Source organism: Hermetia illucens, chromosome 4 (genome assembly GCF_905115235.1).
Source record: "Hermetia illucens chromosome 4, iHerIll2.2.curated.20191125, whole genome shotgun sequence".
Lineage (NCBI taxonomy): Eukaryota > Metazoa > Arthropoda > Insecta > Diptera > Stratiomyidae > Hermetia > Hermetia illucens.
In genome coordinates this window covers 139578039-139699934 of record NC_051852.1, presented here as the reverse complement: position 1 = coordinate 139699934, position 121896 = coordinate 139578039, and the positions used below count along the sequence as shown (strand labels likewise).

General features: G+C 42.6%; 1 protein-coding gene across 2 annotated transcripts; it reads right to left on the bottom strand.

Moving 5' to 3' along the window:
* Positions 1 to 269: 269 nt before the first annotated feature.
* On the bottom strand, positions 270 to 119505 carry LOC119656249 (G protein-coupled receptor kinase 1). 2 transcript variants are annotated; one of them, XM_038062663.1, is made up of 15 exons: positions 118647 to 119505; positions 35339 to 35415; positions 35144 to 35217; positions 34825 to 34926; positions 34664 to 34738; positions 16704 to 16765; positions 16588 to 16639; positions 16318 to 16509; positions 16050 to 16205; positions 11178 to 11504; positions 10993 to 11114; positions 10704 to 10922; positions 10431 to 10637; positions 10205 to 10367; positions 270 to 1811 (listed from the first exon to the last, which is right to left on the bottom strand). In XM_038062663.1, exons 1-15 carry the CDS (start codon positions 118757 to 118759, stop codon positions 1629 to 1631), a joined length of 2124 nt encoding a protein of 707 aa, XP_037918591.1. In that variant the 5' UTR covers positions 118760 to 119505; the 3' UTR covers positions 270 to 1628. The 2 variants fall into 2 exon arrangements, with proteins under 2 accessions (XP_037918591.1, XP_037918592.1); XM_038062664.1 differs by having other exon boundaries at positions 10993 to 11093; positions 118647 to 118759.
* Between the last annotated feature and the right edge of the window lie 2391 nt (positions 119506 to 121896).

Sequence of the window (121896 nt, the reverse complement as noted above, 5' to 3'; positions counted from 1 at the left end):
ACCCTAAGAGATAAAATGTCAGTATTACATTGAACACGGGCACACTCAGGCATACACATTACGAGCTATGTGCAAATGGAACAATCGAACTCCCAAATATTCTTACACAAAATCCACAAAACATTTCACGCCTGGAGCGCCGATCGCATTTGGATTTATCCTTTTTTTTTAAATAATAGAGGTGTTTGGCTAGACGCGCATGATCAACTGACTCTTGATTATTAAGGTTTTATCAAACAAGCTTTGCTGAAATCGGTTTACTGTGTGTCTGCTTGTCTGTTCCCTCCCTGTTTGGCGGTCGATCACACGTAATTTATCCGGAAACAGTAGTACGTATTGAACGAAATTTCCGAGAAAATATTCAACAATGAAGAGTTGTACATGCACTTGAAGCCATCATTTACATTAAGGCGTTATTAAAAATTTCGCTTGAGAAAAGGTAATAATCTTATAATCGGTGGTCAACTAATTTAGAGAATGAAATGGGGGTGAAGTTTGCGATTTGAAAGAAAGAAAATATGTAACGATATGTCATTTGTAGGAAACATAGAATCGAATTAGTCAAATAATACAGAGCATTAGCTTAATTACAGCCCATAAGCTCCAACGGAGAATAAAGCTTCACCGTCAGACCAGAATTCTGGATCCGGCCAATTGGAAGTTTTAAAAATCACAAATTCCAACATATTGAGTGAATACTCCTCAAATTGCTTCTATTAAACTGTTTTAGGACTAGGATGGTCTCATAAATGCATTTTAAATCCCAGTAAAATTGTATATCGTGAAAAAATTCGTTTGGTGTATTAACTATTGGAAAACAAGTGGAGCGAAGATTTAGAACTATTGCCATGTCAAAACGAAACAATATCCAACGGAAATATAAAAATAATATTATCTTTCGATTTGTACTGCTGAATTTTATGTTATGCGAGGTTAATTGAATTTTTCTTTTGAAATTACGTAAAAATCAGACAAAAATAATGAAAGAAAATGCCATGCAATAAAATCCATGAATAAATTAACTGAAATGCAATGAAAAGCGTCAAAAGAAGCCACTTAAAACCGAAACATCGAAGATTTGCTGGTACATTACACTACGTTATGTATCTTACTAAATTTTTTTTTCTGCTTAATTCAAAAGTTTCCTTCATTGCTACGCACATAGTAAAACCTTCGATTGTTTTCTATATAGATATCGAGCATATTTTTCATCTAAAAATTCATTACTTTTGTGTTTGCTTTAAATTCTTACTTTTCACACTTGTGTTGACTTGATTTCGATTTGTTGTGTTTGCTTACTACAATATATATTAAATATTTATATTCTCTAATTATTTACCTTTTTTATCAAGATTGTTTTTAGACTTGCTGGTTGTTGCTGCTACTCTTGTTTCCGTTCTACTTTCACGAATCCACATTTGACTTAGTCTAACCATAATTTTTGTTTCTACATTTGATGTTGAATGTTCATGTTCGCTACTCTTTTGCTATCATCGTTATAATTATGATTGATTATCTCTTATTTGTTTAGATAAAACACTCTACGTATCTTTGCATTTGAATTTGTCAATAGATTCCTTTAAACGATTCGGCTCGATGAAACAAGACCGAGATCGTAAAAGTAACCGCTAGTTGGATCCATTCGTTGTTTTTGTCGGAATATTTGCTCCCGTAATTAGAGGTGTTTTGGACGCATCGCGTTCCGTACCATAAATTTTCCCGGCTTTCTTAGCCATTGAGCCTAACAGTTCCTGAGAGACTTTATGAGCTGAACGAAGTGAAAGTGACCATTCTTTCAGTCCAATTTCATCCTGTGGGAAGGAAAAAAAGAAGATTATTAGATAAGGTTAATGATAAAATTAGGTTTTTTGCATCAGGGATAGATATACCACAACGAAAATATTAAAAGTAAAGTTCATCCTATTCAAGGCATATTTTTTTCAAAGCCACTGCTACCATAAAGATACCATATGGAATTCCAGATGGCAACGTCGAAACAGTTTTTACGAATAAGACTAGGATGTTAGCAAACAATACGACGTGGAAAAACTAAAAACCCATTTGAATAATTAATACTCTATGAAAACGACGCAGAAGGGACAAATGACGTGTACAAATGATTGGAACGAGTTAGCATAAAGTCCATATTTATAACTTATTTGAATGGGCAAAGAAAGCAAAAAGTAGAAGAAATACGGCAGGTATTTCCTGGTTTGCCCACAGACAAAGAAAATAATCTACGGGACCGTTTCCTATGAAATGAACCGCAGATTTAAGGGTCTAGTCCTAAATTTCTAGGTACTGAGGGGCCACTCCTCAGCTTGTGTCCGAAGTACGTATTTGCAAATAAATAACTAATCTCACTGGAGGAAAAAATCAACTGTATTTTTATTTAGACTCCAACAAGTCGGGAAACCGAAAGCTCGGCGCTTCAGGTATGAAAGGTTTTGTTTCCTTCTTCGGTGAGTATATTTGAGTGTGGAACTATCCAAATTTGTACGTAGTCCGTTAGGAATATACATTTAGTACCCCCCCCCCCCTTAAAACGCAACATATAAGGACATCACTCAATGCATGTTCACGGGGCGTTCTCATGTGCCACCACCGGGGCCGCGAAGTTTCAGAGTTTGAAGGCAAATTCCGAGTATAAATTCAAGGAGTTTCCTATTTTCGGCTCAAAATCTTACTCTGCGAGACCTCAAATAAGAGACCCAGGCCATTCATCCCGGCCGATTTTCGCAGAGAAGAAGTATCCCACGCGATTCATTATCTTGCGCACCCTGGCATCAAGACGACGAACCGGTTAGTCACTGAGAAATATTTCTGGCCGTCCATGAACAAGGACGTAAACTCTTGGACCAGACAGTGCAAGATCAACACGGCTTTAAACGGCATAGGAATTACTGAATACCATCCAAGGTCCAATGGTATGCTGGAACGTTGGCACCGGACGCTGAAGGTCGCTCTAATGGCTCGCGACGATCCGTCATGGTCGCGGTCCTTGCCTTTCGTCCTCCGTACAGCCTTGCGAGAAGAGTTCGCGGACAGCCCAGCAGAGATGGTTTATGGAGAGAGTCTAAGCCTCTCCGCCGATCCTGTTCTGGACATAAGAGCAGGGACTGTGGAATCCTGCGTTTGCTTAAGGACGCAATTACGAAGATGGGGCCGACTCTACCGTCCCGACATGCGACCAGATTCTCATCAGGGTGGATGTCTCTCGGAAGCCGCTGCAACCACCATACGAGGACCTCTTTAGAGTGCTTGATCAAAGCGAGCACTCATTCAAGCTCGACGTGCGAGGTGGGCCCAAGTAGGTCTCGTTGTCGAAGCTGAATGTCAGTGACTTCCTTTGGCGGGATCGCGCGGATGGCTTGCTTTGCTGAAACCGCGCGGTTTCAGCTGGGGCCGGAGTGATAGCGACTAGAAGACAAATGCCAGGTATGACATTTGTCCAGAAAAGAAATTTTCAAAATAAGAAATTAAAAAATCTCTCGATTTTCGTCCGCCGACTAAAGTAAAGGCAAATCGTTCTCCAAGAATATTAAAAAATTGTTATATTAAAAAACGAGTAGAAAATATTAGGTGTACAAATAAGTTTCCGCGGTTTTTTATAAAAAATTAGGAATTTATTGTGAAGGAACAGTACATTACGTTTTATTTAAAGTATTTTCCATCATTTGCCACTACTTTTCCCCATCTTTCTGGCAACATTCGGATACCCCGTCGAAAAAACTCTTCATCTTTTGACGCTATCCACAAATCTACCCAATTTTTGGTGTCTTCATATGATGTGAAGCGCTGCTCAGACAGACCATGTGCCATCGACCGGAACAGGTGATAATCGGAAGGGGCTAAGTCTGGTGAATACGGCGGGTGGGGTAAAACTTCCCAGTTGAGTGTTTCCAAGTATGTTTTTACCGGCGCCGCAACATGTGGACGAGCATTATCGTGTAAAAGAATAATTTTGTCGTGTCTGGAGTAGTAATGGGCGCGTTTTTCCTTAAGTGCCCGACTCAATCTCATCAATTGTGTTCGGTAGAGAGCTCCAGTAATGGTTTCGCTTGGTTTCAGCAATTCATAATACACGACACCAAGCTGATCCCACCAAATACACAGCATAAGTTTTTTTCCATGAATATTAGGCTTAGCTGTCGATGTTGATGGTTCGCCGGGCTTAACCCATGACTTTCTCTTCTTTGGATTATCGTAGTGAATCCATTTTTCGTCACCAGTGACTATACGATGCAAAAAACTCTTTTTTTTATTCCTGGCAAGCAGCATTTCACTCATGCATAATCGGCGTTCAACGTCTCTCGGCTTTAGTTCATATGGAACCCAATTTCCTTGTTTTTGAATCATTCCTAACGATTTTAAACGATGTGAAATTGCTTGTTGAGTCACTTGTAATGTAAGTGCAAGTTCTTTTTGCGTTTGGGACGAATCTTCCTCCAATAGTACTTCTAATTCCATGTCTTCGTACACTTTCGGCCTTCCACTGCGTTCTTTGTCCTTCACGTAAAACTCACCGTTCTTAAACTTTTGAAACCATTCCTGACAACTTCTCTCACTTAAAGCAGCTTCACCATATGCTTCTAGAAGCAATCGATGCGCCTCAGCTGCAGATTTTTTCAAATTAAAGAAGTAAATCAAAAGTTCCCGCAAATGATGCTTATTCGGCACAAAACTTGACATTTTTGCACGAAAAAAATTACGTGATGCTGATACGGAATCACTAGTACTTTAAGGTTATGGTGTTGCCGGATGACGAAACTTGGGATATTACGTTTTACATCTGACAATTTCTCCATAACCTTCTGGTGGGGCAATCTTTTGACAAACCGCGAAAACTTATTTGTACACCTAATAATAAATAAAATACTAAGATAGTCCTACTTTGATTATTGGAGAATAGAGCTCCCATTCCGCTTGCTGGCAGGATTAGAGAGCACAGCCTAGCCCGGAGCGGAACATCTAATAATTTGTGTGATAAGGCAGCGTCTGATGAGTTGCCTCTCACCTGGACGAAACGCCAGTCAACTTGGATGCTAATAATCTTAATTCATAGTAGCTGAAATATGCTCAAGTTTTCTATAAATGAAATGAAAACATAATTATGTATATAACATTTTCCTCACACAAAGTGGGCACGAGGGTGAGGTTCACGACGGATCTCAGATAGAATGCTCTTTAGCTCGTGGCTATTCAACCTATAAATTTACGTCATGGCTATTATCATTCACAATCCCATATACCTTTCATGTTGAAAATGGATGTCATGATAAGGGAGGAAAGTGGGACTAGTCATTCAAGATGGAAAATGCCAGAGGGAGAAATATTGATATTCTGAAGATGCATCGGAAAACGGAAATAACCCCAGCAAATATTGTTGAAATTTCAAAGGATAACTCAAAACTACACAATGCAAATTTGAAGAGAAATGAAAACAAAGCCTTAGTCACTCTCCGAGATGCAAACTTACTGTTTACCAGGAAAATGTAGAGCAAACAATGAAATGCAATTACTTCGATCCAAGGATGAAGTCATCGATAAACTTAAAAAAGAAAATTCTGATAGAATCGTTGCATTCAAGAGATACCATATGGCAAAAGTATTACATATGACAATGAAATGCATAATTCTCATACATATAACATTCGTGGGGCCAGCAAGAGTATATGCATCACGAACGCGACATGTCTATGGAACCACGTAATGCACCATCGACAGTACTTGACTGTCAACACTATGAAGCTTATTGGATATAAGACAAATGGGGAAAGTCGATGTTATATAAAAATGAAAGCGAAATTGGGGATGAGAGAACAATCATGGTACAAAAAAAATATTAGTATCTCACTTAGAAAAAAAAGCACATGAAGATGGAAACAAAGGATTGTAACTCTCCAAGTGGTAAGAAGTCACAGAGTTTGAATTCACCCGCGACTCTGAGAAATCAGGTCGCGGCCGAGGCACGGATTTCGGAGGCTTCACCTAACTCATGTTCCCCCACGGAGAAATCTGTGGAAGACAGGCTCTCCACTTCAGTGGAAAACCTACACCCGGTGTCCACGGCGCGGTCAGCCAAAAAAGGATAGCACAGCAACTCCCTTAATGAGAGGAACTGGAAATCTGACTACGGCCGGCCGGTCGGTGACATAACTCTTCTAAAATACAGGGGAGGAAGCCTCGGCGGAAGGAAACTTCAGCCGCAAAGGTGAAAGAACTACAGGCTTGCCTGTCAGAACCTTCTCTTCCGCCTGTACCCGGAAAAACGGAAGAAAGGGAAGCTGGTAATGTGGACGCAACTAGTCTAACGCCGGTATGTGAAAATAGGTCCATGCAGCCCGGACTCTGTGAACCTGGGAGGGCTTCTAGCCGACGACAATGAACTTCTTGGCAGTAAGGACTTCTTTGGCGCTGGAAGATGAAGTGAAAACTCTGAAGTGCACACTTTTAGAGCGCTAAGAAGAGGCTTGTCCTATTTCCCGAGGCCAAAGCGGTAAAACGGTTCCTTCATAGAACCGGGAACCACAAAAACTCAGGAAACCAACCGTGCTTGCAAAAGTAATAAGAACGAAGACTGGTTAAATTTCAGGAGCTCACAGCGTGAATATAAGAGGCTCGTAAGGTGTTCGAAACGAGACTCCTTTAGAGCGTACTGTGAGAAACTGGAAGGCGAAATAGAGACTACAAGGCTGTGCAGAGTCCTCAAAAGAGATGAGTCGGCCAAGTTGGACTCTCTTAGAAAACCCGACGATACTTTCACGAGCTCCAGACTGGATTCAGTACAGACCCTCCTGGAAGTACACCACCCGGGAGAGGGGAGAGAAGTGGCAGGGGGAGAGGGGAGAGAAGTGGCAGGGGGAGAGGGGAGAGAAGTGGCAGGGGGAGAGGGGAGAGAAGTGGCAGGGGGTGAGGGGAGACAAGTGGCAGGGGGAGAGTTGACGGTTCTTGCAACCCCTTCAACACGCAAGTGCTGCAAGGGGAACTAGAAAACTGCGAAAGTGATTGTTACCCATGAAAAGGTAAAAGTCAAAGCACCTGGCATGGATGGCATCTATCCGGCAATGCTAAAGGAGGGTATGGAGCACTTAAAGCGACCTCTACGTGCCTTTCTCTTGACAAAAGGTTAAGATAGTTTTCATACCGAAAACTGGGAAAGATGACTATTCTAATCCAAAGAACTTCAGGCAGATCAGCTTCACTTCATTCTTACTGAACGGTTTGGAGAGATTGGTGGAGCGTCACATTCCTGGAAACGCACTTAGGTCGCACCCACTTAATGAAAACCAACATACTTACCAGCATGGAAAGTCCTGTGAGTATGCGCTTCATTCTTTGGTCACAAAGATAGAGGATGCAAGTTTGAATGGTGAGAACGCGAACGCGATTCAAAAATTATGTGATGTCGCCAGGGAGCATGGTGTTGATGATGCTTTAATTAAGTGGATCCATGCTATGCTAACGCAGAGACTGCTGTGCGCTGAGGTGGATGTCGATCGCTATCGGACCGCAGAAGCAACGGAAGGTTGCCCCCAAGGAGGTGTGCTTTCGCCACTTCTGTGGAGCATGCTGATCGACTCACTACCATGCGAACTGCAAAATTTGCCAATACACGCTCAAACTTATGGTATGGTATTATTTACAAAAAGGAGAAAACTGGATGGACTTTGCCTCCCTGAGATAAGGGATACTACCCTTCAAATGTCCGAAGAAGTGAAATATCTGGGAGTTACTCTAGATAAAAAGCTTCTTTGACGGACCTTCGCCTCGACATGGGGACTCAGGCCTCATGTGGTAATGTGGATATACGGTGCCATCATTAGGCCGATGTTCGTATATGCATCCGTAGTGTGGTGGGTTAAGGTTAAACAAAAAGGTTTTCACCGTAAACTAGACGCATTGCAAAGAACTGTGTGTCTGGGTATCACTAGATACATTTATTCAAAGCACTGTAATGAGAGCAGCTCATAGGCTAATTCGATTAGATCTATGGGAAAACAACGGATGTGGGGGGCACAGAGCATTGGAAGAGTTACTGAGAGGACTGAATCCAGTTCTTACAATGCCTTCCGATTCTTTTGTCTCCATACATCTGTTTGGTAGAAGATATGAGGTTACGCTGAAGCGTACAGAGAACTGGGAAGTCCCATAGAAATGCGTGGCGGGATATACGGAAGTCTTCTACACCGATGGCTCAAAAACAGAAGGGGGTTCTGGAGCCCGAGTCTCCCTCTCGAATAAGAACGAGAAGTGGGCTTTTCCTTTGGGAGTATGCAACGGTTTTTCAAGCCGAAGTTTATGCGATTAAGGGCGGAAAACTGGGTGATTGACGAGCGGTTAAAGGCTAGGCGCATCGCAATCTGCAGTGATAGCCAAGCTGCATTGAGGGCTTTGAGTAGTCCTTTGATCACCTCGAAAATCGTCCAGGAATGCAGAAACCATTTGAACTCTACCTCTAGATTCAATACGGTGGAACTACTCTGGGTATCTGGTCGCTGTGGCGTAGAGGGAAATGAAATCTCGGATGCTTTAGTGAAAGAGGGGTCAATCTATGCCGCTATGCCCCTATGCCGGTATCGGAATTAGTAATTGGAGTATCAGTAGCATTGGCTAAGTCTGTTTTCAAAAACTGGGAACAAGCTTCCTACAATGACAGGTGGCAGAGCCGAAATGCTGGTAGACACACCAAACTTTTCCTGCCAGAACCGAACATGTGTACCGCAAAGTTTATCCTGTCGAAAAGCAGGAGGATTTGCAGGTGTATTGTGGGCATTCTGACAGGCCGTAATTCACTAGCTGGGCATATGTTCAGAATAGGAATTACCCAAGAAGAGAAGCATCGCCCTCTTTACATTGCCTTTCTGGATCTAGAGAAAGCGTTTGACCGTGTACCACACGAACTCATCTGGTATGTTTTACGAAAACACTTCGTGCCAGAAGAACTCGTACGCTGGGTTCAATTGCTCTACTACGATCCGAAAAGTGAAGTTCGAGGTATGGCGGGTGTATCAAAACCGCTTCGTGTTTCTGTTGGTGTTCATCAAGAAAGCGCCCTCTCACCACTCCTCTTTGTTCTTGTTATGGACACCGTCACACGGGATATCCAACGTCCAGTGTCCTACACACTGCTTTATGCAGATGATGTTTTCCTAGCATCGGATAGCAAAAATGATCTTGAGCAACTTGTTCAAAAATGGAATGATCGCCTCATGTTACACGGTCTCAGATTGAATTTAAACAAAACTGAATTTTCGACGACCGATCCCCATGAAACAGGTACAATCACTGTCAGTGGCAGTGATCTGCTCAGAACTGAGCGATTTAAATACCTCGGGTCAACGCTATCAGCCAATGGAGAACTGCGTTATGAAATTGCTTCACGCATTAACGCAACCTGGATGAAGTGGCGTTCCACAACTGGTGTTCGTTATGATCGACGTATTAACGAACGTCTCAAATCTAAAATTTACCGCAATGTCGTCCGTCCAGTCGAAAAGTTGCGAGAGAGGCGTCTTCGATGGTATGGTCACGCAATTTGTGTCAACGAGAATTCACTTGCCAAGATTGATCTGAACATCGAAGTCGATGGTAAACGACCAAAAGGCAGACTTAAACAACGGTGGCTTGATACGCTAGATGGGGATTTGAAAGCCTCGAGATTGCACCCAGATCAGGCATTCGATAGAGCCAAATGGCGAAGCCGATCACGACGAGCCGACCCTGCTTGTGAACGGGACAAAGACTGAAGAAAAAGAAGAGGAATTACCCAAGATGATACGTGTCCCTCGTGTAATGAAGCGGAGTCCACGGAGCATTTCCTATGTGAATGCCCTGCCTATGGACGCATCAGGCATCAGAACTTTGGTGCCGGTGTTCTCCAATTGCGACGGGTAGCATCACATCTACTAACGGAAATCCTGCGATACGTTAACGAATCCGGAATATTCCGTTAGACAAGGGTGGCGAGTACAATGGGCCAACACGTCCTGAGTGCTTAGAAGCTCTAGCTTCTCCCCCACCACACACACAAACCTCACTTATACGGTCCCTAGACAAATTTGTAAACGTCGAAGGTTTTGTCCCCAGAATAGTAGTGCATCAACTCAGAACAATTAGAATTCTGAATGGAAATCCAAAGCCGCCCAAATTCGTTAAAATACTTCAATCTATCTAAATAAATAAGGGTTATGTTTCTACTTACTGGATTCGTTAAAACTATTCGTGCATCCCGGATACCATCTTTGTGTCTTATCTGAATGCACTGTTCGTTTTTATATTGCACGTAATCGGGGGATACCTCCTCTATTTGGTCCATAAATATTAATTCTGGTTTTGTATTTCCACTTTCTGTGTGTAATTCCAGTCTAAATATAGGAACAAACCATTAACTTTACTTCCTTTGAGATAAAACATTTCCGGCAACTTACCGATTTGGATAAAGTTTGGCGTAACGTGTTTGCCAAACTGATGCAAAGGCACCACCTAATTTCTTAATATATCCATGTAGAATACAATCTGATTCTTTCTCGTCCGCATCGAAACGTTGCTTTTGCTTTGATTTTTTCTTTTGTTCAATTTTATCTGTTTCTAAGTTAACTGTTTCGAACACAGTCTCGGCGACTTCTTGTTGCCATCTGAAATTTTTTGGAGAAATTCTCTTGTTTTGAAAAGAAATTTGGGGCAAAATGGTATTTGTTCACCTTTCAGATATTGTTAGAGCGAAATATTTATACAGTTCTTGATCTGCTTCAGTTAACTTAATGCCTTTGGTATCTTCTTCGTCGAATGAGCCAATATCGAATGCATCGGCTGCATTGACTTCGCCTCTAGGTGGGATTAACGGTGGTGTGTATTTTTGGATGTAGACTTGATGCCAATCGATTCCAGTGAAAAACCGATGATCCTTCACTTCTTCAGCTCTGTAATCAATAAAATGAATTAAATCAGAGTCACACGTCCACAATTATCAAAGTCAATAATATAAATTACCCTCGTCCTCTGCAACCCAATCGTTTATCAACATCACGTTGTAATAATGACTCTAGTAAATCCTTCAACTCTTCACTGAACGAATCCGGCAGTTCAACATTCTGAATTGAAATTAGAGTGGACTTTGTGTGAGTTTTAGTCAATATCGAGGCTTCAATTTCCAGAAATTCTTTCATGAAACTTACCATTGTCAATGTCATTCTATCGATTTCGTGTTTATCCTTTGTTTTATGTTGTCTAAACGGTGAATGTCCTTTCAAAAGTTTATACAACATACAACCAAAACTAAACCAATCTGCACTGGAATCATATGGCGTGCCTTTTGATAATACTTCGGGTGCCATATAACCATGTGTACCCACGGATGCATGTGGTTTTTTCTTTGAATAATCACAGGCAAGTCCTAAATCTGATATTCTAACATGACCATTTTCATCCAATAATATATTAGCAGGCTTCAAGTCTCTATAAACTATAAAACGCTTATGCATATGTTCCAAACCTAGGATAACCTGAATTGCAGAAAAAAATAACGTTAGGTGGTTAGGTTAGATTAAGAGGGGGTAAGGGTTTGCACTTTAAAAAAAATCGATCTGAGCAAAACTTTAGAAGTTATTGTCTAGTTAATCTCGTGTCCTTTCTGTAGCTCTGGGAGGGGCGGACGCTCGGAAAGGTAGTGCAGCTGTCGAGCAGGTATGTTTAGTTTAGTTAACTGGGGGGAGCCGCAGCTCCGAGCACTGAGGCCATTATTAGGCCCATTGTACTATCCCCGTAAGTTGCCTATTCAATGGCTTCCCGCCTACGGTGTTCGCAGACTTTAATGAATCTTAGAACATTCTCCAGAGGCAGAGAGTGTGCAGATTCTTCATTGAAGAAAAAAGCTGCATAAAAAGTGCAGGGCCGTCTCCTCCTTCTCCTCATATTGGCTGCACACAGCTGAAACCACTACCCCAATCTTTTCCATATGGTAGTTTAAGGGGCAGTGTCCCGTCAAAAGCCCTACTAGGGTTTTCATGTCCCACTTCTTAAGGGACAACAAAAATGCCGCTCTAGTGGCTCTAGGCTCCTTCACAAGGATTTTCGCTTGCCGGCAAGAGTCCAAATTTCTCCACTCGGTTGCGTGAATCCTTGCAATTTCACCCTTCAGAGTAGACTTGACAGTAGATGGTCGGATTCCAAGAGCTGGTTCTGGCCCCACCATTGTGGATCCAGACCCTCGGCGAGCCAGTCTGTCAGCCTCCTCATTACCGGCGATGTTAGAGTGCCCCGGCACCCACATCAGGAATGTTTCGTTCAGTCGGCCAAGTTTCAGCAGCACCTGATGACAACTCCACACCAACTGGCTTGATATGTTGTTGTCATTTAGTGTTGATAATGCCGCCCGACTGTCGGAACAGATTCGAATGGTGCGACCCCTCCATTTCTGTCGCAGACATTCTTCTGCTGCCAATGAAATGGCATATATCTCCGCCTGGAATATGGTCGTCATATTTCCGAGGGGTCGGGCCAGTTCTATAATCGGATTCTCCGAGAACACCCCTGCGCCCGATCCATCCTCCATAACTGACCCGTCGGTGAAGATTATTAGGTCTGTAATCTGAAAAGACTCATGGCCACTTGTCGACCATTCTTCTCTTTCGGTGATTACGACAGTGTATGTCTTTTCAAAGACGAATCTGGAAACCATATGATCGGTCGGCATCAGGGTTACCGGATGTTTTTCAAGGAATTTCCAGATAGACGCATGCCCGTTTGATTGGCCGCCTTTCCACGCCCCAATGGTATCGAGCCTATATGCGTCGTTGGCCGCTTTCCGTTTCACCTCCAAGTGAATGGGGGGTAAATTTAGGATAGGTTCAAGTGCCGCAGTCGGCGTAGTACTCATTGCTCCAGTAATACTTAGGCAACCAAGTCTCTGAATCTGCGTTAGCAGCTTCCTGCCGTTAGCAAAGTTCAGTCTTGGCCACCAGACGATGCATGCATACATCAAAATGGGTTTTATTATGGATGTATACATCCAGTATATCCGTTTAGGTGAAAGTCCCCAGGTCTTACCTATCGAATTCCTACAGCACCAGAGCAATCTGCAGGATTCCTGGTATTGTTTCTGGATATGATTCTTCCACGTTAACTTGGAGTCGAAATGTACTCCTAAGTAATTGACTGTTTGTGCCAGCTGGATTTCCGCCCCTGCTAAGGTGGGTAGCGTATAGCTGCCCCATCTGATGTTCCTAGTGAACATAACTAGTCCAGTCTTTCTAGCGTTCACTGTGAGTCCATTGCGGAGGCACCATCTGTGGATTACATGCAGAGTTGCATTCAAGCGGTCACATACTCTGCCCGCAAACTTGCCGGTAATTATTACGGCTAGGTCGTCCGCAAATGTTTGCGCGAAGACTTTTTGTCCTCCAGGAGCCACAGCAGGGTATCCGGCAGTGCTTATTCACTTCTATTGTTGTAGTCTATTGTGTTTCGAAAAATTTTTCATTTTAACTCAGTTAACTAAAACTATTAAGACCCATTTTATATTTGTGTGTAGACTATACACTTTAGAATAGTTTTAAACGAGAGAGGAGCGTCAGTTTGTCGTTGTACGTTCTATCGTTCGCTTGTGATTTTATAATTCATTCGAGAAATTTTCCGTACAAAATTGCCGAGATGTTGTAAAATTTCGAAAGAAGACCGAAAAAGTGCAAGAGCATATTTGTGTAGATCGAAAGCAAGGTCTAATCCAAATAAAAAAAACTAAAGAGGAGGCTACTACAAAAAGTACATCATCGAAAAAAATAAAACTGAATACCAGTGCCAACCGAGTCATCGATTTTTTGCTTGTTTTCTCAACTATCGCAAGCTTAGTAAAATGTGCTCAGTGTGATGGTCCAGTTGAGTTCAAAAGCAGCAAAAAAGAAGGCCTTGGCTTTCAAATCCAAGTGAAATGTGCCGATTGTGATCCACGTTTTGTACCGTCGAGTGAGAAAACTGGTCATCGCTATGAAATCAACACTAGATTTGCTTTTGTAATGCGTATATTAGGTTTGGGTTTAGCAGGCTGCAATAAATTTTGTGGTCTCATGGACATATCAAGTAATTTTTTATCCCAACCGTCTTATTTAGATCTTATGACATCGACGTCAAAACGACTGTTGAAAAATTTCTTCTTTCCGTCGCAGAAGAAGAAAAACGAAAAACAAGAGAAAATTCGGAATCGGAAACTTTGACCGATTCTGGCGACGGCACGTGGCAAAAGCAAGGCTTCAGCTCTTACTTTGGTGTCACTTCCTTGATTGGATATTGAACTGGAAAAGTTATTGATATTTAGATAAGTAGTTTGCACTGTCAGCTTTGGGAAAAAAATTAAATACTGCTGAATTTAAAGAGTGGCACGAAACACCTTGAAAATAATGAATGTCAAGCCAATCATACTGGACCATCAGGAAACATGGAAGTTAATCCTGTTATCGAAATGTTTCGCCTTTCAGAAGGAAAATACGGAGCAAAGATCATCAACTATATCGGAGACGGTGACAGTAAAACTTACGGTAATTTAGTAAAATCCAAACCTTACGATCAGAATTTTACTTTAAATAAAAAAGAATGTGTAGGTCACGTGCAAGAAAGGATGGGAAAATGACTACGTGATCTGGTAAAAACTACTGTAGAAGAAACAGTTGTAAAAACAGGAAAAAATGCAGGTAAAAAACGGCAAATGAAAAAAACTCGGCGGCAAAGGAAAACTCACCGGAAAAATTATCGATAATTTGAGTCGATACTACGGAGCAGCAATAAGGCATAATTGCGATTCGATAGAGAAAATGAAAAATGCACTCTGGGCAACGATCTACCACCAGCAGCCAACAGACGACAACCCACAACACGATAAGTGCCCGAGCGGTGAGAACTCGTGGTGCCCATATCAGGAAGCTTTGGCTACAGCAGGAGTTGCAAATTCCGTACATAATTACACTCCACTTCCAGAAGATGTCTCGAACGCGATCAAACCGATTTACGAAGATTTGAGTAAAGACGAACTTCTGGAAAGGTGTCTTGGAGGTTTCACACAAAATGCCAACGAAAGTTTGAACCAGCTAATTTGGAGAATCGCACCGAAAAAATTATCTGGCAGCAAACAAATTGTAGATTTTGCATCCTATGTAGCTGCGTGTACTTTCAACGAAGGTGCTGGTGCTTTTCTCACCCTGTTGTCGGATATGAACATCAGCGTCGGCCCAAGCGCTCACGAATACGCAAGATTGGAGGACAGTAACCGCATTCAGAGGGCCGAGATCCAAGCTGAGCAGCAGAGCAGAGAAGCCAGGATAAAGCAAAGACTTGGAAAAAAAGAGGCTGAAGACAACGCAGATGTTGCAGGGACTTTACTTTATGGAGCTAGAATCGATGATTCTGTGTAAGTAGAAAAAACAAATTTTTTTTCTTCACTTTTTCGCCTCATAAACTTTCAAACGCGTTTTTCTCAAAACTACTTTTTCAAAGTCCGTGTTCACTGCCATTTAAAAACTACTTGACCGATTCATTTCAAACGTGGTACACATTTTCTACATATAAAATACCTCCCCCCAACGTTTAGTTTACATTTTTTTTTTAATGAAGGGGGTTTCCCACTCACAAAATGACGGAATTTTTTCGTGAAAAATAGCAGTGTACACTTTAGATGCCACCAAAAATTTTTTAATGCAAAAAGAATAATAATCTGAGAACGTTGGGGGGAGGATTTAATGATACTTTGACTAAATTTTAATGCTTTTTGATTTCAGATAATTTCCGACCGAGATACAGTGAACATTGCAAATTGTTTTTTTTTCAAGGCGTTCTGGGGCAAGCACTGTCACCGGCTTGTTTTTCAATATTTCAGTTTGAAAAAATCAGAAAATATTGTTAAAAATATACTTAATAATTTATAAAAGGTTTAAATAAATTTGCACTATTCATTGTTTAAAAAAAAAATTCAAAAAAAAATGTTTTTTCCTACGTTAAAACCCTTACCCCCCCTTAAGGGGACAAGTTTAATTTTTCTGACTGTGGCAATAAAAACAACTCACTTCGGCGGCGTAAAATTTCATCTCAGACTCTGTAAAAACACCATGTTGTGATAAATGATAGTGTAAGTCTCCTCCGTTCATCAAGTCGAGAATAAAACACAATTTATCTGGAGTATGAAATGCATATGTCATACAAACTATAAAAGGGCAGTCGACCTGCAAATTGACAATAAAATTAGATATTAGAGGTCACCAACAACAAAAGAATTTCCTTGAAAGGAAATCAAGTTTTATGACCATAAACAGAAAGAAAAACTGCAAGACTTACTCCAGTGCTAACTAAGGATAACATAGTCCGCTCGTTTAGGGCCAGCGTTTCGCCTTGTTTCATTTTAATACGCTTTTTGTCTAAACATTTCATGGCATACATTTTCCCAGTGTCTGCTTTACGACAACCGTACACTTCACCAAAACCGCCACGTCCTATTATTCTATGTACACTAAAATCGTTCATTGTCAGCTAGTGAGAGAAATGGGAGACAATGAAACGAAATTTAGTTAATATTTCTTGATGAGGTGAAATTAGGGAGTCTCTTACTTGTATATTCAGTTCTAGATTTTTCCACTGACAAAATCTTGTAAATTTATCACTGAAAAAGTTTAAAGGGAAATTGTTATGAAAAGTTAGGAGTGCTGAGTTTAGAGCGAACGTACCTTTCTAAAAATTTCTGAAATGGTTTGCCTTTTAAGTGGTTGAAAATCTCTTCGATATATGGCTGAAAGAAAAGAGAATTGGAATATAAATGGTGGTTACACAAAATGGATTGGCTAAATTCTAATCATTTCTATGGATAAAAACACACTTCATTTTTACAAATCATATATTCACCCTTGAGAATAATCCCCATTGTTATCTTTGATCCGTTCCCGTTTGAACAGCAGTTCCACCTCCATTTTATAGGACTTTTCTAATTAATAGTTAAACTTTTTAGAGCTCTTACTACAGTATTTGCAGTTACACCGAGAGCGTTCCTACCGACTTTGTGGGGACCAGTTTCAAACGCTTAGTAGCAAGCTGCCTTCAATTTTCAGGGCAATAGATCTAACAGTATATCTCCCGATGATAATATGCTTTGCACGAGAGCAGCAGGTTTCACCGAAACGAGTTATTTGCTTTACGATCCTGTCGCCCACGATGAGGTTGTACGATAACGGCGTCATTGAAATTTCGGTCTAAATTTCGCTTGTTTGGAAGGCAAACTCCGGTTGATGCTTTGAAGTTCCTCAAGCATTTGAGAGAATGGATCAAATAACAATGGGGGTTTGGTTTTAAGTGGGTAAGTATGAATTCAGTGGGCTTCCTTTTTTCATGTACTCTGAAAAATATGTTCGAAGTGGTCGCGTGTTTTTTGATAGAGGATTTCAAGAGTGGATTTGAGAAACTTGAATATAGTTTTTATATCACTACTACAGTTTTTAACTCTGTAGTGCAGATTGAAATAAATTATGAGACAATTAAAAAACAAGTCGGGAAACCGGAAGCTGGAAGCTTCAGATATGAAAAGTTTTGTGCATTTCCTTTATAAAGGAAGTATAAATTTGTCCCATTAGTACGTAATATGCGCATATATTATGGGAGAATATCCACTTTCGGATGATATTGACATTCAAAATAGAGAATTTCCAAAGAAGTGTCAAATTTGGCCTATGATAACTTTGTTAGTAATAGTGCGATTTCCACCAAACTTGGTAGGATCAAGCTCTACATCATAACCTACATTGCTGCAATTTTGTGATGCTAGGATGAAGGGGGGGGGTTCTGCAGCCAATTATTGAAAATTATAGTAACATACTATTATTAACCTTATTTGAAGGAATATCGATATGGAAGGTATTTCGGAGCCTATAGTGGCAGCCTCTTGATTTTTTTAAGGTATTTCGTTTGGGCAGCTTCTGAGAATGGCCCCGTTAAATAAATGATCACTTTCGACCACTCGAACTCCCCGCGTTTCCAACAAATGTCAAAACTAAGACAAGCTTAGGAAAGTACTAACTGAGACCTTTCATTTGATACCCCATGACTATGTTTGGTGGAAAAACCATTTACACCCCCCTTTTGCATGTATGGGAACCTCCCCTTAAATTCGATGTAAAAGAATGTAACTCACTGTATGCGTGAGCGTTCACAGTTCCCATCTTTCCACCAAATTTGGTGTCAATCGCTGCTATAGTCTCCGAGAAAAATGCATGTGACGGACAGACCGATTTGAATAAGGTTTTGTTTTACACAAAACCTTAATTAGACGGAACCTAAGGCTTCATGATGGTGTGTTGATAAGTTGATGGAATTCTGTTAACATCAACTTTACCAGCTGACGGATTTCTTCAAAAGATATTTTCATGATTTTAATCCGAGACTGTAGAGAGAAAATCCAGGCCCGGAGTGGAAGTTATTCTGAAAAGGGGACGCGAGGTAAAAATTACACGAGTCTCCTTCTTATTGTTAATTTTTACTAAAATTTCTGTTCCGGGACTGGGGGAAATGCACCCTTTTCCCTTCTTCTCTCCGGACTGTTTTTACCTCAACTACTTTCTCTAGTTGCTGCATGCCGATTAATGTTGCATTCTCAAAATTGGGCACGCGCAAAGTCCTACCAAAAACTCCGTCGAATGGAAAGCCTGGGAGAACCAACAGGCCTGTGGACTCGAAAAGTACAGGGAGCAACCGCACCAGGCGCGGAAGTTTTACCAACAAGTCAGCAGGATGATGCTGTATACAATTCGATGCTCATCTTGCCGAGACAAAGAGGGAAATCTGATTTCCAACAGAATGGGCATATTGGAGTGATGGGTTGAATATTTTTATCAATTGCTTAACAAGCAAAATATCGGCGAGTTGAAGGTCCCGTCAACTGAAGGCGACGGACAAATGCTGCCACCACTAATCATAGAAGAAACCGTGTCCGTCCGTGCAATCCACCGGCTTAAGAACCATAAGTCGCCAGGAGCCGATAAAATTACAGCCGAATTGGTTGAATATGGAGGCGACAAATTATACCAAGTGGTTCATCAACTGATGCTCAAAGCGTGGAGACAGCGAATCAATGCCTGACGACTGGCAAAGATACATAAAAAGGGGGATATCACGCAGTGCAGTAACAATTATAGAGGTATCACGTTGCTTAGTACCATATATAAGATATTCTCAGCTATCTTGCTAGGCCGGATAGCCTCATACACTCAGAACATCATTGGCCCATACCAAAGAGGCTTCACTCCAGGCAAATCAGCAACAGATCAAATTTTTTCTCTGCGTCAAGCGATGGAAAAACTGTTGGAATATGGTCATCAGTTGCACCATCTTTTCATCGACTTTAAAGCCACCTATTACAGTATAGCCAGCGTAAAACTGTACAGGACCATGAGAGAATTCGATATCCCAACGAAATTGATAAGACCAATGAGCGAGGCCGATCAAAGCAGCATGATCACTTTCGAGACCATTTAACATCAACAACGGTCTAAGACGAGGGGATGCCCTATCATGCGTCCTCTTTAATCTGGACCTGTAGAAAGTGATCCGTGATGATGAGGTAAATGCGAGAGGCGCAATGTTCTTTAAGTTCATCCAACTACTGGGCTAAACTCGGCATCATGGGAAGAACGACCCGAGACATACAAACTTTCTTCATCCAGATCGAGCAGACGATGCGATATCTCGGGCTGCACGTTAATGAAGGCAAGACGAAGTACATGGTGGCAACGCCAGCATCAAAAACCAAAGAAAGAACAACATCGAATCGCACTGGTCAAACGAAAACAATAAAGATAAGAGACTACAACTTTTAGACCGTTGAAAATTTCTCCTATCTAGGGTCGAAAATCACACCCAATAACAGCTATGACAATAAAATCCGCGCATGGTTGTTGGTAGCGTACAGAGCCTAATTCAGCTTATAAGAACTGTTTCGCTCGAAACGTCTCGCCATAGAGTCAAAGCTCTTACTGTACAAGATTACGGTCTTGCCAGCCCTTATGTATTCCTCGGAGACTTTTTGCTTGTTTGTCAACAAGCATATTTAGATGCCTGGATATCATTGGTTATCAGAAAAAAGGAGGTTAATCCAAATAAACTATCCTTGAGAATCTCCTGCACGTATTTCTTCCAGTTAATAATAAACACTAATGGAAGTCAACATTCAAGTATCGTTTACGAAAAATATGATTGAAAAATTTTACTGCATTATGTGGGAAGGGATCCTAATTTAGAATGTAACCCCTGGTGCCATAATTTATCAAATTATTTATCATCCCTATCAATCCCGTTGATCGCTCGACGATGCCCTATCTTGTTGGAGTGGGGGAACCCTATTGGCAACCAGAGATGACACGAAGCTAAACGGTAATAAAAACCCCAGCCAAGATGTGAACTGAAAGTTCACAGAGGTTAAGATGTGGTCGTGAACGATGAACTCCGGGTACCATGCGGCCCCCAATTTAAATTAGCCATGTCTCGGAAATAAGGACCTCTGCCGATATCGGCTTACTTTCCCCGGTAAAACTGAGGCCCTTGCAGCAAATATGAAAAATTTCATAAAATTAAAGACAAAACAAAAACCATAATTGAATTTTGATCGTGGCGATCCAACTTTGATTGAAGGGATAACCCTGCGCTCATCGACGGCGAACCTGAGCCTAAATTTAAATTTTCCACTTATTCAAGTGGAAACCAATCCAATTGGGATCCAGTCTTTTACCGACGAGTCACTGATATACCTGTCCTTTTTTTATTCAGGGAAGTTTTGTGACCTTGATGAGAGGATTCAAGGATCCTCTATTCTTCTGAGTGGCTAGGAGAATGCGCATAGCGCAATAAATAACCGGTTCAGTGCTTATGCATTATCGGCAGAAATTTTTTGTCAGGGGAGAATGTTTTTTCAGTTTCCTGTTTTTCTCGTTGGGGATATTAATGTATTGTTTAATAAAATTAAGGGTTGAATGTCCGGGACTATGGCGTCGTGGTCACTAGTGCTAAGTACAGTTTGTAAGAAGCCGAGGGAATTTGTGTTTTGGATTACGAAGGTGTTACTTTTAGTAAAAAATAATAGTTAAGGTAAATGTTAATTATTCCTTGTATTGAAGCCATTGAGGGTCAGGCTGAAGTGGGAGGTGCTTCTTGTGTTTGGGGAGATGATTAGCTTGCAACCATTTGCTGTCAATGTCTTATATCGCTTTTTATTATTAGGGATCACGATTTGATAGCAGGGTGAATGACACCAATATTATTAGGATTGAAAAATTATGGATATATGATACAAGAAGCAGGAGTTCGTCTTCTTGTGAGATTCGAGAGAGATTGTGATAAGTGGTAAAAAGATTATCGCGAGCCTTAATAATAGGGAAAACAAATTGATCAATTCTAGGTCGAGCACGTTTGACGGCGCTATGGCTGAGGGGGTAGAGCGTTAGCCTTGCAATCTCGTTATTGTGGGTTCGAATCCCAGTTGTTGTGGATATCTGTGTTTTTCTTGATGTTTGTCTGGCTACTGTGAGTTTATTGCTTGCACAGCGTCAAGTGTGATGATAATGAAACTGAAGCGCAGTCTCATTGAAGAGAAAAATCAATAACAACAATGAGATTGCGTGAATGCTGCTCTAAACTCTACTAAGAAGTTAACAGAAAACACGCTGGAATTCGTTCAAGAGTACTGTATCTTTTCCGGTTCCTTGACGCGTATCAACTTTTTCCAGAGGTTCGAACTATTCCACCATTGTCCTGCGCCATGCAGTTCCAAAAAAGGATAGGAGATATTAACTTTCAGAAGTCTAAAATCGGTAACAACTGTTTTAAACACCAGATCTATTGTATGAAATAATTTTGTGATGAGTTCTTCAGATTTCTACTTCGATGTAGTTACAGTACAGTATGGGCCCAATCGGTCAAATTGTCAAAATCTAATTCTTGAAATTCCTGATATGTCTGAGCTTTTGCCTTTGCCTTAGCTCTATAATGCAGAGGTACATGCATAAAATCAACTAAGTGAACTCTTAAGCAAATTCCATACTTCAACTCAAAAGTAGAAGATATAAATATCTGTCAGTTTTGAAATTAACAATTGTTTTCACACCTCTCATATTTCACTCAAGTATCCCGCCAACAACTTCAAAGTAAATAAACACCAACCCCATTCGCGTAATATTCAACAATGTCAGCGAGGAAAAATGTTCTGTACGTAAATAAGAGTTGAATCACTACGTTAATATGATTTTGGGGATATTATTGGACTCTTCAGCATCTGTTCTTTATTTATTTGAAATATGATTCAGCATCTGAGAAAAAAAGAACGAATCCAGGTTATAATTGCAGATTCCATTGCGAAGTGTGGATCATATGGTGCAAAACTTCAAAGTTCATGTATTTATTTTCAAATATCATCGTCATGACAATTGGATGTATATACAAGGAATATCTGAGTTTTGGATATTTAAAGTGCATTGTTTGTTCCTTATTTTTCTCTGGAGATGATTACGAATCAGCACTAGTCAAACTTTTCAAATGTCCTTGATTTTTTTTATCTTTCAGTCCGACACTCAATGCGAAGTTAGCCTCGATCAAGGAGTTGCATTGCAACAAAATGCTGATCCTAATTAATATCTGCTTATGAGCCCCCAAGCACTTTGACTATAGCGGCCCACCGTCTAAAGAAATATCCCAGACAAGTTTATATATCGTAGGATATCCGTTACAAGAAATGATGCTATCTGCTGCAACTGAAGCAGATCAGCACCAAAGATCTGATGTCTGATGCGTCCATGGGTGAAACATTCACATAGAAAATGCTCCGTGAATTCCGTTTTCTCATTATAGTAGGGGCAATTATCTTCTGACTCTGGGAAACGGACCTGAAGAGGGAATTAGTGAAATCCTTCGTGCCCAGCAAGCGGTTTAGAAGAAAAAAGCCTCGTCACCGAAGAAAACTAACACGAAAGTTTCGAGGGAAGTTGGTAGTTCCTCGATTATGGCCTTAACATTGACAAAAGGGCTTCCCCTTTTGGCAGTTTGTAAACCCCAGCAACGGAGAAAAGTGGGCAGTAGGAAACGTCTTAGGCCGATATTGTTCCGAAAGTCACATGCGATCTGGAATTGACCGACTGTGGTGGTAGTCGTATCAGGTGAACGCAGAAAGGGAACCTGCTCTTAAATTTTAACAAATTCAGTCAGGAATCAGTGGATAGTTTTCACGGCCAGGTGGACAAGGTACTAGATGAGCAAGCAGAAATAAAAGCTCGAAAACAAGCGATAAGAATCGAATGCAAGGATCTAGGCGAGATTACATCGCGAAAGGATATATGTACTGCGTTAAGGGAACAATTTAACCTTAGCGGAATAGAACAAAGTGTGATAAAGATGACGAAGAAAGCATATGGGGTACACGAACCTCTATTATTAGGTTCCCAATGTAATCAGCGGTTATACTGATTACTGTGAGCAAGGTAAGAAAAGATTGAGTTGTGTGCCGAATTAGGGAGTAAGTATCTCTCAAGAGATGTTTGAGATGCTTCGATTGCGGTCACTTTGCAGCAGCATGCTCTAGCCAGCACGATAAGTCAAAAAGGTGGGAGAAAAAACAGAGTCTTCTCATAAAAAATTGCACTGGAGATCGACGATGCATGTTGTGCAAAGAGAAAGAGAGATTGGACGACCGATACGTTGCAGGTGGCGGCAGGTGTCGGGCATATAACCGGAAGCTGAATCATAAGACTAAATACGGTTAATACTAATCAACCTCGACCATTGCGAGGCAGTTCTAATCTGTTTCCGCAAACTAGAGTCAATGTGGACGTTTCAGTAATTTGGAGACCTTATCGAAAGCACAGTCTTTGGGAGAACGACTCATCTGTAAAAGTGACGTTAAGAGCATGCGGAAGGCAAGCCATACAATAAAGAATGGGATTCTTTGGAGCCGTAAGGACGAAAGTTGACATCTGTTACTCCTCCTCTAGTGCGACATTAGCGCAATATGAGGAAATGCTAGACAAACGATTTCAATACGTTGTTCTTGCACTGGGGAAGCCCAATGACGAACACCTGGAGTCAAATCTTACTTGAAACTTTCGCAGAACTGGACATTGTACTAGCCATTATTGGATACGTGTCCACCGCCCGAGGTACAGGGTTAGGCTCGATCATCGATGTGACTTACCTCAATAGACTTTTCTTCGAGAATCGAGGGATTCCACCAACAAGTATGTTGCTTCCCAACTGGTCCGGTCCACCATCAAGTGGATGGCGGACTTAGGAATTCTTCGATACTTAAACAAAAGTCTAATTTAGTCTCGGCCAGCTTAGGCTTGAATTTTATAAGGCGGTTTTTGTCCTCGTTATAATTCTTTCACATGTCATGTTTTTGAATTGATATAATGGAGCAAATGCCACCTTGTAACCACTTCGGTCACGCTGCTCTCAGGGCAGAGGTGAGGTAGCGTCTGATGAGCTGCCTCTCCCTGAACGAAATCGCAAGTCATTTACCTTAGTAGCTCCTTGGCGAGAAGAACTGAGCGGCGGGTGAATGAACGCTACATCCACAGTGAACATCAGACCATCTTTTTCGATATTAGAAACGGAGGAGACGACAGTCGAATGCGAAACAGAAGTGGGAAGACGGATAGCTGGCTGGTCCACTAGAACTTTCGAGAAGAAAATATTCCGAAGGGAACGGCGTTGGACAAAGAGGGTCAACTATGTCAGGCGATAGCTCAGTCATATCACTCTACATGGTGCTTCACCACAGTAGGAACCTAAACTCGTAGTGGAACCAGAAAGTCAAACTGTTGAGATAATCGTGCCTGAAAACGAGAGACTTTGTCAGAGGACAAGAGAGAAGTGAGTAAATCGGCAAATAGAGAAAGAATACTGTCATATTTGAAGTAGCCTTAAGAGGGCCATACGGGGAAATAAGCAGCATTGCTACAAGTAGCTGCGCCTTTGAGGCAATTTCGAACCCTTGGGTGCTGTCTACAAGGTTATAGCGAACAAGATTCTGGGTAAAAATCACCACAAGGAATGTACCTGCGAATTTCGTTCAAAATAATTACAATTTTTTCCCCAGAACAGGAAGAAAATGGACCTCAGCCAACGGTTCAACAAGACATTTCGATCCCCGGGATGACGAGAAGGTACTGCGAGAATGTGGATGAATTGGAGATAATAAGGTTCCGCGATTGGACGGGATTCCGAACAAAGCCCTAAAGTTGGATGCTAAAATCAGACCCCGCGTACATTGAAATCGTAGATGATGGAAGCAGGCCGAAAGAATATAACAACAGATGTTCCGCGGGGCTTCGTTTTGGGGTCCCTGAGGTGGAACGTAATGTTTCTTTTCGGTTTTGCAGGACACTTGGCGGTGGTGGTAGTTTTGAAGCACGCGGAGAATCTGGAACATTATGGAAACCATTCATGCCATCAAAGCTTGGTTACGAATGGTTAACCGACCTGGTGGACGAAGAGGCGGAGACGCACTAATCGCAAAAAAAAACCATTCTGTCAAAATTCGAGTTGGTTTTACGAGGTCGTTTCAAAATCGGTCATTAGATACCTGGGGGTTATGTTTGATGCCAGTTTGAGCTTCAAGGGGCATTTGAACTATGTGTGAGAAAAGACATTAAAGGCTAGTTCATCTCTAGCAAGGATGATACTTACTACTGGAGGATTAAAATATAGTCGCCTGCTGCATATTGCAGGGGTAGTGACATGGTGAACTGGAGGAGGGTAAGTTCGGCGTATCGGTCAATAGTGGGGAGGGTATGCAGCGCATATAGAACAGTATCAGATGAAGCAGTGTGTCATCACGGAAATTATTCCTTTGGAACTTCTAGCGAATGGGGTGCACTGTTTCTACCAGAATTCAGCCGATGATACCCCTTCCACAGCGGTGACGTGAGGCCTCTGGATCCATACACTGATCCTGTTTATGGAGAAATGAGTCTGTTCCTTACAGGACACGGTGGATACAGGAAGTACTTGCATCGCTACGGATTGGACCCGCCGCTACACCCGAAGACCCAGAGGATGTTATGTTACATTGCCCAAGATGTGCGACTGTAAAAAGGAGTTTAAACGACGCCCTCAACGCGGGTCTCATAATCTCGTGGAGGTGATATTGAAGTCGGCCGCAAATTGAAGCGCGGTAAATGCAATAATACTCGTAACTGTGAACGACGAAAAGCTGCAGAAACTGTATCGAGTTTGGAAAGCGCGTGCTGATTTAGGCCGAGGCCTTCCCATCAAGTAATATTTTACGGTGGTCTCTCAAGGATATGGACGGGGAAATGGGGTGGTTTTAGTGGTTGAGAATCCCACACTGCAGCAACGTGGCGCAGTAGCATCTTTTTAAGATTTCCACCAAATTAACCTGCAGCTTGTCAAAGCGTCCTTCTCGCTATGGTAGCGAGGTTGATAAAGCTGCAGGACTACCCTTATATTTTCGTGGTGTAAGAGCCATGGGTTCGATTTAACAAAGTATGCAAGCAAGAAATCAATTAAGGGGGGGGGGCATTTATGATGAAATATCCATAAGATCGAGAGCTTATGTCCTGATGTCGAAATTGCTAGAGGCAACTATGCTGCGCTATGCTCTATTTCCACGACCTAGTTACGGTTATCTTACGATATCTGATTAATGGTGAGAGAAAAAAAAAACGTCATAGTTGCCTTTGCCTACTTGCTCTATGATTCTTTGTGTCCTTCACCGACGCAAGAATTTAGGGATCTGGTAGTGTATGTAGAATCAAATAGTCTCGAACTCTTAACGATCAACATATTTCTTGAGGGAGTAGCAAATGCAATCCTAGCGGAGAGAAGCTATTTGATTTCATCACTTCAGCTGTTCACATGACTACGAACATAGGGTGCACACCTACGTTCGTAAGGCCAAGAAGATGTAAAGTAATTGACATAATAATCTGTACTTCAAAGGTGTAATTCTGATACTTTTCGAACAACAATATAACATTTCTTGTTAAGGTAAGCGAGCTGCTTAATTTCTCTTCGTAGTTCACTGACATTTTATAGAATTCTGTCAACTTTTTCTGAAAATGTTTGATCAGGGCGAGATATTAAGCGGAATTCCCAGAATGAAACCATTCCTTGGAGAATTTAATCCCTATTTTTTTCGGTAGTCTATGTTGCAATTTTTGACTTTCAACGAACGAAAATAACATTAGCATTGCCAGAGATTATTGATTCTAGGGAAAACTACCGTCAAAATAAGAAATAACCTAATATTGATTTTTAACTATTTATTTGTCAGTGTTAAAGATGGCCATTATTAGGTACAACTGTTTGCCAGTTTTTCCTTAGAACTTCAATCAGTTAATTACGAGAGCTCCAGCAAAAAAATTCGCTTCAACACAATATCAATTAGAAAAGGATAATGGAAAGAATATTGAAAATGAATATCGTTGTAACCGGTATGTAGGAGCCAAAGAAAATATAGCAGAAAGGCAACTTTGAATAGAACCTCATCCTGAATAATTTTGCTACTTTCTCTCGCAAAATACATTGAATTTTTCGTACAGACCCAGAATGAGCATACGATGCCAATGCAAAAAATAACCATAAACTGAGGACAACATGGCAATAAAGTATGTTGCGTGTTCGCTGTGTCTCGTTCACTAGCAATGACAAGGACTCTCCCTATATTTGAAAGATTTATTTGTTCCAAAAATCGTAAGGTTACTGCAATAAACACTCGATGGCGTAGGGAGAAAATACGTGAGAAGCGTACTTAGCACGCGTTGGGACAGCAAAGCTTGAGAAGGTGAAAACTAACTATAAGAAGAATGGCTCTCGAGTATAGAGTTGAGAGGTGCAAACAATCGAACTACGGAGTCGAAAAAGTTAATAGTATTAGTGGTTGGATTGGCTGCATTTCGATTACAAATGTGGCCGGTTTTAACTTGCCTTCTTCAGGAAGTCCCCCATTTTTCGTATGGCTTCCGAAATCCTCACCGTTTCAATGATACTGATAATACCAAACTGAATACTTTGTAGTGATTGATGATGATTAGTATCCTTAATCAATCAGGGCCTTTGGACATTGGGAATCTTTGTCCAGGCTAATCTTAAAGTAATCTTATAAAGATACATTCTTTTTATAGGTGAAGAACGCAGTTGTCCATGTGCCTCTTTCAATAAGCAAATTTTACTAAATTATCTGAAATGATTGGTATATGTATCTATTTTTGTTGGGTTATTCAATGGAAGGGCTAATTTTTAATTTAACTCCTTCTCCAAGTATAATACGCATTCAAGGGATGATACCATCTTCACATTACACTTTACAAAATCGCAACGTCATGACATCTCGGTCAATATCCCCCGGAATTTTTTTTGTACATTTTGCTAGAAAAGCATTTACTGAAAATTATTAGCATCCACCAGCATTTGAGGTCAATCCACGCTGCTTTTTGGAACCTACACATCAATTCATTGGGAATAAATTCAATGGACATTCAATTTCAAATAAGATATTGGCAGGACACATGATTCCATTGATCCCCGCGTTACGTGGTCAAATATGATGACAAAGAGGAAATTGAGTTCATCGTATTTGAGTTTGCCATCGGTAATTACCCTGAAATATTCTCAGAATAACTTCGTGTCCGTCGTCCGAGATGTGTCCAAATTCAAAGGCGACTGTCCATATTCTATCGTAGGATGATAGAAGGGAATTCATGTGATTAATAAGTAGATAAGTTGTCCTATTTTTCTTAGGAAAATAGTGGGAATAAATGTTCATCAAGAAGTGACTGTTTGATAAGGATGAGTAATAACGAGCACGCAAGGATAGTTATCTATAAAGAAATAAACACATAAATCCGTAAATTTGTATTAAGAGAGATTATTTGTGGTGAAAGTCATCAGGATCAGGTGGCTACCACACATCTCTGCCTGTCAGGATAGGAATATTAGGCTTATTTTCTATTAAATAGTTGGAATTAACTTATTTTGTCAATTTTATTGCTTTTCATGATTCCTTAATTCGTTAATTCAAGAGGATATTGTAGGAGTTTAGTAATTTAAGATACTTCGATTGGACCCAATTTTTTGGCATTTCAATTTACGAAGAACTCCTTAGGTGAATTAACTGTTCTTCATTCCCTTTCATGGGCCAGATTAAAGGTTTCTTAGCTCGGAAGCTATTATCAATTTGCCTATATAGCTTTGTGGCACCCTCGACGTTTGAACATCGTTTTTTTTTTGCAAATAGAACAGGATGGTTGATGAAAACGAGGACGTGGTGAGCTATTCCATCGACACACGTTTGCTTGTCGGCGTTTTTTCCGAGCGAGCTGAAACTGTGCAGTAAAGCTTTGCCAACCAACGTGTTACCGACGAAGCTCTGCGTCTTTTTACGATGATGTTGGCTTTGACGCAAAATCCACATCCAAGGTTAAGGATATCGACCTCGATCTTCCTGAGGTACGGGATTCTACGATCAATGAACCGCCAATCAATTAGACGTTTGAATAAGTCTTAAGAGCAACGGTTTGAATGCGAGGAAATTTTGGACCAAGCTGGAACCGCAATGAGTGACGAAGTCGTCCAGTCGCACATTGTGAGTGCTAACCAGTATGTATGCAGGATATCCTTACCACACAAAAGGGTGTCGCACTCAGCCAAGTAGCTCTAGTTTTGACTGCACACGCACGAACCGTGGTAGATGCACTCGACCTCGCGAGATCACGCTCTCGTCCCCACGAAAACGGCGGTTGTTGGTGCCTTAACACTTTGAGTATCGAGGTTAAAGGATACGACAAACCTTGTTCGTTTCAGGAAATGTGATTGGCTCTTGCTATTAGCACAGCTTCAAATTTACGCCGGCTATTCGTTGTGGACCTAACATCACACTACACGTATCTGATCGATTCTGGCGACGAGCTATGTTTGTATTCTCCGTCAAAAATGCAGAACAATCCCTAACGGTCGATCTGCAGGAAACGATCCTACCAACAACACTTGCAGCTCATGAGTGCTCTCATACTAAGGTTTGCGGCATGATTTCACGAGGAATTTCATCATAGCTGGTGTGGGGTGGGCTATCATTGGTGCCAATTTTTTAGTTTATTACGATCTCACGGTCGATTTACATGATACACAGCTGATCGGTGAGCCAACGCTGCTCTCTTCGAGGGGTCAGATAGTGAAATGAGCCACGTCATATGTTAAGGTAGTCCCACAGTGGTTCGCAATACAACCAACTGCTAGAGCAGTATCCAGAACTCACGCATCCCGATGTGCGACCACCCCAACTATGTCACAATACAAAGCATCTCATCTTATCGGGACCACTGGTACCCTACAAGGTACGATAGCTAAAAAAACAGTTCGAGGCAATGGTCAAGCTTGGAACGGCACGTCTTTCGTCCAGCAGTTGGACGGCGCCGATGCACCTGGTTCCAAAAAAGGACGAAGACGGTTCACCATGCGGCTATTACAAGAGGCTCAACGCACACACGCACTCTTGTCGTTATCCAGTGTGTCACATTCACGACTTTGCGCAACAGCCTTGTGGGACGAGGATTTACACGAAAATCAATCTCTTAAGAGCCTACAATCAACGATCCTACCCTACCCTATAAGTTTAAGCTCAGAGACGTGGAAAGGCGACTATTCTTGTGTGTCGAGCCAGCCGAGGCGTCAGCAAAGCCAAATACAGTAGAATTTCGATAATTCGTATCTGTAAAAAGTAGCTGAACTATGGATGTTCAAAGCGGAAGTTATCTTTGTGACATCCAATATCTCTAGCGAAAATGAAAATTTCGACACTGTAACCTATATCAGCAGCCTTCAAAAGTGTCAGCAGTAATGCTCAGCACAACGCGGCACCGCCGCCTTCGAAAAAGTGGTAGATGCGTTTGCAAATCGGTGACAGTAACACTGCTTTCAATGAAGGGATGAGCACAGGACAAGATGTTTCTTTCATTGCCGTTTTAAAGCCAGTCAACGCTCACAAAAATGTGTACAATACGCTCGAGCACCCAGCTTATATACCTCATTGACACAGGTACGGAAGTAACAGTTATTGCCAAATTAATGTGTCCCACTCTACTAAAAAACGCAGCTGTTCACCGCCAATTCTTTACCAAGTACGACTTACGGCACCCGCAAATACCAAGTTGATCTGGGACTGGGGCCTACGGTACGGTGGATGGTTCACTTTAGCAAAATGCCTATGACTATCATCGGAGTCGATTCTTTGAACCATTTTAGCTTCATGGCGGTAAAGTATACATTGATGTGGAAAATACTCTCATTACATTGTTAAGGAAATCCTGAAAGTGTTCTTGACCATTGTCACACCAGGTACGGAAGGTAATTTTATCGAAAATCACATCGTCGCAAGGGGCAAGTCATTTGTTGAACCAGTTCCCCCGAAAAGCTCCGCATAGCTCAACAGGAGCTAAAACGTATGACAGAACTGGATATTTGTCGTCTATTAAATAGTTGTTAAGCTAGCTTGCCATTTAAGAGGTAATACAGTATCATGTAAGTCTCTTATTCCACAAATCCCTGATACATTATCGGCGGATGGAACTATATTTATCCGGAGGATGATCCAGCCTGAAAAGTCTATAAGGGAAAAATCTATGATAGAAAAAGAAGACGAGGCAGACCCTGCCCAAGATGGACCGCTGTCGTAGGTCAGAACGCCAGACAGCTAATATCGAATTGGTGGACCTCGGCGCAAAACCGGTCTGGAGTTCTTTATTAAGGCAGGTCTAGACCGGGTATCGGTTGTTGCGCCGTTGATGATAATGATGACCTGATGCGTACTTATAATTAAATCCTAATAGTCAAAAATGAAATTTGTAAGACCGCAACTATAGCACCCTTTGGGTCGCCATAATGGCTTTTAGAATGGGCAATGCCGGCCTGACATTCCAGAGATGTGTAAATCAAGTTCTACATGGACCGGATTTTATTTTGCGAAATGCTACATTGACGACGTATTAATTCTTTTCAAATATCGTGAAGACTGGAGCGATTATGAAACCAAGGGTCTTTGATAAATTTCGTCAAATGCTAGTTCAGGAAGCTTAAGGTTGAATTTACCGAGGCAGATACGGAAATTGAGTTTATTTCACAGTTTACCATCTAAATTCGCCACATTGCAGTCAACAACAACGTCGTAGTTGATATGCTAGCCCGCATAGATCCAATAGGGATCCCGGTTGCCATCTATCCACGCAGAAATTCTGTCGAGCTATTAGGCATCGATTTCTGGATGAGTTGGCCACAACCATCTGCACCGAAGCAATTACGGAAAAAGTGAAGCAACCAGAAGATCCTTCATCTGCACTAGAATGACAAAAGATACAAAAGGTATGTTCCGGCTTGACGAGACGGCCCCCTACATTTTCTGCTTAATTTTCACCCGAGGCCGTTTTTTCCACGCATCTGGTTGTTTCCTGTTTCACAGGCTACTCGTTGTTATAGTTATTTTTTCCGAACATTTTTTTATTTTTCAATGAGACTCTGTTTCAGTTCCAGTATCACTTAAGACGGTGCAAGTGACAAGCTCATAGCACCATATCCATGACAACCGGAGATCGAACCCGGAGTAACGAGACCCAGAAGCTAACACTCTAAACACTCAACTATCATGCGTTCTTTGGATATGCCAGAACTAATCCATCAATATCTCAATATCAATCCGGGAGTTTTCAATAGTTTCACTTGTATCTACGGATCCACTACCCCTTGAACGGCCACAAATATCTACTCTCTGGTCTACCGATTCACCCGATGGCCAAATATTCCTTCGGCATTTTTTTTAAGATTTGGGTATGTGTTTCAGAGCGCCTGAAACGATAACATGGACCAAGGCACGCAGTTTAAAGCATACATTTTTAGAGCATTGATATTGTTATTTGACTCTAGTTGTAATCTTTTTGTGGCCTGCCACTCGCAATGACACGGTCCAGGTCCAAACCTGAAAAGCACCAGAAATGGTCAGAAATCATTGACGCATTCTGTTCGGACTCTGAACATCCTTAAAAGAGGATCTAGCATGCAGAATCACAAAATTAAGTGTATAGGACTCCCCTTCCCCGTCCCGATTCGACTCCAAACAGTTCATTAAACAATTACACCAGCAGATGAGGTCACTATAGCCATTCTCGCTTTCTCATATCAAACGCAGTCCATTTTATTTCATGAACTAGTTCAAGTCATTGCACAATTTCCCTTTCTCGGGGAACCAATCATTTATTTGAAATAATAAAGCTTGTTTTTCCTATTCGCTAGTGATGACTTTTATTTTGCAAATACCGTCCTTGTTAGCACTGATGAAGGGAACAAGTGGTTCCCGAAATATCGGAATTTGCGTAATAAAAGTCATCAATAAGAAAAACAAGTTTTATTATTTCAAATAATTAATCGTTAGAAACACCGCGTAATTACACTCAGACCAATCATGTAGTCCGAGAAAACAAGGGAGCCCCAGGGGCTCACATCGTGGCAATCAGTCACTTGGAATGGAGTGCTGGTATCAGTACTGAGTCGATAAGTGTGGTCCTGATATAACGACGAGCCGACTCCGCTTGTCAACGGAACAAAGGCTGAAGAAAAAGAAAAAGAAAGGACCAGTCGCAATGGAATATCTGACCACGACGGCGTGTAGCTTGAAGTATTTTATTTCTTTGTCTATTATTCATTAAGTCCTCAAAATAACGTTTGTTGATTGTAAACGTACATCTGACTTTTTCTAGCCTTCTACTCTACAGTCATAGCGGTCGACGGTGTTACCAACTTACTACGAAAAATTAAATTAATGATAAACATTACACGGGCAGATTACCAATTTCAAGTGCCTTTTACAGAAGGTATGCCTACCATTGAAGATTTTAAAAAGAATATTTTTGAGTATGAAAATTGTGGGTCCGGTATCCGGTCTAGGTCTGCCTTAGTAAGGAATTCCCGACATCCCGGCTTTGCGCCGGGGTCCACCAATTCAATATCCCTAAAAACTGTCTGGCGTCCTGACCTACGCCATTACTCGATCTCAGGCAGGGTCTGCCTCGTCTTTTCTTCCTACCATAGATATTGCTTTTATAGATTTTTCGGGCTGGATAATCTTCATCCATACAGATAAATTAACCTGCCCACTGCAAGCTGTTGACCCGGATTTTATCCACAACTTGACGGTCGTGGTATCGCTCATAGATTTCATCGTTATGTAGGCTACGGAATCGTCCATCCTCATGTAGGGGGCCAAAAATTCTTCGGAGGATTCTTCTCCCGAACGCGGCAAAGAGTTCGCAGTTTTTTTTTGCTAAGAACCCAAGTCTCCGAGGAATAAATAAGGACTGGAAAGATCATAGTCTTGTACAGTAAGAGCTTTGCCCTATGGTGAGACTTTTCGAACGAAACAGTTTTTGTAAGCTGAAATAAACTCTGTTGGAAGAAAACAACCGTGCGCGGATTTCATCGTCATAGGTGTTATGGGTTGTGATTTTCCGACCCTAGATAAGAGAAATTATCAATGATCTCAAAGTTGTAGTTGTTTATTGTTTTCGTTTGACCAGTGCGATTCGATGCTGTTTGTTCTTTGCTTTTTGCAGGCAGGATATATAATAGTATGGTATTATATAATACAAATTTCACTTACCTCAAATAAATTAATGGGCACCTGATTTTTCATTAAGTATTTTTGTACATTGGCAACGGCTTCTTTGGAATATTCCTTTAAAAGAAAATAAAATTTCCATTACATCACGATCCTTCCGGAAAACTTTCCACTACAAATAAAGAAATTATTGCATAACTTACATGAGTGTGAGAAAGCATTTCTTTCATAATAAAATTGTCATATATTTCACGTGCTAATTTCATTCGTTCTTCGGAACATTCCGTCTTTTCAAAGTTTTTGATCTAAACAGAAATAAAAAAGAAATAATCATGAAAGCATGATAAGAGAATTGCATCAATTGGGAGTATTTTATATAAATTTCTTAAGTAAGCATTGAGATGTTTATATGGTTGTAAATGTTGGAACAAATGGAAAATTGCATTGCATTCCACTAGTTCTGTGTGTCGGTGTGTACTTTTAATTAAAATGTTTACCAGGAGATGTTAAATAAAAACTTACCTCTTCGTAAAACTTTAATTGTGGAACAGGTTCTTCCGAGACATTCTCACAGAAATCCTTAAATAGTAGATAACCTGCGTAGTTGGGAAGTTTTGAATTAGTTTAGCTTTTTTAATTTAATTTACTGAAGTTTACGTGAAAAAGTTGTAGAAACTGAATTAGATTGTGTGGATGTTCGATAGTAACCATGCTTACCTAATACTTGATTGAATATTTTATGAAAACTGATGTCATTTTCTTTTTCCAGATACTTGTACATAACACTACGAACACTGTAAAGAGAAGGAAGAAGACCAGGATTAGTTAATTGTAAGATAAGATATTTTTTTTCAAATAAGTTTGATCTGCAAAATTTATAGTAAAATAACAAGGCGGCCAAAGGATAGTAGAGACGATGGAGCAAACAACCTGAGAAACATCTGTTGAACCAACACCAACAGCTCTCTTACCAGATCCTTTCATACTTTATACCTTCTCGTGGTATGATTGGGAGCTCGTTCTGAACAAAAAACTACAGACGGCGAAGGATGAAAGCGAGTCATCGTGCCTACAAACGGAACAAACTGTGTCAACTGATTTTCTAGGTTAGAGGTTGACGTAGGGCTGGCAACCCTACCTGGAAAACTAGCCACGGAAGGACCCTCGGTTTGCGCAGGACAAGGGTTGATTTTTTGGAGAAGAACAACTATATCATACAGTAGCGGTCATCCAGCCTATTAGTCAACATAAAATGGAATCGTAATCATTCCTCTTCAACGGTGATATTGACATCTTCCTTGTATCAGATACTCATCTGATCGATAAATATCATTTTATAACACTCGGTTACAAATTCTACAATACAAAGCATCCTGATGACAAAGTTCTGGAGGTTTGGGATTCTCACCAAAAATCGTATGAAGCATTTTGTCATGAAGATTCTGGCGGTTTAGCGTGAATACCTCCCGTATAGGGGTAATCCCACGGTCCTCTTCGGACATGGGTTGATTTAGTGACCACAATCAGAGCCACGTCATGACTTGCATAGCTGCACTGGTTTATATTGAGTGGAGGCTTAGCATCCATATCAGTGGCAGCGAGGCCTATCTAATATCTCTACCGCAACTAAGGGGCACAGCTTCCGAGTTGAACAGCGTAACTCCATGCTCGAACCCACAAGGAGTGCCTACGATATGGGCACAACTACAACCAGCATAAAACTCCTATAAGGGGGCCAACCGGTCCGAGAGTATACCCCAGTAATTCTTCTGGAACATATCCTTTTGAGGACCATCCCGGTTCCCATGGTACCAGATAACCTTCGGTGAGGCTTCGTGACAAAAACCACTTCAGATGAGTACTTTGCAGACTGGGATCTGATTGCTATTCTCGAGTACGTGAAACATTTTTCTAAGAACCTTACATTATAAACCACGTCAACATGTATACTAACTAAAATGGGGCGATTTACCATCTCTGCGGATCGGTTTGTTTTTTTCAACACGCTTGGTAGAAGATCAGCAATATCAACGAACTGTGAATTCAACGTGATATCGGGCTTTATCTACTTTGGCATAACAGGGAATATAAAAACAAATTAACTATCTGCAAAACTCTATTTGATCTAAGGTCGGATCAGTCGCCAGCCCCCGTAGCATTTTCAAATTTTCAATTAATCTCTACAGACCCCACCAAGCTGACGACAAAGCAGACAGACGTAAGTATCGGAAGTGCATCTCTTCGCATTTACAAGTAAATGTGTCCTTGAAATTTAAGTCTAGACTGTACATCAAAAATAATTGACAAGCTTATAAAAAAAAGATGACAGTTGAAGCGTGAATGAAAACAGCTTAGATCAACAAATTCGAAAAACAATCTGGCAGCAACTAGAAAAGAGCTACAAGAAACACTGAAAAAAATGTGTAAGGCTCTAAAATGCTGCTTCGAAAAACTAACGACTTTTCCAACCACGGATCATTCCCTTTAGAGAGCGATAAAGAAGCTCAGTAGGCTAATCCTGCGCGATCCGATTGTCGAACGAAAGCTAGATGAGGGGTGGTGCCAAGAAGGTTCAACCAAACCTATAGCTAATGGAGAAGAATTACCAGTTTTGATTCCTTAAAATCAATTAGTTTCAAAATCATCGAAGTGTTAAGATTCTCGCAAGACAAAATCGAACCCAAAAAGGCTCCCGCTTTCGGCTTTATTACAAACTACATTTATTTAATGGAGATTTACGCCTTGCCTAGTTTTCCAAATGCTCGAAATTGTCACAAATTACGAGGAAGGTAAAGAAACAAGGCTTGTTTCATCATATAGGTAACCTGCTTCCCACGTTATCAAACCTATTTGAGAAATTGCTACGAACAAAGCTATAACATTTTGTTGAAAACGAAATTATTTTCTTTCATCAGTTCGGATTCAGGAGAAAAAAAAAACAACTGTCGAACAAATTCATCAGTTAACCTCCGAGATAAGCTGTGCTTTGGAGCGTAGAAAATATTGCCCGGATGTATTCATTGACGTTGTACATGCATTTTACAATGTCTGGCATGAAGGCCTCATTTACAAAATCAAAGAAAAGCTGCCTACGAATATTGAAAAAATGTCGAGTCGAATCCGCCCGCAGGAGATTCGTTATTAAACAAAAAAGCTTCACACACAAAAGCGGGAATACCACAAAGTAGTATCCTCGGTCCTTTGCTTTACTAGATACTCGTATAAGCTGCCACAAATTAATGCCCTATGTTCCCCGACGATGCGGCAATCCTTTGTAAACATTCAAGTGTTGCATTTCGAAACCTTGGGAATCATTTGAAACAAAATGAGGGAGATTTGGGCCAATGAAGAATTAAACGAATCAAGGACACAAAATAAAATTAAGAAAACGCTAGTGATTCTGTTTCCGACGTATACTACTGAACAAGGGAACAAGTTGTTGCCAAAATATCGGTATATACGCACCAGAATAAAAATCACTAGTAAATAGGAAAAAGTCGCTTCATTGTCTCCATTTCATTTAGTTGCTAGAAAAACCACGGACATGTATTTAGTTGGAACCAAACAAAGTGTGGTCATCCCACCTTCATATTGGAGAAAGAAGTATGCCTCCAGTTACTCAGAATTGCATCTAGACAGAACGTTTACTTAAAAGACACATATTGAAACTGAAAAAAAAACTCAGATCAATCTGAGGTTCAAAAACATGCACTGGTTACTTAACAACGGAGACAGGCCTACTTTCAACAGAATTGACCACCTGTTAATCGGGCGACGTTATCTCTTAGTCTTGATGGATGTCAGAATATATAAGCTCAATATAAACTGGTATCACTACCTCGTTGGCATGGTACTCCGGGCTCGAATAACAATTCCACATAGAATGCCTTCTGACAATTAGGTGAGGGTGAATATTGAAGCCATTCCCAACAAAGTTCTTCATAACACGTAAATGGGAAATTAACGCCACAATAACCGCGGCTACTTTATTTCCTGGAGATGGGCCATCAGTAAATGACCTTGATAACCACCCGAAGAATGCTACCATTGGTACTAGTTGACCAGTTCGATAATATTACTACTGAAGACAATGGACAAATGAAGAAACCGTCCGAGCAATTCATCGATGGAATTATATAATAAATATGGACACCACCAATGGGGCTTAATGTCAGGCAGATCGGCAAGAGTCAGATCTTTTTTCTGTGACCATCGATGGAAAGACTGTTGGGACATGGCTTTCAATTGCACAATCTTCTCTCTTAACAGGTTAAACAGAGATGAGTTGACTAACCCTCCTGGGGCTATGAGCTTCGAATCTGGAACGTATGATCTCTGTTCAGAAATAGGGCCCCTAGAGCACCCAGTACGGCAGAGGATAGACGATTTGCCGGTCCAGGAAACGAAATTATTAGGCAGTGAGATGTATTTAACTTGAAGGCAGACTGTTTTCAATAGTGGAAAATAGTCTGGAACACCAGAATGCGGCATTGCTTTTGTTGTCCACAAGAATTTCGCCCGCGACATCACAGATTTCAAACCAATCGATGCGCTTTAAATGAAATCTAAATTATTCAACGGTTCACTTATCAACATATGTTTGTAGCGTTTTATGTTTAGTTTAAAACGATTTGTGTTGTCGTTTGGCAAAATGTTTAGAATCATTCCATCTGTTCTACGAAACCGTGGTGATTGTTCTTTTTGGGTAAGGTTTTTTCATCATTTTTGGACTAAGAAAGGATATCCATGGGCAAGAATCAGCATTTTTCACAGATATTTTTTCTTTTGCCTTTCATCGGTGAGAAAACTTGTTGTTTACGAAAATGGCAGGCCAACAGAACCGATGACACCCCTCGTGCCGGACGACCTTCAGAATTCGAACAAGTTTGTTACAAAGCATTTTCAAGGGTATAATCGCAAACAAGCCGCAATTTGGCCGAAAATGTAAGTTCCGGTTATGTAACAGTACTCAATCATCTTCAGTCGATGGGATGTGCCAAAAATTGGGAACATGTGTGTCTCAGTAGCTCAATGAAAAGAGCAACCAACAACACCGAAGTGAAGACGTAGACCCAGACGTTCCCGTTTTACACAAAACCTTAGAAATGTTATAGACTCATCCGCGAGAACTATAGAGTGGCATCGATGTTGCGTACATGTTATAAAGTGTTGTGAGAAATAATCAAAAGAACGTTCGGACCCTTCTGAAAAGGTATTGTCGGAGAAAGAAAAGGGAGGAGTGTGAAAGGTCAACGGTTAATAAGGTATTAGCAGATACTGGAGAAGTGCTGGGAATAAAACGTTGAAGCACACCGATGATTTAACAAAAAAGATATACGACGATATCGATCTATCGATCGGTACTGTACAAAATAATGAATGAATAATTATAATAAATTTGACATCCCAGCAAAATTAGACTTATCAGAATGACAATGAGTCAATCCAGCGCTCACATAAAGATACGAAAGCAATTAACGAGATGTTCCGGCAAAGATTCCGGATTAAGGCAAGACAGTGAGCTGGCCGCAACATTATTCAGCATCGCCCTGAAGTACATAATCCGAAAGATGACAATACGCTACTGTATAAATCATCCCAGATAATGACATATGCGGATAATAGACAAATATATACTATATTTAGGCATGATCGAAAAATAGCGCGAAGGAGGTCCTAGTGAAACTTGCCGAAATAACGAAGAAAGTTGACCTAAAAATACATCACGAGAAGAGTAAAATCATGACGCAAACCAATTACCCAACGCCCACCCGGGCAGAGGTGAGGCAGCGTCTGATGAGTTGCCTCTGCCCTGGACGAAACCGTTAGTTACTATTTCTGAAAAATGAGTTATATCTGAAATTTTGTGCTAAGCCCTAAACGAAGGGTCCGTGAACCAAAAAAAAAGAGGAAGTAAATTGTTCCATATTTGGTCCGGTCCGACATCAAGTGGATGCGGACTTAGGATTTCTTCAACTCTTAAAGAATATACAGGGTGCGGCAGCATAACTTCCTTTTTTTAAATGCGCGCCACTCAGTTAGTTGATGTCATAGCGGAGCGTTAGTGGTCTCGTTCAATAGGGGATACTGTAAAGTTTTGTCCCGACACGATTCAGTCACCATCTTGGGTTGGAATAGTGAGGAGCGTGCCTTGCCGTTGAGGTTTACTTTTCAAGCGGATGTTTGGTTATTGCAACACAGCGGGCATTTCGGAATCGCTTTAATTTAGCCCTGTTGGCTCCCGTCCCAGACCGCAAATCAATTGTAACATGGGTCATTACATTCAGACAAACTGCAAGTGCGACAAAAGGAAGAACTGGAGTCCCTCGGCCCGTTAGATCACCTGAGTACATTGAAGCAGTGAGAGCGTCAATGTTGCGATCGCCACGGCGTTCTGCGCGCAAACACGCATCTGCCCTTGGACTATCCGATCGTTCTGTGAGAAGAATTCTTCGTGATGATCTTCATTTTCATCCCTATAAGATGGCGATAGTGCAGGATCTTTCAGAACGTGACTTCAATTCTCGGATGAACGCGTGTGAGCTTCTTCTTGATGTCGTTCCCGAGGGTGCTATTGTTTTTTTAGCGATGAAGCCCATTTTCATTTGTGTGGGTCGGTTAACAAACAAAACATGCGCTACTGGGCTGACACCAACCCTCGAGAATTGCATCAAAGGCCTTTGCATTCACCCAAAGTCACAGTGTGGTGTGCAATTTCCTCAGCTGGAATTATTGGTCCCTGGTTTTTTGACGAAAATGAGGTTACAGTGACAGTGAATTCGGACCGGTATGTAAACATGCTGTAGAATTTTCTTTTTCCACGGCTAGAAAATTTGGATTTGGGGGACACTTGGTTCCAACAAGACGGTGCAACAGCACACACTTCAAGAGCATCAATGGCTGTTTTGAGGGAACACTTTCCAGAGCGCTTTATCTCAATTAGAGGCGATTTGGAATGGCCGGCACGCTCTCCCGATCTGTCCCCTTGTGATTTTTTTCTATGGGGTTTTTTGAAATCCCGTGTTTATGTGAACCGTCCAAGAACCCTACAAGATTTGAAGACCAACCTCCAAGAAGAAATTGCCAATATAACACCTGCTATGCTAACAAGAGTCATGACAAACGCCAGAAATCGGTTTACGCAATGTATGGAGAATGGGGGACGTCACCTAACAGATTTGATCTTCAAAACAATATAAATAAAAACTTTAGACATGTACCTACATTATAAAAAATAAATAAATATTTTCCGATGCATACAATAGTTTTTATTGAGTTTTGAAAAAAGGAAGTTATGCTGTCGCACCTTGTATTTTCAGCTCTGGTCGAGCTTTGGCCTCAAGTATGGGCGGATTTACGCTCAATATAAATCACAGTGATGTCGTGTTCTGCGATTATATAAAGGAGCATTTAACATCTGCGAGCCGCTTCGGTCATGCTGGTACCAGCGCATAGGTGAGGGTGCGTCTGACGATTTGCTTCTGCCCTGGTAAGAAACCGTGAAACCGTCTTCGCCAAATATTTTTTGAATTTTGGATGCTAAGCCCTAAACGAGGAGTCCGTAGACCAAAAAGTATGTTGCTCCCCATTTGGACCGGCCCGGTTCCTCAATCCTCAAACAAAATAAATTATACCTATGTATTATATGACAGATCAGAAGTCATCAAGCATATACTTATATCAAGATTCGAAAGCTTCGGTTGGCAGGTCATGTGGAGCGTATGGGGGACAGAAGAACTCCCAGGCGCTAACAAAAAGCAGGGTGGAAGAGAATCAACCACCAGGAAAACCCCGAAACAGATGGGACGACTCAGTGGACAATATTACATTCTACTCGGTTTCCGAAATTGGCGGTCCTGGGCGCGCGACTTAAAAGAATGAAGACGAATGCTTCTGGAGACCAAGGACCGACAACGTATTGTACCGACATAGAAGAAGATGATATACATAAGTCCTTTGTTCGGCAGTTTTGTAGCAAGAATAGGGCATCCAGTTAGTCTCTAATTATGTAGTACCTTTTTAAGGTTTTGTTTGCAAAAGAAACCTTTATTAGAATTGGATCTCTGTCTGTCAGTCTCACGCCCTTTTGCCGCCCTTCTCTATACCGATTGACACGAAATTTGGTGAGAAGGTAGGAACTGTGAACGCCCAGAAATGCAGCGAGTAACATATTTCTACGTTGAGCTTAAGGGTGGGAGTTCTCGTACATGTAAAAGGGGGGTGTAACATTTTTTCCCACCAAATATAGCCACCATATCGAGATGACAATAAATTGCACCGAATGTGAAGCATTTGTGGGTGGCGCGTGTTCCAAAATTAGGATAACTACACCCACAAAAAGTACAAGAAAAAACTTCTCTACCGCTAGCAAAGAAGTCCTTGTCTTGAGAGACAAAATTACCATAATCTCCTGAAGATGCATTTGAGGCTTCCAAAAGATTTAGTTACGCGTGGCGACCGCGAACTATCGATTCGTTCATACCGTTTAGCATCTCCTTCAAGCCTGGTAAACACCGAATAATATATTCAGCTTCTCGTATTTTAAAATGAAATTCTAATTTGAATAATGAGACAACCTCATTATTATACGTTTATAAGGATACACTTTTTCTTCATTATGATACAAAACTACCTCCTCTACCTACACATGACAAAATAGTGCCTCCCTTGCTGCTCTCCTCCCTTCGCGACATATAAAAGAAGCGGAAGAAAAATCAATATTGTGGAATATTATCTCTCGTTTCACAAAAAAGGATAAGACTCGGCGCACGGGTTCTTAAACAAGATGCAGCTTTATAAATTTAATATGAGGCGCTACCCGACCAGGGACCATACACACACAGCTTAAAGTTTAGCTTCAAATGAACAAACACCCAAGCAAGCAAGGACTGCATCCTTGCATGTTGAAGAAATGTTGCTAAGGTTTCTTCTGTTCCTGCACCCATTCATCTTGGCAATCGTGTTACAAAGAAAGTGGGCCAACATCGCATAGAAAACAGCATGTAACGTGTTCATAGAATTTTGATTGCACTTGATAACTAGAAAAGGGTGGCATAGTGGCCGGGCAAGCAGGCGATAATTGCTAGCAATGAAAATGCAAATGGGATTTCCTTGGAAGCGTGCTCAAGGAGATTGCGGAGTGGTCGGACAGGATATATTCAATGTGCTTTTATGTGCGGTAACGGTTTGATTATTGTTTGGATAATGGGGTGGAATTTTCACTGAAGCTGGGACGACGTAGTGAATTCGAATAGTGGAAGAAGTTGAGGAGTTTATAAATTTTGCAAGAATTTGTGCCAAGATTTTGTTCTGTCGATGGAATATGGGGAATTGACGCGTTCATGTGCATCTAATCAAATTCCGCACAAACGAACATGTGGAATGAGCAATATTTTAGAAATTAACTGGCAATTGGGAGCATAGGGTGGCGCAACAGCCTTTTTCTTCTATTATGAAACAGACCTTTTGCTCACTCAATTAATGAAATTTTTCATATCGGGACCAAAGCCATCAGTTTCTTGAAGGTGAACTCATTTTTGCAATTACTTCGGTAAAAGCCTGATTTAATTGTCAAAAAATGCAAATATATCATTTTGAATCTTCTTCGACGATGCTGTCTTTTTCATTATTCTGGTAAAAGGTTACTTCGGAGGAACAGTATCTTTCTTCAACTTTTTTATGAACCGACCCACGCCTTCGTAAAAATGGTTATGCTGTTCAGACAATCAGGTATTGTTTAAAAAATTTGGTTGTTTGAAGGATGAATAATTGGAGAATGGGTCGCGTCTGGCAAGCCACTCCAGTTTTCTTTGAGATCACAAACAGAGACACAACGGGGATGTGGTAATTTACTGGTCAAAAGGTCTTGGTCAAAAGGGTTGAAAATATCATGGATGGTGTCTTGGGTTGGGAGTGTTGTTTGGCCTAAGAACCTGTCATCATTGAAATCCATTATTCAGGAACCTAATACAAACCACCGAATGAACTCAAACGAAACATAAATTTACCTATCGAAAACTGGATGTGTAGCTACTAAAACTTTCTGGATCCAGAGGTATAGGTTGGAAAATATTCAGTTAATGACATTGCACTGTAGGCAACAGAAGTAATTGTTTGTTAATACTAGTTGTTACTCCTCTAGCGATTGAAACTTTAGATTTGCTTGCATTGTTGTGTTTGTTAAACTTTAAATATAAATCCTATAAAACACGTTTCCCTTCTTTAATGTGTACGCTCCACCACAATATTTCACCCCCAGCTGAAACCAAAGGGGAGTTTCAGCAAGGAACCGGAAGCACGGCTCCTTTAACAAGGATGTCGCAAGTTAAAACGGATGAGTTGTGCGCCTCTCGCTCTGGTTGCGTTTTCTTGTTGGACGAAGGGCTTTAGTCAAGCCAAGGGGATCCGTTCGACCGTGCCCCGACGTTGAGGCTATAATGATGTCGCCCTCACTCGAGGACTTCGAAGGGTTCTCATAAGGTGGCTTTAGCGGCTTCCGAGTTCGTCCTAATTAGGACATGCGTACAGGATTCGAAATCCCTCGGCACGTTAGCCACGATTTTCGCGTGGTTGATGGCGGCCTTAGCTTTAGCACTGCGTTCTTGAGCACAAGCAGCAGACCGGTAGCATTGAGAACAGAGTCACTGGAGAGTCTCAGATTCTCCCCGTACACCAACTCCACGGGATTTGCAGCAAACTCTTCTCGATTGGCTGTCCGGGGGCCAAGTAGAATGAGTGGAAGGACCTGCGACCAAGAAGGGTTAACTTGGGCCATTATAGCGGCCTTCAGCGTCCTGTGCTACTTTTCGAGCATCCCATTGGACTGCGGGTGGTACGTGGTTGTCCGGTGGTGTCTAAAGCCGAGGAATTTGCCCAACTCTGAGAAAAGGGAGGACTCAAACTACATTCCATGGATTATAATTGCCGGCATACCAAGGCGTGGAATCCATTATCGACAGAGGGCCTGTGCACAAGATTGTGCAGTAATGTCTTTCAAAGGTATTGCCTCAGGCCACCGTGTGAACCTATCGATGATTGTGAGGCAATACCTGAAACGGTGCGATTCCCGCAAAGGGCCAATAATGTCGAGGTGGGTAATGTGGGAACGCTTGATGAACCGAGGAAACACTCCTACCTCTTTCTTCGTATGCTTTGTAGTTTTGTACTTCTGATATGCGATGCACTGTCCGGGCTAGGAATTAATGTCCTTTTTCCTGGGCGGCCGTTGTCCGAATGTCTGAGTGCACCGAGTGTCTGAATGCGCCCGCTCAAGTGCCGAAGTTGGCGAGGGTATGCTTTGTCGAGCTTTTGTTTCAAAGCAAAAGTGACTGACTTATGGTCCGTGAATAACGTGAACGGGCCTGCCTTCATGCGAATACCGGAAGTATTTAATTGCGAGGTACGCGGGTAATAATTCACGATCATAGATATTGTAGTTCAGTTGAGCGCGATTGAGCTGTTTGGAGAAGAAGTTGAACGGTTGCTAGACTTGATTCACTTTTTGGTGAAGAGCAGTACCTACGGCAATCTCTGAAGCATCGCCGAATACAGCATCTTGTTGAAGGAATGCCAGTAATGTAGCGTCCACCAGCTGTTGCTTGGTGGTCTCAAACCCCTGGACAGCCTCGGGGAACCACATGATCAGACGGGAGTCTTTGGTTTTCAGCTCAGACAAGAAGGCGTTAAGAATCGATTGATGGTGGCCGGTCTTTGGCAAGAAATCACGATGGAAGTTTAATATGCCCAATAACTTTCTCAGATCCTTAATAGGTTTTGGAAGCGGGAAGCCTGAAATCGTTTGCACCTTGACTGGGTATGGTTTTGTGTATTTCCTTTATAAAGACAATTGAGTGGTTATACGTAGCACGTAATATATGCATATATTATATGAGAATATCCAGTTCAGGGTGATATTGACATTCAAAGGTTGTAAGTCGGTTAGGTAGGTTTTGAGAATGGGTTCGTGAAAGAAATGATCAATTTCGTCCCCCACACTCCCCACCTTTCCAGCAAATTTCAAAACTAAGGCCGCATTCGGAAAGTACTAATTTAGACCTTCCATTTGATACCCCACATGACTATAATTGACGAAAAAAATATTACATCTTTTTTTGCATATATGGGGGGATAGAGTGCGCAAAATCGTGGATGGGGTACCGGTCTGGAATCGTCCGAGCATTTAGACGTCTGTAATCGCGAAAGGGTCTCCATTCGCCATTGGATTTAGGGACCATGTCAAATGCCCTGCTTAAAAAGTTCTTCGAACTGTTTCCGTGCACCTGCAAGCTTCTGCGGTGCTATTGGACGCACTTTAGAAAAAAATGGGTAGCCAATAGTGTTGATGGGGTGCTGAACATCATGAGAGACTATGCTCGGTAGTGATGTTGCGATATTTTTGAAGAAGTGCGTGAATTCGTGCGTCGGCAACGCCTTCAAAAACAATGGAAAGAGTGTTGTGTGAGCAGGATGAGATTTTTCCTGATGACATAAGAGAAGTTGGGCCAATGAGAGACTTATTATGAATATCCACTAGCAAACCATAGTGCCACAGGAAATCCGGGGGGTATACTGACTGCGATAATGAAGCGCCGAGAAAATGTTCGTCGAAGTGCTAAACTCAAGTCTACTTGCCTGTAGTCATACGTGCCGATCGACGAAGAATTTGCTTCCGCGAGTTTCAATGATTAAATTGCTATGCCGGGATACAGGATCTCGGTTTTCCTCAGCGCCTGAATCCAGGTAGTTGCGCCGGCTTAAGGGGTCGTAAATTGTGAAGTAACGAGGTGCTGCGTTGCGGATAGTAGTCGCTAGAACCCCTGCAAGTCTGATTTGTTTGGTGAGAAATTGCAGGGGATGGAACATTTTTTAGTCTTTTCAGCAAACCTACGATGGTACCAACGTGCGCCGATACTTGCCGAAAGTCCTGACTACTAACCGATCGTCTATTTCGGGAGGCGGATCTAGACTCTGATCTAGTCCGATTGCCTGAACGCAAAGTATCGGCACCTTGCTAACTCAGAGACGGTGGCTTTTAATGCTGCCACCATCTGCTGCAGCTGAGCAACCTGACTTAAGTTGTCGCGAGACACCTCACCAATCATGGGTCACAGGTGGATCTCATGAACTTTGTCCGCGATGAGGGCTAACGTAGAGACCCAGAATTCGCACATGTCAGAATTTCTTTTGTGCTCTCTGAATGTAGCAGTTCGGTGCCGACTTTGTCACCACCCAACTGCTTAATTTCACGTTGCAGTTGGCTTGGCGCACGGTCACCTAGCATTAACTCTGTCAGTAAGTGGTTCAATTTAGCTGTCTTATTTACTGACAGGCGTTTTACAAGCTACTCTTTCAAATGCCTATGGGAGTAGCCCTTGACAACGTTGGAGACAATTTCAACTGCCCCCTCGTCCAGACCGACCAGCACGTAATTAAAACGAACGGCATTTGCTGTGACGCCGGCCAAAGTGAATTAGGCCTCGAGTTGGAGGAACTATATTACCGAACTCCCACACGAAAACCTACCGGGGCGCGGTAGTTACTGAGGACATCGTTAGCGGAAGCGAACAATCTAAGAGAAAGAACACGCAAGTGGGACAAGCGGAATTCGAGACAGAAGAAAACGAAAGAGCAAACGAGAAGGAACACAGAAAACGCTCCTATAATATTTGTTAAAGAGAAAGAGGTAGCGCCGACACTTGCAGCCCGATAAGTTTTAGCTTTTTTTAAAAAAAACACGATTCTTACAAACTTGGAATAACAATGAAATTAGCAGACACAATCTTCCGTGAAGTCACAATTGCCTACACTCACCAGCAAAGACGAGCTATACCACGAACAATCCTTGGACGCTGAGTTACAGAATCCACAACATCCCTAAAGCACCTTGTGCAGAGAAATTGTCTGCGTTGCGTTGTTTGTATCAACTGATGGTCTGAGGCGATTCCAATGACTGACCCAGACTGGACTTCATTGGATGCTCTAGGAGCAGTTGCCTTACCTTATACCGTATCGTCGAATGTCGGAACCGCACTTTTAAGATGGCAATTATGTATCACACTCAAAACCCTACTTGATTAGACATACTGCCCTTAGCGTGCAACCCGGCTTATTTTGGGGATAAATTTGTACTCACATCCGTATAAGATTATGTTGAGGCAACAATTGAAGCCTGACGACCATAGACAACGCTATGCGTTTCCATTGGATTTTTTTTTAAATAATGAGACTTTTGTTTTGCTTTTTCACTAGTATTATATATTTTATTTGCGGATACCGATATTTCGGGAACCACTTGTTTCCTTCATTAGTGCTACAAATCCTGGAAATATTATTTGGAAATTCGGTTGGATATGTAAAGAAGCAATTTTTAGAACGATCGTAATCTACAACTGTCCGACCAAGCAAGAACTCATACACCAGATTGACAGTTTAGTTGCATAGCGCACGGCATCATCGGCCTTATTTCTTTCGAAGTTATGGAGAAGAAACCGGTATCATCAGTGGTCCACGATATAGACCCATGTTAACCTACTTTCTGTGGCCAGAGTTCGACGAAATCGATATATTGGGCTATCATTATCAATCATCAACGGCGCAACAACCGATATTCGTCTAGGTCTGCTTTAATAAGGAACTCCAGATATCCGGGTTTTGCGCCGAGGTTCACAAATTCGATATCCCTAAAAGCTGCCTGGCGTCCTGGCCTACGTCATCGTTTCATCTCAGGCAGAGTCTGTCTCGTCTAGACTTTTCGGGCTGGATCATGCTCATCCATACGGATTAAATGACTCGCCGGACTATGGTTCCAATAAAATGACGTTACTTGGCGCAGAATGTTCGAAGTTGTGAAGGCCAAGATTCGGCGATTCAATCATTTTGTGATAAGCTTTTATCAAATCGCAGCCGCGATCATGGAACATCCTTTAATTACTTTCTTTAGGGTTATATCAAGCCCTTAGGCTACATTAACCAGCTCGTAACTAGCTCGAGATCAACATTCGAGACGCTATTGCTGAAATAACGCCCTACAGATTGGTCCGAGCCACCAAAAACTAGATCGGAGCCGCTTGACGGTCTTTTGAACGATGCACTATTCAATACAAAATAACAGTCAGAATCAATTTGATATGTCACCATTTTATGTACGGTAGGTGACCATAGTCGCGACATGGCAAATAGAGGACAACTTCAGCCTAAATGGCATCCTGCTGGATCCGCATTTGATGAATTTATTGTGAGGAAAGTTTCCCAACTTGCAGCGTGGCCAGCTCTTAAAAAACCTTATACCTTTATTAAGTTCCAAATGCAAAGCTGACCACATTGCCTGCTAGTGTACCATTATGGCCTTGAATCCAGTATTCTAACACGCTTCAAGGCCTAGATTCAATTAGATTATTGTGTCAACGATTAGTAAATTGGGGAGTCATGTCTATACAGATTGTCATTCTGGTAGGGCGTTCCGTTGTGAATTTCACGTCTAGTACAAATGTGGCCCTGAGGACTAGGACTTCACCGAATGGTAAAATCTTCAACAAAACTGTAGTAAGGATCCTCAAATATCCTAGTTTTGCGTCCAGGTCCACCACCACGATATCCCTAAAAGCTGTCTGGCGTCCTGCCCTAAGTCGTCTGAGGTCGAATCTGCCACACTTTCTTCTTCTTTCTGTATCATAGGTGTTGCAGGGTCGGTCTGACTCATACGGATAACTGACCCGCCTACCGCAACCTATTGAGCCGGATTTTATCCACAGCCAAAAGGTTGTGGCATCGCTCATAAATTTCGTCGTTATATATGTCACGGAATCGTCCACATGTAGGGGATCAAACAGTCTTCGGAGGATTCTTCTCTCAGCAGCTAAAAGCGGCGGTAGAGCGTTAGCCTCCCAATCTCGCTGCTCTGAGTTCGAATCCTAGTCGTCATGGGTGTTTGTGCCTGTCTTGTGTTTGTCTCGCTGTTATGACCTTATCACTTGCACTGCATTAAGTCTAATTATGGTGACACTGAAGCACTGACTGTGGATGCCCTAAACTCCACCAAGAAGTGAACAGGAAATACTAGTATTAATCTTCAGTCCTATTTTCTTTGCTTTCTTTGACAAAGATTTTAGCATAATCGATGTGTTTGGAAAATGTTGCCATGGTCCCTTGAAATTTTTGCTTTTTCGAGACAGCCACATCAATTACGTTACTAATCGCAAGTATAGGCGACACAATCATGACGAACGTCAATTCGATTTCAAATTCCTTAGAGGAAGGAAGCAAATGGTTCTCGAAATGCTGCTTAAGTAATATGAAATAAACACGTTTTCCATTGGCTTGCACGAGGTTTTGCTTGGAAAATTTACTTTGATTCAGAACGCAGAATTTTGCGTTGACACGACAGTGACAGTGACAAATAATAATAGGACCATTTGGAACACCCATTCTGTGCAAAGCATTTCGTAAGCATTTTTTATTAATATTAGCGAATCTTGAGGTCAATAAAAAGTGTGTTAAGTGGGAACCTGAAGTCTATATATTGGTCTACCAGAATCCCCAGTGGTCAGTGCCCAGAAAACCAGAAGTATTGAAGAAAACATGCCGCCCCTAGAAAAATGTGGAAAGATACAGCTAACGTCAATAGTAAAACCTCATTGGAACTGAACAGTTGGAGGTGGATGGACTCAGACGATTGCAGGTGTATAAGGGAAGTTATCAGTGCACGAAACGGGTGACAGTGTCACAAGGAAGGTAGCCTTATAAAAGGGTTATTGAGTGATTCTAAGAGTTATTAGTGCATTTAACTCACTTCTTCATTGAATAAACAATAAAATGAAAACTCTCTTGAAACTTTTGTGGCTATTCCATCCTGATCTTTTTATAATGTGGAAATCAGGCCTCAGTGTAATCGTCGTCTTTCTTGGAATTCTTGGAATTTTCGGCCGATTTGGTCGATATTTCTTCTTTTTGACAGTTTTATCCTGGAAGCAATATGGTTTGCGTATTTCTTGGGTTAAGATCAACCAATTCGGTCAAAGTTATGGGTTGAGACACCTGAACCTTAGTTAATGACGTTGAAGGGTAGGAATCATAGCAAACCTGCCCATATTACTGAGCTGAAAGCACAACGATGTCCAAATATGTGTCGGCAATCATTTTCTTGGGCTTACATTTAGGTCCTGGGTGATCTGCACTGAACTTAAGACATTCCTCAATTTATGTTCCTTTGGCTATACTATCCAGAACAACACGTGTAAACTGCTCTCTATTAATCATGAGTATCATATAAACTCATTATTTTGTTATAAAGACAAATTATCTCTTTCAAATGTGTCCACCACCCTATCACACAGTCCCCACCACTAACGACTATAACCATCCCTAAATCATTGAAAACACATTTCTCTGAGCGTCAAACACTTCAAACAGTTCCTTCCCAGCTGAAGAAGTCTCTCGTTGCTCGTCACACTCTGATAAAACCAAACCAATCAAATTAATAGCTTCCATGATTGAGTTTTCAAAATATTAGACGAGCATGTACCAACGTATGTATGCGCATATAAATGCATTTAATTGACTGAGTTCAAAAGTAAATCAATTTTGAAATGTCTATTTCCAAAAATAGATTTTCTTGTTAGAAGTCGGAATGACTCAATTTTGGATACGAAGCAATTTTGTTTGATTTGATAAGCACCCAAATAAAATTTATTGACCAATCAAATTTTTCCTTGTGGTCGAGTTGTACTTTTATGATTCGGTGTTTCGTTTTTTGATTAAGTGGTTAATTATTAATTTCTCAAATAAAACTTTAATAGAGCATTTGTTTACAAGTCGGGAGAAGTTGATGTGGAATTCGTTTGGTTTGGTCTTTAATTTTTTCATGACTGGATTTCGGTTTTATCGGGTTTATTGACAGTCTGGGCTAAATTTGAACTAGGTCAATTTCCAGGATATTTAGGTGTGTGTGCGTTGAAAGAATAATTCATTTGATTGCATGGTGTATATTTTTTTTATGATGGCATATGTTCGTGAGGAGCCAAGTGGTATTGATTTCATGGAGAGTTGCCGTTTGAATCCTACCTTAGAATTTCTTCTAAGCAGAGAAACAATTCGTCAAGTTTCTACACCCATAGTTGTTGGCATAAATTTGCATGACTCTAACTCTAAGGACTTTGGTATGTTAATATGTATGGAGATGTTTCGTATGAAATATTTCCTTTTATGAGGAACAGATGATCATTGGGTGTCAAAGAGAGGCAAGAAATTCTCCCTGGAAAAAGCAACCTAAAGAAAATTCCTTACAATGGTCTCAGGTTCAAATAATTCATGAAAGTAAGTTGATTTTTCTAAGGATGACTCCAGGTCCATAACCATGCGTCATTTGAAATTATTGACATAATCTGTATTGATGAATCAGCCATAGGAAGATGATCGGGTTCAGGGCTATTTTCGGAAAATCTGATTAGTGCCTTCTGAAAAATGACGACCATATTCCAGGTTCTACTCCAATAACAGTAGAAGGATATCTGCGCAAATGCTGGTGGGCTGCATCTTTTGAATCTGTTCTGACAGTTAATCGACTTTATCAGCCCTAAATTGCAATGCAATATCAAGTCAGTTATTATGGACTGCCTTAAGCTTTTGCTTAAATTCGGTGGAATTAACGAGAAGTTGCTGATATAGGTTCCAGCGTACTCGGGCATCATTGAGAGTGAAGAAACTCAAGGCATCTAATGTGTGGAAGAGAAATGGCGGGTGAATTTTCTCTTCTTTCGAAGACATACGTTTGCTTCTCATTCCTTGAAATGAAGACCACGCTCCTTTCGACATACTTGAACGTGTGCATAATGTAAATATTAAGATTTTTGCAGATACGATTATTTTCATGTTTTTTCGCACGTTGATAATTCGCAAATCTCATCTTGTATTACATTTTAGGGGGCCATTTACAAATGGCGGAGCGAGTTACTACTCAAATTAGTGCGGCCAGCCATTAGTAGATGGAGGGCTCAGAACCATTGTGTAGGATGTGTGGTGGAGGTTGACTTGATCGATTCATATAAAACTAAAAGAAGGAAACCATACTGAACATATAAAAACTGTATTCATTTTTAAAGAATAACAAGGAAATTCAACTGAAGTATTCAATTTGTACAACACGTCCGCTCGCGCCAAGCGTTGATGATCAAGTGAGTGGTGTGGCGCATCAATGGAAGGAAGTTGGCCACGCATCTCCATATTGCCAGGCAGTGGATCCCTACATTACTCCCCCTGAGTGACGTTGTCACGTGGTAGTTTTGGTAGGTATGTTCGTCGTATTCGTGCTGGTGGTGGATTGAGTGGCTTCCAAATGATTCTGATGCTGGGCTTCCCTGACGATGATGGAGACGTCGGTATTTGATGAACTGACTCGGCGGGTGACGCTGGCTGTGTTGTCTGCTAAGCGGCTCAGTTATATTGTTTGATGTGGTGGAAACATCGCCAAGACCACAGTAGATCTACTATCTACCCACACTAAAATGACCCCCTTTGCGAATGTGCTTGCTGAAGTTTATCAGTACACATCAGAGACGCTAAACAAGGAAAAGGCATAATCTTTGTCAAATCGTATTGGTAAGAGAGAGATCGGTGAGCTTTTGCTATTCTGGTACTACGGCTTGCTCACCCATATAGCAAAAAGTTGTTTCACGTATTCACTTATACATAAGCAAAAACTTGCCAATCTCACCAATACATTGGCAAGTCCGGGCGGTATGTCAAACACAGCTGATCGGATTTTCGGTACATCTCGCTCATGCTCAAGGGCAAAACAATTTGAAATCGTGTGTACTCGCACTGATTTCCCCCCTTGAGGGGCAAGGGGGAGTGAGGTAGCTGTCTAGTATCTAACTGTGGACAAGACACGTCGGTGCTATCTCGTTCTCGCTAGTGGTGTCCCGCTCATCAGGGACTTCAGACTGAAACGAAGGAACATCGTTGCAACTAAACGCTCACTTGAGCCTCTCTGTGGAGACGTTACAACTCCTTCTGTTGACGTCAGTTGTGTAGAGCACACTAGATATGTGACGAATTAGACGATGGGATCCAGTGTATGGTTGCGAAAGTGACTTCTTTACTAGAGGCACTCGTATGAAAACATGAGAGCACGCTTTGAGACCTTTGTGGACGAAAATGATACGAGCGTTCAGATGAATCACGGGCGTTGGTCGAATTTCTCGCATTTCTTGACGAAATTGGTCGATAAACCTCTTTGGATCGTTGTCGGTGTTATCGTTGACGAACAATTCTCCGGGAAGTCGCAGAGTGGTTCCAAGAAAAAGTTCAGAGCAGCTGGCGCCTAAGTCTTTTTTGAACGAATTTCGCATCCCAAAAGGACAGTGGGCAAAATTGCAACTCAATTGGTGTTGTCCTCGCGGCACATAATAGCTGCCTTTAGGGACCTATGGAAATGTTCCACTATTCTGTTGGATGCCAGATGATACGGAGAGGTACGCGTACGTTTGCATCTCAGGAGTTTCACGTCTTTCTGCATGCTTGGCCAAACAAATTTTTTACTAATGGCTCGAAGCGTAGCGCGGGCGCTGGGATTTAAGCATCGATGATGCATGTCGAAGATTCGCTTACGTAGTGTCGTTGGTGCGAAAGGCCTGATGTGACTCGTAGAAGTGTCGCAGTATAGCTTACTGCTGTTACCGATACGATACGAACGGAACCGAAGGGAACTAGAATTGTCGTCCAATAGCGTACGAAGCTCTATGTCGGCTTGCTGCTCACTGGCTAACTCGTCGGTGCTAATTAGCGCAGACTTATAACTTCAACTCGGGAAAGTGAATCAGCAACAATGTTGGCTTCGCCCTTAATATAACGAATATATGTGGAAAATTGGGAAATATAGTCTAGGAGCCTAAGCTGACGTGGCGATCCCTTGTCCGCCTTCTGCGAAAAGGCGAAGGTAATTGGCTTGTGATCCGTTCTGATTGCAAACTAGGAACCTTCTAGCAGATGTCTAAAATGACGAACGCTGCTGTAGATTGTAAACAATTCGCGGCCGAACACGCTGTATTTCTGCTCGGTGGAGGTGAGTTTCCTCTGGTAAAAAGCGATAGGTAGCCATCGATGATCACTCTGCAATTGCTCAAGCAATGCGCCTGCTGCAACATCAAATGCGTCGGTGATTAGAGCCATTGGTTGGCATGCTGCTCGTATTAGTGTCGCCTGCCAGGAAGGTACAAAATGAGGTGCAAGAATTGTGGCGATGCTACAATGTACGCTCTGTGTCGCGATGGATTCGAAACAACGCTATGGCGGCCACGCGATGCGATGAGCTTGGCGCTTATGATGAGTAATGGCGGCAGTGGTAGCCCGGGCCCCAGCTCCATCAGATGCCCTGCATAGAGAGACTTACCCTCCAGGACTTTCATGCAACGTAAAAAGGGAGACACATTCATGTCGTCCAGGGCTTTTTTTATTATGAAGTTCAATCGCGACATTAAATCACATTTCACCAGGTACTGTAGTATTAGACAAATCAGATAAATATGAGAATATCGCAACCTATCCTAATTTTTCACCTCCTGTCACGCTGTCCAAGATTTTCTCCCATGGTGTAAATAATGAGCCCTAGAATTCATTGACATAGCGGCGATACCGATTTCTTACTCGGGGACTGTCTTCTATGCTGATAGATTGCTGCAGTTCCAGAAGAGGCTACTATTATTGGTTTAACGGATGACTTAGCCGTGCTGGCCACCACAAAACGCTTAAAGGATGCGGATGGTTTTCGAAGTCAAAGACAGTGAAATTATTGACGATTTGGTTGGAAAGGGAGAAGCTGAATGTCGGTGGGCGATGGCTCATAGGTAGACTGGTAAGTTTTATGTATTAATGATGTAGGCAGAGATGTTGACAAATAAAACGATGTCGAAAGAACATAAATATATCTGATCGTTCCAAGGGTTTGCAGAACTCTTAGAATAAGGTTGGGCCGGGCGACAGTAGTAGTTGTAGAAACTTGGGGAAGTGGGTAGACACGCCGGGAACGTCCTCAGAACATAACACTGGATTGAAGATGGAGTCATTCAATCAGTGACGACCAAGAGCTGTCGAAAGTTTAGTGGATCACAAATTTATCTATGGTATTAAGTAATGCTTTGAATGAAGAAACAGACAAATTAAATTCCATGTTAAATAATTTAGCTTGATTTGGGTAGTATTTGTAATGGTTGATACTGGATGATGAGATCCCGAATTTATTTAAATGTACAACAAACAAAATGTCGAGTAAAACATTATACGATTTCATATGAAGAATCTACGAGATAAATCTGATTTTCGACAGCCGTTACATAGTTCAGAGAAATCTGTGGTATTGTGAAGATGACACTTGACAAAAAGACAATGAAAGTATTATAACATGAAAACGAAAGTACCTTTTAACAAGTCGGGAAACCGGAAGCTGGACGCTTCAGGTACGAAAGGTTTTGTGTAATTCTTAGTACGTAGCACGTAATATGCATATGTCCACTTTCGGGTGATATTGACATTGATAGTCTTCAATTTTCAAAGAAGCAACAACTTCGACGTATTATAAATTTGTTAGTAATAGTGCGATTTCCATCAAACTTGGTATGAGCATGCTCTACATTATAGCCTACATCACCGCAGAATTTCGTGCCGCTATGATTAATTTAAGGGGGGCTTCCAGCCAATTACAAAAAATTATAGTAATATACTATTATTAACTTTCTTTGAACAGATACCGGTATGAAAGGTATTTCGGAGCCAAGGCACCATATAGTGGCAACTTCCTGATTTTTTTCAGATTGTTCGGTTTGGTAGTTTCTGAGAATGGCCCCCTTAAAGAAATGATCACTTTCAACCCCCCGCACTCTCCACGTTTCCAAGAAATGTCAAAACTAAGACCAGCTTCGAAAAGTACTAATCGAGACCTTTAATTTGATACCCCACATGACTATATTTGATGAAAAAAAATTTTACACCCCCCTTTTGCATGTATGGGGACCCCCCCTAAAATTCAACGTAAAAGGATGTAACTCACTGTATGTGTGAGCGTTCACAGTTCCCACCTTTCTACCAAATTTGGTGTCAATTCCTATAACCGTCTCCGAGAAAAATGCGTGTGACGGACAGACAGACAGACAGACAGACAGACGGTAAACCGATTTTAATAAGGTTTTGTGTTTACACAAAACCTTAAAAGACAGAGAGCGAGAAAACTTGAAGAGAGTCTATTGTATGACAATCGCAATAATGATACCCCTGAAGCATATTCAAGAATATTACGGCGCGAAGAATCACAGAAAATAGTTTCCAATCATCTTTGTAGAAAAGGGGCCAACTGAATAAAAAAAGAAGATCTTTATTGAAGAATAAGAGTAGAAATGGACCAAGGGTAGAACCCTGGGGGATTAGATTATGGGAAAAAGGGGTTGAGCTAAAACTGTGGCAGTAGACCCTGCCTACTCCGCCACTCAGGCAAGAATTCAACCAATAGAGAACAGATTGTGGAAAGCCATAGAAGCAGGTTTTGGTCAAAAAGATTTGGAGAAAGTGTGTGCACGTTTTCCGTTCATTCAGGGATTGGTGAACTTCAATTATTCATATTGTCCATTAGCAATGAAATGTCTCAAACAAGCGAAACGTTTTTTGTTGCAGGATTGAGGGAGTCGTAAGTCTGCATCCAGTGGATGTCGGACCGGACCATTGGGAAAAAACTTTATTCCATATTTGTGGTCCACAGTTGTAGTCCCATTTTTTGAGCTAAATACACAAGAATTCAAAAAAGTGACTGACGGTTTTATTCATGGCAGAGGCAACTCATCAGACGCTGATTTTCTCAATCCTCAGACAAAAATAATTTTGCTTCGGCTTGGTTTGGGTCTGAGTATATAAGGCGTTTTATTTGGATATAATTCGCACATATGTTGAATTTGTGATTAATACATAATGGAGCGAATGCGACCTGCAGTCACTTTCAATCACGCATGATCACATGATTTGCCTCTGCCCTGGAGGAAATCTTCAGTCAGACTTTTTGAGAATTTTAGATATACAGCAAAGGTGTGATATGAGCCGGTAGTTTCCAGAGAATGAGCTTCGCCTTTCTTTTGCAAGGGAGTGGTATGCGCCTAATTCCATCTATCTAGAAAGGTAACTTCAGATAAACTATGGTTAAAAATTAACGAATGGAGAAGCACTGTTTACATTTTTTTTAAAAAAGATTAGGACGACAATCAGGATCACAATGGTCATGATTATCAATATTGCCGATGAAATATTCGACAATCAGAAGAGGGCTGGAAGAGGCATAAGAGCGATGGGAAGGGAAAAACCAGATGAGAGAAATGCAATTATGAAATTTTATGCTGCTAACGAACAGAGGAATCGAGGAGCGGGAAGTTAGAACATGAGATTAAAAGGATTTAAATTCTCGTTACACGAGAGCGTTCACTATTTGATATATATTTGAATGAGTGTCCCTGATTATGTTTTTTGGGGACGAATGTACAGCTTTAAAGCTGGCTTGGGCAACTGCATTTCCTGTACGGTGGAATTTGAGTCGAGACGTCAAAATGAGGGAAACTTGAATTACGAAATAGATCTAGAATAGTAGTTTTAGTGAAGGAGAGTGTCATATGTGCGGACTCCATCCCGGACATGGATAATTAGACTGAAATGGAAGTGTCTTTATACAATTTTTGTAACAAATAACCTATTTGGACTACTCTCTTCTCCTTTTGAGATTTTTAAACCTTCATCGTTGTTCGGAACTAATTTTCGCTGAGATCAACGACACTGGAGATTGTTAAGCTAGAACCGAATCCGATTGAAGAGCGCTCCAGGAAATTGATTGGAAGAGATTCGTTTTTTAGGGTTTTAGATATTCTTAGTCATTAACAAATAACTGTTGACCTAATAAAGATTTCTGAGGTCTCCCGATGGTTTCGAAAAATTATCGATGAGGTATTTGTAAAATCAGGGCCTGAGTTCTTGCTGTCTTTCTCGCAACTGCGAGATTAATTGGGGTGTGATATATGAAAATGTCGATATCCTAATTCATGCTATCAGGGGTTAAGATTAATAAGGTTCTTCATTCACTATCCCGTTTTGCTGATTTAATAATAATATACCAGGTGTACTCCTAATTAATTCCCGTTTTTTTTTCGATAGATGGCGTTCTATGTTTTGTGTCGCTGTTGATCACACATACCTGTCATTTTGTTTAGTTGTTGAAACTTTTTATTGCGCGTCAAATATGTAAGCGTACGTACCGAATTTGTGGAAGTTCGTGCGAAAATCGATTGATGACGCCAAATTGCAAGCACTATTGGATGAAGACAACACGCAAACGCAACGAGAAGCAGCTTGCACATATGTTGGGAGTTCAACAGCAAGCAATTTCGAAATGTCTGCGAGCCATGGAAAAAATTCAAAAGTGTGGAAAGTGGGTGCCGCATGAACTGACTGAGACACAAATGGAGAACCGAAAAGTGACGTCGTATTGTTACGGGCGACAAAAAGCGGATTTCCTTGGAGGATCCTAAACGCAACCAATCGTGGGTGAGTCCAGTTGAAGCATCGAGATCGACGACACGACCAAATCGTTACGGTCGGAAGGTCATGATGTGTGTGCGGTGGGACCAGACCGGTGTGATCTACTTTGAATTGCTGAAACCTGGTGAAATTGTGAACGCCGTTCGCTACAAATAACACATGAAAGATTTGAGCCAAGCGATTGCGGAGAACCTACCAGAATATTAAGAAAAACAGGTGATTTTGCTCCACGACAATGCGCCATCGCATAAGTCGAAAGTCGTTCGCGACACGCTGGAAAGAGTCAAGTGGGAGGTGCTTAACCATGCGGCTTACTCACCCGACCTGGTCCTATCGGATTACCAACTCTTTGCCTCGTTGGGCCACGCACTTTCTGAGAAGCGCTTCGACTCGTACGAAAATTTGCGGAAAGGGCTCACTGAGTGGTTCACCTCCAAAGACAGTCAATTCTACTGGCGTGGTATTGACAAATTACCAGAAAGGTGGACAAAATGTGTAGAAACCGTTGGAAAATATTTCGAATAAAATAACTAGTACCCCTGGTAAATTGCAAGATTGTGAAAGGTGAATAACCCTAACTACCAATTTCCAATGAATGAAAGAAAGCGGGACGTTCATTAAATCATAATAAAAAATAGGAAAATTGATCATCCATATCAGCGTGAAAACGGGGTGTCATATAGTTTATCTCCAAACGACCATACTCCCACAAAACACACTCCATCATAAGCCATTACTGTCGACCTTGTCCATTTAGCTCAAATAGATCATTTAAATTTAGTATTATCATCTAATGTACATCCTTATCTGCATTCCTCCACATATGGAAAGTAACGATATAAGTTTCACTTTATTATCATCAGAAAACTTCCCTCCCCCGCTCACAGCTGATTATCTTCTATCGATTCCCATCAATTTTATGAGTGTTGTTTTTCCGTGATTCCGTCCCCGTTCTGGCGGGCAGGTTCCCATCTGCCAGTGCTCAGCACTATTAGCATAATATGTGATTATACAATACACTAATTGAGAGCCATTACGGCTATTTCCTTGGGCAAAGCAAAGAAACGGAGCACGAAAAAAGCGTATAGCCAGCCCAATCGAGAACGGGCAATTAATCAATTTTAATTGTGGCGATTACGTCCCATAATAAAATCCCCCCGAACTGGAACCAAACCACCGTGAGCGCAGTTTGCAGAATGGCAAATCATGGAAAATATACATTTTGCGTAATACACGGAATTTCGATTCATATTTATTTACGAAATTTAAGTAGCAAGCGAGCATCTGGTGAATGTCTGGTTGGTGTTATTTTGTTTTCGAAAATATAATGGAGAGAAAAATCATTGGATCCGCTTTGGTGGAAGGAAAACCGAACGCTCGTGAATGGATAAATATTTGTGCAGTTAACAGAATTATTGTGGTTTTACGTAGGGAAAATAGGAAATGTGTACTCATTTCAGATTGGGGGATGACCTCTAAACAGAATGTAAAGGAATTGGATTGGATATCACTTTGGGGAACTGCGAAACGTGTGCTAAGTTTTCGCGGTTCTGTGGGTTTCTCCTCAATTTGATTTCCAAATATTTCGAAGCCACAAGTACTGTAGTTCGGGAGCTAGCTTATTCGAAGAGAGCAGATTAAGGAGACAGTTAGCTCTCGAAATACAGTAATCGTGACTAGAATATTTTAGAAAATTGTAGTGAACAAAACGTTGCCAACGTTCTAGGACCCCATTGAATTGTGGGTGGTTGTTAGTGGTCCGATGGCGTTCGAATCCCAGGAGTTTGTCTAGCTCCGAGAAAAGGGTGGACTCAAACTGCATTCCCTCATCAGTGATTATCACTGCCGGGACTCCAAAACGCGGGATCCACTCTCGACAGAGGGCCTTGGCCTTGTAATGTCATCCAGAGGTATTGCTTCAGGCTACCGCGTGAACCTGTCGATGATTGTGAGGTAATACTTGAAGCCGTGCGAATCTCACAAAGGGCCTATGAGGTCGAGATGGATCGTGTGGAAGCGCTTGGTCGTTTGAGGAAATGAGCCCACTTCTATTCTTACATGCCTGGTGACTTTATACTTGGTACGCGATGCACTTTCTGGCCCAGGAGCTGATGTCCTTGTTCATAGCAAGCCAGAAGTATTTTCCGGTAACTAACCGATTCGTTGCCCTGATGCCCGGGTGCGTCAAATAGTAAATTGCATGGAACACTTCCTTGCGAAAGGTGGCGGGAGTCCCTTCTCCGAGTCTTCGCAGAAAATAGTCAGGTTTGAGCCGAAGATAGTCAACTCCCGAAATTTGTATTTCGGGTTGGAGTTGAGGCTCTGAAGTACCGCGTCATCTTCTTGTGTCTTGGCGATAGCCGGAAAGGCGACCGAGACGGAGATGTTCACTTCGGAAACACGTCAGCAACTATGTTATCCTAGCCAGACACGTGCTGTATGTCAAAAGTGTACTGGCTTATGAAGTTCAAGTGTCGAAGCTGACGAGAAGATGCTTTGTCGGGCTTTTGTTTTAAAGCATACGTTAGAGCCTTGTGGTCCATGAACACTGTGAACCGCCTGTCTTGTAGGGAGAAACGGAAGTATTTGATGCTCAAGTACGTGGTGAGCAGTTCTCAATCTTAAGTGCTGTAATTTCGTTGAGCGGAGTTCAACTGCTTAGAGAAGAAACTCAACGGTTGCCAGACTTAATTCACTTGTTGGTGAAAAACAGCACCTACTTCCACGTCAGAGGTATCCATCAGCTACTGTCGGGATTTTTCAAACGCCTGGTCAGCCTCACTTGTGTGTCCTTGGTTTTCAGGCCAGACAAGTACGCGTTCAAAACAGACTGGTGGTGGATGGCCTTGGGCAGGAAACAACAATAAAAGTTTAATATGCTCAAGAACCTCTGCAGCTCTTTCACTGTCTTACGACGAGGGAAGTTTGAAATTGCTTGCGCCTTGTCTGGGTCGGGTTGGATTCCGTCAGGGGTAATGATTCTGAAGAAACTTGCATTTGTCCACGTTTAGGACTAGTTCGGCCTCAAGGAGACGTTGGAAAATGCACTCGAGATGGGCAAAGGGCTCAGAGTCTGAGGAAGAAACGACCAGAACATCATCCAGGTATACGAAACATAAATCAAGGTTTCGCAGGACCATTGAAAGGTTTATCCACTCAGTCCGAGAAGATAGAGGAATCAATGGTGTTGATGTGGTGCAGAACATCGTGCTTTACTGGTTTCGAGAAACTACATTCCGTAGTAATCTGGCTGAACTTTTGAAGGAGTGCCCGAACACGAGCGTCGTTAATGTTCTCCAAGAGCACGGAAAGGCTGTTACTTGGGTGGGTCGAGATTATCCCGGACGAAATGAAGCTGGTTGTTTGATCTACAAGTGATCTGTTCTGCAGGTCCACTAGCAACCCATAGTGACACAAGAAATCTCCCCCTAAAATGGGGATGCCGACATCCACTAGGATGAACCACCACGAAAACGTTTTACGCAGGCCAAGACACATGCCCACTTGCTTGTACTCGTAGGTATTCATTTGTGATGAACTCGCCGCTGCGAGTTTCAAATTTTGTGGTATTAATCGATGGTGCCACGGCACGGGAAGAACCGAAATCTCCGTGCCGGTATCCACAAGGTAGCTGCGTCTGCCGAGAGGGTCTTGGATCGTGAGGCGACGTGGCGTTGCATCCTGGGTGACCGTCGCCAGGACCCCCCGCAGAGAGACAAATATCCACTCAAATATTTTTATAATAGAAATACACAAAAGCTTTCATTCCTGGAGCGTCCAACTTCCGATTTCCCGAATTGTTTTGTTATTAAGTCGCCATGATCGTCCGAAGCCTGACTGCTTGGCAGTTAGCGGTGCTACTAGTAAATAAAGCCCAGCATAAGCTGTTTAATTTATGGTGGAAAGCTTCGAATTGAATCCATGTCCATTTGTAAATCGTACTGGTACAATGGTTTGACTAACGTTGTGTACACATTATAGCTAGCTGACAGAACAGTAAATCGCGAAACGTCGTAGTGAGAGAAATAAGAAACGAAAAACAATGTTTCTTTTTTTTTTTAAATTGGGGGGTCCTAAGTCCGCATCCACTTGATGTCGGACCGGACCGGAACAAATGGGGAGCAACTTACGCCCTTTTTTTAGTCCACGGACCCCTCGTTTAGGGCTCAGCACCCAAACTTCAAAAATATTAGGCGAAGACGGCTTTACGGTTTCTTACCAGGGCAGATTCAAATTGTTAGACGCTGCCTCTGGCCTGGAAGTAGCGTGACCGCAGCCGCCCGGAGATGTTAGATGCGCCTTTATATAACTCGCAGAAGACGACATGACTGCGAATTATATTGAGAGTAAATTCAAAGTAAAGCCAAAGCTGAACATATTTTTTTAAGACTTGCGGGGTCTTAAGTCCGCATTACATACTTGATGTCGGACCGGACCGGAAAAACAATTACAACACTGAACGTGAAGAGAAACGCGTGGCTACTGTCACCTTATACGAGTGTGTAAAGACGCCCAAAGAGAATCAAAAAACGCTAAAACCGCCATCCATAAGTGAACGATTCGTGTACCGAACGTTACAACCGTAGAGAGAAATGAGCATTAAATAATCCTTGTTAAGGATGAAATAATCTTTTCTATCGAAGAAAAATTTAATCACCGAAATAATCGGGTGTATGGAAGGTGATATCATGAGGCTAAGGATCAAGCACCACTCGTTTGTTTAAAGGGGACACTACCCTCCTTCAGCGATGGTGTGGTGGGGAGTTTCCTACCACAGCGTGACGGATATTCATTTTTGTGAACCCGGTGTCAAGACAACTCAGCGGTGTATGAACAAATGTTAGAGACCGTAATTGCGCCTCTGAATGAAAGCTTTTTCGAGGGCAATGATTGGTGCTTTCAGGAAGATTCTGCGCTAGTTCATAAGGCTAAGAAAATTTGCAATTGGTTATCGGTGAACGTGTCAGATTTCACAGTGACTGGCCCTCAGGAAACCCAGACTTAAATCCATTGGGTTATACTCTGTGGAATAAGCTTGAAGATGGCTCAAGGATTTTTGTATAAAAGATGAAAAATAAACTTCTTATAACAAAGAATCCAGATATTTTTGGACTGTCCTTTGTACATTGCATTGGTTCATATTAAGCAACGATTAAAAGGTGACATAACGATTTTAAAAAAATCTGTAAAAGTTTTGTATTTTGTGAACCCAGTTGTGTGTTACAGTAGAAAAAAAAGGAGAACATTTGATATATAATAGTACCGTACCATTACGACCAAAATGAAAAGGCAAAGCAGAGCAGAACAAAAGAAAACATTTTTTTGCGGTTTATGGGCTCAATACAGTATCGAATACGATAACAAAGCTCTGATTGCAACGACTCCATTCTGGTGATATTGACGTCGAAAATGAGGCATGCTCTAGATGTCCAGTTGTTGAAAATGTCCACAAAATCATGGAGATCGGCATGTTCAAATTTCTGAGCTGGTCCAAACGATTGTCAAGCACGGATTTGCCGGCCAACAGAGTTTTGCTATTTTTGGTCGGATTGCAAGGGAATTACTAGAGTTGTCTTTATCTGGCTAATCATTCAATTGTGACCTCTAGCTCTACTATGTTCTGTAGAACAGGAAGGATTGCACTCTTCCTTCCTGCTGCTGCTCGAAAAAATGTGTGGTACAAGGACTATTGTCGATGGCAATAGTGTGAAGGCGTTGCTGACACCTACAATGGGATTTTCAGCAGAATAACATTGCATCTCAAACTTAGAGTGATCTCAAAGAGGTAAACCACCGTGACGGGGAGTAAAGAAGTTAAAGAGATGATAGAGTTGAGCGTTAGTTGATGAAGATACACGTCGAGTGCTAAAGGATTAGAGTGGAACGAAGCGCTGGAACTACATTTTGGGGATAAAGCTGGTGAGGTGCAATGACGTTTGCTCGGTGACAAAAGAGGATTTGTGATAAAGACTGGAACACACGAAAATAGAAGCTGCTGCAGATAGAAATTATATATTTCGAGAATTATTCAATGAATGAGTTTCGAATATCCTTAATATTCGCGGAACACCACTGCACTTTCCCTTAAGAATATCAATATCAGAAATAAAAATCATATGACTTATGATGTTTGACATAGGAAATGGTTGATCACTTAAAAGTATAGATGCGTATACTGTCGAATGACAGACTTTAGGGTCTTGAAGTGTGTTAGAACGCTTCATTCAAGACCCTAATGGTACACTACAGGTTACCCTGCGGTCGCCCGAGATTATTACCCTGATTTGACTCAGGCACAGCTGAGTCGGCTGGTATCCAATATCTAGTCACAATAGAAAATCCCTCTGCCACCAGTTAGATTTGATCCGCGACCTTCCGCTATGACAACCCAACGATCTAACCACTTGAGCCATCCATTTCAAAGGCTTTGTGCAAAACTAAACCTTATTAAAATCAGTTTACTGTCTGTCTGTCATACACATTTTTTCTCGGAAACGGTTATAGCGATTGACACCAAATTTGGTGGAAAGGTGGGAGCTGTGAACGCTCACGCATAATTACATCATTTTACGGTGCGGTTCAAGGGTAGTATGTGCCTCAGCGTTGTAGACCGATCGTTGGCATCACCTTCACCAGCTTTTCGCTTCTGCCTTAGATGAGGTTCGCGAACAATTCACCCACAGTTATCTTCAAGCGGTAGAGTTTGAAATCAAAGAGCACGGAATGGCGCAAAATCTCAAACTGACAGGTCCAAAATGATAGGATAGCCTCTTCAATAAAGATGCATTTGACTTGATGATGAACTCCGCCAGTATGAACCAAGGATCAACAGAAAAGTTTATCAAGTCAACCGGTGCGATGCTGCAATGCCGGGAAGAGTTCCTAGTAGAAGAAGCTCACCATGCTACTAATGGAGTGAGGAAATAAAGTGTCTGCAAGCACGAAGAAACGTCCAACATTCGGGGAGAAGATTGGACTTCCAGAACCCGCACCCCACATCCAAAAAATTGAGTAATGATTTGCAGAAAGCAGAAAGAAACAGAGCAAAAAGGCAAGCTTTAACAACCTCTGCAACGAAGCTGACGTAAACCCCCGGGGCACAGCCTATAGAGTGGTGATGCCTGATGGTATTTCCAATAAAATAGTGAAAGCTGCCGGCCATGCGAGACCAAACATGTTTATACAAACAATGCAAAAAATGCCAGCAGCGTCTGGTTTTGTCGCCAAAAGGAAACAAACAACCTGGCGATCCAAGGAGGAGGCGGTAAACTGCTTAGGTGTGATGCTGGACAATGGATTCAAATTCGAAGTGCATGTATAGTACGTCGAAAAAAAGGCAGCACTCTCGCGATTACTGCCAAATATTGACGGAGTCAAATGTGTCAGTAGAGTGTTGTTATCTCGAGTCATTGGCTTAGTTTTGCTCTATATCGCTTCTGTATGGGCTGCGACATTGACGACTAAAGAAATCAGGAGGACACTATTACGCTCGTATAGGTTATGTGCTCCGAGAGTGATTTGGGGTTTCGAACGATATCAGTCGACGCAGCGTTAGTTATAGCCGCTTTTGCCGGTAGACATCTTGGCTGAAGAGATGTCACGAATCTACTTCAGAGGAACGACAACCCAAGACGCTGTGCCATTGATCAAGAGCGAGGAAAGGGTATCACCAATGGTCAGATGGCAAGCTGGTTAGGCTGATGAACGCATAAACTGATTCCGATCATCCGCATGTGAGTCAATCGTCGCCACGGAGCCTGTAGTTACCAGTTAGCGCAGTTTCTATCTGGTCACAGTCGGTACTGTAAATATCTACACAGGTTTGCGCATGACAACTCGCCAGCATGCTCAACCTGTCCAGACGAGGAAGAAGACGCAGAGCATATAGTATTATATTGCGGCGATCCGCGGCGTGGAGGACCAACATTCCGCGCGTGCATCTTCTGCATTTCAATGTAATAGCTGGATATATAATACCTAATACCCACCTAACATCAAAAATTTTTTTAGCATTGGAACAAGCACTTTTCCCTCTAAATTTGAGACATTGACTGGCACAAGCTTCTTTAGACCTTAACTACAATCCGCATATCTGTTGAAACGTCAAGGATGAAAAAAGAAAAAACCGAACACTGGCGGAAATTTCATTTGAAATGTAGAAGGTATGTCGATCCCTGGCCTTGAAGACTTGGTCTATCGGGCCATAGAAAAACAAAGGGCTTAGATAAGATAATCCTTGATTAAATCAACGATCGAAAATTTAGAACAGTCATGAAATGCGATGTGGACTTTATTTTATGATATTTATTAAGTTTTTGTGCCAAGCAAAACTTTATTAAAATCGGTTCGATGGGAGTTGCTCTCTCTTTCTGAAATAGTCGTGTATTCAAAGCTCCTCATATAAGAAAGCTACGAAACCTACATGAGTGATTCTCGATTTGTTTCTTTGTTCGAATGCACAACAAAAAGGGAAAATTTCCGCTGATGACTGGAATTTTTTTTAAGTATCTTCAGAATAATTCGCATTTCTAGGAAAATGAAAAAATAGCCAAATTCGGTTATTATTTTCGTGAGTCATCGAAATCTGACTAGTTCTCCCCTTCAATTATATTACGAGTTCCGATGAATGTACTGGAAAACTGAGTTGTTTGCTTTTGTCTATTTTAAGAGATGAGCATAATCAAGGGCGGGAAAGGCATCTCAAAAGCCATCTTTGCTTCGAAATCCACACTGTGGTCCAACTCCACGAAAGCAAAAAATAACTCTCAATTAACAATATTTCATTGAAACAAACGGGCCTAAACGGCTTATGATGAGAACAATCAAGTATCTGAGGATGTGGATTCGAAATTTGCGTGCAAGACGTTCTGTATGCAAATATGGTAAAAAGACTTAATAATGAATAATTGAAACGGTCCGAAAACTGTATTTTGCTTTCTTATGGATATAACAATTATGAGGTGTTTATATCAGGAAATTGGGGAGAATATTCAACATGTAAATGTGAAAAGCCAGTTGTTGGGAATGGAAATGAGATCGTACAGAATGAAAACAGTTGTCGTGTTCTATTAACTATTAAGCAAGTATTGAACTCAAAATGTCATCGTCCTTGTTGCGGATTTAAGGAGAAGAATATTATGTTTACGAATCCTGATGAGTAGTTGCACATGCCATAATATTGTTTGAAATATTCTACATCGACAAATTCCGGCTATTTCGAATTAGTTTTCTTTTGTAGATTTAGCAAAAGATGACCGACCAAAATCACTCATGACGCTGCAATACTGCGCCCGATAACAGATACTTTACGAAAGTCTTGTCACTTCTCTCATTTGCTTTAAGAATCAGAAATTATTTCTTTGAAGTGGGAATAACAATGTTTATGGTGCATTGGAATTTCTCCTTGAAAAAATCTGTTGGCTATCTTCATTTGGAATTGCGTCCAATAATGAGTTATAGATTTGAAAATGCCAATTTAATGGGGAGACGAATTTGAGAAGCTATTCTGAATGCGGGCATGGCATGCAATATGCTGTGGAAAGTTATCACGTAGTGGTGCGAGATTTGCTTACTAATCCTGACAAGCTTTTGATAGGAGGGAAAGTGATTCAAAACTAGTTTAATGGCAGACGATAAAAATTAAATAGTTTTTTTGATGACGGCTAGGGAAAAGGACAGTTTAATTCATCATCATCAACGAGCATAAAGGCGCTTCTTGGCGGATAGAGTAAGAGTCAATTCGACCGATTTACCCTTACATCTGTCAGCCTTATCAGCAATCTTACAGTACCTCAAGAGAGAGAGAGAGGAGTACCACACCATCGGGAGTACACCATCTTATCTCGCTTAACCTCAGACTGAAGCTTCCGCCGAAGTCCCACCACCTTATCTCGCTTAACCTCACAATGGAGTTTCCGCTGAAGTTAGAACAAGCGAGCATTAAGGAGAGTCTCGGCACCGTCGTCGAGGAGCCTTTCCACATTGCAGATTCCAACTATAAACTGTTCAAAGCAAATTGTCATTGTTGAAAAATCAGTCGGAGAGCCTACACTGGTCCTTACTTCTGACGCCATTTTGCCACTAGCGCAATTACCATGCTTGAGCGACTGAAAAATTTTTTCCTGTTTCACTATTGGCAAAGGTAGTTTGGCGTCCGAACCCTTGCACACTCTGATCCTTTTCCTTTCTGGTTCGACGGGGGTATATTTCATTTTTTCCTGGTTTCTCATGCGTTTTTTTTGTTCTATTCCTCTACAAACTCCTGGTATTTAGCAAAGTCCTATTCATCCCGCTCGTTGCCACTACCCGCCTCCTTACTCTTCGCATTATTGTTCAGAATATGTTTGTCCTTCTGGTACTGGCTCTTGATCAGAACTCTAGCGGACTTTCGCTTATTCACTGGGTTCCGGTGACCGACCTTTTTATCGGCCTTTGTCCCTTGGGGGAACATCGCGTCGACAGTTTTAGCGAAGCAGTACTGTAACTTGCTATTTGCTACGTTCAGTTCGACGACAACAGTTTTCAAGCTGGTAACCGTTGATCCGTTTGTCGCAACGCTCTGGAGGTCTGGCATTGATACCTCTTCTTCTATCGGAAAATTTCTTGTTAAGGTAAGCTCAAAACCTTATTAAAATCGATTTAGTCTGTCTATCTGTCCGTCACACGCATTTTTCTCGGAGACGGTTATAATGATTGACACAAAATTTGGTAGAAAGGTGGCAACTGTGAACACTCACACATATAGTGATTTCTATCCTGTTACATCGAATTTAAGGGGGGGGTCCCCATACATGCAAAAGGGGGGTGTAAGATTGTTTTTCATCAAATATAGTCATGCGGGGTATCAAATTAAAGGTCTCGATTAGTACTTTTCAAAGCCGGTCTTAGTTTTGACATTTGTTGGAAAAGTGGGGAGTGCGGGGGGTTGAAACTGATAATTTCTTTAAGGGGACCATTCTCAGAAACTACCAAACCGAAAAATCAGGAGACTGCCACTATATGGTGTCGATATCTGTTCAAATAAAGTTAATAGTAGAAATCGTACTATTACTAACAAAGTTATAATACGTCAAAGTTGTTGCTTCTTTGAAAATTCAAAACTATTAATGTCAATATCACCCGAAAGTGGATACTCTCACATAATATTGGGTTGGGGAAAAAGAAATGTCGTATTTTGTTAATAGATGGCGATACTTAAACATATCTTGTACTTATCGCATCGGGTCATACTATACGGCGATTTGAAGACGACAATCTGTGCTACAAGTGTTTCTTGGACAGTGTTGTGATCGTACGTTTCAGTCTCAAGTTATAGCGCGTCGAAGATGGAGTCCACCAAGCAAGCAATTCGTCATATTTTGTGTTTTTACTACCTGAGAGGTAAAAATGCAACGAAGGCGGCCGAAAAAATTTGTGAAGTTTATGGGTCCGATACTGTAACGATTCGCACAACACACCGTTGATTCGATCGATTTCGTTCTGGTGTAGTGGATGTCGAAGATACACCCCATACTAGTAGGCCAATCGTCGTAGAAACCGATAAGATCGTCGAAATCATCCAAGTAGACGGGCATGTGAGCATTTGCTGGATTGGCCAGGAAATGGGTATAGACCATAAAACCGTTTGGAACTATTTGCAGAAAATTGAATTTCAAAAAAAGCTGCATGTTTGGGTGCCACACGAGTTGACGCAAAAAATCTCTTGGACCGAATCAACGCCTGCGATGTACTGCTGAAACGGAGCGAATTCGACTCATTCTTGAAGCGGATGGTGACTTGTGATGAAAAGTGGATGGAAGTACGACAACCTCAAGTGAAAAAGATCGAAAGGGTCGAAGCGCAGCGAGCCGGCCCAAACCATCGCCAAGCCCAGATTGGCGGCCAGGAAGGTTTTGCTGTGTGTTTGGTGGGATTGAAAGGGAATCGTCCACTATGAGCAGCTCAACTATGGCCAGACCCTCAATTCGGTCCTCTACTGTGAGCAACTCGACCGTTAGAAGCAGGGGATTGACCAGAAGCGAGCAGAATTGATCGATAGGAATGGTGTTGTGTTCTACCCCTCGGCCTCACACATTTTTGATGACCGACCAGAAGCTACGGGAGCTCGGATGGGATGTCCTATCGCACCCACCGTATAGTCCGAACCTGGCACCAAGTGATTACCATCTCTTCCGGTCCATGCAAAACGCTCTTGGTGCTACCAAGTTCGCCTCAAAAGAGGCTTGTCAAAACTGGCTGAGTTTTTTTGAAAATAAATAGGGGGGTTTTATAAGGAGGGAAAATAAAGTTGCCTTCTAAATGGCAACAAGTTTGCGAACAAAACGGCGCTTATTTGACTTAAATCGGATAATTCTAAGTATGTTAAATAAAGCGTCAAATTTCCATCACAAATACGACATTTCTTTTTCCCCAACCCAATATAAGGCGTTGGAATTGCCGATGAAGATGACGTTGCTGGAAATGTTTGGGATGACCGCATCATGAGAGGTGTCCAAGATATTGATTTCGACGTGCATTTTGCATTGCGAAGTAGCTGAGCACAGCCGGTGGATACATACTACCTTGATCAAAAAGTTCCCGGAATGGTCGCCGTGTGGTGCTCTTAGCACTCGGCTGTCCTTCTTTTTGTGTGTGTGTGTTGCCCAACTGTCAATGATATTGCCGCCAAAGTTTGGCGTTATTTCATCATTAGTTGTGAAAATTACGTCGAGTTCACTACATGTGTCTTTGAGCGTGTTCACGATTTTCGAGAATTTTGAAAATGGATTTGAATGAGCAACAAAGAGTTTGCATTAAATTTTGTGTTAAAAACGATTTTAGCGGTACGCAAACCTTGTAAATGCTAGGAAAGTGTTTCGTCAATGATGCTTCAAAGAAAACAGCCGTTTTCGAGTGGCACGAACGGTTCAGAAAAGGTCGTGAGTACATCGCCGATGATGAGCGTAACGACAGGCCATCGACATCGGAATCCGAAGAAAACGTTGACAAAGTGAAGGAAATGTTGGCCAAAAACCGCAAATTAACCATCAGAGAGATCGCAGAAGAATTTAGCATTTCTTTTGGATCCGTTCAAAGCAATGTGGTGAACGATTTGGGTCTGCGTCATATTGCAGCCAAGATGGTGCTGAAAGACTTAAATTTCATGCAAAAGAAGAACCGTGTGCACATCGCCGAAGACATGATTTTCATGGCTGATTTTGACATTCATCAAACGCATCATTACTGAAGACAAGACGTGGGTTTATGAGTACGAAACGCAGGCGAGTGAATAGCGCGCGTCGAATGAGCCGAGACCGAAGAAACCGCGTCGTTTCCAGGCGAAGAAGAAGGCGATGCTCACGGTTTTCATAGATTACCACGGTGTGATGCATAGTGAATTCTTGCCAAAGGTCAGACTGTCAACAAGGAATACTATTTGGGTGTTTTGAAACATTTGCGTGAATCAGTCCGCGAAAAACGCAAGCATTTGTGGGCGAACAACTCGTGGATCTTGCACCACGATGATATAACTTCTATACGTCAAAGCCGCAGCACCCTGGATTTTACCGGCAAGATGGCCAACCTTTTCAATGAAATCCAAGTGACAGCAAGGAAACATTAAGTACCTGAGGCCGTGGGTGAAATACCAGAAATTATAGCATTAGCAAATTCGAAATATCTTGGGTATCAAACACTTTGAGATCATTTCAATCAAAAATGACGGTATTTGCCGCTACCATAGAAGATTCGTCCAAAGAGTCAGAAGATTACCTTGTTTTCTTTAAGATGATTGCAGCGCCCTCTAGCGTGGCTTTGTGTTTGTGTGCTCTTTTGGAGATGGGTGTATAAATTGCTCAAAATATTAATAAATATATGGCGAAAAATTTGAATTTGCATCTTTATCGAGTTGTTCACAAAAAATTTCCAAAAACGCGAAGAAAAAAAAAAACGGATGACCCCTTTAATTGCGTTTTCCCAGTTGCAAATATCCTACATCTTTCCATGATTCGGTGAGAGTGCAAGCATATACGATTAGCGTAGTCGAGGTGTTTGCGGAAAGATGACATCATCCGTTGGGCTCCTCCACGCCCACCAACCAGAGCAACATGAAGGGTTTCATCGACAACCCGACGGAAAAAGGTCGGTGACAAAATGCAATTCTGGCGGACTTCTTTTCGGATTTCAAATTCTCCTTATATGCAATTTGATTGCGGTGCGTGACAGAGTTGATTTTTTGGACCATATCAAATTACTTGTGGAAAGACAATTATCGATCGTACGACAAGGCTCTTTGATAAGAATTTAATCACCAGATAAGTACTCTCGAGTATTTTATCGTTCCGCAAACCAGGCGGATTTCAGGACATCATAAAGAAATTTTAGGGCGTCACTATGCTCAGGAAATCACACAGCTTGAGCCCAGAGGACGCCAATTATTACATTACATTACATTATTACAAGCCCTACCTGTAACAATGCCTCAACGCAAGTGGACACTAGAGCTATTGAGTTCAAGTTTAGGTTAGGCCTGAACTATTGCGGCTTGTTTTGCCTCAAATACTGTCAGTACTTTCAAATCCTATAACTCATGAGCAGAAGGTCCAAGGCGAAAAAGAATACAATTCGAATGAGCCATAAATTATTCAAAATGGCCACCTTCATTATCGATAAAAAGCCGTAAATACTCGGGCCATTTAGTGATACAAGCATGCAAAGTCTCTAATGGTATTTTTGTATGTTCTGCGACGATACTTCGTTTGAGCGTCTCGAGATTTGGATAATGTATTCCAGTGGGCTAAGATCGGGGCTTCCTGACGTCCAGTCTTCAGCACGGATAAATGCTATATCACTGTCCGTGAAATGCTGGAACATTGTTGACAATGTTTCGATTTATGCGCCGGCGCAGAATCTCGTTGGAAGATCCAATGTTCAGTATCATTGAGTGGCTTGACTACTGATTCGAGAATAGTTTCTCGGTAAATTTTAGCGGTGGCTTTGATTCCAGGAGTGACCCCTTTCTGGAAGAATCTCCATCAAATTGGAATAAGGAAGTAGCCAGTATGTCGTTTGAAAGTTTTTGGTATCAGGTCTTCGCCCAGAATACGTTTTAAAATTTTTTTGGATTTTTTATTTGATTTCCTGAATGGAGAACTTTGCAAGACTATCGTGAGAAAATCTGAGATGAATCGGAGTAAAGCTAAGGAAGATACAATGGTTCAAACAACGTCCCATATATGACTCAGCGCGGACTCGTGGTTCGAATGGTAAAAAGCCGCAACTACTGAAACATTGGATTCGTCCAAACACACCTATAATGCTCTTCCCAACGATATTTTTGATGTCGTCTATTAAGATCTGAACGAAGATGCCCTCTTGGAGCGTAGGTTAGTAGGTTTTACGGAAAACAACAATGATAGTTCGAAGCCAACTTATGTGGAAAATCTCATCAAAGCACTTGAGTGAAACCTCTGTTATCGTTGAGATTGCAGTTTATGTGGCAGCCTGTGCCTTCAATGAAGGTATGAGAGCCAGTAGTGGACCAAGCACTCATGAATGGGCGCGATAGGCCGAGCGGAGCCTGGAGCTGACAATCAGACTAAAGGAGACATCATGAAGGATGGGAGCAACACCCTTTATGGACCCAGCATCAACGACTGAATGTGAGCTAAGCCGATAAAACTCGATTATGGAGGTTTTATTCCAAATCTTTTAGTGTTTAAAATTTCAAAGCGCTTTTCCCACAACTCACTGTTTCTGTACCAAATTTACGAGGTAACGCTGGAGAGTTTTTTTTAAATTTTGTTAATATTTTTCATTTTGTAATAATCAATCAGCCGATTTTTTCCGCAATAATCGTATTTCTCACTTCAACGTGTTCCCCAATGAAAAAATAAAATTTCGAAAGACCCTCCCAGCGTTACCAGGGGAAACCGATCATCTAATGAAACAACATTGATCTTTTTATTTCAGGTGATCCAGCTCCGTGTTATGAGGGACACAGCAATTCTACTTTTTCCGAGACGCTTCCGAATAATTGCTGCCATTGCCTGATTTTTAAGGTTTCAGTAAAACAAAACCTTATGAAGATCGGTTTATTGTGTGCCCGTCACGTGCGTCTTGTTGAGTAAGACAAAGAATTTGTTAAAAGAGGGAAAATCACCATCCCTTATGTCCCATTAGATGAAGCTCAAGTTGGCTCGCGGCGCATTGGCTGAAATTGTATGGTGGAAAAAAATTATTGCGCATGTTCGGCCGTCTTCGGTGTGTGCGTGAGAGAAATTTCAAGATTTCGAGAAACAAACCCAAGAAAACCATCGACACACCAATAAATGAACCACAAGGCCACGGACCAGTTATCTATTTTGTCTCTACCCCGTGCATACACAATGATATTTCATGCTCGTAAGATGTTTGATTTATTCCTCCTGTATGTGGTCTTCTTGGTTTTTTGATTTATTGATTTAAATTTCGAAAAAATGCAAATATGTTCTGACGATGGTAGACAGATCAATCAGGCCCCAGTCCAACAAGGGCTTTCCATACAGCACACATCCTCTGAGACAGTTTCTTTCCATTAATGCTTAGTTCTGCGGTTTTCACAAATTCCTTCAAGTGGAGTATACACGAAGGAAGTGACCAATCCTGGGTTATGTCTCCAAGCATATTTGAAAGTTTTGTGAGAAATGTTTAAGGACTTCTAGAGTGGCACAGCTGGTACTCCGGAGCCTCCCCTTTTATGATAACTAAAGAGAACGTGGTCAAAGGGTAGTATAGGTCCCAGGGCGAAACGTGGATTGGTATCCACGATGGAGCAACAGTTCTACTACCAAACCCTATCTCCACCTCCACGTGGTGACCGCTTTTTTAACGAAAAGCTGCAGACGGAGAAGGATGAAGGCGAGTCTCCCACGCCTAAAAACGGGACAAATTGTACCAACTGGTTCTCCAGGTTGGTGGTTGGGTAGGGCTGACAACCCTACACGCAAAACAACTTGATACGAAACCACAACAGGAGCCTCGGACTGGACGGATTATACAACGACGAAACCGACAACGACAACGGAATAATGATTTGCGCATTTTCTCATGGAACATGCGCTCCCTGTACAGAGATGAAGCTGATAAGCAGCTAGCCGATACCCTGTCCCAATATAGGGCTGATGTAACAGCGTTACAAGAGATGTGTTGGACAGGGACCGGTTTCCTGGAGAAGAGCCACTGCACCATATATTATAGTGGCCATCCAGTAAACCATGTGCTCGAAGTAGGTTTCTTAGTCAGCCACAAAATGAAACCTGCTGTTATCGGAGAAGGATACCTTCTACGAGGCAGTTGAGCGGATCCTCGAAGCCTGTCCCAAGCATGATATCAAAATCATACCTGGGGACTTTAACAGCCAAGTAGGGAAGGAGCCCGTATTCAGGCGATACGTTGGCTCCCATAGCTTACACCAAATTACAAATGATAACGGACTGCGGATTATTCAATTAGCAGTGTCACAGGAAATGGCTGTTGTAAGCACCTGGTTTGCGCGGAAAGCGGTCCACAAACATACGACCTCTCCAGAAAGGACTACTTTCAACCAAATTGACCACGTGTTGATCGAACGCCGCCAACTCTCAGCCTTGATGAATGTCAGAAAATATAGGGAGGCCAATATAGACTCGTCACTATCTCGTTGGCATGGTGCTCCGATCTCGAATAACAACACCGTCCAGAATCCCCTCTGACAATCAGGTGAGAGTTAACATTGAAGCCACCCACAACACAGCCCTCCGCGACACCTATAAGAGGGAAATGGATGCTGCAATAACCGCAGTCAACAGAGATCCTGGAGATGAAGCATCAACAAATGATCTTCACAATCACCTGAAGAGCGTTATCATAAATACGGCCACAAACATACTTGGCCCCAGCCGCAAAAAGAGTCGGAACGGCTGGTTTGACGATGAATGTAAGCTAGCAACGGAACGGAAGAATGCTGAATGCAGAGTAATGTTGCATTCTTAAAGAACGCAGGCACGCGTGTAGACTTATCACGAACTCCGGCGAACGGAGAAGCGACTTCACAGACGGAAAAAGGAAGCCTGGGAGAACCAACAGGTCTGCGAACTCGAAAAGTACAGGGAACAACTGTACCAGGCGCGGAAGTTTTACCAACAAGTCAGTAGGTCAGTAGCCTTATACACCTCGATGCTTATCCTGCCGAGACAAAGAAGGAAATCTGATTTCCGACAGAGTGGGTATATTGGAGCGATGGGTTGAGTACTTTGATGAACTACTGAACAACCAAAACATCGGCTTAAAAATCATAAGTCGCCAGGAGCCGATGGAATTACAGCCGAATTGGTTAAATATGGAGGCGACCAGTTACACCAAGTGATTCGTCAACTTGTGCTCAAGGTATGGGACAGCGAATCAATGCCTGACGATTGCCAACGAGGCATTTGTCTCACACATAAAAAGGGAGATATCATACAGTGCAGCAATTATAGAGGTATTACGTTGCTGAGTACCATCTATAAGATATTCTCCACTATCTTGCTAGGCCGGATGGCCCCATACGCTCAGAACGTCATTGGCCCATACCAAAGAGGCTTCACTCTAGGCAAATCAGATCAGATTTACTCTCTGCGGCAAGCGATGGAAAAACTGTTGGAATATGGACATCAGTTGCACCATCTCTTCATCGCCTTCAAAGCCGCCTATGATAGCATAGCCAGAGTAAAACTGTACACGGCCATGAGAGAATTCGGTATCCCGACGAAATTAATAAGACTGAGTAGGCTGACCCTGACCAATGTGCGAGGCCAGATAAAAGCAGCAGGATCACTCACAAGACAATTCGATATCAACAACGGTCTACGACAAGGGGATGCCCTATTATGTGTCCTATTTTATCTGGCCCTCGAGAAAGTGATCCGTGATGCTGAGGTAAATGCAAGAGGTACGATCCTCTTTAAGCCCACCCAACTACTGGCCTATGCTGACGATATCGACATCATGGGAATAACGACCCGAGACGTACAAACTGCCTTCATCCAGATCGAGTAGGCGGCAATTGGGGCGAGATCTTGGGCTGCACATCAATGAAGGCAAGACAAAGTATATAGTGGCAACGTCAGCACCAAAAACCAACCAACCAACAACAATAAAGATAGAAGACTACAACTTAGAGACCGTTGATAATTTCTCCTATCTAAGGTCGAAAATCGCAACCGATAACAGCTACGATGATGAAATCTGCGCAAGGTTGTTAGGAGCCAACAGAGCCTATTTCAGCTTACAAAAACTATTCCGATCGAAACGCCTGACCATAGGATCAAAGCTCTTACTGTACAAGACAATAATCTTGGAAACTTGGGTTCTTAGCAAGAAAAATTGCGAATTTTTGGCCGCGTTCGAGAGAAGAATCCTCCGAAAAATTTTTGGCCCCCAACATGAGGATGGGCGATTCCGTAGCATACATAACGCCGAAATCTATGAGCGATACCATGACCGTCAAGTTGTGGATAAAATCTGGCTCAATAGGTTACGGTGAGCGGGTCACTAGATCCGTATGGATGAGGATGATCCAACCCGGAAAGTCTATAAGGACAATATCTATGGTGGAAAAAGAAGACGAGGCAGACCCTACCTGAGATGGAGCGATGGTGTAGGTCAGGACGCCAGACAGCTTTTAGGAATATCGAATTGGTGGACCTCGGCGCAAAAAGCGGGATGTCTGGAGTTCCGTATTAAGGCAGGCCTAGAGCGGATACCGGTTGTTGCACCGTTGATGATGATGAAAGAGAACGCGATGTGCATCTTTGACATTGATTCTTGTAATCCACACAGTCTCTTTCTTGTTATTGTTTTTTTTTATTTTCAGTGAGGCTATGCTTAAATTTCATTATCATCACAGTTAACGCTGTGCGAGTGATAATGTCTGGCTGAAAAGAATTCAATTTTTGCGGAATTATCCTTGAATTTTTTATGGGCTTTCTTGCTGTTGACAAGTCAGGCCAGGGTAACCGCTTTCATTACTTTGTTTTATTGTTTTTAAATCCATCATCTTGCGACTGAACAGAAAGAATCTTGGATTCCTTCTCCATATCAACGATAGACATATTTCAGTTACAGTAAAATTCCTCTAACCCAGTGTGAATCATTTTCGAGGCAATAATTTGTGTAGTCAAAAACCTTATGATTTCTGAAATAATACTAAAATAAAACGACAATGTCGATATTCAACCACCAACGTAAGTAGACAGACGAATATACAAAAACCTCCCCTAAAATGAAAAAAAATCCAGAATATAGGAGGCCTTGCGACAGGCATAGCATGTGAAGTAACATTAAGAATAATTTACTTGAAAGCATTTATTTATGTGTCCTTCGAAAACAGTATTGACTTTTTGTTGATAGAATGAGAAACGGAGCATTCTGTGGGTGATAGCATCAACGGAGCTTTATCTATTCTTAATGACTTGTTAGTAAACATTAATGCTCGCGATGGCAATCTTCAATCAACTTACGGGAGAGAGGCAAGAATGGCGCACTATTGCTTTCATATAATCAAATAAAGGAACAATCAATTTATCGAGGTATATCTGGAATACGTTTTCCTCTGAAGTTTCATTTGCTTTCAAATCTCTATCTTTTGTATATTTTCGGTGCTAGCTACACGTGAGAAGGATTGGGCGATTAGATTTGAAGCGAATAATACTCGGTTTCATCAATTAGTCATCTAAAATGTAGTGAATTATTGACGTTATCTGCGGAATACCCACTTACTATGGTGACTACGTAGAAGAGATATTCAAAATGCCTGAAATTCCCGATAAAGATTCACCAGAAATTATGAGCGTAATAACATATATTAAGCACCTAATTCTCGGTTCTGCTGAAACGAGGTGAGCTAATGAAGAAATATGATGGCTTTATTATTCTTGTGGTAGTGGAATTTTGCTATCATATAAAAAGATAATTTTCTCATCAGTAGTAGTTGCTTACTTAATACTAGACAGATTGCAAATATACAACGCACTATTGCACACTATAGATATGCGTCTAAATTTTTGTACTGATTCGCCGAATAGTATCTAATTTTGGTTTTTTCGGCAAATAATCGGCGAATGATATGTTGAAACGCGAATGGGGCCTACTGTAACTTCCTTTTTATGATTTTATGTAGAACGAAATCTTATCGAAATCGTTTTATTATCTAGTTGTCTATCGCATGCAATTTAATATGAAATGGTTGAGCCTATCAGCACGGAATTCGATGGGAATTATGGAACTTATCTTACACATGCATTGAGTAGCATGACTTCGTACATTTTTTTTAGACTTTAATACAAGTTAAATATGCGTGTACAATTTTACTCTAAATATAGCCACACGGGGAATTAAATTTCAATTGTCTATGCAAAGAGAATTTCACTTTGAATGTATTTTTTTTTTGGAAAACCGGAAATTGAAAAGTACATACTCAAAGCGTGGTAGGAACCTCCTTCCTCCGAAACTAAGTATTACCTAGAAAAAGATAAAAAAAAATAAACGATTATAATGCTTTTAAATAAAATTGATTACAATTCATGAAAATATATTCAAATTCAATATTGCTTCTTGTTATTTTCAAAGGATCTAACCAAAAGATTATTTTCGGAACACGCTTTTGTTTAACTGTATAAGGAGTAATATAGAAAACAATATTGAAAAGTTTGGTGCAAATCTTACTAATATTAATAATAACTCCGTCGTAGCTGGTCTCAAGCCCGGTTGTGAAAAGAGGAGATAGCTTCAGTCTGAATGGCTGTACGCCACCGTAGCGTCTCAGATGAGGAAAGTACAGGAGCTTTACAGTCTTGCAGATTACTCACTGAGGAAGCTATTCCCACACCTGGCAGCTAGGTATCAAATGCAAATCAATCTAATGAGAAGAAGGAGAAACATGAAGTCCGGTACGAATAACCGGCAGGAGGCGTCTGACTTGGTAACTGGGTCGGGCTCCCGTAATGGACAGCACGGCATCGAAACCGCTAGTCGTGGGACGTCTAGGAAGTCTAGGCGCCACGACGACTAGGAGCAAAGCTCCGTCTGCTGCAGCTGTTTCGTCACAATCTGTGGCGACCACTTTAGCAGGTTCGCGTAGGCAGCGGATGAAGCGGACTCTTCATCATCCACTCCTACTACGCAATTCCGGCCTCGCTGCTGTGAAGCGATGGCTTAAGTGGTTAGAACGCTGGGCTGTCATAGCGGAAGATCGCGGTTCAAATCTCACTGGTGGTAGACAGATTTGTTATCGTGACTGGATGTCGGATACCAGTCGACTCAGCTGTGAATGAGTATCTGAGTAAAATCAGGGTAATAATCTTGGGCGAACGCAATGCTGACCACATTGCCTCCTACAGTGCACTGTAGTGTATCGTTACGGTCTTGAATGAAGTGCTCTAACACACTTCAAGGCCCTGATCCAATATGGATTGTTGCGCCAACGATTATTATTATTTCGGCAGCGTCCTGAATACCTGGCTGATCGATATCCTACATCTATATCGCATTGATCCAAAACTAATAAAGTTTTTGGCGACAGTCATAGAAGAGTGGTATACCACCTTACTAGTGCCTTCATCAGAGGGTGCCAATACCAATAGGGGGGTTCGTTGAGTTCCCTTTGGTTTTGTATGACACTGAACCCCCTTTCATGGCTACTGAATGATGCTAGAGGGCATGGTTTTGCAATAAAGTATGGTCTACGCGCTAAGTGCGAACTATCACACTTGATGTACTTAGATGACATCAAGGTGTATGCTGGTATTGATGACCATCTTAGAAGTTTGTTGCGAATAATTGACATGTTCAGCCGTAATATTCGGATGGAATTTGGATTAGGCAAGTTTCGAATCCAATCCATCCGTAAAGGTCATCACGAGCCGCATGCCGGACCTAGCACTGGTGACCTTCACATCGAAGCTATGATCGAGACAAACTTCTACAAGTACCTAAGAATTCTTCAAGGAACCCATGCTCGAGTTGGTGATTTGAAGAATGCTCTGGCGTCTGAATTCCTGCGATGTGTGAAGCTGGTGCTGAAACTGCATCTCTCGGGGAAGAATAAGATAAACTCATTGGATGTATACGCTATCCCTTCACTGGATTATGCATTCGGAATATTGCCGTGGACGAAGACCGATCTGGAAAACATCTAGTGGCGAATACGGTCAACTATGTCCAGACTCGGAATAAAGCATCCAAACTCTGCCGTGGAGCGGATGAACCTGCTTCGTGACATCGGAGGTAGGGGTGTGGTTGATGTGGCGGCACAACAAGTCGACTCGCTGCGTGCTTATTAAGGTTTGTGTAAAACAAAACCTTATTAAAATCAGTTCACTGTCTGTCCGTCACACGCAAAGAACGTTCACGCACACAGTATGTTACATCCTGTTACGTGGAATTTAAGGGGAGATCCCCATACATGCAAAAGGGGGGTGCAAATTTTCTTTTCACCAAATATTGTCATGTGGGGCATCAAATGAAAGGTCTCGGTTAGTGCTTCCCGAAGCTGGTCTTAGTTTTGACATTTGTTGGAAAGGCGGGGAGTGCAGGTTGTCGAAAGGGATTATTTATTAAACGGGGCCATTCTTAGAAACTGCCCAACCGAAAAATCTGGAAAAAAACGAGAGGCTGCCACTATATGCAGGCTAGGCTCCGAAAAGCCTTCCCTACCGATAACCCTTCAAATAAAGTTAATGATACTATATTACTATAATTTTCAGTAATTGCCTGCAGAACGACGAAATTGCAGCAATGTAAGTTATAATATAGAGCTTGATCCTACCTAGTTTGGTGGAAATCGCATTATTACTAACAAAGTTATAATAGGCCAAATCTGTCACTTGTTTGGAAATTCAAGATTTTGAATGTCAATATGACCCGAAAGTGGATATTCTCACATAATATATGCGTATACTACGTGTTACGTACTAATGGGACAAATTCACACTCAAATGTAATTATAAAGCAAATACACAAAACCTTTCATGCCTGAAGCGTCCAGCTTCCGGTTTCCCGACTTGTTTTTATAGCAAAGAGCAGGCGAATTTCCTTGTCTTAAGAACACCTCCGAGGCGCGAAATATAAAAATGTTAGTGAAGTGATGGCCACTGCTGAAGTATTTTCGGAAGGTCAAGATAAAGAATTCTGGCTTTAGAAAAAAGATGGACTAAATATAATATTATATATACACGAGAAGACGAACTTCGCTCCTATAAAACAATCATCAAGTCTGTGTGAGATTTGGACTGTAAATTCGTGCTAAACGGATGAAAATGAAAGTGTTAAGTAAAACTATAGCAGCAAAGAGGATGACGGATGTCGAATCAAGTACAACAGATAGCTGTGCGGTATTTATGATGACTAAAAATTGTGAAAGCTCCCATGGGATGGCCAAGTTCAACGAATGGGCGACTCGGAAATACCAAAAATCGGATTCAGGGGGATGACTCCTGACCGATTGGGACGCCGCAAAAACGATTCATTTTTAGATGGAAGGAACTGGCCAAACTGATGAAGGGACTCGAGGCAATGTATTTGGAAAGACAAAGCTCGAAACTGGCGGTAGTGGTGCGAAGACGAAATCCAGCTGAATTACAAATTCTTATTGTAGCTGCTTCGGATGCAGAAAGGGGTTTCTGGCCAATTTTCATTGGCTGCTTATTTAGCAAGATTCGAATTTAGTGCTGGCATCATCAGACCATGTGATGATACTTTCAAATGGCCAAATGTGCTCTTTGGTTCGACATTTTCCATCACATAGTTGGCCAACGATTCGGGAATCCTTGTCCTGTTGGCTAATATCTTGGGCTTTCTAATTTCTCAAATAATAATTTGATGACGTTAAATTAAGTGATCGGGGCGATTACTCCAAAACACCATTTTTCGATATCAATTACTCTAGAAAAACGCCCACATCTTTTTCACGAACAATGAGCACCACAAAATCCATTATTGGGGCTCCAAAAAGCCAGGAATCGGCGTGTCAAGAGACTGCGCTTCAATTAATTGATCATTTTTAGCCATTTCGATGCTTCTTTTTGACACAACTCAGACGACACGGATAGCTGAGTCAAGTTTTTGAGGCATTTAGTTTTTGTATGAAAACATTTCCAAACCACTACGACTTATGCAACGGAGCGTGGAGCGAGGGATGACCAATTCTTACTCGAATAATTGTCTGTTTGGATATACCGCTATGGTCTACACATATAGTATATATCTTCTTTGATAGTTGCTTCCCAGGCGGTATTATATTAGCCGATCTGACAGCACTATGATGAGGTTGTCGGATGTTTTCACTGTAAATTATAGATGGGTAGGTGATGTAATATCATCGTAAAATGCAATATCATATTACCGCGGTTCAAACATCCTGAAACCTTATAACATCACGAAATATCACAATATCACCTAACATCACCACATCAAGTGATAATGATATTACTCTTACAACAGGTTGCCTCATAATTACTTTACTAATAACTTTGAATGAATTATCTTGTAAATTTTCATTGATTACAAGGCCTTTTTCTGCTTCTAATTTTCGGAAGATCTCTTCAATATATGAGCATGTGATCAATGATGATACACATTGGTTATTAAAATAAAACCTAGATTCATTGAGCTATTTGAACCTAACTTTGGCCGATTTTTTTTTTCATTTTTTGAATTGTCACTGATGACAGTGGGAACCTGACCTACTACCCCTAATTATTTTCCCCAAGATTTTTATCATTGACGGACGTAGTTTCCGGATTGGGTCCTGCAACATTGTTCTTCTTTTCATTTAGTAATATCATCTCACAAGTTTCAGAAATAGGGAGTCGAATGTAGTAGATATCCATTTATTTGTTTCTTGTTAATTTCGAGCAGCATTGACATCGTCCTGCATCTGGGGTACCTTGCTTCCTGGAATACTTTATCAGTTTGGTTTGGATGGAGGAATAGAACATTAATTGAACCCGTCAATTCGCTTTTGTTGTTGATACGTTCCTTTATTGTTACGATATTTTTTCTTTATTCGGATTTAATTTTGATGTGCTCGGAGAGTATGAAGAGGACCTTATTTTTTTAAAAATCTAGATTATGCGGCTACCTTGTATGCATTGTAAACGTAATGCGAACGAACAGCAGCAGAGGAGATCGATTAGCTTTAAATATAAAGCCAGCTTTGCTGTTGACGACAAGTGGGATACTATCTGATCATATGAATCAAACCTTTCGCAAGTAATCTTGTAATAACTTCTCAAGAGGCATTTGTGTCAATAAGACAGTAGATCGACCGAAGTGCAATGATCATATTATGGACATGACCCACGGACTAAATATTTGTGTGCATATTGATAAATTGGAATAGCAGTGTAAACACGCAAACCGTCTAGACGTATTTCATAGGATGAGGATCTCTTTCCATGAATCTGATTCATGGAGATGCAAAGGTATTGCGTCAATGATGGAGAGTTATTACGTCAATATTGAGAGTTGCTACGTCAACAATGAGCAACAGGTTCTCCGCTCTAGAGTTCTAGATTAGTCAACCGATATAGGCACATAATTACAAAAAACAGACGTAGAGTGAATTTGCAGTCATCGACGGGTGATAAGGACGCTGATTAGCATTTGAAGATACATAGGGAGGGTAGGGTATAGTCAGAATCTGATTATAACATAAACAATGCAACTTTCAACTTTTTACATAGAAAAAGGGAAATAATGTGAAAAAATACATGTAGTTGAGTCATTTATTGAATTCGATTACAATTGTTTTACTTTGTATTGTAATATTTAAAAAAATGTTCATTGTCGGAGAATTAGGGAATTCAATTAAAGATGCAAATAATTAGATAAATGAAGTCGAATAATTCATCCAGATACTAGTAAAATTATTGTCAATCCAGGGTTTTTTGCATACTTGTGAAGGGGCAAAGGTTAACCTCTTATAATTCAAAAAGCAATCCTGGTTGCTCTTTGTGATCGGAAGAGGGTTTCACACGTCGTTCTTATATGGTCGACGTACGAAGAGCGCTACCTACTACTGGCAGTTTTTGGAATCAATGAAAGCCACAAAACCAGGCTCAATACAACAGTTTTGACGCAGGATGAATTGTAGGAAATGCATGAGGATCCTGCTTGCATCCCAAATTTATCCTTCTGGTACTTTCTTGCCTAAATTTAAAGCAAGCGGAACCTATACAAAAATTAATATCCATGACCCCAATCAGGATTCGAACCTGGAGCGTAATATGGGAGGATCAACGCTTCACCACTTTGGTCAAGATTTATGATTAATAAATTTATGTAAAAGAGTCTGGTTTACATTCGAATGATTCTCGTATTAACGAGAAGGATAACACTTACAAACTGAACAATTTCAAACAATGTGACACTAATCAAGGTCAAGTAATACAATAGATTGGCTGATACACCCCTACTTCGGCACAGATTTACTTCAATCTTTAGCTATTTGGTGCACTTTATGCACCTGCAAGTTCGCAGAATATAGGAAATATCTTGATAATCAGGAGATGCATTCCTTAGAAAAACAACAGGAATATCCAAACTGTTCAGGTATTGCCCGAATACGTTACGATTATACCTGATTTAGATCCTTTTTGTGGATTGAATTTCTCCCTCATCACTCATTGTAGAATGGAGCACACCGTATACGAGGGGCAAGCCACTTTGGGGGAACTTGACTTCCTCTAAGGCTTCCATACTGCAACGCGTTCTTGGGAAGCCACTTGCAATAGTAATGCAGCTAAGTCCTCTCTCGCTTTCGATGAGCAGAAGAGTCAGCAGGATCCGAACCCAGCCTTCAACCAGAGGATTGCACTGTGGCATGTAAAGTAGTATCACTGGAACGAGTGAAATGGACATTTAAATTGTTCCATAGATACAAGTCTGCCGGTCCGCATGACATTAGGGACATTATTCCTGCTCTAGTAATAGAGGGAATGGATGCAAAAAGCTTCTGACCCATCAGTCGCATTTCCTTTCTACTGAAAGGATTAGAAAGACTAGTAAATCGGTTCATCTAGTTAGGTGGCCAATTTACTGTAAACAACATGCGTACCAGAAGGGCAAATCCACGGAGATAGCACTCTATGAGTTCATTTCAAAAATTGAGAAGGCCATTTCTGAAAAAGGATAAGTTTATATGACCCCTTGAATGTAACTCTGCATGTAACCCACAGTTGGTTCTTCCGTAACCCACTCACGGTGAACATTAGGAAGGTTGGAGTAGTTGTGTTTACTAGGAACGTTAGGAGGAGCAACTACATGCTACCTACTTTGTCAGGGGTGGGCAACTGATGCAACAGTCAAATATTTAGTAGTACATTTGGACTCCAAGCTAACGTGAAACCACCATATCCAGTATGGAGCTGGAGGACTGCGACAGCTTAGACTTGGGGACTTCCACCAAAACAGATTCATTGGATATCCAGACTCAGACACTCGATTGCCTAAGTATTACTATTGCAATGAGTACTACGCCAACCGCGACACTCGAAGCTCTCCTAAATCCATCCCCATTTATTTGGAGGTGATACAATTGACGCGTGGAAAGGCGGCCAATCATACGGCCATGCGTCTATTTGGAACACATCAGGTGACTCTGATGCCTGCCGATCATATGGTTTCCAGATTTGCGTTTGAAAAATTACACTCTGCCGTAATTACCAAAAGAGAAGAGTGGTTGATAAATAGCCACGGGGCTTTTGGGATCACACCTAATACTTCGCCGACGGTTCAGCCACGGAAGACGAATCAGGCCTAGGGGTGTTTTCGAGGAATCCGATTATGGACCTGGCCTGATCTCTCGGAAAAATAACGATCATATTCCAGACAGAGGGATACATATGTTACTTTATTGGCAGCAGAATTTTAGAGGCAAAAACGGCGGACTATTAAGTAAGGAGGGGAAGACGCCCTGCACTTCATTTTCAGCTGTTCCGCCTCTTCAGACGTCAGATGAAAATACCTTGGTAAGTTTTCTTCTGTGAACTCTCTGCCTCTGAAGAATGTTCTCAGATTCGCAGAAGCCTGCGAACGCCATAGGTGGGAAGCAATTGACTAGGTGATCTCCGGGAATCTATCACCGAACGACAACTAGACTGTCTCTAACGACAACATAATAAGCAAGTTACCTAATGCGAATTGGGCGTCAGGAAGAAGTTTACAGCCCCTACTACAGTAGTACTAGCTTGTAAACCTAGGGCTTTAATAGCAACCTAGGATCCACAATTCAACAAGGCCTCGCGTCACCTTTATGCACACTATTCGTACTATAATACTGCCTTGACTGTACACCTGGGAAACAATATTGAGCAAGCTGTTGTCTCCACAAGTTACATATGAAGAAAACTAGAAAAACCATTTACATGACAGTACCTAAACAGTTGAACAGTGCACTAAATATTTCGATCAACCAGCGGAACTTATAATTTTGATGGGAAATTATTCACAAAAGGCCAGATACTAATATATGATTTCCATTGCAATGAAATTTAATATCTTAGATGATGGAAGTAGGTTTAACTCCATTCGCCTTCCTGGGGCTAGGACTAGTCTCATTTAGCTGCGGAATTTTTAACTTGGTTCCTAGCCATGTTTTCGCGGTCAGTGGAACTGGCAGATGGATGAACTTAAAGTAACTGCTCGAATACTATCCCCTTTGAATGATAATAGGTGCTGAAAGAACTCTCAACGTGGAACATTATAGGCGGAAGACTATGTAGGGAAAGGCGGAGCTTGATCTTGAGTATGTGGACTTTGAATATTCACAAAAGTGGCATAACGAGTACTCGAAACCGTTGACATCGGGGGCTCCCATTCAAACCAACATCAATTAAAGACCCTAATTTGTCATAATCGGAAACCTCAAAAGTAAGTCAATCATACCGTCATACGTCCACCTGGAAATTCCTTGGCAAATATCTCAGATGCGACTTTGAAAATATATACTCGATTGTAATCATCAAAAGGGAAGAATGGTCGACAAATGGACACGTATCTTTTGGGATTACAGATCTAATAATCTTCAGCGACGGGTCAGTCAAGGAAAACCAATCAAGCGTAGGTTTGTTTTTGGGAAATCCGATTATTATGAAACCGACCCTACCTCTCGGACAAATTACGACCATATTCCGAGCAGATTTATATGCCATTTTATTGGCAGCAGAATGTTTGAGACAAAAATGGCGCACCATTCAAATCTGCTCCGACAATTAAGCAGCATTATCAGCACTAAACAGCAACGACATAGCAAGTCAGTTAGTGTGGAGTTGTGATCAGTTCCGGTCGAAATTTGGTCGATTGAACGAAACATTCCTGATTTGCGTGCCAGGGCACTTGAACATCGTTAGTAATGGGAAAACTGATAGACTGGCTTGCAAAATGGACCCATAGTAATGCGCCAGAGCCATCTTTTGGCATCTGGCTATTCACTGCCAAGTCTATTCTGAACGGTGAAATTGCAAGGATTCGGGCACTCATGAACTCCTGGTGGCAGGCAAAAACCTTTCTGTTGGAACCCGGGGCCTAGATTGGTATTTTTGTTGTCCATTAAGAAGTGGGACATGAAAATTCCAGTAGGGCTTTGAAGAACCATAAGGAAAAAATTACATGTAGCCAATGTGGGGAGGAAGAGACGGTCCTGTACCATTTATGCAGTGCTCGGCCTCCTCAGATCTTAGATTAAGATACTTTGGTAAGGTTTTTTTCAACGAAGAGTCTATACCCTCTCTGCCTCTGGAAAATATTCTCTTAATCGCAAAAGCCTAGGCGGGAGGCCATTGAATAGATGTTCTCCCGGAATAGTATAATGGATCTAACAGAAGGTCTCAGAGCTTGAAGCAGCGGGTCACTCCACTGAACTAATTGTGCTTTGTCATTAAAGCATATCTAGTAGCCGCTGTTAGCCTTGCATGAACATTTTCAAGGTAATTTGAGCTTTAACTTCTACTTCCTTTTTTTCTTGGGGCTGGGAGTGAATTTATTTAGCAGCAAGCATTTTGGCTGCTAAACGTGGTTTATGGGCAAGTGGATGTATGAACTGGAACAACAGATTAAATACTGTTACCTTTGCATGTTAGTAGGTGGTAAAAGACCCTCAAGCCAACGTGGAACAGCATAATCTGAACACTACGTGGGCAAGGAGAGGCTCCTGAAGGTGAAAAGGAAGATCAACTGTTGGTTTTTAGCCTGGGAACCAATATTGGCAAAAGCAGCGTAACGAATACCAGCCATATATGTCGAACCAGTTGACTCGGGGGTTCGAAACTAACGCCAACTAGAGGACGCCGTTTGCTGTGATCGGAACCTCGAAAGAAAATGTAAGTCCGCTGGAACACAAGAGCCGGTAACAGACCGCCATTCTTGCTACGAATGGAGAGGCCGATACGGACGATAAAAAGCAAGGCAACAATAGCTGCTCAAGAGTGTACGCTTGCCAAACTCTTCATTGTTGTAAAGAGTCGGCACTTATAGATGAAGTTGGTGGATGGTTGTTTCTCTAGCGGCAAACTGATGTCGGATGCGTGGCGGCCAAGCCAATTGAGATGGTCATCGAGTACTTTGGAGCAGGGAGTTGCTTCCGAGGACACCGTGATGAAAGATGTGACGACCAGTTCTCTTGCCAATTTATAATAATAATCGTTGGTGCACCAATCCAATTGGATCAGGGCCTTGAAGTATCGTTACAGCACTTCATTCAAGACCGCAACGGTACACTATAGGAGGCAATGTTGTCAGCATTTCGCTCACCCGCTCACTGTCACCAGTGAGATTTGAATCGTGACCATATGATGAGATTCCTGGGAGACCACGAATTGTTGTTTAATGCGTTAACAAGGACAAGCTTTGTCAATGTCTGTATCTACACAATCCTACGGTGTCTATGGATGATTGGATTGTGCTAAAGGAAGAAGAGCTTTTAAAGAATAATCTGCTTTTCTACTCCTCATTAATGCATGCCTGGAGGCATTGGAAAATTCTAGCGACAAAACCAAATGACGGTCTGGAACCAGTCGACACAGCTAACGAGATCCTGGAAGAGATTCAGCATTCGGAGTGCCTCTCGATAACCTGCCAATTTTCCTCATGGAGAAGACCTCGTCTTTAATATAAGAGCCCTGGAATGGAGCATATATGACCATAGGAGGCCGCAATCTGTTGATGGGAGGAGGTATACAACTTCTGCTTGTGCTCTGCGTTTTGGGTTAGGTTCTAGAGATTTGACCATAGTTAAACTGAAATCAATGGGAAAAGATACATACGTATATATGTATGTTTTTACCCGTTTACATGGTTCACGACTGATTGGTTTCGTCGGAGGGGTGTAGCATGTAATTTCTAGCACACACTTTGGGACAGCAGGAAAATCAACGAACGTGGTATTTCTTTTTGATTTTAATATTAGCAACGCATAAAAGTGCAAACGGGGCAGTCCACTAACACTCTGTTTTCATAATTCAAGGAATTTACAAGGGGTTGGGAGGAGCTTCATGATACAATCTTCTTTGCAGACTAAAGGGCTTTGAGAGTGTAAAATTGGAGGTCTTCCTCGGACTACAGCTGGAAACTCTTTACTCTAAACGTTGCGATAGTTCTCATACCATTCAAAGGACCTTGGAGGAGTGTTTTGAGAAAGATTCGACATGCTATTAGAGCTAAACTTCTCAGCTCTATTGGTAGCCTTCGCAAAACGGGTGAAATTGAAGTTGCCTTTCAAGTATCGTGCACGGTAAAATACAATTGAAGATCAGTTTTATTGCAGAAAGATGGGACAGTATAGAAACTGGCAGCCATACAAAGAATGCTCGAATTGTCACAACCACACTGCCACGAGGCAGGTCTGGCCGGACTATTTACTGCGGACTCAGAAGGATTCTGGTCCAGCAAAATCCGATGGTTTCTGAACAGAATCTTCTGACAAAACTCTGGCGCTCCTGGTTCAAACATTTTTTTCCGCAAAAGAGGGCAGCTATGGGCTAGAAATCCGTTCAGAGGTTATCCATTCCTGATTGTCAGAAAATAACGAGTCGTTCTCTGGAAGAACAAAGCAGGTCGTCAATAGACAGTTTCTCGCCATATATGTTAAATCTCTTGGCCCACGCGGTATATCAGCGGTGCTGTAAAAGCAATGAGATAGAATTGTTCCGCTGTTGGCATAAATTTACTGGAGCTGTATTGCACTCGGCCAGGTACTACACGATACGGATGCGAGTAGTTTTCATACTGAAAACGGGTAGGCGTAGAGTCCCCGAAGTGTCAAACATTCTTCTTTTCTTTTTGTTGTTACGATAAGAAGCCTAAGTTAATTCAATAACATCTAGGTAGGTAATTCCAGGACCGTGCACAGAGAGACGTTCTAGGTAGGTTCAATTTCCTTGGTACTTTGGCTAATAGTCATGGATGAAATCCTAAAGAAACTCGACAGGAGCTGGATGAAGGTGGCAGCGTATGCCGATGGCGTAGTAATGTTTATGCCAAGGATGTTCTTACTGTTATCAGCGAAATTTGGGAGGAAGCATCTGTAAAAGTGAGCCTGGCATGAATATAAACAAAATTGATCTGGATGCAATCTTGGATGCAAAGTCCGATCGAAGAAATAGAAATTAACAAACCCAGCACAGTTTGTCCACGCTTATAAAATGTCCTACGGGAAAAAATGGGGGTTCTGTCGGAAAATGGTTTCATGAATGTACAAAATTGTAGTTGATCCAATCCGCACTAACCCAAGAATACAGTAGGACCAAACTTAGCACGACCCAAAAAACCACGGATATGGGAACTTTTGCTACTACTATTCCCGTCCGTATTCGTGCATCAGGGGGAAGAGATGGAGGAATACGTTGAAGAAGAGTTGGCGGTGACATTCTTCAAATCCATGAGCCAGTGAGCCTCCTCTTTCTAGTTCAGGGACGCAGCAATAGAGGCGAATGATCGCCTCGACCAGCTGGCCAGAAGGGGTTTCAATCTTGAGTACCGACTGTAGGTGCAGTTAGTGTCCCTTCGGCTGTGATGAGAAGGGGAATCTACTCGCAATACTTGTTAGTTGCGGGCTCCAGATGGTGCATATTCACTAATTTGTGCTGAATAGATATGGTCCTCCCACAACAGAATCCGGATATAGGAGCTTAAGAGTCAGATACGTGCGAATGGTTAATTTACCGCGATTTTAAATTGACCAATAGAAGAATTGGTAATAGACCCGGCATACTCTACAATACAAATCACCGAAGTTGCGGTAGACAGCTATTATTACAAAACCTTAATAATTTACAAAATAGGGATTCTAGTGTTATGTTTGTTAGTTATTAAACACCTTATGGAAGTCGGTCATTTGTCGGAAAGCTACTTGTGAGTCCTTGTTACAGTGGCTTCTGTGGAGTCGAACCGTTCCCTTTCATGGTCCCTTTTCAGGCAATGGAAAAGGAAAAAGTCCGGTGGTGGCATGTCTGGGTTGTAGGAAGGAATATAGTAATGTTGCAACGGCATCCTTGTGGTGCATTTTCGTAGTCAAGCTTCTGCGAACGGGTAGTTTCTGTCGGTTGACCAGTTTTCGCAACCGACTGAGTATTTCGGCCGTCCGTTCACAGTTTGTCAAAGAGGTAAAAACTTCTTGTGAGAGACACCAAAAAAGACTGGACGACTGGTATTCATCATGGACTTGCTCAATCGCGGATTTTTTTTTGGAAGAGGAGACTTGATGGTGAGTCATTCCGAACTTTGACGTTTCGTTTCCGAGTCATACTGAAAACAGTAGGTTTGTTCTGCGGTAACCACACTGGGAAGAACTTTTTGGTTTTCCCGTACGCAATTCAAAATCTGCAAGAGCAACTTCCCAAATTTCCCTATTGTCAATTTTTTTACGACGATGGCATGAAATTTCTCCTATCTAGGGTCGAAAATCACAACCGATAACAGCTACGATGATGAAATCCGCGGACGGTTGTTGTCAGCCAACAGAGCCTATTTCAGCTTACAAAAACTGTTCCGCTCGAAACGTCTCACCATAGAGTCAAAGCTCTTACTGTACAAGACTATGATCTCGCCAGTCCTCATATATTCCTCGGAAACTTGAGTTCTTAGCAAGAAAAATTGCGAACTCTTGGCCGCGTTCGAGAGAAGAATCCTCCGAAGAATTTTTGGCCCCCTACATGAGGTTGAACGATTCCGTAGCCTACACAATGACGAAATCTATGAGCGTTACCATGACCGTTTGGTTGTGGATAAAATCCGGCTCAATAGGTTACGGTGGACGGGTCACTTAATCCGTATGGATGAGGATGATCCCACCCGGAAAGCCTATAAGGGCAATATCTATGGTAGAAAAAGAAGAAAAGGCAGACCCTGCCTAAGATAGAGCGATGGCGTAGGCCAGGATGCCAGACAACTTTTAGGGATATCGAATTGGTGGACCTCGGCGCAAAACCGGGATGTCTGGAGTTCTTTATTAAGGCAGGCCTAGACCGGATACAACGGCGCAACGTTGATGATGATAATGGCATGAATGGCATCATAAAAAAGTTTTAACTCCTCACAAATCAGACGATTGTTTTATTTCCGCCAGCTTTTCGACAACCTTGATGTTATCGGGCGACCGGGGCGTCCGTCAAACCTAGTCGAGCACTCTCTTCTTCTCTTTCGAGAGTGCGTGCCACTCAAAGATATTTCAGCGGCTGATGGCAGCATCTCCATGGGCCTTTAACCACATCGAAGATTTTCTTGGCGGTTTTTTCAAGTTTGACACAAAACTTCATTCTGTGGCGCTGCTCGAGATTCCGTTGCTTAGTGCAGAAAAGCTTTATAAAGAAATATATGTCTGCCATTCATTCCTTTGTAGTGTAGCAGAGTTCCAATGTTTGAAAATTGACGCCACGGCATAACCCTTATTTTCCTAAATCTTCATTATTCATTAAAACATCACGTTCTTTCTCTCCTCTACAAAAAATTGACGAAGAAATCATATCAGCAGAGTTGATGAAGACTGCGAACTTTCGCTGACATTATTGCTTCTGATGATAAATGGTTGAATCCACTTTGCATGCCTCGAGAACATAGAGTAGTAGTTCGCTGATAGAAGACATTTATCTTCATACTGAGATCACGTGGATCGGCAAATGGTCTGGAAACATTGTCTAAGAAACTGTTCAGTGAGACCGACTATCGCGCTGTTCTCCTTTGCACTGTTCCAACTGACGGTGCCCCAAGTTTGAAGTCTCTCCACAATTTCTGTGGAAATGTTTTTGATATTTAGGTACGAGCAACAAATTTATTTTATGTGGGCGACTATTTGCAATATCTCAACTCTTCCGAGGAATTGTGATTTGATGGTGTTCACGACGGCACTCACATATATGTACGTGCTTGATTTCACGTAGTACCACGAAAATTTGCAAGAAAGTCTCTCGGAGTGAACACCATGGGCCATTTAGATAAAATAAACTTTCCAAGGGCTCGAGAAAATAAAACCCAAAAAGCACCACTTTGTGTCACGCAGAAAACATTAAGTGCATGATAATGGACTTGTATTCGCGGCATTATCAATGCACAATAAAAACGCCGTATAGCGTTATCAATGTCATAATAAACATGTTTTACTGTCCCAGCCATATGCAAAGTGATCAGAGCGCTGAGTCTTACAATCAACTTGTTTTGCAACATATTTGCGAATGAGGCTGTTGTTAACATGACAACAAAACGCTCATTGATTGAACAATCAAGGTGGGCAATACAATTAAGCATGTGCTGCGGAGGTCACATGGACAAGTACTCACTCCTATTTGAGGAGCTACACTGATTGCATATGCGTTTTGGTTACATATGTGGAGCGAATGTGCGGTAATGAGATTTTTGGAGAATCTGAGATACCTTGGGATGGATCTTAATTGCATTTATGTCGCGGCAGTAGCGGAATGATTGTAATTCGAGGTGATTTATGTGAGGTGTAAAATCTTTTGGCAAGGATATGTTTTTTTGCTGGGACAACTTTTTGTTTATGGTGATTTCTCAAGAACGACATATTGCACCTCCTAGAAATACTACTCTACTACGAAGACCTTAAATACTTGTTTATTTATTCAACGGACAATAAGCAGAGTAAACTCCAATTACTTATTGTCCTCAGGAGTAGGAGGAAGCAACAATCGTATCCCATGCTTAAAACTACTTAAAGAAAAGAAGTTAAAAGGACCAAGCTGTAATGCGTTGTAACTTCAGCAAAGCCTAGGAATCGGGGAATGGAAGTAGCCTCCCAGCTCTGCGAAGGGCACGTTGAAAATATCGCGTTACGTATGTAAGGAGTGTTTAAAAAGTGTGCATAAATCCATATAGGATCTACGTAGGAAGGGGACGCCCACAAAGCGGGAGCGGTAGGGGTACTCTACACGAAGGAAGTTTTTCTCAAAAAAGGGGGGACGGATGAATTTACATTCCTCATTTTCAAGAGCAAGACAAACACAGTTTCGGGAAGGTGACCAGATCACGGTCTTTGATAAAAAATAAAAATAATTAAAGGACCAGAATAGATTCCTGTGGGACGTCAGAGGAGGGGAGAAGGAGCGGGATGTGCAGCCATCCAAAAGTGACGCAGTAAGATCGGTTGGAAAGATAAGAGACAAGCCATAAAACATGTGGTATGGGAACCCTTAGAGACGAAATTTTGGATAGTGAATAGAAGTACCTTCTGATTTACAATGTTAAAGGCTTTAACAAAATCAATGTACGTGGTATGTGCTTCCTGCCGTGCATTTCGACATTTGGCGACAAAGCTGGTAAAGCCGAGCAAGGTGGAGGCAGTGGACCTACGCTTAACAAAGCCGTGTTGCTCTTTCATTATGTGGTGGCCGAAGTGAGGGGACAAACAGTCGCTGACATATCTTTCTAAATTTTGGAACAGCAGGAGAGGACCAGACCTATGCTGACGACATCGACATCATGGGAAGAACCACCCGAGACGTACAAACTGCCTTCATCCAGATCGAGCAGGCGGCGCGAGATCTTGGGCCGCACAGGAATGAAGGCAAAATCAAATATATGGTGGCACCGTCAGCACTGAAAACCAACCAACCAACAACATCAAATCGCCTGGTCAAGCGGGAAGAATAAAGACAGGAGGCTACAACTTTGAGACCGTTGATAATTTCTCCTATCTAGGGTGAAAACTCACAACCGATAACAGTTACGATGATGAAATCCGCGCACGGTTGTTGTCAGCCAACAGAACCTATTTCAGCTTACGAAAACTGTTCCGCTCGAAACGTCTCACCATAGGATCAAAGCTCTTACTGTACAAGACAATGATCTTGCCAATCCTCATGTATTCCTCGGAGACTTGGGTTCTTAACAAGAAGAATTACGAACTCTTGGCCGCGTTCGAGAGAAGAATCCTCCGAAGAATGTTTGGCCGACGAAATCTATGAGCGATACCATGACCGTCAAGTTGTGGATAAAATCCGGCTCAATAGGTTACGGTGGGCAGGTCACTTAATCCGTATGGATGAAAATGATCCAGCCCGGAAAGTCTATAAGGGCAATATCTATGGTAGAAAAAGAAGACGAGGCAGACCCTGCCTAAGATGGAGCGATGACGTAGGTCAATACGCCAGACAGCTTTTAGGAATATCGAATTGGTGGACCTTGGGGCAAAACCGGGATGTCTGGAGTTCCTTATTAAGGCATACCTAGACCGGATATCGGTTGTTGTGCCGATGATGATGATAGGGAGAGGAGGGAAATAGGACGGCAATTCTCGGAAAGCGTACAATCGCTTCTATTGTGAATGGGGATGATGAGAGCCCCATTCCGAAAATCGGAAAAATGATTCTCTTCGAGGTTTTTGTTGAAAATAAGGGATAGGGGAAGGAAGACAGACTGTCCAGTTTTAAACAAAAAGAGGTTTGGAAAGTCATCGTAGGCAGGACCTTCATTTGCTAATGAGGTACTCGACAAGGAGAGAGGTAAAAAAGGGAATGCTAGGCGATGCGAGGCAGCATTACTAGCGGGAGAGAAGAACAGGAAGGAAAGGGAACATAGACTGAGGAAAAGTAGCGGCAGAGTAAATCACAAGATAGTTGGAGGGAGTTAGCTGAGGAGCTAGAGAATCTAATGGAAGGACAGATAGCTGGGTAGGACAACGGAAGTTTCGAATATGGGACGAGAAAGGTTTGTGGTTTCAGCGTTTTCTGGGCTTACATATTAAGGATGTGACGGAACGCAGAGTTTTGGAAAAAAACTGAGGTTCTAGGAGACAGGAACTTCTCCCGCACAATGTGTTTTTTACGAAGTTTTTTGAAGACTTCAGTAGTGAACCAGACAGGGTAAGAACATAAGCGCTTAGGAGAGGAGAGGACGAAACACGGAAGAAGATCAGATAATGTGGTATAGAAGGTTTTGAGTGCCTGGTCGCACGTTAATGGAGAAATGAGGGGAGCCCAGTTGATTACCGCCAAGGATAAGTTCAGACCTTAGAAATTCGCCTTACTAAAGTTAAACTTGGTAGGCTTACGTGCGACAGGGGAGTGGAGTTGCGATATCTGAGCATCGAACTCGAGAGCAGGATGATAGGCGTCAGGGGAAACGTAAGAGGGGGCATGAGGAGATGTGGAAAGGCAACGCACAGGAAGGTTAGAGGACAAGATCAAGAGTGCGATCTAAGTGGTTTTTAGAAAAGTTAAATTGGAGAGCGGCATAGGCGTATATAAAAGTCGATAAAGGAAGGGGAGACTGGATGGAGTTACTAGGGAGGAGGGAAGGCCTGGAGAGCATAGGAAAATTAAAGTCGCCACAGAGGATAAAAGGAAGTGAGGGGAACAAAACGATTAAGACTTCTGATAATCTGTTCACGTACAGAGAAGGGGGCTGAGGTATGCTAAACGGCATAAGTTTGGTGGAATGGCTCATATAGAGACAGAATCGTAGGTGGAGGAGGAGGAAGAAAAGATGATTTCGGCGCGAAGAGGGCACTTAATAGCTATTAGGACACCTCCGCAGGTTGGCTTTCCAAGCACAGCGCAGTCTCCCTCACAGGGAAAGACAGAGTAACCTTCGAGGAGCTCGGAAGTTAAAATCGTGTCATCCAACCAGGTTTCAGAGACGTAGATGACGTGATGTTGGAATGCTAAGGCAGACAGTTTCAAGCCCGACAGTTTGGCCCTTAGGTCTCTTACATTTTGATAAAACAGTTTAAAGTTATGAGAATCATCCAAGTACTGCGAGGCTAACGGGTGGGTCGCAAATTTTCTTGAAGCTTAGTCCTCTGATAAGGCTTGACGAAGATCACCTGTGGCCAGAAGGGAGATGGGACGATAGCATCGAAGTCGTGGGGATACGTCACTTTGAAAAAGAATTATCCTTCGTCAGCTTCACATAGAGGAGAGAGGTGACAAAGTTGAGTTGGCTTTGCTTGTGATACAGGCCAGAATTTCGTCGAAAGTGGTGGAGTACGCTACCCTCGACACGAATAGTTGTTTCGGTGGCGATTGAGGGTGCTCACCTACAAGAGCCTCCGGATCATAGTGGGAATACGTGCTAGTCATTGCCGGCTAAACTATCACCTGGGGAAAAGTTCATTGTTTGCAGATTCTGTACGGAGATTGACAAAATCTCCATATATGTTCTGGGATAGTTTCCGGGCCCTGTGCAGATGCTAAATTGAAATACTGAAGTAGGCAACATATTAAAATGCCTGCCGGGTATAAGCTTGTTTGACATAGGAGATGCGAAGATAATATATTAAGAAGATGCAGGGTGATGAGGAGCCAGCAGGAGGAAGAAACGCCCAAAATTGGAATAAAGCAGAAACGTTAGAGCGATTATTATAAGGGGAAGTGCAAAATCGCCGGATTTCCACTTGCGATACCTCGTTCGAACCGGGAGGCGGCACGTAAACGTCCTAAGTTTAATGAAGTGAGGACACTACAATCTGAAGTACATTTTTCTAAGGATTGAGGAGTCCTAAGTCCGCATCCACTTGATATCGGACCGAACCAAGTGGGGAGTAACTTACTTCCTCTTTTTTTGGTCCACGGACCCTCGTTTAGGGCTTAGCACCCAAACTTCAAAAGTATTAGGCAAAGATGGCTTTACGGTTTCTGGCCTCAATACTTAAAAAAAGTATGTTGAGCTCTGGCCAAGCTTTAGCCCAAAGTGTGGGTAATTCGTAGCCATGTCGTGTTCTGCGAATTATATAAAGGAGCTGCTCCCAGGACAGAGGTGAGGTAGCGTCTGACGATTTGACTCTGCCCTGGTACGAAACCGTGAAGCCGTCTTTGCCTAATATATCTGAAGTAGTTTTTGATTAGTTATGATAGATGTCGACGATATTTATACTAAAATATCGTTTTAGACAACCTTTCGACTATGGGCATTTGGAAGACATACTGATACATGGTTCGAGGTCTGATGGCGAGAAAAAACAACTGGAGTTGATTTAAGAAAGACTCATATTCTTACTCCCATATACTCGTGGGAATTAAATGAGTACCCTAACAGAAAAGAATACAAAAAAAAAAAACTAACAACAAATAAGCATGACCCCGGACCACATCCAAACTGGTCCATCAGGCGAAGGCAAATTTCCGTAATACTGAAAACCCAGCCACTATACTCAAGAAGGGAAGGGGAATTGAAGCAGTGGAACCAAGGTCAACTTTGTCCTACGGCGAATATTACAGCCAACAAAGGCCCATGCTCAAAAACTCCGAACGCATAGACCCGCAAAAGTGCCTCTGTGGCTAGTTTATCACACTTCAGGAAGGAGAGATGCCTAAGCTGCTAAATGGTATCTACGCTATCTGAATGAAAGCCTGAAACCAAAAGAGCATCGGAGTCAAGGAAGCGTGGAGCATCGGAGATCGACTCACAAGAGGGAAATGCTCTCATGAATCCCAAACCCGATCTGAAGAGGGACGATATTCTGGGTAGGTCAATAATGAAGTACCACGAGGCAAGCCATTATCTATATAGCTAGCTAGGTGGATATACTGCGGAAATTATTTCCGGAGTAAATACGCTCGATAAAGAAGAGTATTTAGAAGCAAGGAGGAGAGCAAAGGCAAACTCCTCACGAACTGGGTAGACGACCAATCCCTGTACGCAATTAAACGCCGTAACTGCCTCATCAATTACATATTTGCATCATACCTATGCATGTGCGTAGGGAGGAACTATGGGGAGATGCTTCGGATGAACCGCGATGACTATTGCGGCTGAAAGGGAAGAACCAAACAGGGAAATGGATCTGCCCAATGAGGAGGAGAAGCTGGACGATCTAGACCTGGACTTTCTAGGGCGCAAGGTGGACAGCAAAATGCAGTCATATCGGATGAAGCTTCGACAGGTGAGAAGCGCTTCAAACATTAATGGAGCCACCACAAAAACTGCATCTGCAGTGATTGCAAGGGCAATTTGAATAGTGGTGAGCGTACCGGAAGCAAAGGCATGGTCTGCATGGAGGAAGTATGCAGATAATTTGACATTCTTCTTGCGAAAAACCAACAGCTTGAATCATTCTTAAACATATATATATACATTTTTTTCAAGGTTCTTAACTGGAGACCTTGTGGCTGTCCCAGTTTTATTGGAAGCCAGGGGGACCAGTCGGGCATCGAATGCTTGAGTTTCGAGAAGGACGATATGCAGTAAATATCATAACCAATATCAGAAGCAATTTTAAAAGAGAGTTATAAAAAGTAGCAGGCAGGAAAATATTTCCGAGATGGGAGTGATCTCATAGGGCTATAATCCATCTCTCAACTCGGGTGATCACTTGTTTTGGAATGAAAATTTTGGCGATCCAAGAACACCCAAAAAAAAATTAGTAAGGTCAATCGAACGAAAATACTAGAGATCCACATTTGGCAGAAAGAAGGGAAGATCGACATCGGAGTGTAGCGTCAAGGAGTCTTCAAATTCTGTTTCAATCTGGGGAGCATTATATAACTGTGTTACTGAAGATTAAGTTTCCACACAATGCTCCGTATGTCATTTTTTTCGGTTTCTGCATAATCTCCTATAGGACTAGAATATGACTGAAGTATACTCTAGAGGCATAGACATATTTTCGCAGTAAAAACGAGGATTTTTACCGGAGAATAATGGAAATCCTTCCGGAATATTGTAGGTAAGTCATTAATACCGTATAAACGATAATCGCTATATAAGTTAAGCTTAAGTGAACAAAAAGTATATGATTGAACATCCTATTTGATAAGCCTGAAGTACCCGCGGCAATGAGACTGTGGAAGCTACAATGGGCGAGGTAAGTAGGTTGAATTTCAAACAAGTCGGGAAATATTTGTCTTGAAGTTCACCAAAGCGGCAAATTTGACCTATTATAACTTGGTTAGTAATAGTGCGATTTCTACCAAACTTGGCAGGTTCATGTCTACGATATAGCCTACATTGTTGCAAAATTTCGTGTGTCTGGGGTGACCTTAAGGGGGGCTTTGCGGTCAATCACTAAAAATTATAGTAATATACTACTATTAACTTTATTTGTTCAGGTATCGATATGAAGAGTATTTCGGAGTCTAGGCACCATACGAGGTTAGACAATTATCATAAGTAACAATGAAGTAATTTAGAGGAAATCGTCGCGATAAAATTTTGCGCCAGATTAGGCGAAACAGCTTCGGAAACGTACGCTAAAATTGTAAAAGTGCATGATGATAGTGCGTCTTAGTCGTGCCTAGGAGTTTCGATGGCGTGAAAGCGTAGAAGACAAGACACGGAGTGGGAGATCAGTTGAGGTGCGGACTGACGCGAATGCGGAGCGTGTGCGCCCCTTAATTGGTATGACCCGTGAAACAGTCAGACAAATTTTAACAGGCGATTTCGGGATGAAAAAGTTGTGCGCGAAGATGGTTCCACAGAACCTTTCTGAGGAGCAAAATTAGCATCAAATGACCATCGCAGAAGACTGTTTGGAACAAGTGGAAAATGATCCCACGTTGCTTGATCGAGTTATTACAGGCGATGAGAGCTGGTTTTTCCAATACGACCCGGAAACCAAACACCACAGCTCACAATGGTTGTCTCCGTACGCCTCCCGCCCGAAAAAAGCTCGCATGAGCAAGTCGAAGGTGAAAACGATGATTATTACCTTTTTTGATAGCCGTGAAATAGTCCACAAAGAGTTTGTTACACCGGGGCAAACCGTAAATCAAGTTTACTATCGCCAAGTACTCGAAAGATTGCGAAAACGAGTCAACAGGGTGCGCCCAAACATCGCTCGTAACTGGATCCTTCATCGCGACGTGCCGTGCCACACCGCCCTCTGTGTGTCCCAGTATTTAGCTTCTAAAGGGATCGCCGTGTTGCAACAGCCGCCTTATTCGCCGATATGTCACCCTGTGATTTTTTTTGTTGCCTAGAACAAAATCGATGATCAAAGGAACCCATTTTGAGTCAATTACGGACATCCAAGCCGCCGTGACGAGGGTGCTCGCGGACATCCTAGTCGAAGCGTTCCAGAAATGTTACGAAGACTGGAAAACGTGCTAGAATCGCGGTATAGCTGCCCAGGGGGACTACTTTTAAGGGGAAGGCAGAGTCGCAGAATAATTTTTAAATATACAGTTTTTATGGAATCAGTCTAATTACTTAATTGTCTAACCTCATATAGTGGCAGTCTCCTGTTTTTTTTCAGAATTTTCGGCATGGGTTCGTGAAAGAAATTATCACTTTCGACCCCCGACCCTCTCCCCCATCTATATATTGATAAGGTTGAACTACTATAACTTTAGCTTTAATGGTCGGATTTTCATGAAACTTGCTGATGCAAATTTTGGTACTCCTAGAGTGAATTTAAGGGAGGTTTCCAATCGATTTCTAAAAGTTGGTAATATACCATTAGTAAGTTTATTTGAGCAGATATAGGAATTGGTCATATTTTAAGGCCTAAATTTCCTATAGGCGGACCTTCCTGATTTTTGGGTTGGTTAGATTAGGTTAGATAGGTTAGATCTGGATTCTATCGATACAGATTGCAACTTGATACTCGCATTTCGCAATTGGAGGACGTAATCGGGCGTTGCCTTCAAGAAGCCAAGAAGTGAATACTTGCGTGTCATTCAGAAGAGTACTCCTCTCCTTGCTAGCCTGTGCTTTTGTAATAAATGATGTCTAGTGGTGGTAGACGCAAATCTGGTATTGTACTGTTGCTGACTACCACCACAAGGCGTGCCCTTTTGACTTGGGAACCGATTTCTGAGAGGACCTTGGCTGCAAGATTCTCGTCAAGATTAAAACGAAGCGAAATTGTGCAGGTTTACGCACCAACGGGAATTTGGAATATAGTGGAGAGGGATGCTATTTGTGAACCCGCAGTGCAGAAGAGGATTCAAATCGTGATCGATGTTCAGAATTCTTAGGTAGGCTCTGATACCTTGCTTGGACATATGGTGATGAGGCACCTTGGTGACTGTAACAATAACGGTGGAAGGTTGGCAAATTTCTGAAATTTTCATCGCTCCCTTATTGGCTTCATACTTTTCGAGCACAACGCCTGCCAAAATGTTAGTTGAGTTTCGAATCACCCGCAACGGACTTCTAATCAGATCGCAACCCTTTCAATGGTTCTAGGAGAGACGTCAAAAGTAAGTTTCTCACCTAGATTTTGGAGAAACTAATAGCTATTATCAAAGCAACATATGATGGGGCAAAATCTTAAGTGCTGTATCGAGGTAAAATGTTATAGGAATTTGAAGTCAAAAGCGGAGTCCGACAAGGTCGAATTCTGTCACTCATGGATGGGACACTCTTTAATCATTAACAGCGCAACAGCCGGTATCCAGTCTGACCTGCCTTAATAAGGAACTCCAGATATCTCGGTTCTGTGCAGAGGTTCACCAATTCGGTATCCCTAAAAGCTGTCTGGCGTCCTAGTCTACGCCATCGCTCCATCCCAGGAAGGGTCTGCTTGGTCTTCTTTTTCTACCATAGATATTGCCCTTATAGACTTTCTGGGCTGGATCATCCTCATCCATTGCCCACCGTAAACTAGGCAGCCGGATTTTGTCGATAACCTGACGGTCGTGGTATCACTCATAGATTTCGTCGTTATGTAGTCTACGGAATCGACCATCTTCATGTAGTGGGCCCAAATTTTTCGTAGGATTCTTCTCTCGACCGCGGCCAAGAGTTTTCTTGCTAAGAAGCCAGGTCAGATCATTGTCTTGTAAAATAAAAGCTTTCGACAATATGGTAAGACGGCTTACACTTTATGGGTGACAATTTTAGTGCTGGCTATGGCATGCCATACAATCCATTATTCCAAAGTGGCCGTTGAGCGAGCCGCCTTGGAAACACATGGTGCAGAGTGGTAGAGGAGCTTAGGCCTGTCAAGAGGACATTTAGGCGAACCAGCGACGATGCTACGTTGGCGTGGTGGACACGTTATGGGTACTGACCATAATATATTTTATCACTAGCAATTAGCGATTGTTAACTCTGTGAGGATTGAACCAGTGATCAAAGCCATTTTAAATATTCGAATAATTTGTTGTGTTGTTTTTTTGAGGTCGGTTTTGGAAAAGTCAGTTTCTATTGTTATCATCCTTACTTAAAATCGACCTCAATTTTCTTTTCCCTTAACAAAATCATATAATCAACTCTTACAAACATCCGGGGGAACGCTGTGATGAATGTGATAAGAGCCCAAGACAAGAGTTGCAGCCCCCCAACTTAGAGATACATTGATTTTCTTTGAGCTGAGGATTATTTCAATCCCTTTTTCGTGTAGAGACATTGAATATGTATTCGTATATGTAAGCATAGAACTTTGCCCCAAATGTTCCTTTTTAAGAAGAATCGGGACGAGGAGCCCAGGTGGTAACGTTCTTTTTCGGCGTCTTAATGAATTTGAAATTTGTATTTTTCTTTGCTTCCAACCGCGGTTTTCTTATCATAGAATATCCTTGGATGATCTAGGGTAGGGCAAAGAGAAGAGCAATGCACTCCTGACTGTGCCAAAAAAAAACTTATGGGCGTATTCTACTGACAGGTTCACTGTGGATCCTTTTCTCAAATAAAAAGCAACGAATGCGAATGACAAAATGACGAAGCAAAGTGAAATGTTCTTTCAACATCATCCCCTCGAGCTATATGTCGACGGAATTCATCTCTCGAAAAAGGCAATATTCGGAATCTTAGCAAACAGACCACGTGCTGAGGTAGTGTCATGAATGTGACCTTCGCTCAATGTAACATTATGTTCCATTGATGTCACTTCAAACGTTCGCAATGCTTTCGAGGCACGTTCTTTGCAATGCAGTTGCACATATGCCCCCATTGCCGATTCGCATTGTCGATGAACACTCCACATGACAATTTATTATCGGCTAATTAGTCAAGAGATTGTGTACTCCGTGCATGTGCTATGGTCCCAGTTATTGTTTCAATTCCACACAATCCAACGCACGGACGAGCTTCAAGTCTAAACAAAGTCATCAATCTGGTCATAACGAGAATAATAATGCGAGACAATTAAACTTTTATCCACTCCTAATAACTGGGGACGGTTTGGCTTCAAGTGCAGCCAAGCGTCATGGGGGCCATAGCTGGAGCGCGGCTTTTCCTCTAAATCCATATGGGTACAATCATGGTTCCCCGGAATGCTGTTTGTGTACATTTCCCACTATCGCACAGCAATCTTATCACAAGCAGCTTGCGGGGACGACAATATTAAACTATATTTGTGATTAGAATTAAATGGTGGCTGAACTTTGGTGCGGAGCTACTGGTGTTGCAACATTTCAATCGTCTGGCAGGAAGCGAGTTTTATTCCAGTGCTTCCGAGAGATGTACGTCAAGAATACACAAGGGAGATTGCGACCCATAGCCCGTTGAATGCAGTAAATAAACAGCGAACTGAGTTCAATTCGGTTGGAGCTGATACTTTCTTCTCTTCGAGGTGAAGGTCCTGCTAGTCTCCACGGCGAAATAAGATTACAGGAGGAGATCAAATCCTACATTCGAATCCCTAGATCACTTTTCTAGGCTGATTATAATTTATTCGTCGTATGAGGACTTTCTATAAAATAAGGATTACGTTCCAAATGTCAAGGACTTGCGGTTGGATGGATAATCTTCGAACTCAAACAATCCAAGGAAGGTGTAACCGAATACAACAGGGAAGTTCCTGCATTGGGATTCATAGTAAAGAAACACAAAGTTCAGTTGAGGAATTTAAATGACACTCAGGTAACTGAATGTAGGTGTTGCGGTTCAACTGAAGCTGATTTGAATCCTTTAAATGTGTGACCTTTAACGCAACATTTAACGTGAATTGCATCACAAGTACTTCTTCCCACGAACTAGGAGGCAAGGCTATACGCAAAACAGTGGAATGCTGTCATCTTAAGGACATACTAAATGAGATTTATTTTCTTAATTGGTGACATTTGCAGCTAAATTAGGCAAACAAGTAATCTAAGAATTTCTCAAGCTTGCTTCCCATTGCCATGTACGTGTATGTGGGTGGCTGGAAAAGGGAGGCCCCATCGGACATGGCCTCCGAGTAATGTTGATCCATTGCTTCTTCGATGGTGGAGTCTCGTGTACTCTAAACTCTCCTGTTCTACGTGAAACTCTCTTTTTTTCCTCTAGGTTTCTTCTTAAACTTTGTAAGTGGTGAACAAACGGCAGACACTGTCGTTCAGGAAGTTTAGAAGCCTACCTGGCGAAAAATTTCAAAAATTTCTGCATTCCTTTAGCTACAACGAAACAAGGAGTGGATTGAAAGTATGTCTTGTATACGACTCTGTGGAAGCTCCTGCGGGACAGCCTGTAGGAGACGAAAAACAATCGATATAATTATGAAGGGTTCCCCAATCTGACTGACAATCAAAGAGACAAATTAATCAAGGAAGTTTCCCTGAAACACATACAAGAGAGTCTGCTTGGTATTCTTGCCATAAACAAGGACACGGATTGCATCTCCCGCCTACTGAACACGAACACCACATTCCTTGAATTCGTCGATGCGGCTTATGTTTTTGGCATATTTAATTCGTAGCCGAGGTAGATCACATAAGGCAAAGTCGATCGAAAACTAGGTACTCGGGCGGGCGGTGAGTGTTTCGCACCAATAGGCCTCATGGTCAGCGACTGGGAAGTTGCCTTAACTTTTCTCAGCAATAGAAGAATTTATTTCGTAATACTTCCGTGTGTGTGAAATGGGCAAGCTTTTATATACAGCACGACGATGCTGGCGGCATTGGCTGGCATTGAACCTACGGTGGTGGCCTGATCTGATTTTACTTCAGGTTAAGGTTACATCATTTGACAAGACTACACTACACGACCGCCCGCGGTGGCCGTTGGACAAGCCAAGAATTTACAGAGCACGCTGGCAGTAGGTTCATCCAACTGGCGAGAAGCTGTTTGCCTGCTTGTCATGTTTTCCGTGAAAGCTGTTCTGGCAAGCGATAAACCGAAGCAACAGCCCGTCAACCATCCTCCCTACACTGGAAAGGTTAATAGGACCCCAAGGCAACAGCATACACCGAAGTCTGTGTGGTCAATGGGAAGAATTGGTCTATAGTATGAGGACTCTGAATACTGGAGGCTTCAGTTTCAGATAGTGCCTTTATCCTCGTGGCCAGATTAACCAGAGTGGATAATTTTCCCGAATTACTCTTGAAACCAAGACATGGATTCAAAATGAAAAACAAGAAACTGACAACTGAAGAAAAAGTGTCGATGCCATGAGCACCAAGGGACGAGTTACTGCATCAAGACAGGTGTTGAGGCAGTATAATCTGTGATAGCCGAAGCAACACTAGGCAGCTCCGGGAGCGATGCGGCAGACGGACTAACGGAAAACCACTGTTGTCGAACTGGACGAAGCGAATACAAGCCACATTTGTCCAACCCCGAAACCGTCGACACAAGGATTCTCCAAGGAACAAAGGCCAGTGAAGAAGCGGAGGTACGCTAGAGCCAGTACCAAAAGGGCATACAATATCGCGAAGAATAAGGAGGCGGGTACTGTCGATGAACGGGATGAACAGTCCATGATGAAGGGAATGCCTTTGACACGATTAAGGACACCGTCTTTGTTTTTATTAATACGGATTACAGTTTTTAACACAATTATTTCGGAAATAAAGTGAAGTGTCTTCCGTTGGATCGATTTGAAAAAAAAACTACGTGCACGCCGCACGACGGTTGGAGCAGGAGAGACCGGTTCATCTCCATGCGGTCCTTCCGTCTCCAAACTAGCGGAACTTTTTCACCACCGGCTCTCCTCTCTTGTGGCGAGTCCTAAAATGCGTGAAGACCGCCGGTGCGCTATCTACCCGCTCGTATTCACGCGAATCCTGCTGCGCCACAAGCTCATCTCTAGCAAGGATGATGCCTAATATTGGAGGATCAAAATCTAGTCCCCGGCTGCTTATCGCAGGGGTGATGAAATCTATCCTGCAATACGAGGCTCCTGTCCGCGCGTGCGCACTGGATAACAAAGTGAGCCAGGGAAGAATAGGTTCAGCATACTGGCCACTCGCGCTGATGGTGTGCAGTGCATATATGACGGTATCAGATGCGGCAGTGCGTGTGATCGCGGGGATGATTCCCTTGGATCTTCTAGCGAATAAGGCAAACTGTCTCTACCGGTGAAGGAGAGTGAATCCGGTCGAAGTGACCGCGGGCTTCCGAAAGGCCACTAGGAAGGAGCTGTATAAGAGATGGCAGCAGCGGTGGGATAATTCCGAAAAAGGCAGTTGGACCCACACACGGATGCCATGCACTGAGGGTTGGGTTGAGCGCAAACATGGAGAAATGAATTACCATCTAATACAGTTCCTTACGGGGCACGGTGAATACAGGAAATACTTACATCGCTCTGGGTTGAATGAGTCCCCAGACTATCTCGAATGCGCCGGTACACTCGAGAACATGGAGCATATTATATTCCACTGTCCTAGATTCGCGAATGAAAGACAGAGGTTAAGCGACTCTCTCAACGCAGTTATCGCACCCCATAACTTCGTGGAGCAAATGCTGACGTTCGCATCAAATTGGAGTGCGATAAACGCAACAGTTACTGCGATACAGGAACTGGAACGAGCCCGGAAAGTACGACGGACGCGGCTGTTCTAAACCAGAGCCCTCCCCGCGAAGTAAGACTTCACGGTGGTTCCGCGGGGATATGGGCAGAGAAGTGGGGGTAGTTTTAGTGGGTAAGAATCCCACACACTGCTGCCACCTGCCTGATTTCCACTTCCATGCATAAAAAAAAATTTAAGATGACGTCGAACAACAAAGCAAAGCTAGCAGATTGTGCAAGGGTTCGAACGCTAAGCAACCTTTACCAATAGTGAAACAGAAGCGGCCGGTCAATGAGGTATGCGCTGTTGAGTGACGTGGGCAGGAGTTACTGATGGATCGCATTAGCACTAACGGCAAACTGGCAACGGAAATTTGGACCAGGGTTGAAAGCAGGTCGAGGACGAGCATGTCTTAGACGACAAGGGGTATGGTTTTTACTTTTGATTGATCGTTCGTCTGTTCCATGCCTCCCTTAAAGGCCTTTAACCACCTCCAAACTTGTGAGTAGGATAGGGTAGATTCACGTAAGCCTAACGAAACATGTTTAAGTCTCCTCCAGAAATTTTTGAGTTTAGCACAAAACTTCAGCTCATAATGCTGCTCGATTGTGGATTTTTTTTCGTGACAGGGTCGGCGCGCAAAGATTTACAATGACTGACGTCCAGTCGTTTCCACACCTCGAAGAGCACTGAGACCGGTTCCACGGCAAAAGTTAGAGTCTCTCCACCTACTCGAAGTGGTTCAATCTCGCTCCGACAATTAGGGAGTTGCGCAGGAATTTCAATTGCATTGCTTTTGGAACGCAACCTGTGTGCTAGTCCTACAACGCTCTACGATTTGGGTCCTTTGGCTCTGTTTCCTTCCTCAGTTTTAAGCACACAGGGCGCAGTTGGCTGGCGGTCGGATCGTGTGTAGAATCCGGATGGCCTGTTAGTTTGGACCGTTCAAGGTGGCCAGTGATCGATTGAAGAACGATTCGGCCAATCGTTTGGCCGGAAAGGAGATCAGGCAAACCGTTACTTGTTTTGGTTAAGGCGCCCGGCCGATGGTCGCCGCATGGGCTGCCAAGGGACTAAGCGAAAATTGCATATGCATTTTCATCGTTGAGAAACATTTTGGCAAAGGTTGGGAGGGAGTGAAGAGTTTATGGCGAAGGAGGGGGAGGGAGTTTATGGCGAAGGAGGGGGAGACAGTTTATGGCGAAGGAGGGGAAGGTTCCTCTTTCTACAAACACGATGAAAACTCATGGCGGACACCCTCCTCCCCTTCCCCCTTGAAAAAGTTATGTTGAGTCGAAACACCAGAACGATAGTCCTTCAGCGCATACCTCTGCTATTCACTCAAAGATGTTGATTGTGGAGACGAATAACCGTGGAAGCGGCACCGTCAATCAGGCTATACTCCTATGACACAATAATCTCGCCAGTCAAACGACCACCAAAAATTCTCTCAAGAGCAGTTGCCGAAGTAAACTTTAGTTTTGGGATCTTTGGGCAAGCGTCTGAAAGAATCTCAGCATATTCTTTGAACGTTAGATAGAATTTGGTCAGGAACTCAATTTACTAAGCTTCTACCGACTATTCAATTCATGCAGTGTCTTATGTGTGTGTGAGTTGGGGGTTAGGAATACACTCAAAGTCTTCCCTGCTTGTCGTAGGAGGCGAATAAGAGGGTTAGAAATTTGTGGGCTAGCGACCTTCAAATTTTGAAACTTTATTGCTACCGAAATGTCAACGCCTCGGATAGGGACTGATCACATGGCTATGATATTTGGTTATCGAAAACGGACTATGATTGGTTTCTGGAATGCCCGCACGCTTCTCGACAACTGTAGCGAGGATCCACAGAATGCTCGCTTTCTCCAACTTGAGCCGGAATTCCAACGATATAAGCCGAAGTAAGATGTTGTGATCCTGAAGAGCACTCCTCTCCCTCTTGCAGCAATGTGCCTTTGTACTCTGGAGAGCCAAATGGTAGCAGACGCGAATTCGATGTTGGGTTGCTGTTGACGGTTGACGCAAGCCGCGCTATCTTGATCTGGAGCCCAGTTTTTGACAGACTTATAACTATAAGATTCGGGTTCAGGTTAACGAGCATCACAATTGTACAATGCTACACACCGACGGAGATTTCCGATATAATAGAGAAGGATACTTTTTACGAGCAATTACACGCCGTTTAGTGGAGGCTTCCTAAAGGTGACACTCACTCTAATCATGATGGCTGATCTGAAGGCCAAGGTGGGGTCTGACAACACCTTGCTCTGACATATGATGGGGAAACACGATCTTGGAAACTGCAACGATAATGGTGGAATGTTCGTGGACTTCTGCAGCTCTGATCGCCTTGACGTTGGTGGTATATTGTTCGAGCGCAGAAGCTGCCATAAGGTCAGTTGGGTTTCAACTGACCGACGTCACACGGGCATTGATTGACCACTTTGCGAATAGGAGTATATTTACGAGTTTTCTCCTGGATGTGCGTAACAAGACTGGTGCTGACATCGGCATCGAAGGAGATTCGTTGCGTTGTGTCCACCACTTATCACAGGGTTGGGGGGCTACGACCCCTTAAAGTCAACATCTACCGCTTGTATGACTCAGCTTTCGCTCGACAGTGAGAGAGCCTGAAAATACCGATGAGCATTGGATCGGCATCAAAAGTGCTCTTTTCACGGGTGCTATAAAGGCTCTACTGACCAGTGCGAGTGATGGCGGGGGTGATGCGAGCGAAATTACAAAAAGTTCAGCGTAGTGTACACCGTGACAAGAGAAAATTTGCAATTGCGCTGGTCAGGGAAGCAGAAGATGCCGTAGATTGCAATGATTTCAAAACTGTAAACCACATCACGAAAGAGCTTGCATGTGGTCGCAAATCTTTCGATGGTTCTGTGAAGGATATCAACGGTCGACTTCTATCTATGATCATGAACAACTGGGAAGGTGGAAGGAACTATCCATCACGGTTCGCAACCGTATCACACCCGGTGAAGTTCCTCTTCTTGTGGATGAAATGGCTGATCACTGCAACATGCGAATTCGGACTGTCCCTCCACACAGAAGAGAAATCATTTCGGCCATCAATCCACTTAAACAGAGTAAAGCCGCTGGGGTTGAAGATCTACCCGCAACTACACTTGCAGTTACTGTAAATCTGCTGCTTCCACTCGTACGGAAATCTTGAACGAAACCTTTCACAGAGAGGGGGTGATCGTCAGGATCGAAAAGAAGAGGACCCGCTTTGAGTGTGACAATTGGAGGGGTATCTACGTGCTTCCTGCCATCGCAATGATAATGGCTAAAATAATCCTGGAACGCATCATCTCGAAAGCTTGATCGACATAGAATAGGCTGACTTCCTCTCCGGACACTCCTGTGGTTATGAACACGTTATGAATCATTTTGGAACAGCGCAGAATTTAGATTTTTCCTGCACCTGCTCTTTATCGAGACAGTTTGCGATAGCGTGAGTAGGGACTGTATCTGGAGTGCTCTGGAGAGAGGGCATTTCGGGGAAAATAATAGCCATTACCAGAGCGACATATGATGGTACGAACTGCCACGTGCTGCACCGAGGTAAAATCTTGATCTCCAAAGCGGAGTCCATTAGGGTTGCATCCTGTCACCGATATTATTTCTCCTTTTTATCGGTGACGTTCTTCATGCCTTGTGAAGGAATTTACTGGACGATGACATCTTTACTCAAACACCTCGGCCACGCTGATGACATCTGTTTGTTTTCTTATCGAGCCATCGATCTTGGCCAAATGGTTCTGGATTTGAAAAGAGAGGCAAATAGAGTTGGACTGAAGATAAGCACCAACAAAATCAAGGTTTTCAGTCTGTCAAGTCATCGCACTCTCCCTATCTGCATCAATGGCCAGAGTATCAAAGGCGTCGATCAATTTGCATATCTAGGAAGCGCGGTTTCTTCCGACCGTGGCACCGAACTGAATGTTGCCCGATGTGTTAAGAGCGCTAGATCTGCTTTGGCTGCCCAGTCTAAAATCTGGAAATGCTGTTATTTCAACTTGATTCTAAGATCAAGTTGAGATTGTTCTGCGTTAATGGTCTTTCTATGTTGCTATATGGGAGTAGTACATGGAAAGTGAACTCTACTGTTACCCACCCAAAAGCTTCAAGCTTTCGTCAATACCTATCTGCGTTGTATCATTGGAATACGCTGGCACTATCTCAAACGAAAAAGTTAGTCGGCGCACAGAGTTGGCACTCGTATGCCCTGTGATCGAAAGGCGGAAGTGGCAGTGGGTAGGTCATACATTAAGGAGGGACCACAATTACATTACTTGCTCCGCCATGGAGTGGAATCCACTCTCTCAAGTGGCTCGTCTCAACGAGTGGCTCGCCCTAAGGTCACTTGGCGCATAACATTATAGGATGAATACGGGCATCTTAGGAAGTCGTCGGGAGTACTGAAGGGCATTTTATGAAAAATGAAACTTCTTGAAAAATTTGCTACCTATTTTTCACTATCACTCGCTATCTATTGACAATCTTCTGTTTAGGAACATGGCTTATCTCCGACAAATGGGGGATTCGGTTCCAAATGCGTAACACAGTAATAAGCGCCGACGATAAACTAGTTCAGTTGATTCGTCTAAATCATACGATGTGTATGCGCACTGGAAGTTGACGGTGATGCCGTCAAAACGTTCAAGGGCGAAAGGCACTCTAATGTTGTTGAGCAACCCTCAGCCTTGTTGGGTACTGTCTTCGTGTCTCTGGAGTACCATTAAAAGAATTTAAGTTAGAGTACCTAATTTTTTTTTCACGCGAGTAGTGAGGAAGCAGTCAATATTTCAGAGTTACAACATTGGGGGCCCATGGGGTTACTTTCAGAGGTAGGGAAGGTCTCGGGAGGGCAGTCGCTGGCCTCACTGCAATTCATCCGATAGACGTATCGATTTGTCCACGGCGGATTACCGTATTTTCTGGGGGAGTAAGAAAGGAAGAATGAATGGAGGAAAGCAAACACAAGCTACCGGTCTAAGCTGAAACGGTGGATAATGCTATTTTCCACAGTTCATTATGTAAACTAGGACACGATATCAGTGTACCTCGAGGTTGCTACATTCAGTTCCTTTGTCAATGGGGACGTGGTCAATCTGGTTGAACTTCGCCCCATATAGTAAGGTTCAGTTTCTCTTGTGGAATCTGCGATAAGGGAAGAAAATCGACGAGCTTGGCATGATTGTGCTGCGAGAGGATTTTGTGAGACTATTACCGTTCTCATTAGTTATATCGTGGAGACTATGGGCCTCAGTAGCTCCACGGTGGGTCAGCTCTTTCACTATCTTTTGCGTTAAAGTTGCCACGAACCACCATCACATCGTTCCAGGGGAAGTAGTAACTCAAGGCGGTTAGAGAATTCATTGTTTTCTGAGTCGTCCTTGCCTTCCGTTGGAGTATAGACTTTGAAGAGCCAAACCTTCAACCAACACTTCCTCATTAGCCGCGAACTTGAGAGGTCATTTTTCCACCCTAATATAAATGCGAAATAAGACCCTGGCAATACATTTGCTCCATGTGAAAACAGAACCTGGCTACAGAGCCCTTTCGAACTGATAGTTTGACTGCGTTGTGTATGGAATGCTGCTCCCCATAATTAGGCCAGAAGCACGCCCCCTTCTATTATAGGACGTACAAATGAGCAACTTTGCCTAGTGTAGTGCTAAGGAATCCGCAGCATTGTAAGTTTGCAGATAGTGTAAATCTGAAATGTCCCAACAGCCCCCAAACATTCGCAATCGAAACAAACCGAACGCAGACCTTTTTACTACAAAATATTTAACGTGGAATTCCTAAATTTAGACAAATAAAAGCCCCAGAACTCTGTGGCTACGTAAAATTTTAGGAATCACCGCTTCCGGCCCGGCGTCCGCCCCCACCTTTCTGCAACTCGTGGCCCTGAAATTTTATCTTTCCTCACATGCTTGGATTTTAGCTGCATCATCGAAAAAGAACAGTTTCAAACTGATAAGGAGCGGTCTTCCCCCATTCACGCTGCATTGTGTTTCCCCTTTCCACTGGCGTAGAGGTCACTTCCATGGAACAAAAATGCATCCAAGTATGTGCGACTCCTTTAAAAAGTTCACTTTACACCGCTCCCAACCTCGCACAACCCGAAAATCACTCGCCATGGCCAAGCAAAAACAAAGACCATCGGAAATTAGGGGGAGGAATCCTCCCCGCGACTGCCTCCACCCCCGTCTTTGCTGTAATCACTCCGACCAAGTTAGTGCCGTGACTTGGCCCGTGGCGCCCTGCAGCGAGCACGGAATGTCTGCCCGCTCGGTCCCGGCTGGCCCCGTGGAAAACTCCTTGCCTAATTGGAGTGGGGCGTGCAATGCAATGAACCCAGGTGCGATAATTTCCCGCGGACCATTATCTTAATGGGCTGCTGGCATCGCGTCTAAATATAGCCGCCGAGTGGCTAATGAATGTTTATTGCAATAAAAAATCTCCTCGTTGCGATCAAGTGAAATTCTTTATTGGAGTCGATGAGTGGAAGCGGGGAAAACGCTGTCCAGAGATAATCCAACACGTTCGGCACATTCTTTTTGACACGCGGAGGGCGGCCCGGGGGTGTGGGCGCGGGAGCAAGCACGGACGAATGGGTTGATGGCGAGCGATGATGGTGATGATGATGCGATGGCAGCTAACCGACTGGAGAAAATATGGAGCCATTTTACGGACCGGGCGAGGAGCAGTCGAAAACTAAACTAGCCATTACCCGAGCGCTTCACGGCTCATTAATTTCCCACAGAATTTTTGTTTTGTTTACGACCGACCGGGGGTGGACGGGGCGGTTGGCAGGGCCCGGGCAGGGTGGCGTGCTGGGACGGTGCGGAGTCGCCGACGACCCTAATTGGGAGGTTTGGGGTCAGTGGGAGCAGGGACCGAGCCAAGGAGCCACTGCAGCACTTTCCCCGGAGCTGGAGCCACTGTTCCACTTGCATGGATCGACGTTGCCCACGGGCTGAATCAACCTCGAGGTGAATCATTCCGGAACAATGCACTCTAAAATTGGCGGTGTACGGCGGCGGACGAGCCCGCGCGCCCCGCTCGCTGGTTCCTCCTTTCCAAACCGCTCAACCGCAAGCGCTGGCGAAAACAAAGCACAGAAGTGATCGCCACGGACCGAATCCGGGCGCTAGCACTGCGCCCCAGAGCGCGGGAGTTGGGAGGCGGGCGGCCGACCGACGGCCAAGGAAAATAAACAAATCGAGAGCGACCCTCGCAGCGAGTGACAGATTAAAGACAGCCTACTTCCGGACGTTGGCTGGGTCTACGGCCGTTTGACGGGCCGTCACTGGCCCCGAGCTGCGGAGGCCCGTCGCGCGGCGTCCGGGCCGCCCATACAAGCAAAAGGGACCCACCTGGGATCCGGTAAGATGATCTTCTTGCTGGCCCGCGCCGCCGGGGTGCATTTCGACTTCTCCATGGCCATCAAGTAGCTCACGTCGGCCAAAACTGCTTCCAGATCCGCCATCTTGCTGACAATTTCTCGGCCACTGAAAACTTTATTGAACGCAACTTTCACACACACTCCCCGAGGAAAACACTCAAATTCTCCGATTTTCCGAGTTCATAGTTCACGGCGACAACACAACGCGGTCACCCGGGCGCACCGTCGATCACTCCGTCTCGCGTAATTCACAGTTTTTCTCGAGCGAGCGACGTTTTCCCGTTTTCCACCGTCCGCGGACACCAAATTGCAATTTATTTTCCACTTCGCCGATGTCAAAGGCAAGAAACGCAAAAAAACGTCGCGCAGTGTTTTGTGTTGTGGCAACACAAAAATATTGAAATTCGTTCGACAGATTCGAAGCGATGACGGCGAGTTGAATTCGCCGTGGACGGCTGGGCAGGCTGGGAAACTGCTCCAATTGGAATGCGGATGCGATGTTTTACGCAGTACAGGAAAGGCCATAAAAGCTGGACTTGTCGATGATTTGAATTTGAAAATTTGCAGAATGAAATGGGCGGGAATTTTCAAAAAACAGTTAGAAGATTTAGTGAACCACTTTGTAGAAGTGAAAATGCGTCCAGATTGGAAGCGAAGGGTTCATTCAATAAAAGATTATGATATGCAATTTGGTATTTTGGGAATATAACAACTCCAGGAACAAACAAAGAAAAGAACTGAAATACGTGATCACTGGTTTATGAAGGTTAGCAAGTTGATGTTTGTTGAAGTTCAAGATTCAGAGGCTACGTGTCAGGAGCATGAAGGGCCGAATGGAAGAGAGTGCTGGGTTTAAATTAAGCAATTTCTTTTATTGAAAATAAAAATAAAGCAAATTATTCAACTGATTAAATACACGCGGCGAGGTTGGAAGCACGCATATGGCCGCGTTGACGGGCAGGACGGCAGAGAGCCACTTCCCCGACTCACGACAAAAAGCTTACGCGGGAGTAACACTTGCTTGGGCCGAGAGTGCCAAGCGGGTGCTGCAACCGCTGGGCGAACGCCGGAAACAGTCGGGGTGCTACAATCACTCCAATAACCTTTGGGTTTTTGTTGGGAGTAGGGTAGGTGAATGCATTTACGTACAGAATGTTGGACTTTTGCAATAGTACGCTGTCGGACTACCAATTAAACACCTCCCTGTCATCAGAGAACCAGCCTGGAACCGTTTGACACATTACTTCGGGCTAGTCCTCCCGCTCTCCCGGCTTTCGAAGCCTTCAAGTCATGGAATTCCTTTCACCAACTGGGGGAGGGGAGGAAGGGAGTTGCTACTTCAGGGAACCCCTTACCATCCGATCCCTCCGCCGATCGAGTTCAATCTTCTTCGTAATAAGAAGAGCCCGAACATAATGCGCAGCACGATTCCAGGTGCCAGCGCGTTTCAGCATCTCTCTGACAATGTTGTCTGGAGAGTGCTCCCCGGCGTCTACATAAAGCTGCTGACGAAAGCCGTCCCACTTCTCGCAAGAGAAAAAAGGTGTGTTCAGCGTCGTCCGCCAGTCCATTGCAGAACACACAATCAGGAGATCGTGGCATCCTAATCAGACTGAAAACCTCCATGCCCACTTAGAAGTTGGGTAAGAAAGTAATCACTCTCACCGTGTGATCGGTGGCTGTATGCCTCGGCTCGATTAACCGCTTCTACGACCTCCATAACAGCATTCACTGTAGATCTCCCTGTTCTGAATCCGAACTGCCTTGGGGATAAGTCTCCGGCAGCGCGGATCGCTTCAGCGAGTCTACTTCTGATGAGCTTCTCGAGCACTTTCCGGCCGTGTCAAGCATACACAGCGGTCGGTATGCAGGCGAGAGCTCCGGGTCTCTCTTGTTCTTCATAGTAAGGATCTCTTCTTCGAGCTCTCTCATTGTGAAAATGGGGCAATCCTCGACGCTCTCCGCGCTATTTACATCAACCCGTGCAGGGTATCTGGGGAAAAATTTCAGCACAATGCCACCTCGTTGGCGTGCAAACGTTGTGCCAAACGGCGGAGCTTATGACACTCCCTCCGTAGGTCGGCAATTTCTGCCATCCACCAGTACATAGAAGGTTTGTCGCGCCTGAGGCCCCTCCGGGCCTGGAAGCATCACACGCCGTCGTTATCAGGATCATCGCTAAATTTACGACGGTGTCACCTGCGACACTACCACCCCTCGCTCCGCCCTCCAGTGCGGCCCTGCCTGCTCCAAGAGCTTCGTCGGACTTCCCGATGTTCATCCTTGCGACATTCCACGGCAAGTAACGTTAACCACTTCGAATGCAATGTACTGGTGATCACTTGCCAAAAAGTCTTCTAGGACTCGCCACCGGTTCACCGATGATACCAGAGATTCCAACGCAAAAGTGATATCAGGAATGCTTCCTTTACAGCCTGGGCGCCGAAACGTTGGCGTGGATCCGGTGTTTAAAACTACGAGCTCGGTTCTCGCCGCCATTTCCAGAATCCGTTTCCCTCTGGAGGCATGTCCCATTCAAGAGCCTAATGCCAGAGATTTTGAATGGGGCATACCTAAATCACCGCCTACCAGGATTCGTCCCTCCGTGCCCGAAACGGCGTCCTCCAGAGCATCTAGCCGGCGCCGAAAGCACGGCAGCGTCCCGTTCGGCGTCAGGCAAACGCTAAGAAACGTTACCCCTAAACACCAGATCCAGAGAAACCCGTTCTCCGGCCTTCGCCAAGAACACGAAGTTGAACTTCGTCCCGAATCCAGATGGCAGCGGTGCCCGATAAGTCGAGATGCTATGAGGATGGGTCCTTGTTTCGAGATTGCTCGCTAATCAGCACTAGATCATCATTTACTTCCGTAGCGAACTGTTCTAGCAACTGATGAGCGGTTGCACTCCGGTGCAATGCGCCACGATACCTGCAGAGAATGCAACTATCGCTTTCATTGCAGGTCTTCGCTTTATGACCCACTTGGCCACATCTCCGGTATGCTGTCCTCCTGTCCGGTCCCTTGCAAGCTGCTGACGTGTGTCCATAGTCCAGACAGCACTTGGTGGTGCATACTACCCATCATCCACCTATTTGATTCTTCCACTGCTAAGGAGTTTTCTCGCTTCCTCTACTTCGATCTTTTCTGTGAGGCAGTCAAGATCCCGGATTCCTAGAGAGCACATGGGCTCCAGGCTGGAAACAAGAGCCTTCTCCCCCAAA

Bases quoted from the DNA above. Each gene is read 5' to 3' on its own strand.
- LOC119656249 (XM_038062663.1), bottom strand. From the start codon at position 118,759: ATGGCGGATCTGGAAGCAGTTTTGGCCGACGTGAGCTACTTGATGGCC. The intron at 16,510-16,587 runs GTAAGAGACTCC...TTCTCTCACTAG, and splicing joins ATCTAGAACTGAATATACAA to CTGACAATGAACGATTTTAG. The intron at 10,638-10,703 runs GTGAACAAATAC...AAAAAATTTCAG, and splicing joins GCTCTAACAATATCTGAAAG to ATGGCAACAAGAAGTCGCCG.